At 55.2% G+C, this 130,211-nt stretch overlaps 51 protein-coding genes across 51 annotated transcripts; 26 read left to right on the forward strand and 25 right to left on the reverse strand.

Annotated features, from left to right (window-relative positions):
• Window positions 1–745: 745 nt before the first annotated feature.
• On the forward strand, window positions 746–2,050 carry ISF_01769 (Peptidase S8/S53, subtilisin/kexin/sedolisin; the record flags this gene model as incomplete). Its single annotated transcript, XM_018845376.1, has 3 exons — window positions 746–822; window positions 903–1,287; window positions 1,406–2,050. The coding sequence occupies 3 exons, from the start codon at window positions 746–748 to the stop codon at window positions 2,048–2,050; spliced, it is 1,107 nt and encodes a 368-aa protein (XP_018707099.1).
• A 2,637-nt stretch (window positions 2,051–4,687) lies between these two features.
• On the forward strand, window positions 4,688–5,732 carry ISF_01770 (metalloprotease 1; the record flags this gene model as incomplete). The annotated part of the gene is made up of 3 exons (XM_018845377.1): window positions 4,688–4,933; window positions 5,023–5,573; window positions 5,654–5,732. 3 exons carry the CDS (start codon window positions 4,688–4,690, stop codon window positions 5,730–5,732), a joined length of 876 nt encoding a protein of 291 aa, XP_018707100.1.
• Window positions 5,733–6,161: 429 nt separating this feature from the next.
• On the reverse strand, window positions 6,162–6,806 carry ISF_01771 (hypothetical protein; the record flags this gene model as incomplete). The annotated part of the gene is made up of 2 exons (XM_018845378.1): window positions 6,162–6,478; window positions 6,506–6,806. The coding sequence occupies 2 exons, from the start codon at window positions 6,804–6,806 to the stop codon at window positions 6,162–6,164; spliced, it is 618 nt and encodes a 205-aa protein (XP_018707101.1).
• Window positions 6,807–7,280: 474 nt separating this feature from the next.
• On the reverse strand, window positions 7,281–8,105 carry ISF_01772 (hypothetical protein; the record flags this gene model as incomplete). The annotated part of the gene is made up of 1 exon (XM_018845379.1): window positions 7,281–8,105. The coding sequence occupies one exon, from the start codon at window positions 8,103–8,105 to the stop codon at window positions 7,281–7,283; it is 825 nt and encodes a 274-aa protein (XP_018707102.1).
• Window positions 8,106–11,196: 3,091 nt separating this feature from the next.
• On the forward strand, window positions 11,197–12,294 carry ISF_01773 (mitochondrial DNA replication protein; the record flags this gene model as incomplete). Its single annotated transcript, XM_018845380.1, has 3 exons — window positions 11,197–11,416; window positions 11,511–12,183; window positions 12,240–12,294. The coding sequence occupies 3 exons, from the start codon at window positions 11,197–11,199 to the stop codon at window positions 12,292–12,294; spliced, it is 948 nt and encodes a 315-aa protein (XP_018707103.1).
• Window positions 12,295–12,866: 572 nt separating this feature from the next.
• ISF_01774 (Rik1-associated factor 1) lies at window positions 12,867–16,225 on the reverse strand (the record flags this gene model as incomplete). Its single annotated transcript, XM_018845381.1, has 3 exons — window positions 12,867–15,614; window positions 15,676–15,786; window positions 15,857–16,225. The coding sequence occupies 3 exons, from the start codon at window positions 16,223–16,225 to the stop codon at window positions 12,867–12,869; spliced, it is 3,228 nt and encodes a 1,075-aa protein (XP_018707104.1).
• A 1,470-nt stretch (window positions 16,226–17,695) lies between these two features.
• Window positions 17,696–19,348, reverse strand: ISF_01775 (Soluble quinoprotein glucose/sorbosone dehydrogenase; the record flags this gene model as incomplete). Its single annotated transcript, XM_018845382.1, has 4 exons — window positions 17,696–18,032; window positions 18,082–18,452; window positions 18,537–18,929; window positions 19,055–19,348. 4 exons carry the CDS (start codon window positions 19,346–19,348, stop codon window positions 17,696–17,698), a joined length of 1,395 nt encoding a protein of 464 aa, XP_018707105.1.
• A 1,230-nt stretch (window positions 19,349–20,578) lies between these two features.
• On the reverse strand, window positions 20,579–22,823 carry ISF_01776 (long-chain-fatty-acid-CoA ligase 1; the record flags this gene model as incomplete). Its single annotated transcript, XM_018845383.1, has 3 exons — window positions 20,579–20,684; window positions 20,751–22,338; window positions 22,400–22,823. The coding sequence occupies 3 exons, from the start codon at window positions 22,821–22,823 to the stop codon at window positions 20,579–20,581; spliced, it is 2,118 nt and encodes a 705-aa protein (XP_018707106.1).
• A 2,189-nt stretch (window positions 22,824–25,012) lies between these two features.
• On the forward strand, window positions 25,013–25,601 carry ISF_01777 (MARVEL-like domain protein; the record flags this gene model as incomplete). The annotated part of the gene is made up of 2 exons (XM_018845384.1): window positions 25,013–25,091; window positions 25,189–25,601. The coding sequence occupies 2 exons, from the start codon at window positions 25,013–25,015 to the stop codon at window positions 25,599–25,601; spliced, it is 492 nt and encodes a 163-aa protein (XP_018707107.1).
• A 1,029-nt stretch (window positions 25,602–26,630) lies between these two features.
• ISF_01778 (O-acetylhomoserine-lyase) lies at window positions 26,631–28,321 on the forward strand (the record flags this gene model as incomplete). Its single annotated transcript, XM_018845385.1, has 7 exons — window positions 26,631–26,680; window positions 26,745–26,799; window positions 26,851–26,934; window positions 27,034–27,393; window positions 27,467–28,065; window positions 28,120–28,183; window positions 28,235–28,321. The coding sequence occupies 7 exons, from the start codon at window positions 26,631–26,633 to the stop codon at window positions 28,319–28,321; spliced, it is 1,299 nt and encodes a 432-aa protein (XP_018707108.1).
• Window positions 28,322–31,401: 3,080 nt separating this feature from the next.
• ISF_01779 (hypothetical protein) lies at window positions 31,402–32,822 on the forward strand (the record flags this gene model as incomplete). The annotated part of the gene is made up of 2 exons (XM_018845386.1): window positions 31,402–32,048; window positions 32,117–32,822. 2 exons carry the CDS (start codon window positions 31,402–31,404, stop codon window positions 32,820–32,822), a joined length of 1,353 nt encoding a protein of 450 aa, XP_018707109.1.
• Window positions 32,823–36,872: 4,050 nt separating this feature from the next.
• Window positions 36,873–38,735, forward strand: ISF_01780 (C6 zinc finger domain protein; the record flags this gene model as incomplete). The annotated part of the gene is made up of 1 exon (XM_018845387.1): window positions 36,873–38,735. One exon carries the CDS (start codon window positions 36,873–36,875, stop codon window positions 38,733–38,735), a length of 1,863 nt encoding a protein of 620 aa, XP_018707110.1.
• A 725-nt stretch (window positions 38,736–39,460) lies between these two features.
• Window positions 39,461–40,243, forward strand: ISF_01781 (Cytochrome oxidase assembly protein 1; the record flags this gene model as incomplete). Its single annotated transcript, XM_018845388.1, has 2 exons — window positions 39,461–39,662; window positions 39,732–40,243. 2 exons carry the CDS (start codon window positions 39,461–39,463, stop codon window positions 40,241–40,243), a joined length of 714 nt encoding a protein of 237 aa, XP_018707111.1.
• Window positions 40,244–40,480: 237 nt separating this feature from the next.
• ISF_01782 (60S ribosomal protein L3) lies at window positions 40,481–41,488 on the reverse strand (the record flags this gene model as incomplete). The annotated part of the gene is made up of 1 exon (XM_018845389.1): window positions 40,481–41,488. One exon carries the CDS (start codon window positions 41,486–41,488, stop codon window positions 40,481–40,483), a length of 1,008 nt encoding a protein of 335 aa, XP_018707112.1.
• Window positions 41,489–41,962: 474 nt separating this feature from the next.
• ISF_01783 (DUF1000 domain protein) lies at window positions 41,963–42,748 on the reverse strand (the record flags this gene model as incomplete). The annotated part of the gene is made up of 2 exons (XM_018845390.1): window positions 41,963–42,386; window positions 42,498–42,748. 2 exons carry the CDS (start codon window positions 42,746–42,748, stop codon window positions 41,963–41,965), a joined length of 675 nt encoding a protein of 224 aa, XP_018707113.1.
• Window positions 42,749–46,556: 3,808 nt separating this feature from the next.
• Window positions 46,557–47,423, forward strand: ISF_01784 (kinetochore protein spc25; the record flags this gene model as incomplete). Its single annotated transcript, XM_018845391.1, has 2 exons — window positions 46,557–46,791; window positions 46,876–47,423. 2 exons carry the CDS (start codon window positions 46,557–46,559, stop codon window positions 47,421–47,423), a joined length of 783 nt encoding a protein of 260 aa, XP_018707114.1.
• A 533-nt stretch (window positions 47,424–47,956) lies between these two features.
• Window positions 47,957–48,303, forward strand: ISF_01785 (hypothetical protein; the record flags this gene model as incomplete). Its single annotated transcript, XM_018845392.1, has 3 exons — window positions 47,957–48,028; window positions 48,100–48,177; window positions 48,241–48,303. 3 exons carry the CDS (start codon window positions 47,957–47,959, stop codon window positions 48,301–48,303), a joined length of 213 nt encoding a protein of 70 aa, XP_018707115.1.
• A 435-nt stretch (window positions 48,304–48,738) lies between these two features.
• On the reverse strand, window positions 48,739–50,601 carry ISF_01786 (CHY zinc finger domain protein; the record flags this gene model as incomplete). The annotated part of the gene is made up of 1 exon (XM_018845393.1): window positions 48,739–50,601. The coding sequence occupies one exon, from the start codon at window positions 50,599–50,601 to the stop codon at window positions 48,739–48,741; it is 1,863 nt and encodes a 620-aa protein (XP_018707116.1).
• Window positions 50,602–51,804: 1,203 nt separating this feature from the next.
• ISF_01787 (dolichyl-phosphate-mannose-protein mannosyltransferase 2) lies at window positions 51,805–54,125 on the forward strand (the record flags this gene model as incomplete). The annotated part of the gene is made up of 3 exons (XM_018845394.1): window positions 51,805–51,933; window positions 51,986–52,116; window positions 52,166–54,125. The coding sequence occupies 3 exons, from the start codon at window positions 51,805–51,807 to the stop codon at window positions 54,123–54,125; spliced, it is 2,220 nt and encodes a 739-aa protein (XP_018707117.1).
• Window positions 54,126–54,706: 581 nt separating this feature from the next.
• On the reverse strand, window positions 54,707–55,504 carry ISF_01788 (secretion related GTPase SrgD; the record flags this gene model as incomplete). Its single annotated transcript, XM_018845395.1, has 1 exon — window positions 54,707–55,504. One exon carries the CDS (start codon window positions 55,502–55,504, stop codon window positions 54,707–54,709), a length of 798 nt encoding a protein of 265 aa, XP_018707118.1.
• An 861-nt stretch (window positions 55,505–56,365) lies between these two features.
• ISF_01789 (transaldolase) lies at window positions 56,366–57,661 on the forward strand (the record flags this gene model as incomplete). The annotated part of the gene is made up of 4 exons (XM_018845396.1): window positions 56,366–56,405; window positions 56,473–56,660; window positions 56,728–57,037; window positions 57,117–57,661. 4 exons carry the CDS (start codon window positions 56,366–56,368, stop codon window positions 57,659–57,661), a joined length of 1,083 nt encoding a protein of 360 aa, XP_018707119.1.
• Window positions 57,662–57,703: 42 nt separating this feature from the next.
• Window positions 57,704–58,494, reverse strand: ISF_01790 (Basic helix-loop-helix dimerization region bHLH; the record flags this gene model as incomplete). Its single annotated transcript, XM_018845397.1, has 2 exons — window positions 57,704–58,294; window positions 58,369–58,494. 2 exons carry the CDS (start codon window positions 58,492–58,494, stop codon window positions 57,704–57,706), a joined length of 717 nt encoding a protein of 238 aa, XP_018707120.1.
• A 605-nt stretch (window positions 58,495–59,099) lies between these two features.
• Window positions 59,100–60,005, forward strand: ISF_01791 (NAD(P)-binding domain protein; the record flags this gene model as incomplete). The annotated part of the gene is made up of 1 exon (XM_018845398.1): window positions 59,100–60,005. The coding sequence occupies one exon, from the start codon at window positions 59,100–59,102 to the stop codon at window positions 60,003–60,005; it is 906 nt and encodes a 301-aa protein (XP_018707121.1).
• A 1,155-nt stretch (window positions 60,006–61,160) lies between these two features.
• On the forward strand, window positions 61,161–63,556 carry ISF_01792 (Choline transporter-like protein; the record flags this gene model as incomplete). The annotated part of the gene is made up of 2 exons (XM_018845399.1): window positions 61,161–61,173; window positions 61,239–63,556. 2 exons carry the CDS (start codon window positions 61,161–61,163, stop codon window positions 63,554–63,556), a joined length of 2,331 nt encoding a protein of 776 aa, XP_018707122.1.
• A 1,296-nt stretch (window positions 63,557–64,852) lies between these two features.
• Window positions 64,853–65,962, reverse strand: ISF_01793 (hypothetical protein; the record flags this gene model as incomplete). The annotated part of the gene is made up of 2 exons (XM_018845400.1): window positions 64,853–65,147; window positions 65,205–65,962. 2 exons carry the CDS (start codon window positions 65,960–65,962, stop codon window positions 64,853–64,855), a joined length of 1,053 nt encoding a protein of 350 aa, XP_018707123.1.
• Window positions 65,963–69,076: 3,114 nt separating this feature from the next.
• On the forward strand, window positions 69,077–70,186 carry ISF_01794 (WW/Rsp5/WWP domain protein; the record flags this gene model as incomplete). Its single annotated transcript, XM_018845401.1, has 2 exons — window positions 69,077–69,175; window positions 69,266–70,186. The coding sequence occupies 2 exons, from the start codon at window positions 69,077–69,079 to the stop codon at window positions 70,184–70,186; spliced, it is 1,020 nt and encodes a 339-aa protein (XP_018707124.1).
• A 1,260-nt stretch (window positions 70,187–71,446) lies between these two features.
• ISF_01795 (WW/Rsp5/WWP domain protein) lies at window positions 71,447–72,594 on the forward strand (the record flags this gene model as incomplete). The annotated part of the gene is made up of 3 exons (XM_018845402.1): window positions 71,447–71,544; window positions 71,613–72,466; window positions 72,539–72,594. 3 exons carry the CDS (start codon window positions 71,447–71,449, stop codon window positions 72,592–72,594), a joined length of 1,008 nt encoding a protein of 335 aa, XP_018707125.1.
• Window positions 72,595–72,946: 352 nt separating this feature from the next.
• On the reverse strand, window positions 72,947–73,795 carry ISF_01796 (hypothetical protein; the record flags this gene model as incomplete). Its single annotated transcript, XM_018845403.1, has 3 exons — window positions 72,947–73,173; window positions 73,233–73,325; window positions 73,375–73,795. The coding sequence occupies 3 exons, from the start codon at window positions 73,793–73,795 to the stop codon at window positions 72,947–72,949; spliced, it is 741 nt and encodes a 246-aa protein (XP_018707126.1).
• Window positions 73,796–74,759: 964 nt separating this feature from the next.
• Window positions 74,760–75,713, reverse strand: ISF_01797 (NAD(P)-binding domain protein; the record flags this gene model as incomplete). Its single annotated transcript, XM_018845404.1, has 1 exon — window positions 74,760–75,713. The coding sequence occupies one exon, from the start codon at window positions 75,711–75,713 to the stop codon at window positions 74,760–74,762; it is 954 nt and encodes a 317-aa protein (XP_018707127.1).
• Window positions 75,714–76,575: 862 nt separating this feature from the next.
• ISF_01798 (Glycoside hydrolase, subgroup, catalytic core) lies at window positions 76,576–77,945 on the reverse strand (the record flags this gene model as incomplete). Its single annotated transcript, XM_018845405.1, has 2 exons — window positions 76,576–77,039; window positions 77,117–77,945. The coding sequence occupies 2 exons, from the start codon at window positions 77,943–77,945 to the stop codon at window positions 76,576–76,578; spliced, it is 1,293 nt and encodes a 430-aa protein (XP_018707128.1).
• Window positions 77,946–79,225: 1,280 nt separating this feature from the next.
• On the forward strand, window positions 79,226–79,441 carry ISF_01799 (hypothetical protein; the record flags this gene model as incomplete). The annotated part of the gene is made up of 1 exon (XM_018845406.1): window positions 79,226–79,441. The coding sequence occupies one exon, from the start codon at window positions 79,226–79,228 to the stop codon at window positions 79,439–79,441; it is 216 nt and encodes a 71-aa protein (XP_018707129.1).
• A 1,746-nt stretch (window positions 79,442–81,187) lies between these two features.
• Window positions 81,188–82,443, forward strand: ISF_01800 (hypothetical protein; the record flags this gene model as incomplete). Its single annotated transcript, XM_018845407.1, has 3 exons — window positions 81,188–81,521; window positions 81,583–81,668; window positions 81,790–82,443. The coding sequence occupies 3 exons, from the start codon at window positions 81,188–81,190 to the stop codon at window positions 82,441–82,443; spliced, it is 1,074 nt and encodes a 357-aa protein (XP_018707130.1).
• A 366-nt stretch (window positions 82,444–82,809) lies between these two features.
• On the forward strand, window positions 82,810–84,911 carry ISF_01801 (ATP dependent RNA helicase; the record flags this gene model as incomplete). Its single annotated transcript, XM_018845408.1, has 2 exons — window positions 82,810–83,031; window positions 83,085–84,911. The coding sequence occupies 2 exons, from the start codon at window positions 82,810–82,812 to the stop codon at window positions 84,909–84,911; spliced, it is 2,049 nt and encodes a 682-aa protein (XP_018707131.1).
• A 3,478-nt stretch (window positions 84,912–88,389) lies between these two features.
• ISF_01802 (hypothetical protein) lies at window positions 88,390–90,508 on the forward strand (the record flags this gene model as incomplete). The annotated part of the gene is made up of 2 exons (XM_018845409.1): window positions 88,390–88,598; window positions 88,651–90,508. 2 exons carry the CDS (start codon window positions 88,390–88,392, stop codon window positions 90,506–90,508), a joined length of 2,067 nt encoding a protein of 688 aa, XP_018707132.1.
• Window positions 90,509–91,254: 746 nt separating this feature from the next.
• On the reverse strand, window positions 91,255–92,271 carry ISF_01803 (hypothetical protein; the record flags this gene model as incomplete). The annotated part of the gene is made up of 3 exons (XM_018845410.1): window positions 91,255–91,735; window positions 91,789–92,048; window positions 92,101–92,271. 3 exons carry the CDS (start codon window positions 92,269–92,271, stop codon window positions 91,255–91,257), a joined length of 912 nt encoding a protein of 303 aa, XP_018707133.1.
• Window positions 92,272–93,742: 1,471 nt separating this feature from the next.
• ISF_01804 (hypothetical protein) lies at window positions 93,743–94,426 on the forward strand (the record flags this gene model as incomplete). The annotated part of the gene is made up of 1 exon (XM_018845411.1): window positions 93,743–94,426. One exon carries the CDS (start codon window positions 93,743–93,745, stop codon window positions 94,424–94,426), a length of 684 nt encoding a protein of 227 aa, XP_018707134.1.
• Window positions 94,427–94,993: 567 nt separating this feature from the next.
• Window positions 94,994–96,476, forward strand: ISF_01805 (UBA-like protein; the record flags this gene model as incomplete). The annotated part of the gene is made up of 4 exons (XM_018845412.1): window positions 94,994–95,017; window positions 95,074–95,443; window positions 95,502–95,996; window positions 96,046–96,476. 4 exons carry the CDS (start codon window positions 94,994–94,996, stop codon window positions 96,474–96,476), a joined length of 1,320 nt encoding a protein of 439 aa, XP_018707135.1.
• A 2,543-nt stretch (window positions 96,477–99,019) lies between these two features.
• On the forward strand, window positions 99,020–102,111 carry ISF_01806 (ankyrin repeat protein nuc-2; the record flags this gene model as incomplete). Its single annotated transcript, XM_018845413.1, has 5 exons — window positions 99,020–99,034; window positions 99,143–99,193; window positions 99,241–100,036; window positions 100,084–101,879; window positions 101,929–102,111. The coding sequence occupies 5 exons, from the start codon at window positions 99,020–99,022 to the stop codon at window positions 102,109–102,111; spliced, it is 2,841 nt and encodes a 946-aa protein (XP_018707136.1).
• Window positions 102,112–102,396: 285 nt separating this feature from the next.
• Window positions 102,397–103,051, reverse strand: ISF_01807 (hypothetical protein; the record flags this gene model as incomplete). Its single annotated transcript, XM_018845414.1, has 2 exons — window positions 102,397–102,941; window positions 103,027–103,051. The coding sequence occupies 2 exons, from the start codon at window positions 103,049–103,051 to the stop codon at window positions 102,397–102,399; spliced, it is 570 nt and encodes a 189-aa protein (XP_018707137.1).
• A 1,479-nt stretch (window positions 103,052–104,530) lies between these two features.
• On the reverse strand, window positions 104,531–105,460 carry ISF_01808 (C6 zinc finger domain containing protein; the record flags this gene model as incomplete). The annotated part of the gene is made up of 1 exon (XM_018845415.1): window positions 104,531–105,460. The coding sequence occupies one exon, from the start codon at window positions 105,458–105,460 to the stop codon at window positions 104,531–104,533; it is 930 nt and encodes a 309-aa protein (XP_018707138.1).
• A 104-nt stretch (window positions 105,461–105,564) lies between these two features.
• ISF_01809 (C6 zinc finger domain containing protein) lies at window positions 105,565–106,930 on the reverse strand (the record flags this gene model as incomplete). Its single annotated transcript, XM_018845416.1, has 2 exons — window positions 105,565–106,512; window positions 106,586–106,930. 2 exons carry the CDS (start codon window positions 106,928–106,930, stop codon window positions 105,565–105,567), a joined length of 1,293 nt encoding a protein of 430 aa, XP_018707139.1.
• A 457-nt stretch (window positions 106,931–107,387) lies between these two features.
• Window positions 107,388–107,966, reverse strand: ISF_01810 (hypothetical protein; the record flags this gene model as incomplete). Its single annotated transcript, XM_018845417.1, has 2 exons — window positions 107,388–107,591; window positions 107,670–107,966. 2 exons carry the CDS (start codon window positions 107,964–107,966, stop codon window positions 107,388–107,390), a joined length of 501 nt encoding a protein of 166 aa, XP_018707140.1.
• Window positions 107,967–108,474: 508 nt separating this feature from the next.
• Window positions 108,475–108,929, reverse strand: ISF_01811 (hypothetical protein; the record flags this gene model as incomplete). The annotated part of the gene is made up of 2 exons (XM_018845418.1): window positions 108,475–108,697; window positions 108,748–108,929. 2 exons carry the CDS (start codon window positions 108,927–108,929, stop codon window positions 108,475–108,477), a joined length of 405 nt encoding a protein of 134 aa, XP_018707141.1.
• Window positions 108,930–109,368: 439 nt separating this feature from the next.
• Window positions 109,369–110,412, reverse strand: ISF_01812 (cellular retinoic acid binding protein; the record flags this gene model as incomplete). The annotated part of the gene is made up of 3 exons (XM_018845419.1): window positions 109,369–109,606; window positions 109,953–110,265; window positions 110,340–110,412. The coding sequence occupies 3 exons, from the start codon at window positions 110,410–110,412 to the stop codon at window positions 109,369–109,371; spliced, it is 624 nt and encodes a 207-aa protein (XP_018707142.1).
• A 771-nt stretch (window positions 110,413–111,183) lies between these two features.
• Window positions 111,184–112,893, forward strand: ISF_01813 (hypothetical protein; the record flags this gene model as incomplete). The annotated part of the gene is made up of 2 exons (XM_018845420.1): window positions 111,184–111,718; window positions 111,773–112,893. 2 exons carry the CDS (start codon window positions 111,184–111,186, stop codon window positions 112,891–112,893), a joined length of 1,656 nt encoding a protein of 551 aa, XP_018707143.1.
• Window positions 112,894–115,978: 3,085 nt separating this feature from the next.
• Window positions 115,979–116,371, reverse strand: ISF_01814 (hypothetical protein; the record flags this gene model as incomplete). Its single annotated transcript, XM_018845421.1, has 1 exon — window positions 115,979–116,371. The coding sequence occupies one exon, from the start codon at window positions 116,369–116,371 to the stop codon at window positions 115,979–115,981; it is 393 nt and encodes a 130-aa protein (XP_018707144.1).
• A 3,631-nt stretch (window positions 116,372–120,002) lies between these two features.
• Window positions 120,003–121,241, forward strand: ISF_01815 (hypothetical protein; the record flags this gene model as incomplete). Its single annotated transcript, XM_018845422.1, has 1 exon — window positions 120,003–121,241. One exon carries the CDS (start codon window positions 120,003–120,005, stop codon window positions 121,239–121,241), a length of 1,239 nt encoding a protein of 412 aa, XP_018707145.1.
• A 1,576-nt stretch (window positions 121,242–122,817) lies between these two features.
• ISF_01816 (hypothetical protein) lies at window positions 122,818–124,774 on the reverse strand (the record flags this gene model as incomplete). Its single annotated transcript, XM_018845423.1, has 3 exons — window positions 122,818–124,268; window positions 124,299–124,388; window positions 124,444–124,774. The coding sequence occupies 3 exons, from the start codon at window positions 124,772–124,774 to the stop codon at window positions 122,818–122,820; spliced, it is 1,872 nt and encodes a 623-aa protein (XP_018707146.1).
• Window positions 124,775–125,761: 987 nt separating this feature from the next.
• ISF_01817 (DASH complex, subunit Dad2) lies at window positions 125,762–126,307 on the reverse strand (the record flags this gene model as incomplete). Its single annotated transcript, XM_018845424.1, has 3 exons — window positions 125,762–125,940; window positions 125,989–126,048; window positions 126,163–126,307. The coding sequence occupies 3 exons, from the start codon at window positions 126,305–126,307 to the stop codon at window positions 125,762–125,764; spliced, it is 384 nt and encodes a 127-aa protein (XP_018707147.1).
• Window positions 126,308–126,744: 437 nt separating this feature from the next.
• ISF_01818 (shugoshin) lies at window positions 126,745–128,484 on the forward strand (the record flags this gene model as incomplete). Its single annotated transcript, XM_018845425.1, has 5 exons — window positions 126,745–126,796; window positions 126,858–127,278; window positions 127,336–128,027; window positions 128,088–128,384; window positions 128,465–128,484. The coding sequence occupies 5 exons, from the start codon at window positions 126,745–126,747 to the stop codon at window positions 128,482–128,484; spliced, it is 1,482 nt and encodes a 493-aa protein (XP_018707148.1).
• Window positions 128,485–129,170: 686 nt separating this feature from the next.
• ISF_01819 (retrograde transporter) lies at window positions 129,171–129,991 on the reverse strand (the record flags this gene model as incomplete). The annotated part of the gene is made up of 3 exons (XM_018845426.1): window positions 129,171–129,296; window positions 129,415–129,837; window positions 129,923–129,991. The coding sequence occupies 3 exons, from the start codon at window positions 129,989–129,991 to the stop codon at window positions 129,171–129,173; spliced, it is 618 nt and encodes a 205-aa protein (XP_018707149.1).
• Window positions 129,992–130,211: the final 220 nt, after the last annotated feature.

The following is a 130,211-nucleotide window of genomic DNA, read 5'->3' on the forward strand; positions in this document are numbered from 1 at the left end:
GCGCACATCTCTACGCATGTCCATAGAAACTCAAGATCGAAACAATAAGACGAGCCAAGATGCCGCTCGACGACCGGAGAGCCTCCGTATGGAGGTTGAGGGCCATATGGCCGCGAGGATGGCACTGCGCAAGATATCATTGACTCGGCTGATAGAACTTCGAACCAGTCGAACGCAAGATGATAAAGAGCCGCTGATGTTGAACATGACCACCAAGTATCAGTTATGCTTAAACATGGCCACTTCCAAGTTGTTTCTCACCAGCCCGCCATGGAGGCAGGTTCGCTGGTGCAACGAGGACATGTCTGACACGAACTGCTTTTTTCTTTACGACTCAGAAACCAAGCGCATAGAAAATGTCACAGAACCGCATCTTCGCTGCCCCATTGGTTCTACTTCGTCGCATTCGCACCTGATGAGTGAGACGAGTCTATTTGAATTGGCGAAACTCCTCATTGAAGTGAGATTATGGGAGAACCTACAATTGCCTCTATCAAATTATGACAGAATCCAGGAAGAGTTGACGCAAATCATAGACCACCATCCAGATCTGCTTCCTGGTGAGGCTATCAAGGACGCCGTCCGCGCTTGTTTTAGTGACGAGTGGGAGTATATTAGCAGCGAGCTTGCCAACCCCGACAGCAAGCTTCCTTTTCAAGAAGTTGCCGAATTCTTTTTTGAAGAGATTATACAACCAATTGCCCAAAACGTCCTAGTAGAATCCATCGTGAAGCCATCAAGAGAGATGGCCACGACTGTCGACGAGAGACTATGCGAGCCACTCAGGCAGCTACCACTCGAAAGAAGCCCGGGACCCGGCGGGTATGTCCTGTCTCCCTTGCATGGTTTTTGGAGGGAGGCATGCCGGGGGTCGAAAAGAAAAAACTAATACTTATCCACAGGACCGAGGCTAGAAACTTCATGAAACGCATGAACGAGTTCACGGGTTCATATGTGAAGAACCTGGGCACCAAGTCGCTACCCGAGGGTCGGAACAAGAGGGTCCGGATCGCCATTATCGACAGTGGAGTATCTCGTCGGGACTGGGATGTTCGAGAATACATCCGCCTGGGGAGAATCGCAGACCAGCGAAACTTTTGCTCGCCCCGTGCCCCAGCTTCCGACGGCTACCAGGGCGCTCATTCCAAGGATGTCGAAGACTTTCACGGTCATGGTACCGCGGTTGCCAAGATAGCTTTGGAAGTGGCCCCAAAAGCGGATATATACATTGCCAAGGTGACAAACTCGGAGAACATCTCAGCGGGAGAATTGACAAACATATTTGAGGTGAGTTGGCTTCGGCGGTGCAGAATCAGGACTCGGCCCGTCTGTCTGTCTGTCTGTCTGTCTGTCCGTATTATTATCGAAGCGAAGCAGCTGACGGTTTCCCGTGTTGGAATTGCAGGCGATCATCTGGGCAGTAGAGGTTTGGGACGTGGACATTATCAACCTGTCCCTTGCCCTGGACGAGTTGTCAGAGGAAATTGACGAGGCCCTATGCGCTGCCTTCGACCAGGGGAACAAGATTGTCTTCGCCGCGGCGCACAGAAACACGGGTGTAAACGACGAGCCTACATGGCCAGGTACCCGAGCGGGTGTCATCCCGATCTATTGCACCGACGGGAACGGACACGCGCAGGGCATGAATCCCAAGGCCGAAGGGGTGTACTTTGGCACGCTGGGATGCGACATTCCCATCCGGGAGAATTTCGGCTCCCCAGCACGGCTTGCCTACGGATACGCGTCGGGCGCCTCGTACGCGACACCAATCGCCGCCGGCATCGCCGCCAATATGCTCGAGATCGTGCGCCACACGGTGGCGATCTCCAGAAACGGCCAGGCCCTGCGACGGCGTTACTACACAACCAACTACATGGAGAGGCTCTTTCGGGAACTCAACCGGCCGAAAGAAGGATGCTGCTTTGTCGAGCCGTGGACGTTCTGGCGCAAGACTATCCGCGGTAATTTTCAGTTCCAGGACAGGATGCTGAACAAGAACGATCAGCGTAACATTTCAAAAGTTCTGGAGCTGCTAGCAAGCTCAAGCTAACGGGGAAATGGGTTCTCTTTTCTTTGCTTCCGAGTATTCTAATGTTTTTCATAAAACCCTTCTTTCTCTAGAACTAGTGCAGTACCTGGCCTCCTAGGCCCAAGTAAGGTGGTAGAACTGCGAAAGAGTATGAGACGATGGAATGGTGAAACTCGGAGAAGCAGCATGGTCAGAATATCAAGTTGAAAAATTCATTTCTTTTTCTTTTGTCAACTATCAAGTTAAGAGTAACATGACAAAAACAAAGACTACACGGCAAGTTCGAGGGTGCGAGACAAGTTGTTCTTCCAAGAGAGAGTTGGCGCGCGGCTGTTGGTCGAGTTGCCCATTTCACTCCGTAGCGGGAATTGGCTCGTCCCTCCTCGACGTGCTCAAGCACACACTGGCGCTCCCCTGCGAGACCGGGGTACCTCTTCTTCGGCATCTTGACGACCCAGGCGAAGAAGACATATTCTCCCTGGAAAGTACAGCGGCTCTTGGGGGAGGTCCTTCTGTTCTGTTGGCGTCGAGATCTTCCACCACGGCAGGGGATCAACGGGCAGCTCGGCGTACAAACCAGTAGCCACCTGAACGGCGGTCACCCATGTTACAGCGGCGTCTTCTTGCCGCTCTGCTCAAGGCACTTCCTGCCCTGAGCAAGCTTGGAGAGGGTAAGGAGGAGAGAGGGAGATGGAAAGGAAAGAAGTGTGGTTTGAATACAAAAAAGCCCAAGAGATTGTCCAAGGGTGCCGCGTCACTTTGCCACATCACCACTCGCGTCTCGTCTGCCTGGCCAAGCAGGCGAAGCAGTGAAGGCCACGTCGCTGTAAAACCTGGCCACATCGCTGTGTAACATTCTAAAGGCAAGTTGAAAAGGGACAAAAATAAATAATTGGGCTCCAGGAAGTAGGGAAGACAAGAAATTTCGGCATCTTTACAATTGTACAGACCTTGGTGATCGTGTTGGTCTCGTAGTACCAGGTGGCCCGCGAGGCTGCCCGTGACGGGCATCTAGTAGCAGAACAAGCGAATAATGGCCAACCTGAAACTATAGAACAGAGAATATTCAACATAAATAGCTATTGCTTTCAAGAATAGCAACTTACTGTACGCGGTGCCCGATGGGAGTCGTACTGTTTTGTATTCATGGTAGCCCAGCCACACTCACCTCACTGTCGAGCCATCGTTGGAAACAGTAAATGCTACCATGGGACAGCTCCAGCCACGCTTGCTACTGAAACGAGAAGAAAAGGATCCCTATGTTAGAAAAGAAATTGTAAAGTCGCACACGCACAAAGCTCCCTCAGCAAAGAGCACCGTGTCGACGGCACACCCGTGCGTCGACTGTAGCTGTCTAAGCCCTCCCCCCCCTTTGTGCTACGATGTCGCCGGACGTGAGGTCATCCTCCCTCCTGCAGCTCTCCGACGGTGCAGGCTGTTAGTATCATCTTTCCTGCTCTGCCCCTACAGAAAACTGGATGGTTGGCTTGACAGCTCCCGTGCTGTTAGTTGTTTCTTGGCTGAGTGAGCACTTACACACGTCATCTCCGCTAGTCGGCCACTATTTGGGGATCACCTGCCCAGATAGGCAGGTCCCTGGATAAGGCGTCGACGTGCTCAAGTCTTAAAAATTAGGCTTTTATAATCTTGATTAGAAGAGTCGGGCTAGCTTCAGGTCTTGGTCTGAAGAGTAGGACATGTCTTGTTTGAAGGTGGTGACCAACTGACTGATGGGTTTTGGAATAACGCCGTATCAAAATATTTACAAAAAAAAAACGCAAAAATGCAAAAATGCAAAAATGCAAAAAGAATCCTCTCATTGATAAAACTATCTCGTCAATGGACTTTTATCTTCTCTTAGCATTCGCTTGCAGAGCAGTTTCTCATTAGTCACGACGATGCACCTCCGACGTCGAAAAGGCATGGTCCAGATTCAGCTCGTACTAAAACTCGTTCACTGGAAGAGGATCCCAAATTCCAGCCATATCATCGGATCTCATCATCGGCAGTCTTCAAGAGCAAGTTTCAAGCTAGCCGACTTCATTCCTGCGCCCAAGACAGCCTTGGCGCTCCCCCCCTTGCCTCGGTCCGTCGTAGCGACGCCAAAACTTGACGGAATGGAAATCGTTTTCGGCAGGCGTGTTGCTTCCCGTGACAGTTGGAAACTCGACAAGCCCGCCAGCCCACCTGCTAGCGGTAGCTACTTTAAAAGACCAGCTTCCGCAATAGTAAGGTGCGGGGAAGAGGGACCCATGGAGCTAGTCGGGGGTGGTGATAACCTCAAACGGGAAGCTGGTTGAGATCGCCCAGATAAAGTGATAAGGTACATGCTAAACATAGTCGAAGACGTGTATGCGAGCAATCAGAGCGGCTGTAAACAGCCACACCCTACCTCCTCTTCCGACGCTAAGAGCCGTTAGTTATGTAACAGGATCGATAGATCATGATCAGCTTCCCATGGGAGCTTCCCCACGGGAGCGGAAGGTTGATCACAGCTCCCCATGGGGGGGTTAGTTGATTAGTTAGATAGGACATCAGACGGTTTCAGATAACTATAAATACTGCTGATCCTCGATGGAATGAAGATGAATACCTTGTCTCAGACACCCATCCACTACCATTCTCCTTCACCACCAAGACATTGCATCTTGTCTCAGGATGCAGCTCAAGAGCATCCTCCTCTCGCTCGCGGCCGCTGCCACATGCCAGGCGGCCGCGGTTGTCAACCACGAGATCTGCGGCACCCCGCCTCCGAGTGAAGCCTATCTCCAGGCCATTCGAGAATCCGCCGCCGAAGAGGCTGCGGCCGTGGCCAATGCCAACGTGAAGAGAGACGTCCGGTACATCAAGACCTACGTCCACATCATAGCCTCGGACAGTTCGCGCTCTGGCGGCAACATTAACGTAAGTCGTTGACCTGAAAGAAGACGTCCTCAGTCTCGCGAGCACGGGACAAGTCCGAGAACCGTCGTCGCTGACCCCGACACAAACAGGACGACACCGTCGCCTCGCAGATCAAGGTCCTGAACAGCGACTTCCAATACTCCGGCTACCAGTTCACCCTGCAGAACATCTCGCGCACCATCGACAGCTCCTGGTCCGACATCTGGTCCAACGCGGACCTACGCAGCCTGAAGCGCTCCCTCCGCAACGGCGACTACGCCGACCTCAACATCTACTACTTCCGCCGCATCACCGCGCCCAACCGCAACCACCTGACCGGGTTCTGCACGTACCCCGGCGTCATCAGCACCTGGGACGACTTCTACAACGACGGCTGCTGCCTCGACGTCGAGACCACCCCCGGCGGCTCCTTCAAGCCCTACAACCTCGGCAAGATCACCTCCCACGAGGTCGGCCACTGGTTCGGCCTCATCCATCCCTGGGGCAACAACAACACGGGCGGCTGCACCAACGGCAACGACTTGGTCGATGACACGGCCCCTCAGGACTACGCCGTCTACGGCTGCAACGAGCAGTCGCATACCTGCTCGTCGTCGCCGTACTACGACCCCGTCCACAACATCATGGGCTACAGCGACAAGTACGTGACTCCTACCCTCTCAACCATCTCGTTATTCCCTCGGTTTTGCAATGGATTGCTAACATCGCCTTCCCTCGTAGCTCCTGCGTCAATCAGTTCACCCAAGGCCAGTACGCCCGCATGTACAGCCAGTTTGACAAGTACCGCACCGTCCACTGATGAGAGCGAAGCGCCAGTGAGCGGCTGGCCTGCATCTCTCATCTCACGTTTGCAACGTCAAGACCATATGCTTTCGAAGCCATGATGTTTGTAGCGTCTTCTTCAGTCTATCTTATCGCTTCATTCAAGAAACATGTCAGTCAATCAGGATAAAAAGAAATAAGATCACATGTTTTCGAAGCTGTCTTCAGTCTATGTCATAGCTCATAGCGTCATTCAAGAAACATGTCAGTCCATTAGGATAAAATCAAACAAGATCACATGTTTTCGAAGCTGTCTTCAGTCTTATGTCATAGCTCCTAGCGTCATTCAAAAGACGGTATTCCGTCAACCAGGATGTAAAAAGACACATTCTAGCACAGTAAACTCCGTCAAGTCCACAGCCACACAAAATTGATCCCACCCAGTACCCAAGTGCTCGGCCACTTTCTACTCTCCGACGATATACCTGTCACTTCTGACCTTGAATCCCCCCAGAACTCCCTTCCCGTACCACATCTGGACAAGTCGCACAGCAAAGAGCTTGCCGTCCAGCGACCTCAGCTCCAGCGACTCCGCCACCGCCTGGCCCGGCGTCGCCGTCGTCACCTTGTCCGTGTTGAGCGGCCCCTCCGAGCCCGAGACCTCGTTCCGCGCCGCCGCCCGCACCACCCCGGTGACGAGGAATGCGTGGTCGCCGTTCGCGAGGTGCTTCTTGAGGGCAATCGAGTCCTCGACGGCCGTCGCGGGCGAGTTGATGGGCGTCCCTGCGGTTGATCATCTCGATGCCGTACGAGGCAAGGCGCAGTTGGTGCGCGCGCTTGTGGCCGGGGCCGGCCCGAGGTGAACGGTGCGGCGGTGCTCCACGGTGCGGTCCGGGGAAGGGACATGGCTGAATATGTTGCCCCTGACCTTGCTGAGCGGCGCCAGGTCGTCTTCGGGGTCGCCGACGACCTTGCCGATTTGCAGGTCGGATCCTTCGACGGGGTGGCGCAGGATGCAGAAGTGCTCGAGGTCCCAATCTTTGGGGTGCGGCTCGGGCCTGTCAGGGGGAGGCGGCTTGTCGCGGGCGCAATAGAAGGCAAGACTCGCCATGATGCTACGACGCAACGCGGCTGAACAAAGATGAATAGAGATGAGTTGATGGGGAAACTGCAAGGTGACTGTTGATCGTTGCTGGTTGCGACATGGATGAAGGATTCTGGAGGTTTAACTATAATGCGAGCAAGATGATGGGTGGCCTTTGCTACGACGAGTATACCAGGACATGAAGTTTGAGGGCGTCTCGCCTTGTGCTCCCTTGAGCTTTGGGCCCGGAAGCTCGACGTGGCGATGGACAGACTCCCTGGCCATACATATTATTCCCCTTGTCCTGTGCTGCAATACGTGGTACAAGACCACACACCTTACACCAGTCGGTTAAAACAAAGCTTTTGGTAGAGAGGGGTACAATAGACTAGCACAGTAGTCTCATTCAGTTTTCAAGTCCAAGATTGCATGGTATTAAAGCTCAAACGATGGTATAATCTAAACGATTGTATCATCTTTAGTCTGTGGCATAGCTCCTCTTCAGAGACTCATGGCCAACAAAAGACAACGGAGCTCGTAAACAAAACGGTCCTTGTACTCAGGACTATGGTAATACAAGCCTGGGTAATCATGAATGCGCCATTCCCTATTCACGTTCATGTCCATACGCTCAACACAAAGCTTGAGGTCGCCACTGAAGAGCTTTGGCTTGTACCGAATCTTGGTCACCCTCAGACCAATAACCTTGCCGCCTATGTTCGATTGAGTCAGCAGCCTGCCATCCACGAACGACCTTAGCGTGCTGGTCGGCCCAGCCACCGCGTTGGGATCGGAGCTCGCCTCGGCCCCCATCACCACCATCAGGCCTGTGATGACGAGCGCGGAGCGGCCGGTGGGCTCTGACTGGAGCCAGTCCTTGACGCGGTGAGAGCTCTCGACGGCGGCACGGTGTTCCTTCTTCTTGGGTGGGCTGGGGGTCTGGGTCCATTCGAGGCGTTCGACGTCGTATTGCATCTCGCGCACATGCATAAACAGTTCCATTTCAAATTTTGCAAAGGATACCCTGAGATTGTCTTTTGGTATGATTTCCGGTTGCTGCTTGAACGTGTATTCTTCGCCCGCGTCCGTGTTGAGAACCCTCATGTTGTCGAGGTTTTCGATGATGCTGCCAATTTTCAGGTCGTTTGCGTCGTGGGGTCGGGGCAGGCAGACGTAGTTTGATTCGACCTGAGCCCGTAGGCATGATTGAAACCACGGATGTTTGCACTCCGCATTCGACTCGCGGTCCAATTCTTCACGAAAATTCCGACGAAATTCGCGCCGCGAGCGCCCCCAGTTGCGGAGCCGGGTGATAAGTTGCGACATGGTGCTGCAGCGAACGTCGAAAAGGTCAAGCAAGATGAAGGGGGGGCGAAAAGGACTGCTGATCGTGCTGGTTGAGACATATGGACGCAGCAGCAGCTTCGACTTATATAGACGTGAGCGAGATGACGTCTGTCTGGCCTTGCTGCGAGCAATGTATTGAAACATGACGTGCAATGCAACAGAGAAGACCGTTATCTTCTGCATGCCCTGCGCCAGGAAGCGTGGTGGCCCAATACTGCACACCTTACGCCACCTGGTGAACATAAAACTCAGGGTGTGTAATGATACTGGCAGGCTAGCACATTGGTCCTGCTTTTGTACCGAGCAGACGTTAAGCTGTCAGGCTGCTATGCGAGACACGAGGAAGCGAGGCAGAGGCGGTGGCAGTTTGCCTTGTGCTACGGCTCGGACTGCCAGGCTGTCTATGAGGCTCTATAAATAAAGTAAGATACTAGTCATTTAGTGACTTTCTGTGTCGCCTTATTGAAAGCCGTATAACGGTATCATGACACGTCGCCTTGTGCTACAGCTCGAATTGAGTTGCTGCGCTGGCTGTTGAAGTTTCTAAATTAGTGACGTATTGGAGATATAGCGACTCCATGCTTTGCCTTGATGTTTACACAAGGCGCGTTCTCAAACAGTTATGCGACACTCATCGGGCTGTAGGGGGGGTTGTTGGTCATGTTGGCTCGAGCGACGGCGTCCGCCCATTCATCGTGATATGCCGCCATTTGACGTGGGCGATGTGAAATAGAGCGCGGCGATTCACTCGCAGGCCCTCTCGAGCAACCACCGCAGACGGCACGTGGAAAACGCTGATCAACTTTATCACGAACACATTTTGAAACCCTCCAGTGTCCAGCCCAGCGTGCGTCGTCTTCTTCGCTATACTTCGATAAAGGATGCTCACGTCACGAACAGATCTTCAGAGAAACGATCTACACCAAGCCAAGATGAGGGTACCGCAGCCGAGTGAGCGATACAAGCGTGCATACCAATATGCGTACTTTTGCCGACTCAGTAACGGCATCCGCGCCGAGTTTGACCGCTGCCTCGGGAATGGGGAAGAGTTGCCCGCCTACCGGCGAGGCTATTCAACCATGGACAAGGTTCACGACGTCATCGTCTAAGCCCTGATAGCCTTTGAAGCAGAGTGTGAAATATCCTGCCAAGGTTTGTTCTCCCCTCGACCCTTGTTTGCGACCACGCAGCTGACGATGGGGCGCCCGTGTAGATACTCCTCACCTACATAGTGGTCTTGCGCGAAGCGAAACCCCGCGCTTCAGGAAGTGCTCTGCCGCGGCGTCAACGGCCTCGACGTGGACGAGGCTGCTGTCCGGCGGTGGGCGGCGGGGAGAAGCCCGTCCCGGAGTCGCCCAGCTGGGTCGTGGGCGTCCGGTGGTGGCCGTTCGGGGGCCGTCATCGCGAGGAGGTTCTGAGAACCATTCTGGAACTGAGCTACGAGACGACGCCCAATGAAGAGTAAGAGAAGTCGAGATTTCTGTAGAAGGCATGGCGGTAAAGAACTGGCCACTGAGGGCTTTAGGTTAAGCCCCCGTTTCGGTTTTTGTTCGTCTCGTCTTCTTCGCGGTCGGCGGTATCTTCCCGGAGTTGATGGCGAAAGTCAAGAGCAAGAACGTGGTCCAATCTTGATCTTCACTGGGGCGTCGCCAACTTGCAGGGGCAAGAGCAACTCCCAAGCCAAAGTAGGCTAGCGGGTGTTGCCCGCCGGTAACCGGAGACTGGGGTGCAAATTGGAAGTGGAAACTCAACAGTTGGCCCTGTTGAGCCAGATAGTGAGATTCTCAGCCCCAATGAATTGATGAAGATGGTTGTATCTCTTGTATTATGCCGGTTTGTGCTCCTCTTTCTGGGGTCTCTTTCTTTTTCGTTTTCGCACTGGCATAGTCTCCCCGTCTCAACCCAGCAATGTTCTAAACGGTGACAACTTTGCCTCTGGAAAGCACTGAATACAAGTGAGGATATACTGTATCGTCCATCTCGGTGCAGAATATCCTGTTTAGGCTATCCCCGGACGATGCAGATCTAATAAGCCAGGCAAGCTTTGCGCCGCGCCGATGTCGCCTGTAACTGGAGATACGGCGTAGATACGAGCAGAACAAATAGAGCCGCGGCGCATTCCAGCACGCAGCATCAATTGACGAGGAAAACCCGCCGAGGTGAAGAACGTCTCTGGCTACAGCTTATTGAATGTCTATTCCATTTCTGAGAATTTGCTGATATTTCGTCTTTGCCCTTTTCTTTTCCCGCGTTGTTTGTTGCGTACTGCAGCCACTGTATTTTTAGCTCCCGAGAACCCCTGGAACCACTGAAGAGCCGCTGCATTGCGGTCTGTTTCACACGTGATTCTGGTGCCTGGAAAGCCTCCACTGCCCCGGACAATCACGGCCAGCACCGCCGAATAGCCTCGGGCCAGGCTACCCAGCTGCACCGTGTCAGACGCCGTGTGCTGCAAGGCCACCACCGGCCAGTAGAGTAAATATATTAGCTGACTAGTCGCGGGAAATGTTGCCCAGAAAGTGCGCGACTATCTGACATGTGCTGTAGCCTACTCGCGTAGCTGCTCTCTGTCATCTTGCATCCATTCACCTACACCTCAATCCCGTCCTGCTGCACACATCTGGCACCCTTTGCAATCGGATACGTAAAATTCGCATTCGTGTCCGATATTTTTGGTATGTTTATCCGGCATTACCCTTTGGGGTCAACTGGCCTAGCAGCCTGTTGAGAGCCACTGCAGGCCTCTGACGCCTCTGACTCAGCAATTCTCGCTCGGGGCTGCGCAGCCACAGCGCCAGTGGCTGGAGCTTCCCTTCCCAACTGTTGTCCTCCTGGCTGGCGCAACACCACTGGAAAACGACCAAGCGTTGTGGCTCGGCGCAGCTCCTACCTCTTCAGGCCCCATTCCTCCTTTCCCTCATCTTCCCTCCCTCTCCCCTTCTCCGATTTCATCCTCTTGCAACCACAGCAAAGCTAACGCACTCCTCATCCTTACTCCCCCCCGCAAAGAAGCACCCTCTTCCCCTTGGTCAGGGACAATTGCCTTTCGCAGCAAAACTCGCATTCGATCATGGTCGCCGCCGCCGCTCCGTCCGCCTCTGGAGGCGAGAAGTTGGAGAAGAAGCCCGTCAAGTTCTCCAATCTGCTCCTCGGCGCCGGTCTCAACATGTTTGAAGTCACCACCCTCGGCCAACCCCTCGAGGTCACCAAGACCACCATGGCCGCCAACCGTGGCGACGGCTTTGCTGCGGCCTTGGGACGCATCTGGTCTCGAGGTGGTGTTCTCGGCTGTACGTCTTAACTGCGCGCTCCTCCCCCCTCGCCCCATTTATTGCTCTCTGTCGCGTCATCGTCGCATGCTGACTTGTCACCCGCTCTTCACAGTCTACCAGGGCCTCATCCCCTGGGCCTGGATCGAAGCCTCCACCAAGGGCGCCGTCCTCCTCTTCGTCGCCTCCGAGGCCGAGTACTATGCCCGCTCCTTTGGCGCCTCCGAGTTTGGCGGCGGCATCGTCGGCGGCATGACGGGCGGCGTCGCCCAGGCCTACGCCACCATGGGCTTCTGCACCTGCATGAAGACGGTTGAAATCACCAAGCACAAGCAGGCCGCCGCCGGCGTCAAGCCCCAGTCCACCTTTGCCACCTTCATGGACATTTACCGCAAGGACGGCATCAAGGGCATCAACAAGGGCGTCAACGCCGTCGCCATCCGCCAGATGACCAACTGGGGCTCCCGCTTCGGTCTCAGCCGCCTCGCTGAGGGTGGCATCCGCAGCGCCACGGGCAAGGGCGAGAAGGAGAAGCTGAGCGCCGGCGAGAAGATTGTCGCCTCCGCCATCGGTGGTGGTCTCTCCGCCTGGAACCAGCCCATCGAGGTCATCCGCGTCGAGATGCAGTCCAAGACGGACGATCCCAACCGCCCCAAGAAGATGACGGTCGGCAACACCTTCCGCTACATTTACAACTCCAACGGTATTGCTGGTCTCTACCGTGGTGTCACTCCCCGCATTGGTCTTTCCATCTGGCAGACTGTCTGCATGGTTGCCTTTGGTGATATGTGAGCGTCATCCCCACACACAGCATCATCCCCCACATCTGCTAACTCCATCCCAGTGCCAAGACGTATGTCGAGAAGCTCACCGGCGAGCAGGCTACCGCTAAGCATTAATCGGCGTTGAACACTTTTTTTTCTCTTTTCTTCTTGCTCGAGTATTGGATGTTATAGGAGCTCGGCAGACCTTGCATTGCTACTCCGAATCATTACAGCTCGCGTTGGACCGACGACTACATGTCTTTTTAAATCTGGAGAAATTTTCAAAACTATAGAGCCATGTACCGATTATTAATAACGACAGAATAGAAAGAATTCGAAAGAATCTTGGTGTGTTGAGGACTTGTTGCTCATTTGGTCCCTCGACTGTGAATGTTGGCACGAGTTGGCTAGCATGACCTGTGAATACGCATCGCCCAAGCCAACAACAAGTCCGTATTGAGGTAGTTTCGGTAAATTGTATGGATTCATGTCCCCAATTTCTAGTGACTTTTGTATATCTCTACACATCATGTACACATCGACCCAACCCACCCGTCAAGTCTCCTCTACCTACATAGTTGTCGGCCCCGTCCACACCAATGCCTGATCCTCCCACTGGCCCTGCAAGGTTTCAAAAAAGTTCAAAAAACGCCCAAATCCATGATATGCCTTTATCTAAAAGACGAAAAAAGGTATGTATATGTGTATTATTCAATATCCGATTCGGATTCCGACGGACAGTCGTCATCGTCGGGCAGCAGCGAGCCCTCATACTCAAAGCCCCAATCCTCAGCCTCGTCGGCGAGGTGCAGCAGCGCGCCCGCGCGCACCAGATCCTCCAGGTCGTCCCGGTCCAGCGCGGCGGGGTCAAAGTCGCGCGCCAGGTTGTCGGCGTGCAGCCGCTGCTCCTCGGTCGTCGGCGCCACGAGCCGCCGCATGGAGCGCCGTCGGCAGTTGGCCCCGCCGGCGCCGAGCACGCTGTGGCGGCTCTCCTGCTGCAGGTGATCGTACTTTGCGAGGAGCGGCGCGGCGGGGTCGTCGTCGAGGTGGGCTTCGCGCAGGAAGAGCCCCGAGGCGGCGTATCGCGGCCCCTGCACGGCGCCGACGACGGGATTGGCGTGGATGGTCACTTGCTGCGTGTCGAGGTACTTGCGGCGCGCGTACGTCGCCTCGTCCACGTCTTCGTCCTCGTCGTCGACGTTGTCGAGCGCCATGACGTCAGGGTCGAGCGCGGGTGCGGACGGCGGCGGCGGCTCGGGGTGTGGCGTGAATGGCTTCGGGCGGCGGACGACTCGACCCGTGCCGGGCAGGGTCATGGTGAACTGTTCCTCAAGCTTCTCGTCCTTAGTCACTGTGAAGAGGAAGAGGCGACCGGTGGCGTCGCCGACGGCCAGCTTGCTGCGGTCGGGCGAGAAGCTGCCGCAGGAGATGGGCGCGGGGGCGCGCAGCAGGTCGCGCACAAACGGCTTGCTTTTTTTGCGGACGTTCCACACCTTGACAACGCCGTCGCTGGAGCCCGTGTACAGCCGGGTGAGATCTCTGCCCCACGCCGTGAACTTGACGCCCGTGTCCTCGCGCTCCCGGTCCTCGGCGCGCAGGAGACCCTCCAGCGGGCCGCCGTGCCGCAGGACGTGGATCGGCTTGTCGCCCTGCGCCATGTCCCACACGTACACGTTGCCGTCAGTGCAGGCGGCGGTGACGTAGGCGCTCTGCCTCGAGTTGGAAACAATGGTAAGCTCGTTGATGTCAGAGGCGAAGCAGTCGAGCTTGTTGAGCTCGCTGTACGCGCCGTCGGGGTGCTGTATCCTGTCTTGCCCGAAGACGTGGACCTGTGTACGCACGCCTTGGTCGATGTGGAGGCCGACAGGAGATGTACCAACAACGAAGCCGCAGACGGTCGGATGCCACGCCACTTCGAAAACGTTTGCCGCAGTTGCCGTCAGCACAGGTAACAGACGGCGATCTCGTGCATCCCAGAGCAGAATCTCGCCTGTTTGCTGCTTATCGTCCGGGATGTCTTGCTCATCGTCGGTCAAGCTGCGAGGGGAATACCCGACAAGGAGAAGATGCTGTGTTCCGGGGGCTATGCCCCATTGAACTGTCGCCGGGAAGTATGCCCATTTGTCGGAACCGTTCGCGTCGGTTCGAGAGCAAGAAATGGTATAATACGGGCTCTCAGTCATGTTGGTAGGGTCCATGGTATAGATACGGACAGCTTCGGTGTTCGCATCCGCTGCCACAGCAACGCGCCCAGAGCCATCACGAGCCACAGCGACGAAGTTCACGTTTCCGTTTTGTTTAAACGTCGCAACGGCTTCCATGGAGCTGCCATCCTGGTCCACCTTCCATGCCTTGATCGTCCAGTCAAAACTTGAGGTATAAGCCAAGCCGTGTATGTTGTCATAATCTGACGACACCACCGACGAGTAGATCCACGGATCTTGGCTCTGGCGCATGGCTATGGTGGAATTCTCACCTTTCGGGACAAGCGGCCGGGGAATTCTGTGGTCTGGAAAGGCACGCAAAACACCCTTTGATATCGAGCATAGAAGCAGGTTGCCCGGCTTATTGTATTGCTGATTATGAGCATCAGAGTGCGCCGTTGTGCCGCAGATAATGTTCTGATTTGGGACCCAAGTCATAGTTGAAATGTCACCAGCACAGTTTGTGAACTCGGCAGCGAGGCTGAGACCATCCTCGTATATCTGCTTGAAAGACGCCTGAAAGTTGACAAAGCGCCTTGTCCGACCCATGCCGGCATTGCCCTCCAGTTCGCGAGCAAACAGCAGCGATGACACCAGCGCGTCCCGCTGCTGTTCCTGGCGCTGTGGTGTAGATTCTCCTTGAAGTAGCAGAGTTCTAGCGCCTCTGCTGTCGGTAGCTTGATCAGCGAAAAGATCAGAGCAAAATTTGCGAATATCTTGCTCCGTGCGACCAGGCAGTTTGCCCTCCATAAGCAGGGCAACGGGGTACTCGTCACACAATTGTCGTAATGCGATGGCAGTGTGTGGGATGGCCATCTGAAGATAAAGTTTCATCTCGTCAATCATGGTGGCAATTTCGGCGGTCGAAAAATCAACATGATAGACGGCCGGTTCACCACTTAACGATTTTGCCTTGAAAAACTCAAGCCGTTTTCCTCGCTGAATGGCATCGCGTTCTGACCAGCTGAGATATGGACGCTGTCCTGATTGGGCCCATTGAGGAGGAGGGCGTGGTGAAGTTTCCCTCTTGGCGCGGGGCCGGTAGGGGTTTCTCAGAGGGCGGTTGAAACGATTTGGAAGGCTTGCCGGAGCAGCAAAGGGGAGTGTTTGGTGTTTAGGCGCTCTAGAAGCTCCAGTGACTGTTGTTGGGGCGGCCGGGATTCCGTGCATGCTAGTACTTGGCAATGCTGTTGGTTCTTGTTTGATGAGCTTAGGCGCCTTAGGCCGAGGCCCACCATTTCTGTGATATTGCTGTGTAAAACGGTCAGTACCTGATGCTGCCGCCGTAGATCAAGAGGCGATCGATACTTACAGGCAACAAGCAGAGTTGACCAACCACTTCTTGTGTTCGCCTTTGCCGCGCCACCTCACCGCCATTAAGTAAAGAGAGAAACTGAGCATCCTTAGCCAGTATATGACCAGCCTAGTAATTGGTGGAGGTAGAGAGTTAGAGGCCAGAAAACGCTACTAGTGAAATGGTTTGTGATACGTACTTGAACTGCAATTTCGGCCCGGTTAAACTTATCGAATGACAGTGGTGCAATAGCAATGATGATGTGCGGGTGCAAAACGGAGTACAGGTTGGCTAGGGAGCGTTCCTTCCGGGGATGTGGTGTTTCCTCGCTGCTTCTTATTAGGGGTGAAGCGCCGAACCGCAGTCTCTTGGATGGTGGTTCCTCGTCAGATCCATCCATCTCAGGCTCGCGGCGTGCGTAGCCGCCGCCATTGGTCTGGCTGGTGTTGCTGCTTCTCCTGCCGCTGCCACCACGGCCGCCTCTATCACCACCATCACCACCACCACCTCTACCACCGACTCCAGGGACCGCACCGCTGTAAACGGCGCCAGCGTCTTGAGATCCCATCAAACATAAAACCCCCGTCTTAACGCAACCATACTCGAGTGTTTGGCTGTGGCTTCTCGGACTCGCGTTCATCGCTAGGCGCGGCTTAATCAACGTGTCAGGTGCGCGTCACGCCTCGCGCGTACTGCATCGGAAACCTGGCTGCGGCGGCGATAAAAAATGTTCAGAGATGATTGACACGCGAGATTGAGCGAGATTGCGTGTTCCTCAAGCTTGAAACGCGTCTTTCTTGTGGTCGGTGATGGGTATCTTGTGGTTTCTTAGAGCATTAAAGGGGAGGAGGGTCTTCATAGCCATTAACTAAAGCAAACGCCGCGTAGTGGCTTAGTCATTAGAGCGGGGCTAATTCTAAAGATATAGACCCACTCCTAAGGATAATATTTAGTGCTATAGAATATATAAAGGTAATAATAATAGAATACTCCTTAATTAGACCGAAATTAAGAAATAAAGGTGTTATAAAGGAAAGCTCCTAAGCTTAACTAGTAGAGCCATTTGCTCTCTAGCGAGTATCACGACCTTATATGTGTGGTTATATCCGTAGTATCGCGATGTATCGTGGATTGTCTAATCTAGGTTAAAAATTCGAGGAGGCGCATGATTGAGCTCAATTAAAAGCGTTGCAATCAAATCCGAGCAAAAAATGGCAAAAGATGCGCGAGTGTGCACTGCGTGTTTGCGCATCGCGCACATTGTCCAATGCGGAGGATGTTGGGGCGTAGGCGGCCCGAGTCCTAGAAGGCAAACCAGTGTAGCTTAGAGCAAGGCAGCTTAGAATGTAGCTTAGAACCAGTGTAGCTTAAAATCGGGGCGTAACCCCGATGATAATTAGGTGCTTAAAGCGATTGTTCTCGGATTGCAGCTCAGTATGGCTGATATCAAGGGGACTTACCACTGTAGCCGTCGCTTTTAGAGGGTCGCTTGATCATGTTCGCAGAGCGGCTAGGCTATGTACAGTATGTATGTACTGTATCCGTACATAGTGTAGGTGTGAGACCTAACGCGCTGTGCGGCAAGTGGCACACATTTTTGGAGAAAACCACAAGACTTGGTGCCTGTGTTACTAGGAGGCTATAAGCCGTTTTTTATGGCTGTTACACTATCGTCGCACCCACCTACAGTAGCTAATTCGGGCAGTGGGCAGAGGTGTGAGTAGCCTGGCTACTACCTTTAACAATCAATCGCCAGTGTTAAGAGTAGAAACTACGGTTGTTAAAAAGGGCACAAGCCTACTACTACCAAGCATCCTAAGGTAGAATATCTTCTGTAATTGTCCAATAAATGAAAGAAACTTTAGCCAGCAGTGGTGCCCGTGAGTTTATAAAGTGATGGCCTAAGCATCGAGTCACTAGACAATCAGAACCACAAAGGAAAGAAAAAAAAAGAAAAAAATAGCTAGAAGTCGTGTCAATCCATTTACATCAATCCATTTCATGTCATAGTATCTCAAGTCAAACCAACAGCTTGACCTCACCAAAAGAAGCCCCCAAACTGCTTCCGCATCCGCTCCGCCCCCGACGTCACGTCCTCTCCGCCGCCACCTGTACCCTTCGCCTTGCTCCCCACGCCCGTGACGACAAACAGCTCACCCGAGCTATCACTCGTCATGAACACACGGCCCGCCGCTCCCTTGCCTTCGTCGGTCCACAGCCCGACCGGCCGGAAGCACCCGCCCGGACACTCCGCGTTGTCCGCGTTCCACAGGAGCTTCTCCTCCGCGTCCGCGCTGTCCGCGCGCGCCACCGGCTGCCCGTCCGCGCCAAACGTCACGCGGCTCAGGCGGTACCCGTTCGGCGGCTGGCGGTTCCTAGCCTCCTTGTCAGCGTCACGTCGTTCTTTGGGAATGGGAAACGTACCAGCTCCCGTGAAAGGCAATCAGCGCGGCGCTGCCGTCGGGGAGGAACTTGATGTCCAGCGGCGCGAGGTGCGAGCCAAAGGTGAGGCGCGGCGCGGTCGCGTTGTCGCGGCACCAGTCGTCGGTGTAGCCGGCGATGTGGTCGCCCGTCATCTGCAAGCCGACCTTTGGCCCGCCGGAGGAGGCGGAGAAGTCCTTGACGTTGCTCGGGTCGTAGATGGCGACACACCCGGGATACCCGTAGTTGCGGCCGTACTGCGCGCTCGCCGTGTCGTTGGGCGCGCCGTGGTAGTTGAGCTCCTCGCCCGGGTTGGAGTTGTGAATGTCGTCGCTGCCACGCTTCATATTATCGATGGAGTTTTCCACCGTCCACTGTTTTTTTTTTTTTGCACCAAACAGTCAGTCTACCCTTCTCTGTCGCCCTTTCACTTTGAGTAAGGAGATGCGCAAACGTACAATGTGCCCGTTGCTCGGGTCGTCCGCCACTCCCACGCTGTTCCGCAGCCCCCAGCCCAACACCGCGCCCGAGGTGTACTCGACCGCCCCGGCGCCGTCCTTGACCAGGTCGGCGATGGTGAAGGCGCGCAGCTGGCTGCGTCCGGAGCCGATCTCGGCCGTCTCCTCGTCGATGTTGCCGTCGGAGCCGCGCGACACCAGCAGCAGCTCCGGGTTGTGCCGCGGCACCAGCAGCGTGCGCGACACGTGGCCGCCCTGCTGCATGCCGCCGAGGACGTGCCGGGGCTCGCCGACGGTGCCGGACGCCGCATCGTACGGGTAGGCGTAGGCGTCGGAGCCGGACGAGACGAAGAGCGTCTTGCCGTCGCCGGAGAGGGCGATGCCGTGGTTGAGCTTGCGGGCGGGGGTGTGGTGTTAGCTAGCCTGCACTTGATCAAAGAAGCAAAGCAGGACAAAAAGGTGGTAGAGAGTGCAAGGAAAGGGAGAAAACAGGAGATGACGACGAAAGCTTCACTCACCGTGCCGTCGCTGATCAACTGCGCGCTGGACGACACGCACACGTCCAGGCCCGCGCCGTCGTCGAGCACGACGCGCGTCACGCCCTTGCCCTTGGCCTCGACGACCAGCAGGTTGCCCTCGCCGTCCATGACGACGCCACGCGGCCGCGCGAGCCCGTTGAGCAGCACCTTGAACGCGACGCCGTCCGCCGTCTGCGGGCTCGACGCCGGCGCCGGCCCGGGACATGCAGCCGCCGCCCCCGCCGCGGTCGCACAAGCGGCGGCGGCGACGATGAGACTCCGCAAAAATGTCATTGTCTTTTGCTCAAGCCCTGACAAAGTCTGTTGTCTTTACCGATGGCCAAATCTAGCGGTAGGGGAAGGCCAATGGGTAGATGAGTAGGGAGGGAGAGATCAAATATGGAACAGAAAGTTGAGCGGAGATGCCCTGGTCTTTTTAATCGGCATGGGCGGGTTTAAGCTTCATTTCTTCCTTTTACTCGCCGCTGCCCCCTCCGCTTCCGCCTTGCCACCTACCTCTTCTGTACCCCAGGACCGGACCGCTAGCTAACTCATCGACAGGCATTGTGGCGCCTTTGTCTGAAAGGCGGGGATGGGCCATGACGACGACCAGTAGAGTGCCCCTCGGCAAGGCTTGGCGCTCGTGCTGTTGCGACACTAGAGGACGACGTTTCATCTATTGTAGGCAGATTCGCCTTCGGTATGGAGCAGAGTAGCAGGAGCATAAGCCCGCATGGTGCTAGTATTATACAACCATGACAAACGGAACCAAGCAAGGCCGGACAGTCAAGCTGGCGGGCACCTACCATACTTTATTACAGAAGGGAGAGCTAGGGCGAATCGTGCTCATTCATGCGGCTTTACTATGGTGTTAGCTGCGTCGTCAGTGTGGGTTGAAAGCGGCTTAGAATGAAGAAAGAAGTGATCGGCATCACGCTCCCATTTACGGTACTGGGCACTCTGCGGGAGGACGGGCTGCTTCATCCAAAAGTGCCACCAGAGTTACGTCCATGTTGTTATAGTGGCATTATAGCATATGATGGGAAGCGACGGAATTAGGTGCATGAATAGGCAGCTGATAAGGCGCTTGGGAGTATTGCCGGCCTCCCCTCGAATGGATTGGATGGATGGCTTGTCAATCGCACCGGAACTGCCCCACGTGAAGACTGTGACCACGGCTTCTCGTCATCTACTTCCAACCCGTGGGATGGCCGGCCGTCGCTGCTTAGTGCAGCGCCCCCGAAGTTAATTAAAGCATAAGTCGAGTCTTAGTCTTAGTGATGTAACGCGAGGGAGAACACCACCAAACTCCACAAGATCTACAGATGCTGTCATCATATGGTGTATTTATACTCTCAAACTGTAAAAGCCTTTCTAATAAATCAGAAAACATAGAAAAATTCCCCCGCCATTTTGGTTTCTAAGCATACAATGAATGCAGTCACCAACCCAAAAACGGTGCGACTGGCATTCTCTACTCATCCCTCGTTCCGTCTTTGATTCTTTGCCGGCCGTGAATCATGTCTACAGCTTAAACTTGCTAGGCTCCTCCGTGGCCTTGACCTCGGCGTACATGCGGTCGATATCACCGCGGAAAGCCTTGGCGGCTTGCGGGCGCTTGAGCTTGAGACTAGGAAGAAGCAATCACGTCAGTACAGCTGGGTCGGGTTATGTCCAAGAGTTAACCAAAACTTACGTGGGAGTCAGCAGGCCATTGTCGGGGGTAAAGGGATCGATGACGAGGTGCACGTTGCGGACGCGCTCCCAGTTGTTGAACTTGTGGCTGCGGCCAATCTTGTCCAGCACCTTGAGGACGGCCACCTTGACCTTGGGGTCGCCGGCGGCGGCGTTGATGGCAGCGTGGTCGCCGGCGGGAACGGGCTTGCCCAGGACCTTGCTGGCAAACGGGGGGAAGTTCTCCAGATCGACGCCAAAGATGGCCACGAGAGTAGCCTCCTTGGAATCACCATGCACGTACGCGGTGGCGACAATGTTGGTGTTGCCCAGGTAGACGTTCTCGATGCGCTCCGGCGAGATATACTCACCGTGTGCGAGCTTGAGGACGTTCTTCTTACGGTCGATGATACGGAGACGGCCAAGGCTGTCAATTTCGCCGATATCGCCCGAGTGGAACCAGCCGTCAGCCTCGAGGGCTTTCTTGTTCTCCTCCTCGTTCTTGTGGTATCCCTGGAACATGGTAGGACCACGCATGAGCACTTCACCACGGGGGTTAGGCTTGTCGTCGACGCTGTAGTTGTAGTCGGGGACCGACTCGAGGCAAAGCTCGAGACAGGGGAGAGGAGGTCCCAGGTTGCCAGCGGAGTAATCGCGGCTCAGCTGCACGGTAGCGCCGGCATACGTCTCCGTCATGCCGTAACCCTGGCGGAACTCGTTGCCGAACGCAGCACCGAGGAACTCCTGCACATCGGGGTCAAGCTGGGCACTGCCGCTGATCATGGAACGGGCGTTGTCGAGACCGACGGCAGCACGGACCTTCTTGGTCCAGAGTCTATCGTAGAAGAAGTGTGTGTTGGTGGTGCTTCCGGGCGGCTGGCGCATGTAGCCCTTCTTGACCTCGATGACGTGTCGGGAGAGGGCACCCTTGAAGCCGGGTGACTCAACAGTGGCTGCCTTGATGGCCGAGTTGAAGCGGTTGAAGAGACGGGGCACAGAGGGGAAGGACGTCGGCTTCAGGAGCTTCATGTCGTCCACGAGTCCGAGCACATCGCCACGGAAGAAACCAACGGCGGCACCGGAGACGATGGCAAGCTGGTCGATCATGCGGCCATAGATATGAGCGAGGGGCAGATACGACATGTGAATGTCGTTAGCCTGGACGTTGCCCATGGAGCGAGCACCGTTGATAGCCGAGACAGCATTTCCCTGGTGCATGACAACACCCTTGGGAGGACCAGTGGTACCCGAGGTATAGTTGATTGTGGTAATGTCGTTCCATGTGGGGGGCCGGAAGCCACGGCCGCTCTTGAGGCCAATCTCCTCAAGTTGCTGGAGTTCATAGAGCTTCAGGCCACTCTGAGCGGCGATGTCTCTCAGGATGTTACCAGGGTTCTTGTCCTTGTGCTCGCCCTTGTCCAAGGGATCCATGGAGATGATGATCTTCAGAGTAGGCACACGGGAGGCGAGCTTGATGAGAACGGGGATGTGGTTGGCCGTGCAAGCAACAGCCGGGAGCTCGGCATGGTTGATAATGTACTCGGTGGTGTCGGGGCCGAGCGTCTCGTAGAGCGACACACTGAAGAGGCTCTGCGAGGTACAGGCCATATCTGCGAGACGGGCGATTAGATTAGCGCGGCCTTAGGGCAGGAATCAGAGGTGAATACATACCAACAAGGTGCCACTCCGGGCTGTTGGGAGACCAGATACCAACACCGTATTTGCTGTTAGTGTAGCCGGCCTGCTGAACAACGTCGACAATACCAGCGCCAAGGTTTTTGCGACGCTCGCCCATCTCAGCATATGTCATCCAGTCGAACTTGTTCTCGTGCTCCTGCGTGGCGGGATTCCACTTGCGCACACCAAGCGCCTTTCTAGGGCCATATTTCTTGATGGCGAGCTCGAGGAGATCGTGAACGGACTCGACCTCGGGCTCGAGCTTGGTCAGGAGAGGCTGATCGCGGAAACGCCAGTGGCGGTAGACGGCGGTGCGGTTGGGGCGCTCGGAGCCGGGGATCGGTACGGCGTGAGGGGCACCCACGGGCGGCGGCGCGCTGAGCTCGGCGATGATTTGCTCTGCGGTTTGGGGAGCCATGGCTGCGGTGTTGTGTCGAGGAGACTGGGGGAGAAGCTTAAGCGCAGAGGCGCCGAGTTAGCCATGCGCGAGATTTCGTGGAGGCGACAACCAGTGAGGTGAGCAGGACAGTGGATGGACGATGCAGACTTACGGGCGGTACAGAAGAAGAAGAGTGACGCAGGTTTCTTCAATCGAGCCGGACCAGGAAGAGTGAGGGAGGACAAACTCAAAAGGGGGATGACAAACTCGGTCGTCGTCTTTGGACAACGAAGGAGAGGCAAGAGGGAAAGAAAGTAGGGGACCCGCGATTGGCTCTTTTGACAGAGACGCAAGCAAGCCAAGAGGTTGACACGGGCCAGTGTGCTGCGCCCAAATTGGTCATGAAGTCCGGGGCGCAACCCGCAAACCTCGCAAACCCACACTAGCTCTGGCCGAGGTCTATGGGGACTCTATGGGGGTGCCGAGGCAGCAGCAGCGGACTGACTGGGGCGGCTAGAGACGTCAAACTTGTTCGGGCAAGACGACGGCGTGAAAATGGCCTTTCTGGACTAATTAGTTCGTTTTTGGGGCAGTGTGCTGTGCAAGGCCCAAGGGGGGGCCCGGAAGCGAGGGCGTGATGCCGTGCCGCCTTGTATTCGTCTGTGTGCTGCGCTGCCTCACAGCCGTTTCGGAAGGCCGGCGTCTCGGGCTGGAGCGAGGCTGGATAGGTGGGATGGGGGGGGGCACTGGGCAAGTTTCGATGTCGAACCGTGTTGGAGCCTTGCGCCAAGTCCAACCCACATGTCTTCCTTGAGCCAGTGTTCTGGGGCAGCGCGGACGAATGTTGCTGCTGGGCTGTCCCGATTGGCTTGGCTGACCCGGGTCAATAGCACGGCCCGAAAGTCCGTTATCGTCGGGTTACCTATATGTGAATAGAGGCGGCCCTGACTAGAAAAGAAGTAGGATGGATGGTCGCCCGACTATCCTCCTTCCCCGCGCGTTTCTTTCTGGGGGAGAAGCTTTGCAGGCGGGCTAAAATTGATGGTGTCGTGGCGTACGCACTTGACTTCGGAGCCGATGACCCCTACCCGAGACACGGCAGACCGAGCAACAAGGAAACATGAATTTTGTTACCCTGAATCCCGTGAGATGACAATGACGTTTATAATGATATTGGTGAACTTGCCGTCGAGTAATGTCGGTTGTGGGATTTCTGTGCTGTTTGCCTTGGCATGACCATTTATTTCCCTGTCAAACAGCGTCTGTCAGCTGGCAACCCTGCCAGCTGCCAATACTCAAGTCCTTCACACGCTACATGCTACCTAAGTTGAACAACTTAACTTTCGTACTTAAACTACTTGCACACCCGATAATTACATAACACAATGAAGCAAGTCATAGGAAGCCATTATAAATTGTACACGCAGATAGCGGAAACAAAGCACTCGCAAACGGCGAAGAGCAGCTGGTTAGTATTCGTACCCTGGAGGCAAAAGGCCGTGTGATGGGTTTCAGCGCCGAGTTGAGAAGATATTATAGACTGATAAGCTGGACCGTTTCCAACGTTTCACAAGGAAAACCAGCGTGATTGGTTTAGTGGTAAAATTCTCCGTTGCCATCAGCAACGTCGGGGAGCCCTGGGTTCGATTCCCAGATCACGCATTCTTTTTTGGTGATTTTCTTTTTACATTACAGCTTCAGCTTTATATCCCGATCCTCGCGTCTGCAACAGGCTTTTTTCTCAATCACGCAATAGTATCCCTTGTCCCAAATACCATGCCTATCGGAGCCGCATCTCTGCTTCTCTTGTGCCCCTCATCAGTTTACATGCCTGAGCAAGCCTCCGTATCAAACGCGCGAGATGGCTCGCCCGCCACTGCTCAACGGGCCGGCTCCAGAATCTCTAATTCGGAGAACGGAAAACACTTCAAGACTAGAATAGTTGATCTCTGACATTTTCTTTACTTTTCAAAATTCTGGTACCTACTTTCATCGTCTCGATCCGGTACATCTTGAGCGTAGGTCGGCCTCATTGGGCGGATAGCGTTCGGTCCACATACCAGACGACTTACACTGTCAACAGAAAACCAGCAAACGGAAAGACGGCCCGGATACGACGAGTAAGAAAACAAATGACTCCTCAGCTAAAAGGCGAGCGTCAGACCTGGTCCTGGTCTGGTTCTATTTTTGCTTCCTAGCCTTCCCCCCCGTCTTGTTGAGTCGGCATCATGGGTCGCACCGTTGTCATCATCCTCCGCGTTGTGCAAGGCCTCCTGGCCTTGGCCAATTTAGCACTGGCGGCGTACGGTATGTCAAACAACTCCCAAAGAAGCAACGAAACTCTTCTCTCCACTCCGCACTCGTCGGGAACGTTTCCGCTGACTGCCCATGGCCCCGACGACAGTCTACAACTGGTACTCGACCGTCGCGCACCGACCGAGCCCTGGCGCGCTCCAATTCCTCGTCTTCGCGCCGTGCGTGTCGCTCGCCTCCATCGCCTACCTCGAGATCGCCGCGCGGCAGCGGCGCATGGTCATGGCGCACCGACTCACCGCGATGGGCGTCGAGGGCCTCAACGCGATCCTGTACCTGGGCGGGTTCGTGGCGCTGGCGCTGACGCTGAGCGACGAGGATGCGGCGTCGGCCGGGGGCGCGCCGGGCAAGGCGGTCGCGGTGCTGGCGGCGGCCGAGTTCAGCGCGTGGATCGCGTCGGCGGTGCTGGCGGCGCACGAGTGGTTCAGGAGCGAGGCGCAGATGAACAGAGTGACGGAGGCGCGTCGCGAGATGGCGGAGGCGGCGGAGAGTGGGAGATGCTAGAGGAATGTCCGAGGGAAGTGAGGTGGCGGCGAGGTTCGATGGACTGACAGGTCGACGATGACTTCATGTATATGTTACCCACGATGGCAATGCAGAGTGCAATAGCCGCGATATTTGCGTCTTCATGTTAATTGCCCTTTTTTTTCTTATCAATCACACCTTTATCTACAAGCCTATCGGGGCTGCGGGCTGTGTTGCATGCGATCGCGGCATAGTTGAGCCCAGTATAGTAATGGTAGTCGCCGCAGCTTTTTAAAGTTCAGCATCACCGCGGACGTTCAAGTTTTATGTATTAATCGAGGCTGGCTTTAAGCCAGGGTCCAAAGGAAGACGCCACGTTATGGGAGGACAACATCAGTTAGCCAGTACACAGGTTTCGCTGCTGGATCCTTTACAACGGTTAGATACATTTGCATCTTGAAGCTCCGTAAATTTCGATGCAGTGCATCTCAGCTCTGCGGTATTTCCTTGGGCCAACGAACATAGATAGCCAAGACCCGTCAGCCCAACTGCCTCACTCCAGACTGCCGACGTCACTACTAGACACAATGACATGATAACTAGCTGCAATACCCTCAACAAACCATCTTCAGGTACAGAAATGACGCGACCAGAGTGTCCGGTTACGCAGTCGTCCATTACGGCGATGACGTGCTTTTGGTGCCAAAGACCGCGCCGGACCCCACACCGGAACCCTTTTATGCAAGCCTCGATGCAGCTGGAGTGGTGAAGCAGCAAATGCGGACGAAAATCGGGGAGGGGGATTTGCAACTGAGGGTGGCAGATGAGGGGTAGCAGCGGACAGCTGAGGTCGCATCGCCGTTTTGCTTATAATGTTGTGTGCGCCTTCTCTCTCTCTCCCGTGCTGCACAACTTCTCTTTCCTTCTTCCCGTATACCTGGGGTAGCACTAGCATCATCATACTGGTAGAATTGCTAGCGACTATACCGTCAATTCATTGCACATTCTACTCCTCACATCGCGCATCTACAGTACAGCCCCCTCTCGCAAAGCACGGCATCTCGAACCATGGCGGAACAAATCAGCAAGAACTTTGAGACGCTTCAGCTCCATGCTGGGTACGTTGGTTGATTCGCTTGCAAGTGCATAGCTGAAGGCACTCGCTTACACCAAAATTCACAGCCAGGAGCCTGATCCCACCACGAACGCACGCGCCGTGCCCATCTACGCTACAACTGTGAGCATTTCCATACAGTATTCTTGACTGCAGTAATTGACGTGATGATAGAGCTTCACATTCAATGACTCTGCCCACGGCGCGAGGCTGTTTGGCCTCAAGGAGTTTGGCAATATTTACTCGAGAATCATGAACGTACGTGCCGTCTTGAAAACCAAAAAAAAAAAAAAAAAAAAAAAAAAAAAAGAAAAAAGAAAAAGAAAAAAAAAGGAAAAAGGAGTCTAACTTGAACAGCCTACTGTCGACGTCTTCGAGAAGCGAATTGCCGCCCTGGAAGGTGGTGTCGCCGGCCTCGCCGCCTCGTCCGGCCAGAGTGCGCAGTTCATCACCATCAACACGCTCGCCCACGCCGGCGACAACATCATCTCGACGTCGAACCTCTACGGCGGCACGTACAACCAGTTCAAGGTCTTCCTGCCGCGCCTGGGCATCCAGACCAAGTTTGTCAACGGCGACGACCCGGAAGAGATTGCGGCCCTGATCGACGATAAGACCAAGGCCGTCTACGTCGAGAGCATCGGCAACCCGCGGTACAACGTGCCGGACCTCGAGGCCATTGCCAAGGTTGCGCATGCTAAGGGCGTACCTCTTGTTGTAAGTTGGAGCGGAGAGACAGAGGGAGAGAAGAGGACAAGGCAACGACAGCAGCTGACAAGGTCCCCTACAGGTCGACAACACCTTTGGCGCCGGCGGCTACTTCATCCGGCCGATCGACCACGGCGCCGACATCGTCGTGCACTCGGCGACCAAGTGGATCGGCGGCCACGGCACCACCATCGGCGGCGTCATCGTCGACAGCGGCAAGTTCGACTGGGGCGCCAACGCCGCGCGCTTCCCGCAGTTCAACGAGCCCTCCGAGGGCTACCATGGGCTCAAGTTCTGGGAGACCTTTGGCGCCATCTCCTTCATCATCCGCGCGCGCGTCGAGATCGTGCGCGACCTCGGCGCCTACCTCAACGCCTTTGCCGCCCAGCAGCTGCTGCTCGGCGCCGAGACGCTGTCGCTGCGCGCCGAGCGCCACGCGCAGAACGCGCTGGCGCTGGCGCAGTATCTCGAGAAAAGCCCCAAGGTCAGTTGGGTGAAGTACCCGGGCCTGCCGAGCCACCCGTCGCACGAGACGGCCAAGAAGTACCTGAAGAGGGGGTTTGGTGGTGTGCTGAGCTTCGGCGTCAATGGAGGCGTGGAGGAGGGCGCCAAGGTGGTGGACAGCTTCAAGCTCATCTCCAACCTGGCCAATGTTGGTGATGCGAAGACGCTGGCCATTCAGTACGTTACCTTGAAAGGGGAAAAAAAGGCAGAAGCTTTGCTAACGTGTGGCAGCCCGTGGTCCACGACTCACGAACAGCTCTCGGACGAGGAAAAGGCCAACTCTGGCGTCACCGAGGTTAGTGCTCCTGGCCGTTAATGACGATTCGCACGACTAATTTTGCGACAGGATCTCATCCGTATCTCGGTCGGTATCGAGCACATTGATGATATCATCGCCGACTTTGAGCAGTCCTTCACTGCGGCGGGCATTTAGTTTGGTGTAGGGTTTTGGGTTTTGCGAAATCAATAAACGGCAAGTAAACAAGGTGGCCGAGCTTTGCAGATAGAACTGGTCCAGTGCTCGCATGTTTAATAGTTTTTAAGGATCGTGGAAACCATGTTTATTTAAGTTTAGTTTGCCCCAACCTGGATGAAACGCGACGCAGGTACCCGGAGAGGCGACTGCGCACATGACAGGAGTAGGCGCGCTGTTCCGGCAGCCCGACGCGTTTTTCGAACAAAGCTTTCGCCCGTAGCCAAAATTTTTCCACAATGGGGGAAGAGAGTCCACGGTCCATTGCCTGGGCAGGGATGCTGAAAATGGGCGGCTGCCCGCAGCAGAAGCACGCACCGGTGACGCAGGGACCTTGAGGAACAGGCCTTGCTCGGTTAACCTGCGACGCTCTACTGGTAAATACTGACGATCAGACTGTGAGTTCGGATCATTCTTATACGTGCGTGGGCTGTTTTTTTAAATTTGGGAGTCGTATGGACAGAGGGAGGTAGATGCGAGTCGATTGCACAATTATGTCACCGGCGCCTATCCTAGGAATTCGGGGTCGCGCACAACAAAAGAGTGCATGTTGATCGCTACGGCAACAAACTGGACGAGATTTGCTGCTAATAAGTAGGCGGTTCCTTGGCCACGGACATTTTGGGGGCCAATGTAACAACAACGGGAACAAAGAGAGGACAGACGGATCAACAACGGAGCAACCAACAACAGTGATGGGCGGGGAAGTTACGCCGACAATCATCAATGGCTCATTTTTGGTACTTGTACTTTCAGCGAGAAAAGGAAAGGAAAGGGGAGAAAAAAAAACGACGAAGGTAATGCCGCATGGCAAGCAGGGATGAATGTGGGTGGAGGGATGTCTGACCGCGAGGTTGGCTGGGATGCTGAAGAAAGATGAAGAATTCAAGTTGCACGATGGACGATTTAAAAAAGAAGGAAAAGGAAAAAAGAAAAAAAAAAGAGAATAAACAAGAAAAAAAAGGCAATTATCAACAGAGTGTAGATTGTAGATACCTCCGTGGTAAGTGGCAAGTATAACCGTACTGAAGGGGAGTATGTATTGTCACATGAGTTGGTGGATACAGCAATGGGATGGCCAGGATGTTGTGACGACAGCAAGACAATGTGATTGTTGGAAAAAAAGAGCGCGGAATATAAGCTCTGCGGAATCAAAGGGAGCTGATCGTCTCTTACATATGACTCGGAGACTTTAATTCAGCTGGCAACTGCTGGTTAACTGTCCCCCCCCCCCCCCGATCCATTGCATGAAGGTACGGATGTCACTGGTGCATAATAGGTAGGCACATAGTTTGGTCGTCGTGGCTCGATTCTGCGCTGTTGATTCCCGCCTGCATGCTTCCACCTCGCTTCCTGTCTCTCTTCTGTGTGTGCCTGAAACAAATCAGCCAATGCTCAGAGTACCGGTTGGGATGGCGGCTGAGTCCGAAGTTGCACATGGCAGGAAGAGACGAGACAAAGAAGAGAAGACGACCAGAAGGGAGGGAAAAAAAAAAAAAAAGGTCAAAACTCTGTTTAAATGAGATTTGGCCAAAAAAGACCCGCCGCCAATGCTGAAACGAAAGACAACGTGGGTTGCCTTGCTTGTCGGCGGTCTGATCGCTAAATAATGGCCAACGATGATCCCCCTCTTGACCCGCTTCTAGTTATGTACTCTGCTCTACCAGGCCCTCTGCTGCACCTTATTTCTTCCGAACCGAACATCCCGAAAGCTTGCTTGAGATCTACTTGTCAATTTTTGAACTTTCCAAGAATTCTTTTTTTTTGGTCCAAGGCGCATTGGCATGGGCTGGCATGTGAGCTGGCCCTCCCCACAAGTTGTGGTGGTGGGCTTTTCCTCCCCGTGATGGCAAACAAACGCAGCCAGGGGGGTTCATGAGACCCTGCCATCTCGGCTTCTATTTATCGGCCGCTTCCTTTTCTGCCCGGCTAGCATGGTTATTAGGGCCCAAACTTTGGGGGGGGGGGCAGAGTCCGGATTGGAACTGGCTGCGGCCTCCGCTCAGCCAACTCAAACAATCGCCAAAACGTTTGCTTGCGCAGAATCATAATGCGGGGACGGAAATAGAAAGACATGGCGTATTCTTAGAGCAGAAACAGGAATAAATGCAAAAAAACAAAAACAAAAATACAGGATCCAAACCAAAAGCAACAGCAACAGCAGCATAACAGTTCATGTCTATGTACAATGTCAGCGGTGTCCATACGGATACGGACACACTAACTAGCCAACTATAATTACTCTCCTCCCCGGCCGCCGAATAATCCTCTGCAATATCCATAAATAAGTTAGTTAATAACAATCGTGAACCAGGCCCCCCCTGCCTGTAGATTCGCCCGCGTTGATCTGTGCTGTGATTGTGATGAGCAGCGATCCAATCAAGAAACCAGCAGCCTCGGCTTGCCCGCACAGAATCTCTCCTTCTCCCTCTCTCCTCTCCTCTTCTCTCCAAGCGCTCGGGAGCTTTGCCCACCCTCCCGATAATTAATTTACTCGGTAGCTCAAACTCGTATGCAGAGGTGTGCCTCTGATCCTTCCTCCATCCTTCAACAACTCATTCACTGCCGTTTGTGTAACCGTCTTTTCTGCATGTCGTACTTGACTTGATTTACTTACTTGCCCGTCGTTGCCCTGCATATCCCCCGCCTTTGTTGGCCCTCTTGTGGTCAAGTCATTGCCGCTGTCGCTTTCTTCTTTTCTTTCTGTCTTTTCTTTCCTTCCCTTCTGTCTCGCTTTCCTTCCATTTTGCCGCTGTCGAACTTCGCTAGGAACCACACCTCCCGCACTTCAGCTACCCTTTTGATCCCGTCCCGGCTCTACCTCTCTCTCTCTCTCTCACTCTCTTTCTTTCATCCACCCAATTGACTCTCTCTCTCTCTCTCTCTCTCTTACTCACTCACCTACTCAACTCACTTTCACGGCCTAACCAGCAAAACACGACAACAACAGACCAGACCGAACCCCGTTCAGACATGGAATGCAACAGATAAGCCACCCAAGATAGTCCTGCCCAAGAAGGAGAGAGGCAAAGAGAGAAACCATGCTCGACCTACCCTCGCTCTACTTTGGCGCCTTCCTCGGCGTCTTCGCCTTCACCCTCATCGAGATATGCAGACAGACCCGCCGCATCGTCCGCCGCGGACGCGCCTGGAGCCGCCAGAACGGCTACCTCTACATGATATGGAGCGAGGTCCTTGTCAACCTCGTCTTCGCCGTCGTCACAATCCTGCACCTCGACGGTGGCGTCCCCGGCTCGCTCGCCCTCTACTTCGCCACCGTTACCCTCTGGGCTCTGCAAACGCAGCTGCTCTCGCAAATCATCGCCAACCGCGTGTCGCTCATCATGGTCAGCCGCCAACGCGCCACCTGGATGCGTTGGGGCCTCTTCGGCATAATCCTCGCCGTTAATATTACCGTCTACATAATCTGGATCCCGGCCTACATGCCGGGCGCGTCGCCGGAGCGGAAGCGCCTCAACGACATTTTTGAAAAGTTTGAAAAGACCTTCTTCCTTGTGGTGGACCTGGCCCTGAATGGCTTCTTCTTGTATCTGGTCAGGTTTCGGCTCATTGCTGGCGGTCTACCCAAGTACTGGGCGCTGTTCAAGATGAACACAGTGCTCATTGTCGTCTCCACAGCCATGGATGCCGCCTTGCTGGGCATGCTGAGCCTATCAGATCCCTACGTGTAAGCCATCAATTCTTGTTTATATGATTCACACCCGTCCCAAACACTTGCTAATACCCTCTTGACAGATACGTGCAGTTTGCACCGCTAGGTTACACAATCAAGCTCTACATCGAACTCGTCATGACATCCCTCATCGCCAGGGTAGTCAGCAGCGAGAGCGTGGCTCCGGGCCAGACCGGCGGCTCCTTGAATTACGCGCCGTCGTTCCAGCCACCGCTGCCGATGGGACACGATCGGTATGGCGACAAGTATGGCAGCACCAAAAGTATATTCGGCGACAAGAGCGTCTTTGGCGATGCGCCGACCACGTCAAAATTCGATACCATGTCTATCCGCAGCAGCGCCGCACTGTCATCGCACGCCGCCGACGTCGAGGGCCGCCACGAGGCACCCGGCGACGAGGCCTACCACCTCAGCCCGGTGCCGGAGTCGGTGCCGGAGGCGAGCATCATCAAGACGGTGACGACGACGGTCGTGTCCTCGGACAAGAACGAAAGCTCGTCGTCGGCGCCGACAGTGTCGCCGAGCAGGAGCGTCGTAGGCAGCGTCAAGAGCCACAAGAGCCACAAGAGTCACAAAAGCCACAGGAGCAGTCGTAGTCGGAGCCGGCTGTTCCACAGCGACCAGGCGCAGTCGCCGCCGCCGCTGCCGCCGCTGCCGGACGACGGCGCGTCTATATTGACCATGACGACGTCAACAACGACAACTACGAGCGGGCCCAGGAAGGCGCGGCATCCGCTCACATCGCGATTCAACCAGCGGAATCGCTGAGTCTGACGGCTGCATACATAAAGCCAGCCCATAATCTTTCCTTTACGCATTAAATACATTTCATACTTGTACTGGGGTCAGCATGTTTTGGTCTTTTTGCATTTTGTTTCATGATACATCTACAATATCCATTTACTTGATCATAGACGGAGAGAGTTTGGTTCACATGATTTCAGAGGCCATTCCACAAGTGGCCGTACAGCGAACGGCTTTGTGCACATAGAGCAATTTCATACAAGCCTTCATCAAAGCACAGTAATAGAATAAATGTAATAAAATCACATAGATAATATGAAAAAAAGAAAAAAAAAGAGTTCCTGTGGCAATGTGGTGGGAGACGTAGGTCTCATCAGCGTACGCCTGCTCGTCAGGCAACGTCTTTTGTAGCTGGTAGCTGCATACATACCACTGTAAGAGCCCTGTAGTGATTAGTTTCCCTGGCTTTGAGGATAATGTATGCGTCATTGTCTCCTCATTCTCGCCAAATATCCAGCAAAGTTGCCTAGAACCCGTCCACCGCTCAACGGATTTCCATTGGAGGAGCAGAACTTGGCACTGGGAGCTTACTCACGGGCGAGGCTGACCAATGCAAGTTGGGCCCCTCACCAAGTGCCGGACGGCCGACCCCACTAGCTATGTAGACAGAAGGGAAGTCCAAGTGTAGTTACGGAGGCCGCCTCTTCGACAACGAGAGCCGTGCTGGCCGGCCATCGCGAGCTCTCAAAGGCGACAATGGTGTGTGTTTAAAAGATCGGGAGTGGCTGGATGAGATGTGGTGGGTGTGGCGCATCTGAAATTTCGTGCCATGCAGTTTTCGTCTTAGCGTGGGTTGGATAGACGAAGGGATTCAGTCAATCCCGTGCAGCTTGCAGGGGAGAAACGTGCTGTTCCTGCGCCGGATTTCGGGATTCGGTGCGTGCCTGTTGTTAAAGCTTCTAGAAGCCAATCTTCAACATCAAGGCAGCTTCGAGCACTTGTAAAGCTGTTTTTGTACTCTAGAAATCCAGGACAAATCCCCTCCCCCCCCGCGAAAATCTGGGCCAGAGTGGCATGGAAAGCCGGCTGGAAATGGCGGATTTTTAAACGAGGAGCTGAGAAAAGAAGCGCCTATCCTTGTTTTAAATACGCAGCTGCTTCATTCACAATGAGCGACCAGATTAGGCAGGTTTGTTGACCGGGACTTATCCTGCCCTGTAGAGGAAGCAAGATTCGACGGAGATCTGGATACCCGAAGCAGCCTTGCCTAGCTGGCAGATGGCGCCGACAAGTTAACACAGTGGCATGGGGACGAGGACGCTATACCCTACGAAATAGGCGAGCCTGTCTGCAGAAGCCGTGGGCTGACCCCTGTACATTTCGAACGTGAGTACCCTGCCATCTTGGTGGTATGGATCGTTGATCAGTTCATTGTGTGCATCGCTCTGAGATCACGCGTCTTCCCAAGTAGAGCCGATGGGCGACTATTCGGGACTTGGCACAAGCCAAGTTATCATGTAGACAACATTCAAGACACCCTGAGTACATGTCTGTTGTATGGGCGTATGCGTGCATTTTTCTTATGAGCATTAGCCTCGGTACTCAGATATTGGAATACATCGTTCCCTGCCAGTGGCGGTGTGCTCTAGGACAGCAAGTTCCAGGAATAGCCCACCACCAAGACGGCTGAACTGGGGTTTCTACTTGTTGAGATGATCCAAGACAAATGGCAACGCCACCTGCCAGGGACTTTTTATTTCACCACGCAGCCCATTGTCCACTTGACGGCAGGATTGGTGCCAGGTCAGCCTCACCAGGCTTCAGCTGGTGGACAAATGAAGGTCACTGACGAGGGGACTTACCCACACAATCGCATCAAAGCCTGATTATGGTGGATGTGGCTTGCTGGCGCGGTGTGACATGGTGATTATTATTGTTTCTCGCCTTGTCGGACGTCGCACATGGCAGTATAAGCATACGTTGAAGAAGGCTGCGTGAATTCATCCCCTTGGGCTGGCCGATCAGGGCCTGTGCATGACCGTTGGTGAGGAAGCTAGGTCGTCGGCAAAGGAAGAGTGTTGTAAGGCCTCCACATTGCGATCTTGCGCGAGAAATGCGGCGCTTTCCCGATACGGCTCAAGATTAGTGAGGAGAGGCGATGAACCAAGCGACATGACCGGGTGCGATATCCAGGGCGAGCAGTGCAGAGAAATATGGAAAAAATGCCAAAAATTCAAAATGACTTTTATTGTAAACCGAAGAAAAGGTTAGAAAGAAATAAGAACCGACATGGGAGCTTTTGGTACTTTGCCGGCAACATCATCATGTAATGTATGTATGTGTAGCTTACGGGCTCTGGCCGATGTCGAGCCAGCTAGGTCGACGCCATACGAGCATTGCGTCAGCTGTGCCAAAGGATGGGGATAAGGGGGCCGATTAGTGCCCGGTACTGGATGATCAACTAATAATTACTGGTAATTCGTCTACAGTCCACGCGGAAATAAGAAAATTGTCCATGGATATACTCAGCATTGAAGGGTCCAAGTCAGTGAATAGACAGGACAGGGCTCAGGCTGCAAGCGCACCCTGGCAGGGCCCAGCAAAAAAGGCCATGCAGCGCTAAAACTCGTTCAATGTGGGGCGATGCATCGATTTCGGCCTAGGGCGATGCATGGAAAAGTCGTTGAAATCGAAAAATGAAGGAATAAAAAAAAATAGGATAGAAAGGTGGGATTCATGGGGACGAGACTGGGCAGCCAGCCAGCTGTCGGGTGAGCAGGTGAGAGAGACTTGACAAGGCGGACTAGAGGGAGGGATGGGGCTGTTATGGGTGCAAGGGCCAAGAATGATTAGCGGCATCGACCTTGGTTCATAGCTCAATTAGGATAGCGGAACGAGGCAGCAACAAAGCGGCTCTGACATTGAGCGAGATTTCCAGGTCGTGTCGATTCGCCATCCAGCCTCTGGCGGCAGTTGTTCTGCAATGTCCGAGACAGAAGAGGCTTAGCGCGATACTCGGCTGCGGCGGGTCCTCTCGTTCATGTCAACCGATGCCCCCACCCCAGCAGGTGAAGTAAAGGTGAAAAAGGGCCTTAAAAAGGAGGCAGCGAATCTGTAAACTAGAGATTCTCTGTAAGGCGGACCGGATGGATGCCGATTCTAGGGGGAGTGGCATGTTGCGAGACCAAGGCGCGTGGATGTGCTGATTGATGGCCACCGCGAGCCAAGGCGGGGGAGGGGGGGCGCGGGAGAGGGCGTGTCGTTGGGCTGTGAACGAGGAACAGGATATGTTGTTTTGGGGGTTGGGGTGAGGGTTATTTTTAATGAGCTAGAGACGCTGGCAGGGCTGGACGCTGCCAAGTGCGAGATGCGTTGAGGCAGCAAGGTATGAGCATGCGTATAGTGGTGACCAATCATATACATTGTAAACATGTAAATACAGATGCAGCAACAAACGGCATGGGTAGTTTACCACATAAATGTAACATACTAAAATTGTTTACGTGGATGATGTTGTAGTTAGTGACCTCTCTGCAAGTTACTCAACCTCCCAAGATGCACCCCGGGTGCAACCGCCGAGTTCATCGGCTGCATTACAGCGTCGGCTAACAAAGGTAAAGCCGCCATTACAGCTTATTTGCTTCAATGAAGCAGAAATGCCGCGCCCCTCCTCTACATAATACTTTTTAAACCATTAGGTACCAATTAACCTATTAATACCATACGTGCGTCTACTAAATCCATCCATGCCGGGCTTCTGCCTTCCCTGTGTCCCACATATCCACCACGGCGCTGGCACCCTCCGACACCAAAGGGGGGGGGGTCCTAGATATCTTCCAAGCCGACCTAGACATACATAAGGACGCCACCGGTACGTCGCCCGTCCCAACCCTATACTACCTTTATATCCCATCTTCCTGTCCGCCCCCAATTGAGACGCCTCGCCCTTCTCAGCTGTCTCTTCTGCACCATCCCTCCTACAAACGCATGCCAAGAGCAAACTGTTGTTGGCTGGCATCTGCTTTTGCTCCCTCGAGCCCCCCCGGCGCTTGACACGTGCTTCCTGCAGCCATCATGATGAGCATCTACTCACCCCGAGATCCTTTCAGTCCAGATCCCCTCCCCGAAGAACCTCGAAGCAAACGAAGGGTCAAGGCCGAAGAGCGCCCTGATCGGAAGAAGCGATGGACGACAAAGGTAAAGACGGGCTGCGCTACATGCCGGTATGTTCCCACGCGGTTCATTCATAACGTCCGCAAATGTTTTACTAACGCCGTCGTTCTTCCCTCGACACACAGTGCCCGTCGGATCAAGTGTGACGAAGGAAAGCCCGTCTGCCGTCGATGCGTCTTCTCCAAGCGCCAATGCGGCGGCTACATGGACCAGCCGCCGCCTCAGTACGCCTCCACCGCCAACTCGTGCTGCTCCTCGCCCGCGTCGTCCTCAAGTGTTTGCGTCGCTCCCCCGCAGCAGCCGCCCGGACCCGGCCTCGGCCCCATCCACCACGACGCCAGCGCCCTCGAGCAGCAAATGTTTTACCTGTTCCGCACGCAGACCGTCCTGCAGGTCGGCTGCGTCCTCGACATGCCCTTCTGGCTTGTCGACGTCCCGCAGGCCGCCCAGGCCCACCGCCCGCTCTGGCACGCCGCCGTCGCTCTCGCCGCCCTGGCCACGTCGTCCAGCCACCACGCCTTCAACGACACCGCCGCCGCCGCCACCGCTGCCGTGTCTGCGTTCTCCGACACGACGACGCCGGTCGGGGTCGACGGCCTCACGGCGTTTGTCATGCGCCATTACCATGCCGCCATCCGCGAGCTCATCCCGTTGAGCAACCCGAGCGGCGATGCGCCGACCTTTGGGAACCAGCAGGTCCTCCTCATGACGAACGTCCTCCTCCTCGGCCTTGCCAGCATGCAGGGCAACCAGCGCGATGCGGCCATGTTTGCGCGGCACAGCCTCAGTCTCTTCAACGCCTGGCGGTTTTGGCAGCGGCAGGACGACTGGAAGACGTCCTCGCAGGGCGCCATGCTCTCGGTCGCGCCGCTGACGGCGCTCATGTATCGCCTGCAAAGCCAAGAGGTTGCTGATCGCCTCGAGCGGCCCGCTTGGCTGCTGTCCGAATTTGACCAGTTCACGAGGCTCCCGTCCGCGACCCCGTTCGTGTCGCAAACGGAGGCGTACCGAGAGCTGCAGCCTATGCTTGCCGGGTTGACCCTGGTTGCCAAGGAGCGCCAGCTCAGACCATACACCGATTTCATGCTCCCCGCTCCCGACGCCTGTCTCACCTTTCGCTACGCATTTACCGCGTGGAGGGCCAAGTATGACCACTTTTGCGACTCCCAGCCGCCCATGGCGGAAGATGGGCTGGAATCAATGATCTTGGGCTTGCTCAAGGCCACAGTTGAGCACGCTCTGTATCTATCAGACGACTACAGGGCGTTGCTACCGCTGCATCACCGCATGGTTGACACTGCGGAGAGAATCCTAATGGCTTTGACTCCCACGGCGGCGTTCGATCCTCATATCGCTAGCGGAAGTCCAGGGGCTTCCTCACCAACCTCGCCCGATCCCATGTCTGAGTGGTCGACCATGCCGACGTCAACCTCGCCGCCTCTGCCCGAACAGCCACGCATCACCAAGGTGCTCCCGTATTGTTTCGGACCGGTCGTGCTCGAGCCTCTCTTCATCGTCGCGATTGACTGCGTCGACTACGGCTTGCGCCGCCGCGCGATTTCGATCCTACGAAGATGGCCTCGTGCGGAAGGCGTCTGGTCCAGCGTCATCATGGCTGCCTTTGCCGAGGCTCTCGCGACGGTCCCGGATGCGATTGATGGTGGGCTTGAGGTGCTGGAGAACGGGCTGGGGAAGATGCAGCTGCGCAGCGTGACTGATACGAGCGAGAATTGGCCAGGCCGAGCGGTTCTTGTGACATGGTGAAAGAGCTACGCATGTAGCTTTTCACGGCTGCTTTATGCGGACGTTGTACTGCTTCTTCATCTTCCTGCATTACCTCATAGTGGTGAAGTGCGGAGGGTGAGATAGAGTTGTGGCTTTGGGAGGTTTATACTACTGCATAGCGATGATTTTCAAACATAGCATTTAGAACAAATATTATGCGTTTTCGTTAAAACTCGACGCCCTCAACCACCCACTTTCGGCGTTTACACAGCTTCGCTTCAACCAAAGACGATATGGTGGAGTTTGGTATCCCATTGTACGTTGAATTACGGCAGCTAAGACTAGTTACATGATATCGAACTCTTTAATTTATTTATGAAAGAATTTTATATACCTCTTTTTTTTTCTATATTTGATTGTCCAAGTTGAACTCGCTAGCCCCAACACAGGGAGTCCACTGTAACCTTGCTGGTCATGTTGGTAATGGGCAAGAATAACCGAAATTACGTGCTCATAAATCAAAACCAAAAACACCACACCCTCTTGTATTTCTCCCTCCGGCCAAGGAGCTGTCTCCATCGTAAGTTGGAAGGAAGATTGTCGGCGCCAAACAGCCGCCGATTCACCTGAGTCGCGGCTGTTTTTTTCGCTGGCGATGGCGGTGGGTCTGCCCCCTTCGAAATTCGACAACGCCAAGCGTCACTCTTACTCACGCCATCCATTCATCACCACAACCACCACCACCACCGCCGCCGCCGCACATCATGAACCCACGAACCGCCGCCTCAATGCTGCGGCAACGGACCGCCGGCAACCTGCTCCGCGCCGAGCAGGCCGCCACCACCGCCGGCCGCCACTCGTGCCTGCGCAGCCGCCACGCCCAGCAGCAGAAGCGCTGGAACACGCCCGCGCCCAAAGCCGGCGACGGCCCTCTCATGTCCCGCCGCGCCGACCGCCAACTCCCCGGTATGCCCTCCCCCCCTTCCCCTCGCCCTTCCCCCTCACCCCCTCTTCCCAGCTAACCCACCGCCTCAGACGTCTCGCAGGTCGGCTTCCGCTGGGGCCGCACCCTCCCGCTCTTCGCCGTTCTCGTCGCCGCCTCCTCGCTCGCCATCTTCAACTACCAAAAGTCGTCCTCACCCGTCATCTCCTCGACCCTCTACGCGCTGCGCACCTCGCCTCGCGCCCGCGCGGCCCTCGGCGACGAGGTCTACTTCAAGCACTCGATCCCCTGGATCTCGGGGGAGATCAACCAGGTGCAGGGCCGCATCGACGTGCGCTTCTCGGTGCGCGGGTCGCGCGGCACGGCGGTGATGCGCTTCGCGAGTCGCAGGCCGGGAAGCCGCGCGCTGTTCGAGACGTCCGAGTGGAGTCTGCGGACGGAGGACGGCACGTGGATTGATTTGCTGGAGGACGGCGACCCGTTCGGGACGCTGCTGGCGGATGAAGGCATGGAGGCGGCGGCGGCGGCGGCGGCGGCGGCGGAACCGTTGGTGGAGGAGCCGGTCCAGAGAGGGTTCAGGCAGCAGGGCGCGCTGAACAAGTAAAGGGGAAGGGGAGAGTGCATTCATACACAAACACAATCTCTGCTTAGCGTCGGAAAGTCCACCGCGGTGGACGTAACTGTACAATAATATCAATTCATGTGTACATCTATAAATACAAGTGAAAAACCGGCAACAAGATATCCGCTTCACAAAATGAGGAGCTTTGTTTTACAAACATGCTAGCCCGCACCCTCATTCTTCCCTGCCAACCCCAATTTTCCTTCCCATACCCTCTCTTTAGAACTGGGCATTGTGTGCTTGGCGCTCCTCCTTGCGCTCCAAATGCGTCTCCCGTGCCTGCTGCAGCTTGGCCTCGGCGTCCGGGTGCCGCTTCTCCAGGAGCTTGAGCGTGCTCTTCCGGAACGGCTTCCCCGGGGCCTTGCGCTTCTTCGCGTCCTGCAGCTGTATGACGCGGCCCTTGGGCCCCGGCACCGGCCCGCTGACCAGCACCACGCCGAGCTCGTTGTCGACCTTGAGCACCTTGAGGTTCTGCACCGTGACGTGCTGGAAGCCCATGCGGCCCGGCATCTTCTTGCCCGGCAGCACCCTGCTGCCGCTGCCCTGCGAGGGGCCCGTCGTGCCGATCGTGCGGTGGTTGAGCGAGTTGCCGTGCGACGCCTCCTGGCCCGCGAACCCGTGGCGCTTCATGCCGCCCGCGAAGCCCATGCCGCGCGACCGCGCCCGCGCGTCCACGTGCTGCCCAACGCGGAACCAGTCCGGCAGCAGCGGCGCGCCCACGGGCAGCAGGCCCTCGGCGCCGCGCACCTTGAACTCGTGCAGGTCCGCCTTGGGCGCCACGCCCTTGGCCTCGTAGTAGCCGAGCTGCGGCGCCGCGACGCTGCGCGGGTTCGCCGAGCCCTGCCCGACCTGCACCGCCCAGTAGCCGTGCCGCGCCCGCGTCTTGTTGGCCACCACCTGCACCTGGTCCAGCTGCAGCACCGTGCACGGCGTGCGCACCTTGCCGACGAACATGCTGGTCATGCCCTTCTTGATCGCCAGCACGCCCGCGCGGTGTGGCGTCGTGTTCTCGCGCCGCTTGAGAGCCGCGGCGGGACCGGTGGTCGGCGCGGGGAGGCCCGAGTTGGGCTGGTTGAAGCGTCGGGGTTTGGAGCGCGGCGGCGCGGTCGACCACCCGTACTTGATGCCGCGGGTTGGGATCAGGGGGAGGAGGAGACGGCGGCCGGTGTCTGGTCGGGTGGGGGTGACCCGCGGGAGGGCCACCCGTATCGGTAGACGAAGCTGCATCGTCTGTGAGGTTGTGGCAGGTAGTCAATGGACGGTGGTTGAATGCAGCCTTTCTTTGGAGGTGTTGAAAGATTGGCTTAAGGAATCCATCAATTTTTTGTCACGTGCACCCCTGGCTTGCAGACCCACTGCAGCGCTGTAACTTACTTGGACCTCTGGGATCTGCCGCCTATCACTTGTAGGGCATTTTTGTTGAGGAAAAATTCGACAAAGAGAGATAGTCGCCTCTTTGATGTCAAAAAAATCGAACTTTATTTATCTACAATTCGATTCAGCATACAGAGCGAAACGGTGGTTCCCGTGGCCTTGGGAGAGGGCGGCTGCAACTTTTGGTGATCGGGATTCGCTAGTCTGAAGTGTCAAGCTCGGAACACCAGCCGAATCTTCTTCTCAAGAATTAAGCCGTGAAATCTTAGTAATTTTGTTCCTTTGGTTCTGCCGTTCATATCTCATGCCAATGTCGCACCGCTCGCCCTACATCCCCTGTCCCCGTCCACCGATGCCGCTCCCCATCGCGTTCACGTTCGTGCCCTTGACCTTGTGGTCCCCCGGCTGCGCCGCCGCCTCGTAGATGATGTTCGCCGGCGCCTTGCCCAGCCGCGTCCACTCGCCCTTGAACCCCACGTAGCTGACCCGCGTCTGCTCCTCCTCGCCGTCGCCAAAGTTGTCCTCGAAGAAGAGCCCCAGCCGCTGCACCTTGCCGAACAGCGCCCGCCGCACCGGGATCTCCTGCACCTCGGACGTCTGCGCCAGCTCCAGCACCTGCGTCGGCTTGGTCTCCTCGGCCGCCTGGAAGTCGAGGTGCTCCTGGTTGACGAAGAGCTTGAGCGTCCGGGGCGCGCACGCGGCGGGCGAGGTGCGGATGAGGATGGCGTGCAGCTTGACCTGGGCCGTGAACCTGGGAGGAGGAGGAACAAGCGTTAGCAACGGAGGCAAAAAAATCATGCTTCTCAAGTGATGAGTTCCATGTAGTAAGGTGGAAAAGCAATGACCGCGGGACAGGCCTTACGGGACGGTCATCAGAAGTTGCTCATCGGCATCGCTCTCCAGCTCTGGGTTCAGGTCTAGCCGCTCCGCCCACGTCTTCTTGACGATGGCCTTGCCGGCGTCGCGCCGCGATTCGTTGAGTGTTACGATCTCGTCAAAGTTAATTTGCTCGTACAGCGATGACTGTAGCGCCGGCGTGATGTCGTCTGAGTGGTCATGGTCGTGGCCGCCGGACTCGTCGTGGCAATGTGAGTGTGAGTGCGAGTGCGACATGGTCGGCGCAGGCTTGTGTCTGGGTTCACCTGTTTCTCAAATGCGTATTGTTCGCCTGCTTTCTACTTATTAGGTTGAATCGGTATTTTCTTTTCAACTGATGACATACATGTACGATCAAGGTTGCCAACTTCCCACGAGATGGATGGAGCGGTTACCAAGTGCCTGCCCCACTGCAGCTAACCTTTGACAAACAGGGCAATCCTCACACGACGGACCACGCAAACAAGTAATTCAGCAGGGCTTGGGTAATATTTAGCAGTATGGTACATATATATGGAGTTTTAGAGCATCTATCTGAAACCTGCCTTCTTTTTTGTCTTGGCCTTCTTCTTTCGAGCGCCATGGGTCCCCGAAACGGGCTGGCTCATGGTCACTGGCAACGAGGGTGCTTGCGTCTGTGACGAGTTGGGTAGGACCTGGCTCGAAAGGATCGACATGCGTACAGCAGGCCCTGGCGAAGAGCCCGGAATCTCCTCCCTGCGACCCTGCCCGGGACTCTGCCCCATCATTGACTGTCGCCTGAATTCATCCAAACGCGACCTTCGTTTGGCCCGCTTCTCGCGCCTCTCTCGCGCCCCTCTGAACTTTTCATCCGAGGCGACGGCTACCGTCGACACATATTCCTCCGGGTCGTGACCACGCTCGGAAGGCCAGTATGAGAGCAGGTTGTGTGGTCTCGATGACGCTGGCTGCGTGGTCGACAGCGAGGGCGCCAAAAGGCACAGTCTCGCCCAGGCGTCGTCACTTCCGTCGGTTGAGGCGCTTTGAGTGACCTGGGAGCTAGGTAGTGAGGACGGGAATGAAGCTGAGCTGGGTGGTTCTCTGCTCGACCACTGCACCGGTGGTGAGGACGTGATTATAGTTGAGCTGGGTGTTTGTTTGCTTCGCCCATGTTCTGCCTGAAGTCTCTGCGGACCAAACAGTGGAACATCCTGAACTAGAACGCCGTAGCTGGACAAGAGCATGTTTCGTGCCACTTCTGCTATCCACACTTTTCGTTGCCCCTGGACATCATCTGTGATGCGTGATTCTGAGACGTCGAGCCAGAAGCCACAATAAGCCTGAAATAAGTACCGAAAGCCGATCAATGAATCTGCTGGTTCTTCGTCGTTGGAGCGTCGAAGTTGTGGGACGATTTTCACTTCATCGCAAGCGTCAAACAGCCTTTCTATTTCTGTTTCCATATCATTGTTGACGTCGTCGAGTCCCGTCCCATCCTCTAGTGCCTCTGCAAGCTGAACCCTATATCTTGTTAGTTGATGTTTGGAGTGATACTGGAGTGTTTCGTACCAAGTAGTTAAGGGAGTCCTGCTTCTTGGCTCGGCCACATTGAAAATGTGCTGCATCGCCTCGAACAAATCTTTGGGAAGGCCTCTAGGCCCTGCCCGCTGAGCGTCTGTCAAGCTTCTACTGATGGCCCAACAAAGCCTCTCCATGTTCAGCCGGACTGGCTGCGGAAGTTTGGCCTCCGGTGCTTTCTCGCCAATTAATCCATTTTCGTCAGCGTCACCATGCTGAAGTGCCGAGGTTAAATCCCTTTCCGTCATGCTATCGGGAAGCACAAACGTGCTTTCGACGCGCTGCAAGACATTATCTCGCTGCTTCTTTCGCTGCTGTTCCTGTTCAGTCATCGACCAAGCTAGTCGATTCTTGGGCAGCAGAATATCCTGATGTGGAGCGTGCGTCGTAGTGTAGATGCCGGATTGGAGACTCAAATTATCAAACAGAGCATTGACCTGGAAGAATTCCACTCCTGCCTGCATGTACTTGGTCCCCAAGCTAGATGGGTTTTCGTCGTCAGAGACCGTGAGAGGTAGCGGGGTGACAGTCATGTGAGAGATATTCGAGGGACGAGAAGGAGCGATGCCGCCTGGGAGAGAAGTAACGTGTCGATGCCAGCGCACAGGGCCCGCATCTTCAGTCTTGAACCAATACACGAAGAGTTGGTTTGTCTTTATCGAAACGATAAAAACCATTGCTGTGCCATCTTCCAACGAGCATGTCGTCATCTTGGCAGTCGCGGACCCCTCTCCTATGTGAGGTACGGTGATCAGAATTATGGGTTGGCCCTGGTCCTGGACTATATCGGCCCAGACGAGGGTCTTCTCTGTCAATATGAAGATGCGACTCTCTGTAGCAGGGCAGTTGTGAACAGCCAGAATATGATTATTCTTGCCTTCTGGAGCCCAGAACTTGTTCGAAATCGGGACCATGCTATCCGAACGCATGGCTACGGCCTGCAGCAGAGTAGCTTTCCACATGAGAAGAATTGGCGTCGATAAGATCGAGCTACGGGTGCGTGTGTCTGCTTCGAACGGATCTAGCTTAGCATCCCTCGGTGCGGAGACAATGACAAGACCATGTTTTTCAGCTCGATGTTTGTGCTGCAACGGGAAGTCTGCGAGCGGGCCAGTAATGATATGCCCACGCGCTTGCATCGCCACTCTGACACTATTGCAGCCAATTCGTGGTGTACCCTTTAGATCCCATATGCTCCAGAAGCCGCACTCGTCAATCAAAGCGAGAATGGGTTCTTTTCTAAAGCCTGTAGAGCAAAACACTACATCCGAATGGGCATTACCGCCTGTGTCGGTATGGCGTAGCTTCAAAATTGGATTTGGCTTGACCTGGACTTGGAAATTGCCTGTGAAAGAGCTGTGATGGGCATTAGGGGTTGGGACTGTGTGGTATTCAGGCTGCAATATCGTCGTTGAGGTGCCCTTCTGGACGAGTAGCCATCGAACATGGCCTCGCTTCGAACGGCCTTGCGCATATTTAATCTGAGTGATAGGGAGGCCATCAGAAGCCCAGGTAACTTCCCTTTCGCTCTGTAGAGGATCAATTACAGAGACCTGCAAAGAAGCATCTGCGTTGTCCTCCCATTCCCACTCGGTCTTTTCGGCGACTGCTAAGCGCAGAATTTCGCCTGATACGCCTGTCGCAGAAGCCAGAAATGGAACGGGCTTATTTTCGCTGTGACGGCTAGACACCGTTGGCATTGATCCGACTGCGAGCAACAGGCCGTCATTATTAAGCGCGTCAGTGGCCTTGAACTTGGCCATGTCCTGACGAAGCGGCTCCTGAAATGCGAAGTTGCCCATGACCGCTTCGGGATGAGCCTTGATGAGCCATCGCCGCTGCTCGCGACGAGCGCGCCATACCTCAGAGCCCACGTTGGGCTGCGCCGGCTTGGATGGCGGGTAGAGCTCAGTGGTTGCGCCAACAATGGAGAATCGAGGCTCTGTGAGAAAGGTTAGATAGAAGATAGACGTGAGGGAAGAACTGTGTGGCTGACCTCTGTCGATGTGCCGAGTTGAAATAAGACTGCCTATTTGGTCTCCCAGATGATGGTCTGCCAGTCGATATGATAGTATACCGGCATCGCCATATGCATGGCCTGCGAAGTTGTATGCTTCAGCCATTTGGGACTAGTAAATATTTTCTGTCCGATGTGATTGGCTTTGTTGTCGTTGCATGCATCCTGAGCGAAAAAAAAGCAAAGAAAAGCAATGGATGAAGTAATTAAGAGGTGTTATTCGAAAATACGAATGCAAAATCCTGAGCTGCAGTAAACCATTCATGTAGTTAATGTTCATAACTGAGAAGAAAAAAAGGTTAAAGTGAACATCGGTTTTGAATCACGTGCGGCAGTCGCTGGAGGCGTCGGCCGAGCAACGCGGTCACTCTAAGTAAACACCTCCACCAAGTTAACGCTATCGCGTCAGGTATCAATCTGTGTCTGGGTCTTTTTTTGTTCTTCAAGGTTCAACAACACTAAACGCTGACGAGAAATCGAAATCACAAAATGGCGACGGCGCACGAGCACACATTGACATTTTCTGGCAGCGTAAGCCGACAAACATTGGCGCCAGTCGGGCCATCCATGGTAGACCAGCTACCAAACATCAACTTTGGCTTCGACGAGCTACGCGATCGCATGGCCAAATTTACCAACAAATTCGACGCATACATCGAGCGAGGCCGCAAGCGAGTATTGGAAGAGCGCAATCAATTTCGCATGGACGTCGCTGAGCTACAAGGTATGGACAGACTCTTCCTTTTTCTTTTTCCTCCTGGTCTCGTAGCTCGCAACTCAGTCAGCTAACCTACTTTTTGCCCGCCAGAGGACCAACGCATGAAGAAGAAGGACATTGAAATCGCACAGGTCAAGACGACCACGTACCAGCAGAGCGTCGAGAAGGAGGAATCGGAGAAGCAGGAGATGGAGGCCGCCATCGCCGCCCTCTCCGCCGAGCGCGACGCGCACCTCGCGACGCGCGACGGCCTGCAGGCGCAGATCGCGCAGACGCAGCGGGACATCGACGCGCGGCTGGCGGCGCAGCGGGCGCACGCGCGGCGGCAGGAGGCGCAGTCGCGGTTCAACGTGCCGGAGCTCGACTTCTGGATCACCAACCTATGCCTACGCATCGACGGCGCGGGCCGCGACGACCGCCTGCGCTTCGTCTACACGCACATCGACGAGCGCAACTGGGAGCGCGAGGCCTGGTTCGAGCTGATCACGAGCGCGCGCGACTACGACGTCCGGCACTGCCGGCCGAAGCTGGAGCGCGAGGCGGTCGAGAGGGTCCTGGAGAGGGTCAACGAGTCCAGGGAGCTCGTGGTGCTGCTCAAGGGCATGAGGGAGCTCTTTGTGGAGGCTATGCGATCGTGATGGCTGGGGGGAGGGTGGATGGTTTTGTATATATCCTGTGTGTATTTGGGCGTATCTTGACCTTGGGAGGTGGTCATGGGGCATTTGATGGTGTTGGGGCGCGTTGATTGCTGAGTCTCGGTTACACTTTTGACAGCGAATAATTCCAAGCGATTTTTCGACTTGCATATTTGAACTCAAACTGAATCGTATTGCCTGGGGTGGCAATGTCTGGGCACACCTGGGTGATTAACAACTTCTAAAGTCGAGGTGCAAGGTGGAACTGCCAGCTCTCAAGCGGGAGATAAAATAAACCTTGTTGAACGGCAATATACTCGAGTCCAATTAAAATGAGTACCTTGGTCGATATCAAATAAACAGAGCGAAATTAATCAAACAAAACCGTCCTGATTTATTGGTCTCAACATCTTCTACAATCGCCTCTGCCATTTAAACCGGGCCGACCCTGGCGGGGTGTTGCACTTGCACAAGTCGCGTCTCGCGCCAAACCATCAACCCCGTTCAGCATCAAACAAGAGCATCCCAACACAGCCATGCCCGAGATTGACAAGCGCGCCGCCGCGCAGCAGGCCGTCGACATTCTACACGAGATTTCTACCATTCTCGTACGTCCCTGCCTCCCTCCGCTGGTCCATAACCCTCCAATCTTCATCACCCACTGACGACGCGCACCCAGAACTGCCACCTCGATCGCAAAACGGTGTCCATTTGCGTCGCGCTGATCGAGCAGGGCGTGAACCCGGAAGCACTGGCGGTACGTCATTTACCTCGAGGAGGTTCTTGTTGGGGGGTGAATTGCTAACAGACTACGCTGCAGCAAGTCATCAGGGAACTCCGCCAGGAGGCACAGCTCGTTGAGCAGGACATGGAGCGTCAATGACACGAGGAGGCGAACGGCCCATGCCGCTCTCCACACACGAAACATACGAATAATGACTGTATAATATTCATACTGAATTTCTTCCCCCTTCCCAAGAAAGTGGCTTTGTATGGACGTCTTGTCTTCTCAATACCACCCTGTCCGCTTGGTGATTAGAGCGCTACGCATAAACACAATACCACAATACATTTAACTTCATCCTTTGTACTGCCGCGCCGTGAAGGACAATGTTTGTATGCATTTTGTAATATACTCGAACTCCAACATCGCTTTCCCGAAACCATGCAAGCCCCAAACTCCAAAACAAAAGTAAACGCCGATAGATGCAGTCCCCGAGGCACCTCTCCCGTTGTCCGCCGCTATATCTTTGTAATGCCGTGAATGTATGCAAAAATTATAATCATAAGAGCTGGGTTAAAAAAAAAAGTTCCTGTTTCATCGATGACCGATCAGGACAATCTCGTTTGGGTCGTCTTCTTCCTCGTCGTCCTCGTCGTCCATTTCTGGAAGACCATCGCTGTCGCTATCGTACTCTTCCACCTCCTCTTCATCGCTGCTGGACTCTCCTCCCGAGCGACCCCAAATGCCGAGAATGTCGTTATCTGAGTCCTCCTCCGCAGCCATAATGGTCGGCAGGATATGGTGCTCGGGGAAAACGGGTTGTGGTGAGAGTGACCTGGCAGTCCGATCTGGCACGGGATGCTGCGAGTCGACTTGCAGGCTAGAAGAGTGTCGGCGGCGGTTAATAGCGCCCGCCGGACGTTCCGTAGGGATGCTCACTGGCTGTGCAGCCGTCATTGCTTCGGAAGCCACCGGAGGATCCTCTTGTCGTTCATTAGCCGCCTGTAGGATCTCACTGTTGCGGCCGAGGATCTGCAGTTCCACGGTATTATACGAAAGACAGATGAGACACTTGAGTCCAAGCCAGTGATAGGGCACCGTACACCTCCCAGAGCAATCGTTGCACAGCACGACAGCCTTGGTGTCTCGGAATTCAGCAGGCATAGGCTGTGCCTGAATCAAGAGGTCCAGGTTGCGGAACTGCGTTTCCATATTGGCAAGACTCTTGTTGCAGATGGGGCACTTATATGACACCTTCATGTGCTGGTCGTAGCACTTCTTATGAATGCTGTGGCCACATGGCATGAAGACAACAGGCTTTGGTGAAGTGAACATGTACTCGCCGCAGATGGGGCAGTCGCAGTCGGTGGAGCGCTCGATGCATTTGTGAGAGCTTTCAATCGAAGTGGTAATACAAGCACGGCACGTCTTGCAGTGGAAAAAGTCCTTGCCAAGGCCGTGGCCGCGGCGGCAGATGCCACAATCGTCACAGTGATAGATGGGCTTGCTCTTGCGGTTTTCCCAGAGTTTGCAAATATTGCAGTAATAATGTGCCGTGGTTTCACCGCAGTTGACGCAGGCTTCAGACGCCTTTTGTGGTGTACCGCAGAGCATACACAGCATGTGTTTCGTCTCGTGGCGAACGAGATTGTGGTCTTCTTGCGAATCGTGACAGAAGCGGCAGGTGTACCACTTGTTGCAGGTAGAACACTGGAGCTTGACGTTACGTTCGTAATGAGCACATCCCAGGGGTGGTTGCATATCTGGCGGCGTGATGGGGTCTCTGGTGCCATCGGCGTTCTTAGGCAGCCGGATGGGGGCGTAGGTCGGGGCCAGGTCGGCATCGGTGAGCAGGAACTTTTCTGCGGCAGCAGTCTCGCCGACTTGGTTCTGCCAGAATTTCAGTGATTCAAGCGTCATGGGCACCGGTACGCGGTACTCGCGTGATATCTCGGCTGCTGTTGGTTCTCGACCGGGGCTTATGGGAGCCAGGTGCGGCCGCGAGGCGCGGTAACCTTCCAACAATATTTCGTGTATCAATTTGGCCTTCTCGGCTTGCCCAATTTCTAGCACATTGATCTGGTGTATCCGCGCCCGTAGCGCGCTCATGCCATCGTCCTCGGGGATAGGCCCGCCAGCCTTACGAGGTGATGCCGGGAAGCCGAGGTGGTCGCGCGGCGGGGAGCTCGTCGAAGAGCGAGGTGTGACTGGCGTCGCCGCAGATTCGGAGAGCGGCCGGGTTACGGGACTCGAGGGCTCGGCGATGGGACTAGAGGGTATGACGGCGACATTGTCGTGGGCGTCGTGCTCTGGTTCGGAGGCGTCGCTTATGGCCTCGGGCGGCGCGGTGGCGGCGGCGTTTTCCTCGCCGGCAAATGTCGAACGGGAGATTTCAGAGAATCGGCGGGCTTGGCGCAGAACAGGGTTGATGATGAAATCAGAGACGAGGGACGACATGACATTGGTTGGTGCGTTCGCAGCTGCTGTTGCAGATGGTGGTGGATGGGGGAGGGCGCATAGATGGGTTGCCACGTAATGGGCGGGCTCTATATATACGTTGTCCTCGGAGATGGGCTGAGTATAAATGGTTTGATATGCTACATGTTATCACATGTGGTGTTGAGAAAGCGAGCGAGAAATGTCATGCCACAAGTAGGTTAAGAATGTCCAGGGTTTGATGTTCGCTGAGGTAAGGCGGACTGTAACTACCTAGAAACGCAGAGCACCTTGGCATGTGACGGACAGTCCGAAGGAGGCGGAATAAAGAAGAGGCAAAGGTGCTGGAGGGGATGGTGAAGTGTGGCGACAAGTGGCGGCGAGTCGACTAACTGTGGCTGGTGAATGGTTTGGTGGTCCCTGGATGTGAAGCGCAGGGTTTGTTACAGCACATTGTTTGGGTGCCACGTATTGCTCCGTAGCGCACAGTCGTCTGAAGCGGCGGCGTTTTGCGCAGCTGGGGCGGACTGGGCGGCATTGAATTAACTTGATGGCAAATCAGTGGCAGGGGGGAGAGTTGAGATTATCCATCCCATTTTCAGAAAAGCTGAACATGACCTGTATTCGTAGGTTTGCGAACCGCATCTGTGCGGGCTGTACGAATTGACGGAGCACCGGCCAGCGCGTCGCGTCCCACTAAAAGCACTAATTATAGCGGCCAGTTCTCTGCAATCTGGCCAAAATGGCTTCCAGCTAGACAGTGCTCGGGCGAAAAGCAGCCAATTCCAAGGCTCAGCGCTCCTCGTCTCCTGCAATGCTAGGGGGTAGCTGGCAATAGTTTGTACCCGCACAACACCTTGACAATCCCCTTTCGATTCCCATCTCCATGCCAGCCTTGCTTCTTCTCGTCGCCCTCTCCATCCTCCCCTCTATTTCCTCCTCATCGTCTTCTTTCATCGCGACTGCTATGGTCGCTGTCTGATGCTGGGGGCTTACTTCTTCTTTCTTCTTTCTTCCCATTTTTAGTCCTTTTGCTCCTTTGAGTCCTGACAGCTCGTCCCTTCGTTACACCTATCGCGAGGTCTTCTGCCTGGTCCAGCTGCGCCTCTCCTCCTTTTCTTACGCCGAGCCCACACGTCGTCGTGTGGTTCTCCTTTTCTACCTTCGATACGTATCGACTCTTTTAATACAAAGCCTTGATCCAGGCTACGAGAAACACACACAATGGCTGCCGATCGCGCCGCCGCCTCCGGCATTGATGCCGGAGAAGGCCTTCGCAAGCGCGCTGCCGGACCCTTGCAGCCCGCCCTTGCTGTGCCGCAGCCCGTCGATGACAAGAAGCTCGTCAAGAAGGTTGGTTAGCCTTGATCGCACCCTTCAATTGCTATGCCTAACAACCATCCAGGCCCCTACCGCCCTGGACATCTTCAACCAGTGGGAGCCCATCTTTGCCCCGCTGATTTTCACGGCCCTGGCCTTCTTCACCCGTCTCTGGAAGATTGGCATCAGCGATATTGTTACTTGGGATGAAGCTCAGTAAGCTGCTCCATTCGAAAAGGCACGCCACCTTGACTAACACCCGCAGCTTTGGCAAATTCGGCTCCTACTACATCAAGCACGAGTACTACTTCGATGTCCACCCCCCGCTCGGCAAGATGCTTGTTGGCCTCTCCGGCGTCATGGCAGGTTACAACGGCTCCTTCGAATTCAAGTCTGGCGACAAGTACCCTGAGGAGGTCAACTACACCTTCATGCGTGCCTTCAATGCCTTCTTCGGCATTGTCTGCATCCCTATGGCCTACTACACTGCCAAAGAGCTCAACCTTCGCCGCCCTGCCGTCTGGTTCGTCACTCTCATGGTCCTCTGCGAGAACTCGTACACCACCATTAGCCGATTCATCCTTCTCGATTCCATGCTGCTCTGCGGAACTGTTGCCACCGTCTTTTGCTGGGCCAAGTTCCACAACCAACGCCACAACAGCTTTGAACCGGAGTGGTTCCTCTGGCTCTTCCTGACTGGTGTCAGCATTGGCTGTGTGTGCAGTGTTAAGCTGGTCGGTCTTTTCGTCACTGCTCTCGTTGGCATCTACACTGCCGAAGATCTCTGGAACAAGTTCGGCAACACCAAGATGCCTGTTACCACTCTCGGCGCCCACGTCGTCACCCGTGTTGTTGGCCTCATCATTGTGCCCTTCCTCATCTACATGCTGTCCTTTGCCCTGCACTTTGCTATCCTCAGCAAGAGTGGACCTGGCGATGCCCAGATGAGCTCCCTCTTCCAGGCAAACCTCCAGGGCACCGATGTCGGCAAGGATAGCCCTCTCGAAATCGCCATTGGTTCTCGCGCCACTCTCAAGAACATGGGCTACGGTGGCGGTCTTCTCCACTCCCACGTCCAGACCTACCCCGAGGGTTCCCAGCAGCAGCAGGTCACTTGCTACCACCACAAGGACTCGAACAACGATTGGTTTATCTACCCCAACCGCAGCGAGCCCGACTACGACGCCAACTCCACCGACATCCGCTACATCTCTGATGGCTCCGTGATTCGTCTTATCCACGCTTCTACCGGCCGCAACTTGCACTCGCATGAGATTTCCGCCCCCATGACCAAATCTGACCGCGAAGTTTCCTCGTACGGCAACCTGACTGTTGGCGACGACAAGGACCACTGGCAGGTCGAGGTCGTCCGCGATGCTGCCTCTCGCGACCGCAGCCGGATCCGTACCCTGGCTACCTCGTTTCGTCTTAAGCACCCCGTCCTCGGCTGCTACCTCCGCGCTGGCAACACCAACCTTCCTCAGTGGGGTTTCAAGCAGATCGAAGTGACATGCACCCAAAAGAACAACCCGAGAGACGCGTACACCCACTGGAACGTCGAATCTCACTGGAACGATAAGCTCCCTGCCGGCGACCCTGGCTCGTACAAGTCTCCCTTCTTCCATGACTTTATCCACCTGAACGTCGCTATGATGACGTCCAACAATGCCCTTGTTCCCGATCCCGACAAGCAGGATGACCTCGCTTCTCAGTGGTGGCAGTGGCCCATTCTGCACGTCGGTCTCCGCATGTGCGGCTGGGACGATAACATTGTCAAGTACTTCCTCCTTGGCAACCCTTTTGTTTACTGGGCGTCGACGGTGTCGCTTGGCTTTGTTGGCCTTGTTGTCGTTTGGTATGTCTTGCGCTGGCAGCGTGGCTTCAAGGACCTGAACAGCGAGGAGATTGATCAGATCCACTACGCCGGCATCTACCCCGTGCTTGGCTGGTTCCTCCACTACCTGCCTTTCGTCATCATGGCCCGTGTCACGTACGTTCACCACTACTACCCGGCTCTGTATTTTGCCATTCTCGCCCTCGGTTTCTTCGTCGACTGGTTGGTACGAAACCGCAGCCAGGCTGTGCAGGGGGGCGTCTACGGTGTGTTGTACTCGGTCATTGTCGGTCTCTACATTACCTTTATCCCAATTTGCTGGGGCATGACTGGCAACAACCAGCAGTACTCGTACATGAAGTGGTTCGAGACGTGGCGCATGAGCGACTAAGCAGGCCATGGACCGCAGGCGTCCCGTGGCGTGTCTGGATTTACAGAGAAATGCATATAGCCTGTAATATGCTGGAATTTTGTGTACGCCATGTGCAGTAATACACACTAGTAGAGGGAGAAAACGGAGACGTTGGGAGGAGGACGATGAAGACCATTCATGAAAAGCTGCAATGCAATGTATAACAGGTGCAAAATTACTGGTATTTCTGCTTCTTTTAAAAAATGTGCAGCTAGTCTAAAAAGGATCTTTCTGTTATGATTTTTTTCGTTGGATGCAAATTTCAAGTCAAGTCGTCATGCTCTGCTTTTCCAAATGGTAGAAGCTGTATGGCATGCTTCTGTGTCTAATGCAATATGATGTATTAGTTGACACAATTTGAAGTCGAGACCTGTGCGCAAACAGACGGTGTTATACAAAATTCAGAAAGAGTATTTTGGCATCTTGTGTAGCAAACCAGGCCATCCCCTTCCACCTAGGAAGAATCGCTGTCCCCGGTTCAATTATTATAGGCTTATGCTAGTTGTGTTTATTTGATTTATTCTTTCTTGTGTTCTTTGTTCAGCCTTTCGTCACCAGAATCAGCAGCATCCACCGGCGATGGACTTGCCGCCGTTGGGACCCAGCTTGACCTGGCGGCCCGCGCCACCTCCCGCATTGGGCCCCTTGACGCCGGACCTCCGATCATTCAAGTCGTACCTCCCCGCCTGGACGTTGTGGTATATGCGCTCCGCGACGCGCATGAAGGCGGCCTCTACGTTGTCGCCGCTCTTGGCGCTGGTCTCGACGTACTCGAGGACGCCGTTGGCGCGAGCCCAGGCCTCGGCCTCGTTGCGGGACACCTGGCGGGCCTCGGCGGCGGCGCCGCCGACGAGGTCGGCCTTATTGCCGACGAGGACGACGACAATGTCCGGCTCGGCGATCTGGCGGAGGTCGTTGAGCCAGTCGGTGACGTGCTCAAAGGTGGCGCGGCGCGAGAGGTCGAAGACGAGGAGGGCGCCCGAGGCGCCGCGGAAGTAGGAGCGCGTGACCGACTTGTACGTCTCCTGGCCGGCCGTGTCCCAGAGGGAGAGCTTCATGTGTTTCTGGGGGGTCTTGCTGGTGTCGCGGGGCGGGTCGGGCAGGCCGGCGGCGGCGACGGCATCGGAGGAGGAGGGTTGTTGTTGTGTCGAGGGGGTGCTGCTGGCGGGAGGTGCCAGGGCTGGCTTGCTGTGAGGGGGGCCGACGGGGACGATGCGAGAGCCGAACTCGACGCCGATGGTGACGTCGTGGTGCGGCGAGAAGCGGCCCTCGCAGAGGCGGATGGTGAGGCTGGACTTGCCGCAGCCCGAGTCGCCGATGCAGACGAGCTTGGCGATGTAGTCCCACGGCGCCGACATGGCGGTGGTGGTGGTGGTGGTGAGGAGAGAGGGAGGGATGACGGGGCTGACGGCGGTGGAGCAGAATCGAGTGCGGTGAGGGAGGAGGAGGAGGAGGAGGAGGACGTTGTCGAGAAGTTTTGTGTGTCGTCAGATGTGGTACCGAGAAGCCCTTCCTAGAGGAGTCGGCACGTGCGTGTAGGTTGATGTGGAATGATTGCGAGGCCGGACAACCCCCGGGGGAAGTGGACAAGACGGCAAAGGCGCTGAAGCTTCTGGCTCGGATGAGTGGGATGCTGGAGGCTCGAGGCAGATTCGGAGCGCGAAGTCTTGAGGGTTCGGATGCGGAAGGGGATAGTGCAAGCTCGAAAATCCGACGAGGTTTGGGGGCCAAGCGATGGGAGATGGTGCGATTCGTGGACTTGCTTGTTGCTTGTTGGGCAGCCGCAGCTTCTTGTCACAAGGTCAGGCTCTGTGGGGGAGCTGGGAGCTGGAAGCTGCAGGATCGGCGACGCGGAGACGGGTGTCACTGTACAGTGAGAGAGTACTGCAGCGCAATACGAGGACAATTAGAAACTCTAAAATAAAGTCAAGAAATATATTACATTAGTCATAAAGCTTTTTTTTTTCTTTTTTTCAAAAAAAAAAAAAAAAAAAAATAACCCTTTTATCCGCTCTTCGCTCCATCGTGACAGTGGTTGCTGTACAGTACCTGCATGCTTAGCGTCCGTTCCAGACCGAGTGCGGAGGTGTTCAACGGTGGGCGTACCGCAGAATATCATTATATAAACCCTTCAAATTCTTCCGAGTTTTGAATATTAAAATTTATTATAGTTGCAGTAAGCCACCAAACAAAGAAAAATATTTTGAGAAATCTACGAAATGGCAAAGACCACCTGGTTCGACGTGCTCCAGCACCACAGTATGTTCTCTCACTTACACCGGACATGACCTAGACACGGTCACAAAGCTGACCGAGATTCACATAGTCAAAATCGACATCGACGGCTTGGACCCGGCAGACACCGCGGCCCTCCTCCCCTTCGTCCCCTTTGACCAGACGAGCAACCAGAACCTCGTCCTCCTGCGGATGGTCGCCCCCGAGAACCGCGAGCTCTTCCTAAAGACTGTCCGCGAGCGCAAAGACGACGGCTGGCGCGCCATTCTCGACTGCATGGTGCGTATACACAGCCTACAACCTCTCACCAAAGGAGAATATAATGCTAAGCCAAAGTGCCGTGTAGAGCGTCCGTTTGTGCGCCCTCAACAAGGACAAGATCCGCGGGCGCTTCCTCCTCCAGACGTCGCCGGCCGACGCCTACGACGAGGCCAAGACGCTTGCCCACGCGCGCGCCTACGCCCGCGAGTTCGAAAAGGAAGGCATCGCCAAGGACCAGTTCTGCATCAAGATCCCCGCCACGGGACCGGCGCTCAACGCCGGCCGCGAGCTCCTCAAGGAGGGCATCCGCACGCTCGGCACCTCGCTGTTCAGCGTGCCGCAGGCCGTCGCCGCCAGCCAGGCCGGCTGCCTGTCCATCAGCCCTTACTACAATTGTGAGTATTCAACAAGACGGGGGATTTGGGAGTCGCAGAAGTGATGAAGGCTAATGTAGATTTCGAAAAAAAAAAAAAGTCTCCTGGTACCACACCGACCGCGCGCAGTGGCCGGACCTGCCCGACCCGGCCCTGCAGCACCCCATGTCGCCGCGCATCGTCCAGATCCTCAACGCCTACCGGACTCTCTCCGCGAGGAGCGGCCCCGGCGCGCCGCCGCAGCCGCTGGTCAAGATGGCGAGCTTCCTGTCGGCGCGAGAGGCCATGGCCATGGCGGAGCTCGGCTGCGCGCACGCCACGATCCCGGCCAACGTGCTCGCGGAGCTCGCGGCGCTCGACGTCGAGACGAACCAGCCGCCGCCGTCTCAAAGCGCAGCAGAGGGCGTGCCGGCGGAGCGTCTGATGCACCTGGCGGCGACAGATCCGCTGGTGGCTGACAAGGTGCCGGTGTCGGCGGAGGAGGTTGTCGAGGTGGACTACCTGGCGGATGGAGGTGCAGCGCTGCAGGTGGCGATCGAGGCGGATCCGATGACGACGAGGGGCTTGGAGGAGGCGCTGGCCATGTTCGGGGCGTGTGAGCGGCAGAGCCGTGCTGCGATTGAGGAGGCGCTGAAGCGGATTTGAAGCAGAGTTGCATTCGGTGTAGTAGAGGCTTAGGATAGCTGTTCATAGGCCAAGCCCGGACCAGATGTCGTCTGTCGCTGCAGAATCGTCGAGTGTCGTGTTGAATAAAGTGTCGTCCGGGAGGAGACTGGCGGGAAACGTGAGATGGGCGATTGCGTCGAAGCCCTCGCGAGGCGGCGTGGGCACGCCCGTAGGAGCTGGCAGGGACGAACTCTCCGGTGGCAAGGGTAGAGTAGAGCAAGACCATGGAAGTCGTTCCTCCTGCGATGCCGGAATGGCCGTGAATTCGAATTCTGTTTCCCACAAGCCCAGATCGTACTGCCATGTGCCGGTGCCGGAACCCTGCCCCGTCCCCGTAGATGAGAGCGTTGCGTCCTGCTGACTCCCGCCATCTCCCACCGCGGCCAGCGCCGTCTTTTTCCTCGGCTCCGGCCCCTCGTGCGCGTCTCGAAGCGTCGCCGTCCCGCCGCTACCGTCTCCGCGGCGGTTGTCCGCGAGCAGCGCCAGCATGTCTCGCGCCGCGGCGGCGCACAGAGCCCGCTGCTCGCGCAGGTGCGCAATGGTCTCGCCGACGATGCGCACCTTGGTGAGGCGCTGGGCGTGGGCCAGCGAGGGCACGAGATGGGCCAGGTCCTGCAAGCGGTGAGCATGCTTGTTTGGATTCCTCGCGTACGAGGGAGAGAGGGAGAAGAAGGTAAACTACGTACCAGAAAGTTCCCGTTCATCTCCTCGCGACGACGCTTTTCGATGGCGAGGTTGCGGGCCATGACGTGCGGGAGAGGGCGCGGCCGTTTCCGACGCCGGGGAGTCGGTGAAGTCGGCGGTGGTGCCATGGCGTCCTTGTTTCAAGCCCGCGTGGACAAGAGCTCAAGTTTGGGGTCTTTGTTTTGCTCTTCTTGGATGATAAAGACAAAAATGGCGTTGCGTAATCCTCCGTAGCTGATCACCGCAGCCTGGCAGGCTCACTGTCCAAGGGCCTGGGTTCCCCACGGCGCCAAACCGGCTCCGTCGTGGGGGTTGCAAGTCATCAAGCCTGCCGTCCGGCGACCGGAGGGGTCTAATAATAAATCGTCCAACTCCGAGTAAGCCTTGTTTGCATCTGCCAATCATATGGACGGCTGTACGGAAATCTCCACCGTTCTGATGCCGTGACTGTGCAGTTGGCTCCTGTTGATTGAAGTGTACTGTACAGTACACCACCTAGGCCTTTTGCTGTATCTGGCAGGTGATCGTCTCTGGATGATCCTCAAAGCTTTGGTGGTAGAAGCTACGCGAATATAGCTTGAGCAGGCTCGTTCACCATGTTTGCAAATTTGGGCTTAAAAAAGGCACTCCCTGTCTCTCTCAAGACGAAGACCTCCATCTCGAACCAATTCCATTGACTTTGCTGTTTGCCCGCCCAATCTCTTGCCGACTTAACATACACAGACCGCCCGACATGTCAGTGCCTCGATCCGAGCTGATTCATCGGAGCATCCCGTCGATGGAGCTCAGCTCCGGCTCCGGCACCTCCAAGACCGCCGTCCCCTCGCCCGTCCCTGCCAGCCTGTCGCCCACTGACCGCGCCCTCGCCCGCTTCGCTGTGACCGGCAACGCGCTCGTCGCTGGCGGCGCCGGCGACATCGGCCTCGCCGCGTGCCGCGCGCTCCTCGAGCACGGCCTCTCGGGCCTCGCCATCCTTGACCTCTCCTCTTCTGCCGGCGACGCTGCTGTTGCTTCCCTGCGCGCCGGCTTCCCCTCCGCCACCATCACCTTTCACCGCGTCGACGTCACCTCCGCCTCCGAGGTCGCCGCCGCCATCTCCGCCGCCGAGGACCGGCTCGGCGGCGCCATCACCACCTGCTGCATCTTCGCCGGCATCGTCGGCTCCGCCCACGCCCTGAACTTGGAGCCTCCACAGTTCCGCACCATGCTCGACGTCAACGCGACCGGCACCTTTCTCGTCGCGCAGGCGGCGGCGCGCGCGATGGTGGCGCGGGGCGTGACGGGCAGCGTGGTGCTGACGGCGAGCATCTCGGGGGCGCACCTGGTCAACTTCCCGCAGCCGCAGGCGCACTACAACGCGGCCAAGGCGGCGGTGCTGGCGCTCAAGAGCTCGCTGGCGGCGGAGTGGGCGCGGCACGGGATCCGGGTGAACAGCGTGAGTCCGGGGTACGTGGACACGGTGCTGAACGAGGGCGAGGGGCTGGAGGCGCACAGGAGGGAGTGGGCGAGGCGGACGCCGTGGGGGAGGATGGGCGTGTCGGAGGAGGTGACGGGCGCGGTGGTGCTGCTGGCGAGTCGGGCGGGGAGTTATATGACGGGGGCGGATATCCTAGTTGACGGAGGGATTTCGGTTTTTTGAAGAGACGAATATGGACTTTGTATGATGTTTGTGGTTGAGTGTAGTTATTAATCGTCTTGGTGGCTGGTTGGGTAGAGAGTGCAGATGAAGGATGGCGAGTTCTACTGGCACGATAGTCTGACAGGATGATATTCAATTGAGACATTTTGATATATTTTGATATATTTTGATATATTTTGAAAAAAAAATCTATGTATTGTTTCGCTTTCTTTTTTTCTTTCTTTTTCATTCCTTCTACTAGCATGCCGTGTTGTGTCTCGGGCGTGAACCGCTGCATTGTCTTTAGTAATAGTTCCAAAGGCGGTCGGTCCCTATCTCTGTCGGGTATTTCTTCTTTTTTATTGACAAAAGAGAGAGAGAAAATTTTAACAGGTTTGAAAGGCATACTGGGTCGTGGTTGGTGACGAGGTGTTTGGTGATGCGGCGTGACCACCTGCTTCATCCGGTAGAGCACAGCCAGGTACTGTAGGTATGTATGTACATAGGTACCTGGTACGGTGTAATAATAAGCAGCCAGCCAGTAACTGCACAACAACCACAAGAATGTACCAAATACTATTAAATCCACCAAAAGAATTCATCCACAAATATCCAGTAAACATATAGTAACTTATCTAGGTGAGTTGTAACAGGTACTGCTGCTGCTGCAGCAGCTGCAGGTGCCATCATCACCGCCTTATCTACCCCAGTCAGCTGCTAGCAGAGTCATCTCCTACCCTGAAACCCCACGCTCACAGGATCCCAATCAATGTCCCATGACCAAGACCGCCTCCATGCCGTTTCCGACTTGATCCGTCCGCAACCATAATTATTCATCTTCAAAATCACACTGCATCTTCAACACACCCTCCATCAGCACCAGCTGCATTTCCCCTTGTTCCGATTTCACGTCTCACCGCATTACCTCCCACGACAAAGCTCAATAATCATCCCTGCGACCAGACTGCATCCCCCCCAGGCATCCTTCATCCTCTTACCTAGTGCGTAATCGGAACCCCGATTCACGTAATCGGCGACGACCCCCAGAACCGGCATCTCCAACTCTTACCTCTTGTCTCATCCTTCCGTCCATCCTCGCCATCATTCTGCCATACCCATAATCCAACCCCATTCTCTCGGCGAGGTGGCGGTCTGGTGCCTCGAATCTCCATCACCATGTTTTCCGAATGTACGTCTGTTGCCTAGCGTGGAGCTTATCTCGATGACATCCCCCATCTAACCTCGATGATGCAGACGCTTCCAGATTCCTCGCCCAGTCCCAGTCTCGCATATCCAACTTTGCCGGCCAAACTGACCACGACGACGCGAACCAACACAACGCCTCCGACTGGCCCTCATCAAGGCCTGGTCGACATCGCACCAGCGCTGCGGGCACGCGATCTTTCCTCTCCCGTGGCTACGGTGGCGGCACTGGTAACCCGTATCAACAAAACGGCACCGGCTCACGCTTCGGCAATATCGCCTTTGCCGCCTCCCGCATATCCGCCGCCCACGACGCACCGCTCTTCCACGGCACCCTCGACGAGTTCCGTGAAGAGGATGATGAGGCCGAGCGCGACCGTGAAGCCGCTGATCTCTTCGCTCTCCAGCGTTCTCGCCGTGTCGCTGCTGCCAGCAAGCTCGCCGAGAGCACCGAGTCCGAAGGCCACAGCAGGGGGTCGCTCGACGAGAGTGCCGGCCTCGACGATGATGATGACCCGTATCGCGGCCGCACGGCGGGACGAGGCGGCCGGGGCATCAAGAGCAGCTGGAACGGCACGCGGAGTGGCTTCCGACACAACGTAGCGCACGATACGCTCCACGAAGAGGCCGAAGAGGTCACCGCGGACGCGACGTCACAGGGTCGTGGAGGCAAATCCGCCATGGTAGATGTAGGCCTAGAATCCCAAGACGACGATGACGGCGACGATGAACCACCGGAGTCGCTCCTAGGCGACACCCACACCGACTCAAGCCCTCCGCCCTTTCAACGTTTCAAACAGCCGTCCGCTGAACAGACACCATTTTTACGACGCTCCTCCACAGACCGATCTGAGCTGAACAGCCTACAACGAGACGATCCTATGCAGGGGCAGCCCATGGAAGTTGGAACCGGCTTCATTGACGGCGAAACCTTCCGTCACGACCCCTTCTTCGCTTGGATATTCCTCATCAGCTTCGCCGCCATGCTTTCCACCTTTGTGCTCGTGTGGCTGCACACGTCCCCACGGAGCGGCCCTGTCGGCGACACCATCTACGCGACGCTGCAGCGCTCGTTCCACATGCTCGCCGTCGACACCATCGTCGCCGTCTTCGTCTCCCTGGTGTGGCTCGCCGCGCTACGCTCATTTGCACGACCGCTCGTCAGCGTCATCCTCGTCGCCGTGCCCGTCATCATGTTCTCCTTCTCGCTCTACGCCTTCATCTCCTCCTTCAAGGGCCGCACGCGCGGCGCCAGCGTGCAGGACGCCGTGATGCGCTGGCTCGCGCTCATCCCCGGCGCCGCCTGCCTGCTCTGGCTCTGGGTCGTCGGCAAGAGTCGGCGGGCAATCCGCCAGGCCGTCGAGATTCTGCAGTTCTCCTCGCGCATCCTCGCGCAGAACCCGGCGCTGCTCGTCATGGGCTTCGCGTGCCTCGCGCTCATTGTCGTCTGGACCTGGGCCTGGCTCGTCATGTTCACGCGCGTCTTCATGGGCGGCTACTTTTCCAAGTCGCTGGTCCGCTTCGTCATCCAGCTGTCCAGCTGGTGGCTCGGCGCCGCCTTTGTCTTCATGTACATGTGGACCATGGCTGTCATTAACGCCGTGCACCGCGCCACCACGGCCGCCACCGTCTCGCAATGGTACTTTCACCGCAATGCGGCCGCCGGCGGCGCCGCGGCGCCTTCATCCCGGGACGTGGTGCTGGCCGCTCTCGGCCACGCCGTGACCACCATCTTCGGCAGCGTGTGCCAATCCACCCTCCTATCACTGCTCGTCCGCGCGCCCCTGCTCTTCCTGCCGCGCCGCATCGGCGCCGTCGTCGCCAACGTCGCCGCCTTTTGGATCCCCACGCCCGTCGTCGCCCTCACCAATCCTCTCACCGTCACCTACGCCGCCATCCACTCACAGGGCCTGGCGACGGCTGCTCGCGGTCTCGATCAGATGGAGCTCGTCACCCCGGCCATGCCCACGACGACGCTCACCCCCCGCGCTCTGCCCCGCGGTGGCGCCGGGCTCCTGCCGTACCGCCTCGCCAAACTGCTTCTCGTCGCCACGCGACTGCTGATGGCCACGGCGCTCGGCTTCGGCGGCTGGGTGGTCACGGCCAAGCAGCTGCGGCTGACACTGCCCGACGGCGTCGGCGTCCGCGGCTCCGCGTACGCCTACGTGGTCGGCCTCATGGCCGGCTTCATCGGCTACTCGGTCATGGGCGCCATGGAGGGCGTCCTCAGCGGCATCGTCGACGCGGTGCTCGTCTGCTACGGCAGCGAGCGCCGCATGGAGATGGGCCACGGCCGCTTCTGCCTCGAGGCGGCGTACCTCTTTGGGGAGCGTCGCGCGGGGGGTCTGGGCGATGACGACCGCGTGTAAATGTGGTGGGTGACTACTAGTGTTCATGTAAATGTATGCCAAAGAGAAGAGGGAGAAGAATATAGCGCTTCTGCTGTTATGCAGCGAGGAAATACCAGAGATTATTAAGCAAGGGGAGTAGATTAGATTCATGAATACCCTAGCGTCATTTTCTTTTCTTTTAAACCTCGTTCTCACTCTCATGGGAGTTCTGCTCACGGGATTGCTAGAGTTCCCCCGTCGCGCTTGGATCCCGTTGCTTAGCAGCGTACATCAGCGGTGTCATGCCCGACTGCGTAACTGCACTGCAGTCGGCACCGCGGACGACGAGTTGTCGGACGACGAGTTGTCGTTGACGGCAAGACGGCGGTGGCCGAAGCCAACCGTGGCATCAGTGTTGATCCACACGTCGGCCGTCCAGGCTTCGATGCTTGATCAGCTTAAGAGCCTATTCATGCTGCCGTTGCAGATCAGAACGTTCGAGACGAGGAGGATCGACCTTTGTGTTGAGAGCATTTGTCCCAGCCAAACTGGTACCTAATCATGAACCGCTGAAAGTAAGTCCTTCTGTCCTTCTAATCAAGTAAATCAAGTAAATCAAGTAAATCAAGTAAATCAAAGCGAGCTACCAACCAGTTAAAGTATTAGGGATAGGGTCAATTTTTGGAGTCTCCAATGCCAAAAGTCGCGTAGGCTGCGGCACCCGGCGGCAAATAGAGAGATAATTCGGGTGCAACACGGTAAACTAACGTTTACGGAGTCATGGCTATATATTCTGCACATTGTGCATTACTCCCTAGCTCGAGCCTATGATGAGCTGCCGATACTGTACCCCAAACTCGTTTGGGTGTGTATTTTTGACCGCTTGCTCGCCGCCTTTCTGCAAGAAAGAGTTTCATTTTGGCGTACTTGGGAGGACGACAGTTGGCCACGTTCATTAAATGCATTTCCTTTCTAATTCACACAGTTGATAGCCTTAGGAATGGAGCTCATAAACGATTGACAGTTTGGACCTGGTTTTCTCTTACGCTACCTGCGTTCAGCTCTGCGTCTGGATCCCACGCAGATATCGTGTGTCCCAATCTTCCATTTCTTCTGCTTTGTTGAATAAACCAACAAAAGCTTCTCTAGTCCATCGACAAATCGAGGTCAATAGCCCGATCCATCATCGCCCAACACGTTTGTAAGCTGACAACATAATAACTTTGGAAATCCAGCCTCAGCCTTCGCACCATTGCGATATTTACTTGAGCATCTCAAGTGGCTCTGTGTCATATTTTTGATCATTTTCAGCAAAAGAAATTAGTTCTTCGAGACCTAGACGCATGATGATTTGCCGAATGATTCCGGAATGTTGTGAAACCACTCGGACTTGGCATGCAAGTCTGCAAAAATCGCTTCTGACTCGTTGCTCGACAAATGTTGCATGCCCTTGAGATCCTCTTCCATCAATACTTCCATTTCATCTTCGACCTTGGCCTGACCTTCCACATCGCCAGTGGTCAATTGAGGCTTCTCGCCCTGCCCAATGAGAAGAAGCTGCGTATTCTTGTAGTCCAAATGCTCCGGCTTCGTAGGAACCCAACGGTGTGAGCCAAATTCTTCTAAAATACTTTTCCCCCCTTTGTTAGTCACCTGAAGTCGGACATGTATACTTCACCACACTTACTCTTTGGGATATTCGGGTGGCGAGGGTAGTCGTGCGGAGGCAGGCCCCGAAAACTTGGGATTCTTGCTGCTCATGATGAAGCTGCCACGATCGCGAAAGCCGAGATCACGCTGAAACTCTCGCTTCTCTTCGGGAAGCGTAGCAGCATAGGCAAAGTGCGTCTCCTTTTGCGCCCGAACGATGGCATATACGCCCTCTCCGACCGGTGTGGCGCTGGGCACATGGCGCATCCCCTTTGTCTTGGTCGCGTATTCCCGGGGCGCGAGGAAGCCCTCTGCAAGCTCAGGATAGGGCATGCCCGTCTCATCCACAAACGCCATGAAGCGGTCGCTGGTAGACCGTGGCAGTTGCTTCTTGGGCAAGGCAAGCAGCCGCGCAGCGAGGGACTTGGGGAGCGGGCGCTGAGAGAGATCGATGTCGTCGGGGAGCGGGCGCATGACCAAGTACCCGCGAGCAATCTCGTCCAACGACTTGGGCTCCTCAATCTCGACTCGTCCTCGAATGAAGTAGTTCAAGATGCCCGTCTCGACTACCTCTGGAGCGGTGTTGTCCTCCGCTTTCTGCGACGGCTGCTTGTCTTTTGTGTCTGCCTTGGAAGCTGATTTGGAAAGTGAGGCAGCGCTCTCAGCCTTTCCATCACCGCGGCTGTCGGTTTTCGCGGCCTTCTGCGAGCTGCCGTGGCTGGAGCCTAGATCATGTTTTGGGGCTTGAGCAGTGCCGCGATCAGATGCTGCAGCTCTGGTTCGCACGGGGGACATGGTTAACTGCTTGCTAGTAACCCGTTGAAAAAAATTATAATTGAAATAGGTTGAATGCTAAAATTGACAATTTTTTTGCAGTTTGCATGGTCAGACCACTGCAACTCCCGTTCTAATTGCTGTGAGTGTACGTATGCCTCATTGTGATGTCACTAAATTGACTTCCTCGGAATGCACTGTAGCTAGTTTTACCACGAGGTCAATAACTCTAGACATTAGAAAATGCACGGCGATAGATTTCTTCCCTTTTGCATGTTCGACTTGTTCTTTTAATGGCATAAAAAGGGTTCTGCCAGCTGTTGAACTGATATCTGGTCCATAGCTACATAGTTGGTCTTCTAGGACACTATTTACTGCACTACCGGCTGGCCAAGCTATGGCCTTTCTCTCAGTGTGGCCCAAGGGCCGAACCGACTTTATTTCTAAGCATGCGGTCAGTAACGGATGCATATGTAATTGACCGACCCCTTGTAGGATTCAAGCACGTACGCCGCAGTTCTTGCAAGTGCAAGCATTGCCGCAATTGCACGAGTTGGGACCCGAGCAGTTGCAGGTGGTTCCGCACGAGCAGGCCATGGTGTTTGTAATATTTGCTAAAAAGGTCTTGTGGTATACACAGTTTGTAAACGGGATTGGGACAAGAGTAGCGTTCGAGGATACGTGAAGGACTTCAGCAGCAACCTTGATGGTTGCAAATATTTATAGATATATAATTTGAAGCGAGGAGTACTTTGACCGAAGTATGACGACATCAATTACAGGTCAGCCGCCGATTCAAGCAACTTCTCAGCTACTACCCAAACGGCAAACCCTAGCGCAGCAGGTAAATGGCTGATAACTACCGGATAAGACTACCCAGTGCTAAAGCTGTTGCCGGAACAGGATGGATCTACTTCTCAGACCGTCGGTGCACTTTTACTGTTACATGTTGCGCTGCTAACCAACAGCTGGTCAACCCCACGTCAACAGGAGGCGCATTCAAAAAGTACGCAGTTACATCATGTCGCTTTGCCTAAGAAGCTAGAAATAGTAGTCAACCGACGGGGTACTGTATACCAGCCGTAATGGTAACGGTAACCAGGAGTAAAGCATGGTATGAATTGCGCAGGGCAACGATCACTCACTCTGTTGTTGACTGATTCCATAAATTAGGCTCTCTCCTTTCAGATGCAACGTAATTTTTACCCGCTGGAACGTCAACGTCATGGCTGCGATCGCGTCAAAGGTTCGTCATTGAGTGCACCGAACAATCTGGGCCGTCTTGGGAAGGTGAAGTCGAGAGCCCTGCATTTTCGGGCCTGGCAAGCCGGCACGCGCTCTCCTCCGTCACTATCAACGAGTCTGGGCAATTATTCCTTGTCCAGTCCTCACCACACCCGGTAGTGACAAATTCTAGAAGCCACGATGGCAGTCTCGGAGCTCGGGAGTGTCGCGTCTACAGGGGAAGGAGACTGTACCGCTCACGACCAGCCTCAGTTTGTGAGTCGCCTTCTGCGAAAATAGGCTCTGTTTTCCGACCAGGCTTTGTTTTCCGACCAGGCTCTGTTTTCCGAACAGTCCTGGCTGCGCACGTCATGTTCTTGCGTGAGATAAAACTCAAAGTTAGTATTGCGCACTTCGAAGGCAGACCCGGAGAATATTACACTGTGATACATGACCTCCTTGACCGGATGCCGGAGAACAGGGTGGTCGGCGATGGAGAGAAAGACTTGGATGTCGAGAGGGGTGTTTGGAGAGAAACACACGCTCTAGCCGTAAACATGCCCTGTCATGTATTCCATGACAGGTGCGACGGAGGTTTTTGATCTCGCGACTTGAAAGGATTTTGTAGAAGATATTTCATATGTCGTAAGGAAATTTCGGGAAAAAATGTCCCGGCATTGACATCTGGCGGTCCCGTCTTTGGCAGCGTCATGTTTGGCGCCGTCTTCGCAGCCGGTGTCATCAGCGTCGGTAAACTGCAGGCGAGTTTATGATTTTTCAATGCCCATATTGTTTTTCTTACTTTAATACTAGATCAAATAGCTTGAAGAGACAATAGCGACGAAGAGAGTGTGGGCTGGGCGCTGGTGACTTTTCTGCTGTCTTGATGGCCGCCTTGTGTTTCCTCAACGTTGCCACGTAATGACGCGCCTAGAACAGAGGCAAGAATAGATTCACGGTTGGTCCGACATGGTGAAACATGTGTAAACAGGTATTTTTCAGGATTTCTGAGTGGAAGTCGACGTCGGTAAGTGTGGTATCAGGCAACATTGTAGGGAGAGGGCACAACCAAGATGTTGCACTGCGGGTGTTTTGAAGTGACGCTGCTATACTTGCAAACATTTGTGCTGTCTACCATTTGCCCAGTACATTGCACAACGAGTGTGATAAAGAGGTGAGTCTCGTCACGCCGAAGTCGCCGTCTCTCGAAAGCTCTCGTGGCAGGACATCGGTTGGCGGGTAGGATGATGCTGAGGGGATAGCTACGGTAAAGCAGCAATGGCTATCGAGGAAATTTTCGCTTTCCGGGGTGCAACCTCCAAGTTAAGGAAGATGCTCTCGATGCAAAAGACAAAGCAGTTGCTTACGGCTGCAGCGGCCCGATTGTTCTGCTCTTATCAATGAGAGATGTAGAGTACTACCTAGTACGTGATGGGTAGTGCAATTTCGAATGTTGAATGATTTAATCTTTGATCATGCCAAATTAATCTCATTTTTTCTTAAAATAAACTGACACCACTTTCCCTTGATTAATTTGCCTACTCAGCACTCCATCCACTGCTCCATTATGCTGGCTGTGTTCCATTTCACTTGGTGCAGCACTTCAACATGGAAATAAAAAAATAAAAAAAAACTTACTAAATGCGCCGAAAATCTATTTTCAGCGTCGCATGCAGAATCCGACTTGGCTCATCTAGTCTGCGTGCTAAATCGATAGTTTGGTGGACTTGTATAAACAAAATTGCCCGACGTCGCTGCTTTTTAATCTCCCCAACCAGGCAGGGTTGTTGCACTGGGCGACTGCAACCCCCCCCCTCGAAGGAGTAGATGCAAGCTGTCTGGCCGCCAGTCTTACAACACCTCGACATTTCATCATCACTCTTTGAACCCTTAACCCCCAGAATCAACATCATGGCCGGCCTACCTTTACTGCCCTACTTGCCGCCTGGCTGGACCGAAACTACCTACCAAAACGCGACCAGCGCCGAGTACAATGCTCTGCCAGAGGAGGTACATACATACATACATAGATACATACGTCGACCCCCCTTCTCTGGGCGTTTGCATGGCCACTGACAAATTCTCGGCGACAACGCACAGCTGCTGCAAAAACTCATGGAGCGCAAAGTCGAGGAGGCGCGGCAGCAGGCCGATCAGATCCTACAAGAGGCTAGGGCGTGGCGAGCCGCAACCCACGGCATCGCGACCCTGGCCGTCCACGACAGCGGGAAGACCGGGCCGCCCGCCGCCGCCGCCGCCGCCACCACCACCACCACACCAGCAGCCGACCACGACGATGTCTCACTGGAAAATGCACAGCGCCTCGTGCGCCGCGTCGAGGCGGCCTCCTCCCCGTCGTCGTCGTCGTCGTCGTCGTCGTCGTCGCCGCCGCCGCGCTGGGCCGAGATGGGTTTCCTCGTCTTCCGCACCTACTACGCCGACGAGCCGCTGTGGGAGCGCTTCCAGCGGCGCTTCGGCGAGCTCGTCGACGCCGGCATCCTCGCCGCGCTGCCCGCCGTCCCGGGACTCGCGCGCGTCCGCGGTCGCGTCAAGCTACCGCTCGTCTCCGACTACGCGCTCGTCGACCTGGGCCCGGGCGGCGTGGCGCACATTTACCGCGACAGCGTGAGCAACCTAGAAGATGACAGCGACGACGAGCAAGAAGAAGAGGTAGGGGAGGAAAGGGATGAGGGGGGCCATCTGGCGAGCTTGGACCCGGGTCTGCGCATGCCCATGTGTCTGATGGTCGACGAGGAGTGTCTGCGGTCGCTGGACGACGGCGCGGCGCTGCCGTTTGTCAAGGCCGTGGATGCGAGGCTGGCGACGAACAGGGAGATGCTGCACTACGAGGGCTGGTTCAAGGTGTCGGTGCGGGCGCTGATGCCGCACTTTTACGCGGCGGTGCAGTTTTACGAGCCTGTGCAGATCAGCGCGGCCGTGGACGGGAGCACGGGGATCTGGACGGACATGGGGAAAGTGAGGTCGTCGAGGGCGGAGGAGGAGACCACGACGGACTTGTAACAAGGGGAATGAAATGTACGATAGACATGTATCCATCCGTAATGTAATACTAATCAAACATAATTTCGATTTCAGAGTTCGCTTTTGATAATGCACTACAGTTTAACAAGAATGGCCGCGCAGTGGAATATAACCATGGGGTGACTTTTTTATACTGCAGGCAGACAACGACGAATGCTTGTGGGTGGGGTGTTGTACCGAGACGAGTGGTGTGTCTACTGAAGCAGTGGACGGAAACCCGGGATTGAGATGACATCAGGCTACCACCATTCGGATGAAATGAAGGCGAGTGACTTGTCCGAAATCGCTGCAGTGCGGCGATGTGGAATAGTATTTGCATTACCATAATGTAACTAATATTCTACTATTATTCTGATTTGACATGCAGCGCAAGCAAGTGCCAGCCAAAGTCGCCACCTACAACTGCACAACCTACGCAACGTCATGGTTTTTAGTGACTAACTAATTAATAAATTATCACCAACCCGCGCGGCAGTGCAGACGTCAAGCCCTACGGAGAATGTCGAAGAAGCTCCTAATCGGATGCGCGGGACCCGGATACAGACTGCACCACGAAAGCTGTGAGGCTGTGCAGCAGTCACCAGCCCAATGAAGCTCACGCACGAGACGCGACCTGCAGCAGCCTGCTGAAAATGGTCCGGGCCGTCTTCCTGAACCCTGGCAACATGACCAACCCCGGCCCAGCGTAATGCTTTCCGAGCTGGGTAAAGACTCGAGAGGATTAAAACTTGACCTTTTGCCCTGTGGCTGTGCCACTACTTGTACTAAACAAGTACAGGTAGTTAGTTAACACGCTGAAGTACCTATGTATGTATGTACAGCAGCTATTGAGGTACAGCCACAGGTTCCCTCCGCGACCGCCACCCCGGCCGCCCGCCTACGTATGCGTCCTTTTTCATGTCCATCCTGAAAGCCATATAACCCTGACAAGGCCATGCGCGAGAGATGAAAAATATCATCATCCTCTACTTTTTATCCATCACGTCCCAGAATCTCATCACCTAGATATCTCTCTCCTCCTGCATCATTCATTGTCTGCTTGTTCCTATCGACAATCGCTACCCCACTCGCATCGCAAGCTCCCCACCACCACGCAAGAGGGGCGTTAATTACGACTTGTCTTGGCATCGTTGCCTCCCCTGCTGACCCTCGACCCTATCCTACGAACTCCCCCGAACCGATTCATCAACCTCTTACACGGTTCAAATCACCAGGATTCAAAAAAAAAAAAAAAAAAACATGTCAGACTTTGCCGCTCCCGCCGGCCCTCCGCCGCCCAAGGCGCCCGAAGTGCCTCCCGGCTGGACCGCTCGCTGGAACGCTGAATACAAGGAATGGTAAGCGAATTGAGAATTGCCTTGCCCCCAACTCCATAGGATGCATGGGCTGACCCCGCATGACCCAGGTTCTACGTCAACCTCAACACAAAGCAATCCCAGTGGGAGCGCCCAACCGCCCCTGCCACTGGAGGTGTTGGCAACGAGGACGGCCCGCCGCCGTACGAGGCCGCGGGTAACAGCGGCGGCCTCCAGGACGCCAAGCACAACCCGGACTCTAAGCGCGACGACCGCAGCAACCCACCCGCGCCGTACGGCGGCTCCGGAAACAACAATGGCCACGAGGACGACGAGGCGATGGCCCGCCGTCTGCAGGCCGAGGAAGACGCCCGCAACGGTCGGCCCGCCGGCGGCTCGTCGTTCCCGTCGGACCTGCCTCCGCGGGAGGGCGCCTCCGGCGAGCGCGGCCTGCTGGGCAGGCTGATGGGTCGCAAGAACAACAACAACAGCAACAACAATAGCAGCAACAGCACTCCTCCCGGTGGCTACGGCGGCGGCTACAACAACAACAATAACCAGTACGGCGGTGGCTATCCCCAGCAGGGCGGTGGCTACCCCCAGCAGCAATACGGCGGCGGCGGCGGCTACCCCCAGCAAGGCCAATACGGCGGCGGCGGCGGCGGCGGCGGCTACCCCCAGCAGGGACAGTATGGCGGCGGTTACCCCCAGCAGGGCCAGTACGGCGGCGGCTACAACCAGGGCGGCCCGGGCTATGGCGGCGGTCCGCAGTACGGCGGTGGCGGCGGCTACGGCGGCGGGTACCAGCAGCAGCAGCAGCAGCAGCAGCCGCCGAGACGCACGGGCGGCGGCATGGGTGGCATGGGCGGCATGGCGCTCGGCGCGGGCGCGGGTCTGCTGGGTGGCGTGCTCCTGACGCAGGCCATCTCGCACCACGACCAGGAGGAGTACAGGGACGGATACGGTACGTGATCGAATGGCCCGTCATCGTTTTGGAAGTGGTTTCTTTTTTTTTTTTTTTTTTTTTTTAACATAGAGGACGGCCGTGATGATCAGGCTGACTTTGACGATGGCGGCGGCGGTGACTGGTAATGGACTTTCTTTCTTGGTTAAAGGAAGGAATGAAGTGAGAATACGTTCAGGGGGGCGCGGGGAGGTAGGGCGGCGGGAAAGTGGGATATGGAATCATCCTGGGCTTCTAGCATCCCTTGTAACGAAATATGAGCCTTGTATTACGTTTCACACCTCATCACTTGACGGTTTCTACCGTTGGGTGTTGCATACTTGCTGCAGACCACAAGATAAAACCTGCATTGCACGTAGGATCACCGGGATTTAAAAATGCATGCCGTCTATTCTTGTAATGCCATTGAGCTCTCTTCTACCTAACCCAGAATCTCCCCTTCATCTACGCATTCGCAGATTCGCTTCCCTTTCTTTTCTTTCATCGCCTCACGCCCTGGGGCTTGTTGGCCTTGCTCTCGGCACCGCTCGCCGCCGTCGCAGCGCCTTGTCCGCCGCCGCCCTCCTTCTTCTTCGAGCCCGCCATGAACGCGGCCATGTCAAAGTTCCCGAGCGGGTTGGCCTGCTGCTGCCCGGCACCGCCGAGGATCGAGTTCATCGGGTTCTCTTTTTGCGATGCCTCCCACTCGGCGCGCGTTTCGGGGTCCACTGGTAGAGATTGTCAGTTCGTCTCTTACCACGCCAAACATCAGGAGGGGGGCACGTACTGTTCTCGACAAGCTTGGGCAGGCCGATGAATATGACCATGGACACCAGACCCATCAGGATCATCGGGTTCATCAGGATGCTCATCACCGAGACTACACACCGTCAGCCTTCGTCACTCGACCATGGAGAGGGGAACCCTACACTTGGGACGCTCCATAAAGTACGTCTTGCGACCGAGCGCGCGCACCTCGAAGCCCGACGACCCGTCCTCCCTGCTCTGCAGCGTCAGCGCCTCGCCCTTGTTATCCCAGTCGTTGCCGCGAAACGTCTCCCACGCCTGCACCGCCGCCTCGTCGGACACGTCCACGCGCAGGGGCGCGAAGCCATCGCTGGGGCAGTGCACATCGACCAGGTACGAGCCGGCGGTCACGTTGCGGAAGACGAAGGCGTGCGCGTCGGAGAGGGGTGCGGAGAGGCGCAGGCCGGGCGCGCTGAGCGTGGCGTGGGCGCGAGGGGAGAGGGAGGCGGGCGCGGGCGTGGAGGGCAGGTAGAGGGTGATGGTGGAGGCGGCGGAGAGGTCGAGAAGGGCGAGGAGCCCCGCGGCGGATGGGAGGAGACGCATCGTGGACGGGCGGGATGGATGGGATGAGGTTGGGAGGTTGGATGAGATGGGAGACCAGGTGGACGGAGCACGGAGGTTGAGCTTTGCGGTTTGGGCAACCTGGCGGCTCCACTTTTCATGATGGGATGAGCGGAAGTAATGGATGCGCTGTTGATATGTCAAGGTAGGAGAAAAAAAAGAAGCTCTGCATAAGATACAAGAAAAAGGTTCTATTTTTGGAGAAGTTTCCTTGAAATTCTTCTTGGGTATCGAAAGGTGCGTCAAAGGCGACAATGAGACGCTCTAGCAAAGGCCAAAACTTCTTCTTGAGAGAAAGCTCTGGAATCCGACCTGCAAACTACAGGCGCTAATTTCTAATTTTTTTTTAAAGGTTTTCATTCTTTTTTTCGAAACATTATTTACGGTGACTGCATTGAAAGTACTAGCCATTCAGCCTTCTGGTCCAGTTCGTGGCCATGTGCGCATCTGCAAGAAAACATCCCCTGTCGAGCAGCTTAGCTTAGCATAACAGCAACAAAGGTAGTGGTTCATAAACAGAGATAGTAGACTTATTCCAAGGTATATCTTCTGTGAAGGGAATCATCTATTTAAATGCATCTGATGTTCCGAAGCCAGCGAGGCTGCTGGCTTGGTAGACACATGGTCTATGTATGTATGCAGCTGTCCGTGTGTAAGTGGGATCTTGAGCCAACGTCGACCCGGTCGGCACACGCGTACGAGGGCTTTACAAAAAGAACGAACTCAATCTTGAAAATTGAAGCTTCTAGAATTTACTGTCTTCTGTCATTTCTACTAGTATTGCTGAAAATTTATCATTGGGCAAAACACGCACCGCGTTCAAGACGTATCAATTCATGGTTTCATTTCTAGTATATACGACAAACTTTAGTCCAAACCCTCCAATCTATTCCTCGCATTAAATTCCACTCCGGTATTTTCACAATTGGCTTCGTCCCCGACCGAGTCACGGCATCGTGTTCGTCATGGTCTTGCCCTCCAGGAAGAGCTCGAGGTTCTCCGCGATGAGGACCTCGGAGCCCAGCGGGCGGTTGCCGGCCGCGTGCGGCGAGAGGATCAGGTTGGGGGCGTCCCAGAGCTTGCTCGACGCCGGCAGGGGCTCCTCCTCGAAGACGTCGAGCGCCGCGCCGCCAATCTTCCGCTTCTCGAGCGCGTCCACCAGCGCAGCCTCGTCGACCGACGTGCCGCGGCCGACGTTGACCACCCAGGCGTTCTCGCTCAAGTGTGCGATGCGCTCGGCGTTGAGCGCGTGGCGCGTGGCCTCCGACCCCGGCAGGATCATGACCAGCGCGTCCGCGGCGCGCAGCAGCTCCGGCAGCTTCTCCTCCGCGAAGACCTCGACGCCGTCGCGCACACCCGGTGAGCGGGCCACGCCGCGCACCGTGGCGCCGAGCGCCGTCAGGTGCGGCGCCAGCGTCTTGGCGATGTTGCCGTACCCCCAGATGACCACGTTGGCGCCGCGCAGCGTCGAGAACATGTAGCCGGGGAGGGTGGGGTCGCCGCGGAGGTGGCCCGCCCAGGAGCGGCGCGCCTGGTGGTCGCGCATCTCGTAGAAGCGGCGCGCGGCGTTGAGCAGCAGGCCGAGCGCGTGCTCGGCGACGGGCGCGTTGTGCAGGCCGGAGCCCGAGGTGACGGCCACGCGGGACCGGTCGAAGCCGGCGGCGAGCACGTCGTTGGGGCCGGCGGCGAGCGACTGCACCCACCGCAGGGCGGGCATGTGCGCGGCGGCGTGGGCGAGGTTGGCGGCGGAGTTGGTCCAGGCGACGAGGACGGTGGCGTCGAGGTGCTCGGCGGGGATGAGCGCCGCGGGGTCGTAGGCGACGAGGACGATGTCCGGGTGCTGGGCGCGCAGGTGGGACTCGAGGTCGAGCTTGATGGACGTGGGGTAGAGGAGCTTCATGATGGCGGCGGAAGTTGTTGGTTGGGGAGAGAGGTTGGTTGATGGATAAATTAGACGGAGGGGAAGCAGAAGGGGTGAAAGGAGGGAGAGACGCGGCGGTTGAGGTGTTAAATGGCAAATGGGGAGCAAACGAGGGGATGATGTTGAATGCATGGACCAAACGGTATCGGGGGTTGCGTTTGCGTCGGCAATTGATGCGGGTAAATACGTCGATGAGGGGTGATGGAATGGCGGGGCAGATGGCGATTTGGGCGGCGGGTGTTTTGGTGCATGGTAGCGTCGGAGTACCAGAGAAAATGCCCGTCCACAGGCCATTGGAGTCACTTGGTTATTAGACCTCAGGTACTTGAGCACCTAAAAGGTACCTGTGGCTCGGCAAACGTCATCCTGTTGGTTGGTGAGTTCCCCACTGACTGACAGGGCTATTGCGTGGGGGCGTCGGTGGCAGCTCTATTTCCCCTTGAATAGCCGCAGTTCGCCGTGGGACAAGGAAAGTGGTTGGCAGCCGGATACAGCAGTTGAATGCAACTCTTTTGGCTTTTAAAAACCATTTTGTAACTTCATCGTATTCGAAGTAACGTCAACAGTTCGAATGAGCGTTGACGAAAGCTCCTCACATTAATGTATAGCTAACATGCTCGTACATCGCAACAGAACCCCCCCCCCGGCACTAGTAAACAAAGAATTATGCCGCCGGCAAAAGCCCCCTCCAAAACCCCCAATCCAGTAATTCTCGGCGAATGAACATTTCGGCCGTCCCCTCCACCACCCCTCATCTCATCCCGACTCACTTGACATTGCAACTTCCGCACTTCCGTCATCATCCATCTCATCCTGGGGTTATCTACCCATCTCCTCCTCCTCAGACCGCAGACCGAATCTTCTTCTGGAAACCCCCGTTCGCCGCCGCCAGCTCCGCCTCCCACAGCATCACCCCGCCGTAGTTCGCCAGCTTCATCGCCCTGACCTTTGCCAGCGCCTCCGCCAGCGCGCCGGCCTCCACGTAGCCCTCGTCCTTGTCCGTGCCGCCCGCCAGCGCGCCCACCAGCAGCGTCGCGTTGCTCCCGCCCCCGCCGGCGATGGCCGCGCTCCAGCGCCGCACCGACGCCTCGAACCCCGACGCCCCCACGTTGCACACGTTGTTGTTGTAGAACTGCACCGACACGGCGTCCACCCGCCGCAGCAGCCGCAGCTCCGCCTCGTCCGTCGTCGGCGGGCACTGCGGCGCCGCCGTCATGTAGTACCGCCGGCCGGGGTCCGACGCGAAGTGCGTCCGGAACTGCGCCGCCATGGCCTCGTACCCGGTCGAATCCCCCGACTCGTTGTCTGTTTTCGTCCTGTCAGCCCAACCACCCCCCCCCTCCCCCTTTTTTTTGTTTTTCTTTCGAGGAATACAAACGTACCAAAGTCGACGCCGTCGAGGACCACGTCCCCAAACGGCCGGATCTCAGCCTTCTTCCCACCCCCGCCGCCGAGGAACAGCTCCCAGATGGTGTCCGCGACCTGCCGGCCCTGCGCGTCGCTCGCCAGCCGGACCTCGGCGTAGCCCGCCGCGCCGCCCATGCTCAGCAGCACGCGCTTTCCGGCCGCCTGGCACTTGCGGATGGCCGGCGCCAGCGGCGCGCCGTCCTGCAGGTCCACGGCGCCGGCGAGCCGCTGCGCCTCCGAGGCGGGGCCGAGCGACGCAATGGCCAGCCGCGGGTACTGCCCGTTGGCGAAGAAGTGGCTGAGGAAGGCAAGGTTGACCGTGTCGTACGAGGCGTCGCCGCAGACGTTGTCGAGGGACGCGGCGCTGCTGCCCATGGCGCCCCAGTAGACGGCCAGCTGGCCGGGTTTCTGTGAGGGATCGGTGCCGTTGCCGCCACTGGGGGGTTCGGCACTGCTCTCCTGGCTACTGATATTGCTGTGCTTGTGTCGGGTAAGGCCGACGCCGAGTCCGATGGCCAGACCGGCGACAATGGAAAAGAGGCATCCGGCCATGGCCAGCTTCATCCACAGCGGCCATCGCTTCTTGGTGGTTGTCTGCTGTTTTGCGTCCTTGTCTGTGCCGTCGGGCAGGACGGCGACGGCTCGGAAATCTGAGGCCCGGGCCTTTTCTGGATCAGCACATTCTGCTTGTGAACTCACGTCTGTTGTCGAGCTGCTCCTCGTTGCCGTCGGAGCTGTTTGGCCGTTTCCCCCCCCGCCGAACGGCAAGCGGATGCCTTGTTTCAAGAAGCTTAAATTGAGCATCTTGATATCGCCTTTGATCAATAAGTTTCTTGTGAATGTGCTCTTTTTGGAAGACGACGACAATCTTTGCATTCAAGAGACGAACCCAACATTGACAACCCAGCAACCAGCACGGGGTGCGGTCGTTATAGGAGCTCTCGCCCTCATGGCGGCAAATTACTCTGCTACGTGACTATCACGAAAGTATACCCTGAGACCTCACCAAGGAAGCTAGGAAGCTCCCGTATGAGACAGGCAAAAGGAAAATAGGCCAACCGTCGTTGGAAGGAGGCCGCCGCTAGCGACCCCTATTTCCGATCCAACCCAATGTGCTCGTTGCGGGAAGGGGACTAGTTGGCGTTAGTCTCCTGATGCCCGGTTTATCTCCCCGAGGGCGTATATATTGGATATTGTGAACTGCGGCAAGGGTCGACCTCCTCGCACCCTGCCAGCGCCCTTGACTGTCGATGTGAGATAGCTGACGTGCGCGCGTGTGTGTCGCGGCATGCACACTGGTGTTTCTCATGCTTGTTGGCGAATAGACGTAGGTGGCTGAAGGGCAGTATTTGCTTTTTGGAGGGGAATGACACCATTTTATTAGACTAAAACCAATGATGTAGGCGCCGTTTCCTGTCCCCTTGAGTCAAGCTGTGTAATTCACCTGGGAGTTGAGACATGACGCAAAAGAAGTTGAAATTGACAGCAGGATGTTTGAAATTGGCGCTTTTATTGGTCGAAAATAACCCCATGCGCTCGTGCTCAGTATTCAAGTAGAAAGCAACCCTTGATTTCTGTGTAATGCACCGATATGGCATATGTATATTAGCAAGTGTTGACGAGGTCATGTCTGTGTCAGTCGTTGTATCCCAGGAGTCCTAATTGCAGGCATGCTTCAACTACTTGTCGCAGTGACTACAGCGGCTATCTTTCCCGACCAGAATACGTTCCAGCTAATTTAGACTCTATGAGACTTATTTTGTTGGGCATATTACCTTTTTTCCCTTGCTCTTGTATCAAGGACAATGCCTGCCACGGGCTTGTCTCCAACAAGCATTCTCCTTCAGTGTCGATGCCAAAGAGTTCGGACGCATGGACGGCTTCTTGAAGCTGCAGCGCAACAGGCTACGCCTGCAACGCCGGGCTGAAATCGGACTAGCATCAACAATGTGGGCGCCTTCTCTGAACGTCCATCAGTCTGAACAAGTGCTCCCCATGGAGTACATTTAGGTGCTTCGCACCTTCAACCCTAGTTCCGACTCGGCTCCCAGCACCAACTGTCAGGCCGCTGATCTGCTGCCACTATGTCACTTGGTGTCGTGGTGGACGGCACTGCTGCCGGTGCAGTTGACGCTTTTGAAATCGCAATTTGCATCGCAACTGGTATCGCGGTTGATACAGAACTTGACGGCGCTGTTGACGCTGTTGACGCTGTTGACGCTGTTGACGCTGTTGATAGCGCAGCTGATAGCGCAGTTGGCGGCGCTGTTGCTGCCGATGCTGCCGACGGCTGCTATTGACGGAATTTTTGCTGCTGCTGCTGCTGCTGCTGAGTGCTTCTATCAACAGCGGCGTCGGTGTTGGTGTCGGCGTGTTTATAATTGTGACATTCCACAAAGCGTTCATCGCCGTCGACAATAGGCTGATTAGTGAGGGCGTCTATTTCACACATTAGACTGTCCTCGTTTTCGTACCCGCCTCGCTCGAGCATGCGCTCGATTTCAGAGCGACCCGGTGGGCATCCCACGGACGAGTTCGGATCAAGCGTGTTCCGGGGCATCCAATGCACAGAAAAGTACACGAGGTATTCGTATTGGGTTGATAGGGATTGGTTGCCCACTTCGCGGCCCTTTCTTATGGCGAGTGGGCGTAGGCCGAGAAACCCATCGTTGAACAGATGGCCGAGGTATGGGCTGAGGTAAAGCCTGGTGGTTGGGAATCTTAGTTTAATACGCTCGGCGACATGGGGGTATAAGACAACGTCCAGTATACATTCGAACCCGTTCAGTTGCTCACAAGTCTCCTCAGAGCAGTCCATGTGCTCAAGAAAGAAAATGGTCGGCCACACGGGGCCGTTTTTTCTAGAAATGACACATTGTTTGGGAAATCTTTTCCCCATCTGCAATGCACGGTTTATTAGTGATTTGGGGGACAGACAAATCCGAGGGCAGGCAGACTGACTGCCGCTTTAAGCAAGTTGCCATGTCGCTTCCAATAGGGTTCATCGCCTGGGGAATCGCGTTGTATAGGATCGATGCTGGAGCCTTGTTTTGAGGTAAGCAGATGTTAGCATTGCTACAGGAGATATGCAAAATCAACCATGACTTGCCAAAATGGAGGAGAAGATACTCTGCGCCGTCGCATACCACCTCTGCTGCATCGGAATTCTCGGCCAAAAATTCTAGCACCTTGTTGCTCAAGGAGTACAACAAGCCGTGCATCCACGAGGTAGCCTTCTTGATGCACTTTCCGTTGCTAGAGCTGGTCCCCGAGTACACGCCCAGTATCCTCTGCACGAGGGGAAGCTATTCAAGAAAGTCGGCCTTTGAGAAGTCAGTTAGTGGTGGCTCCACATATATATCGGGAACAAGGTCGTCTTGAGGGCAGAGGGGAACATGGGTTGCCGTCATGACGTCCGTTGTATGTCTGTAGGTAGTTGGGTTGGTTGTTTGAGGAGGTAGGTCCAGAATGCCGAGAAGGTTGGTCGAGGCGGGGAGGCTCTTCCCTTTGTATTTGTATCTGTGTGGCTGCGCATTAGCTTTAGCTCGTATTTTAATTAACCTTGAAAGCCCAGGATTCTCAAAGTTTGATGTTTTTGACGCGCCCAGTATTTTGACTTTGGAGTTTAGCATCGTCCAAAGATTGCTGCTGTGTTTGTTGGCTGATGCCTATATAGCACTTGCACAGGCAGCGAAGTCTGCTGGGGGCTATGACTGTGAGCGGCCATTTTTTACAACAGCCATATAAGTTACTCGGTAAAGTAACTTATTACATAGATGTCTACATACATACATACATACATACATACATACATACATAGGTACTAATGTAAATACAACAGCAAGACACAACAAAACAAGCTTTGTCATAGCTTCAGCCATGAACAAACGAACAAAATTTATTCTGCACAGCATAAAGTCACTTCTACCGGATAACCTCTGCCCTGCCACGCGACTACTTAGATGGCCTTGGGGACCATAACTTATCCCACCTGCCACAGCAAACCCATCGAAACCCGACACTCCCAACAAGCTGCTATGGACATTATGTCTGGCGAAGTCGAGTGCACCCCGCTTTCTCCGGAAGAGGACCTCGTCCCAGGCATCTACATCCTGCCGCCGCCCACAAAGCAGTCCAAGGCGCTGTTCATGGAGAAGCTGCCCTTCGTGGAATACATTGCCAACCGCTACAATGACACTCCCGTGCCTCCCGGCACAGAACCGTGTTCTTGGAGTCACACGGGCCGTGGCTTCAAGACAATGACCTTGTGGACTCATGGATTTCTCTTCACTTTGCGCCAAGAGTCGCTGGCCTACTTAATTGAGAATCCTAGCTTAGCGGAGAAGGTGTGCGATCACGCCAAGTACTTTCTTCTCTTCCGTAAGTCAAGCTGCGGTATCTGGCGTGATGTTCTTGAAAGCGCTAACCTTCTATAAAAAAGTTTCAGGAGTGAACGTTGGATGGTACTACCGATTCCATATCGATCGTGAGTCGTGGCGGCTGGCTCCTCTAGCACACAGTACGCCGGTATGGGATATCGCAGTCTCGGGCCCTATAATACATGGCTAATATTGTGTCTAGGATCGTTACCGGAGTGCTTTGCCATGCGCAATCTCGAAGAAGGAGAGGCGCAATGCAACATACCCAGGTCATTCCTCGAACCGCAACCGGCAGCCCCGGCGCCCAGCAGCTGCTTACCGAGCTGTCTTACATGATCTCCGTCCTCTTCCCCGAGCCTGTTGCTCAACGCATTCTGTCTCTTCTCAAGTCGAAAGAGGGGGGCTCCGGCTACCACACACACTGCATCACTCTGACTCCCTACCTCGGCGAGCTTTTTGACGAGGGCTTTCTCGGCTTGCGCCCGCTGCGCCATACAAAGCGCATCAAGCCGGGCTACAGCGCCGATGACGATGAGAAGGAGGAGCACCTTGTACATTTCTCGGTCCACTGGATGCAGAACCATGGCACTCCCAACCACCGCATGAAAGGATATGGGCTCGATGAATGGTGGATCGATAACATGCTCGAGACATTGACTGAATACGCGGGGTTCAGCTTCAAGCTATGTGAGATCGATGCACAGACGAAACAGCCCATCACCGAGGGTCAAGAACGCTTTCTAGTGTGCAACTCCCACCAGTCTGCGGAAGACATGTTTATCCTCCTGGCGCTTAGGTGGACTACAGTGCTGGCCGCGACCCTCGCAGGTGGATCGGGAATACCTGAATGTGATGCTCTGACGGAATACGAGGAATCTTCGGAATATGAGGAGTATGAGGAAGATGAGGAATCTTCAAAATAGAGGGGATTCTCGGGCTATGAGATGTAGTTGGACGAGTGACGGAAATGGAGCTGTGAACAGCGGCAGAGCTATCCCAACTTCCCAGGGGGCTCTTGTGCTGAAAGAGTTGCAAGATGGTGGGTCCTTTTTCTGCCTGAGGCGCGGCACTGGTCACGACGTCGTCCTACCCTAGGGGCCCGTGTGGTTTGCATCTCGTTGATGAGGATTTTATTTGCTTTCTTTTCTGGCTTTAGAAATTTATCATGCGCGCAACGTGATGCGACTCATCCTCAAGCTGCTCAATAGCGGATTACCGGTATTGAAGGGCTCATTGAATCTGGTAACCCGGGTGCAGCTGTGATTGTCGGCTGCTTACCTGGTACCATCATGGCGGAAAATGACCTGGACGCAAATTTCATACCCGCATTGCATAAACCTCCCGCGTTGCTGCCTATTGCCAAGCATCGACAAAGCCTACTATACACGATAGAGACGTATCCAGTGACCATAGTCATTGGCCGAACTGGATCCGGAAAGACAACGCAGATTCCCCAGTTTCTGGAACAGGCAGGATGGTGCAACGATGGCAAGGCTATTGGTGTGACGCAGGTACGTTGACCATCGCGATCGCAGCAGGACATTGCTGACCCGCTGAGCAATAGCCGAGACGCGTCGCAGCTACGACAGTTGCCTTGCGCGTCGCAGATGAAGTCGGGTGCGAGGTCGGCAAAGAGGTCGGATACTCGATACGCTTTGAGGATGTCACGTCCGAATCGACGCGTATCAAATTCCTCACTGACGGCCTCCTCATTCGCGAAGCGCTGGTTGATCCGCTGCTAAGCAGATACTCTGTGATCATGGTCGACGAAGCACACGAGCGGTCAATCAGTACAGACATCTTACTGGGGCTCCTCAAGAAGATTCGCAAAAAGCGCCCAGAGCTGCGCGTCATTATCAGCAGTGCGACACTAGAGGCGGAGATGTTTCTCAAATTTTTCACCTCCAGCAGCAGCGAAACGTTACCAACTAATACCGACGAAAACGACGCGAGCAAAGTAGCAACAGTGGTTAGCTTAGAGGGTCGCACTTTCCCGATAGACCTCATGCATATTGAGGCACCGGCTGAAGATTATGTCGAAAAGGCCATATCGACGGTCGTCGACATACACAGAGAGGAAGGCGAAGGCGATATTCTTGTGTTTCTGACTGGGCGAGAGGAAATTGATTTCGCAGCCCAGGCTATCTCGGAACGCGCCCCAGAACTCGAAGCCAAGTACGGTCCTCTTCAGCCCATGCCACTCTATGCTGGTCTGACGACAGAGGAGCAAATGTACGTATTTGACAAGCCACCCGAAGGTACAAGAAAAGTGGTGTTTTCTACAAACATCGCGGAAGCATCAGTGACCATCGACGGCATCGTCTTTGTCGTCGACCCAGGCTACGTCAAGCTACGCGCATACAACCCCAAGACCGGCATTGAGTCCCTGACTACTACACCCATATCCAAGGCGTCTGCCGCTCAACGCGCGGGTCGTGCTGGGCGAACGAAACCCGGAAAATGCTTCCGCCTGTATACGGAGCAAGACTTCAACGGGCTGGCGCAGAGCAACCCCCCCGAAATTCAGCGATCGAATCTTGCCCCAACCATACTGCAGCTCAAGGCCCTGGGTATCGACAACATTGTGCGCTTTGACTTTCTGTCTCCGCCGCCATCCCAGCTTGTCGGCAAGGCACTCGAGCTCCTGTATTCGCTCGGCGCGCTGGACGAATACGCCAAGCTCACGCGACCACTGGGCATGCGCATGGCCGAGCTGGCAGTCGAGCCGATGATGGCCAAGACGCTCCTGTCGGCGCCGTCGTTTGGCTGCCTGAGCGAGCTGCTCACGATTGCGGCCATGACGAGCCTCGGCAGCAGCGTCTGGTTTCACCACGAGGGTGAGCGCAAGCAGATGGAGAGCGCACGGCGCAAGTTTGCCGCCGAGGAGGGCGACCACCTCACCCTCCTCAACGCGTACCAGGCGTTTGTCACGCGCGGCAAGAAGGAGGCCAAGTTTTGTCACGAGAACCACCTCAACTTCCGAACCATGACGCGCGCCGTGAGCATTCGCGCGCAGCTGAAGCGATACCTGGAGCGGTTTAACATCGTCGTCGACGAGAGCCTGTCGCAGCAGCAGCAGCAGCAGAAGCAGGATGACGGCGACCGGGCTGGCAAGGCGGAGGCGATATTGAAGTGCCTGACGGCGGGCTACTTTGCGCACGCGGCGCGGATGCAGGCCGACGGCACTTTTCGCAACGTCAACGGCGGCACGGTGCTCCACGCGCATCCGAGCTCGCTGCTTTTTGGGCGCAAGGTGGACTGGGTCGTCTTCCACGAGGTCATGGAGACCAGCGACAAGACGTACATCCGGGACGTGAGCAAGACAGAGAAGAGCTGGCTGCTGGAGTATGCACCGGAATTCTACCAGGTGACGAGTGCACGGAGGGAGTAGTAGGCTAGTGGCGGAATTGCCCTGGAGGACAATTGCTATTTTCGCATACGGTGCAAGGTCATCGCGCGCCATACGCAATATGAGGATTCTATTTACGTGGCCGTGCTGTACCAGCCTGGTCTTTCGTCCCTGGCCGATGGCAAGGCTGTGCGAGCTGCAGGCCATACTTGTGTGCTTGGCGGTGCCATGCAACGCACCTGACCAGCGCTCCTTCCAAACCTAGCGATAGGGCCGGGGAGGAGAATGGTATGTACGTGAGCAAGTTAGCGACGCCGGCAGCGGATTCTCTTTTTCACCAAGTGAGTGGTTTCGGAGGCCAACTTGGTGGGGAGGGTCCAGAACGGCTGGAATCTGCCGGCGCCAGGTAGGGCTCACGCGAGGCTGTGGCGGTTTGTTGCCAGCATGCTTGAGTATCGAATTGATAGAATCAAATCAATTGAAAACAAAGAAGACAAGACGAGTAAAAATACCTCGCTCGTATGAGGGTCAATGTACCTGGGATATCGTTTGGGTAGGGGCGGGACGGGTGAGGCGCGGGTAGAGTTTGGGGTAGTGGGAATGGATGTAACCTGCGAACCAGTCGGAAGACTTTGAGAGAGAAAAGATCAAAGACATGGGTTTGGTGAGATTTTGATGGTTCAAAATAAGCAAAAAAGACGGAGGGCAGGGCAGGAACATGAACAAAAAAAAGTGGTCAAAGGGAGGAATGTTTGATGAGCGACGCAACTATTTCGTATCCTGCAGGGCAGGCCTTGTAGGTATACAGTTTCAAGGCAATGTTCACCAGTATTTTAACCCGTACAGTATTTTAGTTATGGTCCGATGCCAATTGAATCAAATAAAAAGAAAGAAAAATGTAGAGAAATGAGGCCCTGTCGCCATGTATAACTGACACAGGATAATAATATGACCGCTGCCCATGCAACGCGCTGGGGAGAAGACAATACGGGGCTTGGATTCCGAAGAACTCTGAACCACCTTTTTTGCACTTTGTAACTTTGTAACCTGTTTCGTTTTGTTTTTGGTAGCTAAAGATTGGAATGCAGCCTTTCTTTCAACCAGCCCAGTGGTTCGGTCGGGGCGAGGCTGTCGTCTTCAAGGCCCGGCTAGCCGAAGAAGACGAAGAAGCAACCATGTCTTCTCAGCTGGAGGGTTAAAAAAAAAAGAAATGACCAGTGATTCGTTTCCCCCATCCAATCCCCACACGCACCTCATTTCTTTGATGATGATGGGCGCCCTGGCGTTTTTCCAGGCGTTGGTACCTGCATGAGCCAGTGGGCTTTGCTGCCCCCCTGGAGCCAATCAATATGCCGAAGTTGGCGCGCCCCCTTTTCTAGTTTCCCTGACTTTTTTGTCTTTTGCTCTTCCTTGGATGGGATGGAACGGTGGTGGTGCCTAGGTTCTGCTTTAGCGTAGTGTAGCAGATGTAGATATGGTCCTGGCGATGTTACATCAGGGACGGGAGCAGAGCGCAACGGTCCCAAAAATAAAAATATGCTCAGGGAAATGGATAAATAAAAGTCGGGGCAGGAGGAAGAGGATGAGGGAATCTCGGCGATACTTTTGTCGTAGGGCCTGGATCGCAGTCGCCAAGAGCCTAGGAACCCGTGGCCATCAGCCTGGTTTCCCTTATATTGGCTGCTTTATCAGTTAGTTTCTCATGCATCGGTGAAGGAAAGAAGGGGATGGCCTCCGCCGTGATACCCACCAGCTTACCTCTTTGTTGCATAAAATCGAGTCTGGGGGATAAACTAGTTAGAATTACTTCATTCTTGCCAGCTTCTGCGCCGGGCTCCCTCTCTGCCTGGGTAATCAGCAGCACCGCGATAAGAAAGGCATGCCGAGCATGATAGGCGCAATACGGATAACTCCGATTTGGAAAGCATGGCAGTCTGACTGAGCTTGTAGGTACAGCCGCCACGGCAGACTGCATTGTTTATCGGCAAATGCCCCCCCCCTTCGACTCGGCCGGGAACACCGTGGACAATGTCGTCTGGCGGTGTCGCCAGTCACGCCACACGCTTCGTCTTGGAGTCTTTTTGTATGAATAGAATACGAAGTAGCTGGGTTCTTTGCATGCCCGACTTGTGAAGTTGATGGAAATGCCGGGCTCGCGTGGCCTTTGTTCGATCTGGCGGTCGACTAGACTCTCCTATCAGGGAACCGTCCACATCCCTGCCGTGTCGTGATGCCAGTAACCGCCCCCTGGCAGGCTTCCAGGAACAAAGAGGGCCCATCGCCAATTAAACATGCTGCAAAAAAAGCGATGGCCTGGTCATGTCGACGGTCAAGGTACGGTATGTATGGCCATGTACACCGGCCGTCGCCCCTAGGTTGGTACTAGTTAATAGTGCGGCCCTTTGTCGCCGTCGCTTGTCGGCCTGCCCTGTCTTGTCTTCTCCCCCCCCCCCGCTTACCATTATTTTTTTTTCTTTCTTTTATTCTGTTTTGTCCTCATTGTTTGGAACACACGCACGACCAGGCTGGTACTGGTCCTCGAGGCCTCATTCGTAGGTCAAGTTTGTGGTTCCCAGCGCCAGGCCGTTTGGTGCCTTTCCGCTTTGGATCTAGCCTCAGGCACCCACCCGCTCTAGCTTTACCAACAAGTGAGGTGACGGCGGTACCTTTTTTGTCCAACATCCAGTGGGCCACCCGGCGACCTGCGCCCTGTAATGCTGGCAATTCCGGCGCTCCACGACGCTAAATTAGCTGTCAGGTATAGCGCTCAGTGCCCTGTATTTTCCCCTTGTCGGCCCGCTGCTGGTACCTGACTAGGCAGAGGCAGAGCCCGCCCCTGGCAAATTCGCCCATTCTCTTCCAGGTTCCTTTCCCACCCAATCCAATCCCTCCTCACCCCGGCTCTCCTCACATCGCCCTCCCCCTCTCCACTGGTGAGCCTCATTCAGCAGACTTCTCTTTCCCTTTCCTTCCCTTCTTTTCCTCTTCTCTAGCAATCTCGTTCCAGGTCGGGCTCGTGGTCCTGTGGTTTCTCGTCTTTGTCCCTCACGCTCTTTTCAGTCACTCTTTAGATCGTTCAAACCCTTTGTCTCCGGTAGCTTGTTTACTCAGACTCCAGTCATTCCTTACCTATTGCAACAGCCCACCCACGCTTCGGTCCAGCCCAATACATCGTGCACTCTTTTCTCACCAAACGGCAAAGCCGTTCGATTCTCGAAACCCGCCGCCCGACTTTTGGACGAGTCTGCTCTTTCCATAATTACGGCACATTGTTTTTTTTTATCGAATCTTCGCCGTTGATATCCGCCCTCGTTTCACCGATCCCTTTCCACAAACGTCGTTCCTGGTGGTACACTCAGCTCTCAGCAACTGACGAGGAGCATACGACACTCTTTTTCTCCGTCTTCCGTCTCCGTCTTCAATCTCACCCCAATCGCCCGGAATGTATGCTCGAGTCTTGGTCTAATTTACCCTTCGTTATCCTACCACTCATAGCTTACTTTGTTGAGCTCTATTCGCCATGGATAATCAACAACGCAGCCCCAGCGCTGCTTCACCGCCCAGCCATCCACACAGCAACTTGGCTCGCCAAGTCGCTTCGGAAATGCCCAGTCTCTTGTCCCGGATCGTCCGCCGATCGGATGATGACCGAATTTGCTCTAAGAACGAGACGTGCGGCCGTGGTATTAGTCCCAATGCTACTAACTTGGCTATTGCCCTCGGAGTTGTGTAAGATCTGACAAAATTCACATCTCTGTCCTTCGTTGCTGATGGAACATAGCATTCCTGTTGTTGCTGCCGCCATCACGTTCTTCATTCTCCACCGACGAAGTGTTAAACGCATGCACATGGAAGACGCCAAATACCGAGAGACTGACCTCGACTACGGTCTGGACGAACCCCCGTCCAAGGGAAAGCGAATGACCGCCATGTTTGGTGCCGGCGGCGAAAAGCAGCAGCACCGTCCTGGTCAGTTATCCATGGATATGAACCTTTCTTCGCCCTATCTGTTGCCGCCGGATCTCAACCAGTCGAAGGAGTCGATTCATTCCTTGGCCAAGTCGTACCACAACCGCCAGGATCCGTACCACACCGTGCCTCTCTACTCCGGTGGCGATGGCTCCTCTATTCGATCGTTTCCCGGAGACCCGTACTCTCCCATCAGCAGCAAACGCCAGTCTTTTGGCAGCAACATTCCTCCTCGCTCGCACTCCAAGCCGCAGTCCCCTCTTGCGACAGACCCATTTGCTACTCCAACACAGCCGCAGCCTGCGCATATGGCACATGTCGACGCGCCAACCTCCTTTCCCAACAAGAATCTACCTGTTCAGCCAATCGTCCCCGAGATTGGCACTGTTCACGAGGCTCACGTGGATGATCAGAGCATATATGAAATGCCCGATGTTCCTTCTCCTCCCGCTGCTCTTGCCAAAGATCCCAAAACCGGTCTTCCCGTCGACAATAACTTCCGTTTTGAGCTTCCTGGGACCGTCGATCAAGAGCCCAGTATTGGAGTCGCCCAGCTTAGTGATGATGCTAGTCATCAGAACCCCCAAAGCCGGGGTCTGGGCCTCGACGTCGAACTGCCCACGCAAGAGATGCATGGCCACGCCATTGACAACAGCCATGTAGTCCACGATGACCACAACGATCCCTACCCTCAAATCCAGACAACAGAATACTATGAAGACACGAACTATGTGGTTAATGATATGCAGCAAGGCCACATGGATGAAGGCTTAGGAGTTCCACAGACGATGACCAAGAGACTGTCCGTTGGTGTCGTGCCCCTACCGCCCGCGGAAGTCACGCAGTCTGAGGACCCAGAGTACCGCGCCAACCGTATTCGATCTTTCTACAAGGAGTACTTTGAGGATTATGCCGATGCCCCGCCTCTGCCTGGCCAGGCAGAGCCTCACGACGACTACAACGCTGGCTACCTCGGCGACGCTGCTTATTACGATGCCGACAGCAATGCCTTTGTCATGCCGTACGCCCAGCCGGTTACTCGCCGCGCCATGACACCGCCTCCTGGAGGTGCCCGTCGGGGTCCTACTGGTCCTGGACGACCACGTGGCCCGGGTTCTGTAGGTGGCATGAGCCTGCCCGGGGGACGTGGCCGCATGCGCGCTGGCTCGCATGGTCAGTTCAGCCAGCCACCGAAGAAGAGGCTCCCGCCACCAGCCGCTCTCAATACGCTACCCACCCCCTCCAAGCTCAGGGACGACACGGCCCTCCTGAACGCCATGGACTTTGCACCACCGGAACTGTTCAAAGACCAAGCTGCTGGGCGTAGCCAGAGTCCTTTGGGTGAGCGGCGTCCATACAAGCCAGGTCAGGCCGGTGCTTCTCCTCTCGTCACGGCCTTTGACGAACTCGCTGCCCTCCCTAGTCCGCACTTGCTCCGCAAGTCGTCGACGTTTACCGGCCTCGACTTTGCGCCGCCCAAGAAGTTTAAGGGCGACAGTGACATGAGCGATGCAGGCAGCATCAGAAGCAACCGCAGTGGCATCTCGGCTGTGCAGCTTGACGCCATCAGAAGTGGTGCCGGCCGTGTCAGCCGTCTGCCTGGCGATACTGTCTTCACCACGAGCAATTTCGGCGACCAGCTCAAGCCTCAGTGGGGTATGCGTCCATGAGCGAGACCTGTGCACGATCAGGACCGTGGCATTTTCGGAGTTTTGTGTTTCAGCCAGGGCAACGTTTCTTTCTTTTATATACATCTCTCGGCATACACTTTTCGGAGTCGATTTGGACCACCAAGCAGCAGCAATAGCATCTACTTGCATTTCGTTTCCTCCTTTCCTGTCCCCCCTTTCCCTTTGAAGCACCATGCATATAGACGGAATAATTCACAACCAAGGCATCTTGTCACAACAGGGACAAAAGACAAAGCATACGCGCACATTCGACACATCCACAACCTGTACACTTTTTGACCTTTTTTTTCTCTCGTTTTCTTTCCCCTCGACAACTTGACAGCAGTCCCGCGCAATCAAGCTATGTCTGAGGTTTCCACTGGGCGTTGAGGCCGAAATTTCAAGGGAAGGTGTTTTTTGTTTTCGTTTTTTCGTGCCTGCGAGGAAGGTGGCGTCTGTATATAGTTTGAGAGTCAAATAAGCGTCAATGGATCCAGTCAATGTGTAATGCTAGCAGAAAAGTATTCGAACATGACGTGACGTGTGATGTACAGGATTTGTGCACTGGTGGGTTGAGAAAACTGCCAAGTTTCGTGTGCTACACACAGCGCTCTGTGAATAGGCAAGCTTCCTAAACAATCGAATCAATTCTACGTCTCCGAGATACGTCTTGTTCTATCGTGCTGGCTAAAAGTATCTTCCCTATGAAGATCAAATGTGCGATTCCGCGTTATCGCCGCGGTCCTCTACCTAGTGATGATAGCGACGAGAGCGACGAGAGCGACGAGAGTGGTGATAGTGAGGATAGTGTTTGGCTGCACTGGACTGGTCTGCTCTTCGCTTTCGCTTTCACTTTCGTATCGTATAATCTCCTCCCATTCTGTTGAGATATCCTCCCGATCCGTTCCTATTCCCATCGATCCCGCCAGGCACGAAGCCATGGTTATCAACCAGCGAAAGGCAAGCAGGACAAACATGTTCTCCGCGTTTTGGTAATTATGATGTGTTACGGAGCACTGGTACCCGTTGGGAATGGTTTCCTTCGTGACGGCATCCGTCTCGAGCACCATATCTCTGAGTTTCAGGTACCCTTGGTCTAGCTCGAGTATGTACTCGAGATGACTACGGTTCGTGTCGCCTCCGACGAGTGTGTTAGGGTGCATGCGGAACATTGGCATCCAGTGCACGGAGAAATGCACGGAACACTTGGTGTACGTGCCGAACTGGCTGTCTCTGGGTTTAGACCTCGTTATGTTGAGGGTGTAGGTAGACCTAGGTACCCGTCGTCGAATATCGCGCGTAGGTAGGGGCTGAGCATGATCTGGTTCTCAGCCGCTCGGGGCATTGCGTAGCGGAGCAGGGCTCTGAGGCGTTCAGCAATGTCGCTGCAGAACATGGCCCCGGGTATGAAGCTGAGCTCGTCGAGCAGCTTCTGCGCGCCAGGGCTGCACATGGTGAACGGTGGGATGATGGAGGTCAGCCTCGTGCAACCCCTCTTCTTGGATATGGCGCATATACAGCCTAGCCCAACCTGCAAGAACTCGAAATGATTAGCCGACGTCTCGGACATGCATAGAAGGGGGTAGACAGACGCCTGTTTTCCACGGGCTGTATACTGTCTGCCAAGAGACATTCTGATGCGGGCTGTAGTGCATTACGCTCTCGTGGTTGGAACCTAGAAATAGGAAGGGCTTTGCATTGTCGCACACGCGCTCAATCATATTGGGATTCTCAATCAGGAACTCCAATGCCTCGGCGCTCATGGTGTACAACAAGCTGTGCATCCACAATGTTGCGCACATGCTTCCTTCGCCGGTGGGACTCCAGGAGCATGGCATCTTCAGATCTGGAGGCACTGGAATGTGCTGATACACTTGGAGTATTTTACGCACAAGCGGTGTATTGTCGCCAAAACCAGCAATGGAGGCGCTCGTAAGTGGTGGTGGAACGTGCATGTCTGGCACTATGTCATCTTGAAAAAAGATGGGAGGCAGTTCATGGGGCCAGATCTTTGTCTCAGTCGCCATTTCGTTAGGACGAACCCCCTCCACGGGTGTTAACTTATTCACAATAATCCCTCCCGTTGGCGAATATTTAACAAGACGTGCCCCCCCAGACTTACTAGGTCATCCTTCTCAACCCATCTCCCATCCTTCCTAGCTTGTTAAAGACCTCTTTTGATCCACGTCACTCATCTTTCTCAACCTGTTGAAAGACGACATGTCCTCAAGCAGTGCCCCTCCAGATCGAAAGAACGATCCAGTTCTTCAGCTACACATGTTCCCGCCAGTGTCATAATGGTAGAAACACTCGACTTCCGAGAGAGACTTGGCAAGCTCGCCCACATCGAGGGCGAGCAAAAGAAACAAGCCAAGATTTCTGCTACGCCACTGAAAGGGCTGATTACCTACAGTCAGGCCCTCCTGACTGTCATGACCGAGGAAGGTCTCGATGCGCTGAAATACGAAAAAACCCTGGCCTCATGCTTCTTTGAGGATACAAGGCAGTTCATCCGCTGACAGCGGCGCACCCTCGAAGCGCAGAGTCCGGCAAGGGTCGTCGGAGGACAGCCCGGAAACGGAGCAAGATTTGGCTTCCATTAGAGACAACTTGGGACTTCAAGAATGAGTTGTGGCCTTGGTTAACTTGGCGCCAGTGGTGCCGTTGACTTTGTTTTCCATTTCGTCCAGATGATTGCTACCAGTGTCAAGTCGCAGAACCAAAGGTGTCTGCCTGTGCTTTTGCAAGAAGACCGCTACGGCGCACCAGACCGCTTGCTGAACCAATTTCTTTGTTACACCTTTTGAGTTGATTGTTGCCGATTGCTGAACCAATTCGTTATTTCTCTTCCTTTTCTTCGTTGAGGTCGTCGGTGGGTAACGGGGAACAGGAGGTCAGTGGCGGAGAACTGGAATGCCTGGGCTTGTGGTTGCAGGTAATATTAGAGCCGTGATAGAGATGAGATTAAGTTAGGCCCTGAGCAAGGGATATAGTCAGTCAATGGTGTTCTATTTTTTTCTTCAGTGAATCGCTCATAACGTCCACGTAGAAAAAAAAAGGTGACTTCCATGGAATTCTCCCAATCTAGACCAGGGGCTGTTAACTACCCTGTAGAACTTGACCTGTCCACAGATTAGATTACATAATCTTTTATTCTTCAGATTCAATGGGACTCTCATGCCTGGCCGCAGTCCCAGGACATTCCGAAGCCGCACACATCAGCCAAGACAGACCATGACGCGCCGGCCCTATATTACTCCTTTACAACTGCGCTCATCCTGGAGACGGATCCGACGGAATTGCTCAGACCGCCGGAAACTGCTCTGGAAGCTTCTGTACCCGCTCCCATGGCACTTCCAGCCGAAACCGCTTCCATCAACCCACGATGTGCTCACGGCCAACGCCAGGGCAACAGAACCCGTACCCAGCGCGTCCCTACTACAACGCAACTTCCTGCAACTCCGTGCCATTCCTCTCTTCTGCCTCCGGGACACGCCACTCTGCTCGCTCTACCGGCTCTACGAAGAGTTATGCAGCGGTGAACTCGTCTTTCTAGATTACGAGTCCTCCTACTTCTTCTTCCACAACGAGCCGTCGTGGCGACTGTCCCAGATTGCAGACCCTAAGGATCCGGATATTGGTCGATACACTGTGCTGGCTAGTTTTGTTGAAGCCCTCGTTGTCGCGTTTAACTGGAAGATTGAGCAAGGACTGCGACGAAAGGGCACGTATGCCTTAGAAATGGGCGACAACGATGATTACCAGCTCTTTCTCGAAGCACCTCCTAGCTGGACGAGCCGGGTTAAGCCTCTGGCGGAACCACTTGACCTAATGCCCCTAAATTGCAAGGACGGGACAAATCCAACCTTTCAAAAGAGAAATATTAAGGCGCCGATGGGGTATTTGTATAGTGTGTAACGGAAAATGGAGGGGACAATTTGTAGGTCATGTCTGGGCTGACTGTAAAGCGCAGAGCCCACAAGTAGGTTCCCATCGTGATGTCGGCAACCCCCCAGCGTTCCATGTAGACGTCTGCAGCGCTTTCGATCGCGGCCATACCCAGTGGAGAGTAGACGATAGTGTTCCACGACTTGACACTCTACCCACAACTGACAACTGACTATGGACAACTACGCGGTTTTTATTATCATCGCTTATAATGTCAAACCATCGCGTAGAGCTAACCTAGGTTGAAGAGGCTGAAGCTGTGCTTGTCTCATCTGTGGCGAATCAAGTGTGGCTGGGGCATCTTCGTCAGTGGGGCACGTCATCGTTGTCGCGGCCAACTACTTGACCCCTCGCCTCTTTATGACACCCTGACCAAGTCCGGATGACAAAAAATCATCCGATATTTGCTTGTTCAACAAATTGCTCGCAGCTACTGTTGCACAGCGATCACTTCTGTTTAACATCCCCATCGACGACCCAGTAGCCTCACAACAGTCAAGCTGCGCCACAACCGGGAACCACTGACCAGGGCTCAAGATGGCGTCTTCCGCAACAGAGACGGTGAGAGTCAGCAGTACCCCATACTTTCAAACCTGCCAGGCTAACAACTCTTGCAGGGCAAGCCGTCCAAGCCGACCGCAGAAAACATCCCCGAGTCACCTACCACAGCTCGCCCCCTCGAGATGGACGACGACGACGTGCAGGACACGAGCATCGTCGCCAACGACGCGACCGCTACACCTACAAAGACTGCCGCTGTGGCGAGACCAACAGCCCCCGAAGACCAACCCCCCGCCGGCGAAGCTCATAATGCAGCTCCTACTGAGCCCGAAGCTCCGCCTGCCAAGCCTCCTCGTCCCATGTCGGAAGCTCAGAAAAACGAAATCATCCTCAAGGAAGCCTTCCCGTCAGTTGATCAGGGTGTTATCAAGGCTGTCCTGAGAGCTAGCGGCGGAAACGTTGAACCAGCATTCAACGCGCTACTAGGTTGGTACCAAGCTATATTAATAGCTCGAACTGCCATTTGACTGACCCTCCACTGCAGAAATGACCGACCCAGACGCCGCAAAGAACGAACCCGAGGAGCAGCCGCCAGCTCGCCCTCCTCGTCCTCAGGGACAAGCGCCGATCTCGCAGGTCGAGGCCGACGAGCTTTACGCGCGACAACTTGCTGAGCACTACGACAATGTCGGAGCATACGAGGCTCGCACCTCGAGCCTCAACCGCGGCGGCCGGTCGGGGCACCCCGAAGATGACGACCGCGAGCACAGCTTTCTCGACGACGACCTCCCTGTCATCCGGGAGAACCTGCGTAAGGGATTCCTCGACACGCAAACAAAGGTCAATGGTTGGATTGCGGGGATAAGAAAGAAGCTGGAAGATAGCTTCGATGAGACAGAAGAGCGCACGCAGAGTGAGGGCCAGCCCTTTCGACGCCAAGGCGAGGCCAGTCGCCGTAGCGGTGACTACGACCGATACGATGCCGACCCGCAAGTTCTCAGTGATGATTTTGCTGGCATGCGATTTTCATCGGATGGCCGTGAGTACATCTACATTATGCGGCGCAGCAGTAAATTAACACGTCGCAGATCCCACCAATCACCCGCTATCGAACCAGGGCCTGCATCGACCTCCTCCCCCATCGAAGTCACCGAGACCCGATGGTCGTAGAGTCGGTTTCAAGGAAGGCCACGAGGAGATTAACATGTACGACTCGTCACCGAAGGTGCCCCCAAAAGACAACCCGGCTGCCGCTCCGGGCAAGGCCAGCAAGTGGCAGCCGCTGTCCACTGTCGAGCCTGAGCCCATCACGGACAATGATCCGTTTAGCCTAGGCGATAGCGAAGATGAGAAGGAAGCCAAGGAGACAAAGCCGAAGGATATCAAAGAGGACAAAGCTGGCAGCGCAACTAAAGTGGACGACGCGGCGGAGCGCGTCAAGAAGGCGACCGCCGAGGCCATGGCGGACAGCCTCGGCGAGTCGATCAAGGCCGAAGAGACTGGGGATAAGAAGAACTAAGTACCTAGGAGCAGTACGGCGTGGAAGCAGGCACGCATGGTGGGAGGTATGTTTTGCATATGTTATAGCCGTGTGCGCTGTCGACAGAGTGAACGACGAGCCTTTTCTTCCCCTCAACCGCAAAGACATGCTTAAACTGAACCGAGTAGTTATCTCTTAATAATTTTCTTACTTCTACTTTCAGTTTACATGTTGCAGTGTGTGATACGAAGTCATTGAGCCTCCTTCATTGCTGACCTATGTACATAGTCAGTAGTTGGTAACGGTAAACCGGTGGGACGCGGGGTAGTTGGAGGGGAATGGCTTCGCGTGACGTCGCACAGTCGAATTAGTGTCACAGTGACAGGCACATTTATCATCGGGGAGGATCGAAAGCTGGTTATGCGATGAGCAGTCAGACAGTTTCTCGAGCGACTACCAGCTGCCAATATGGAGCTTGGTAGTCACCAGTGAGGGGTCGCATAAAAATCATATTACCACCATGTGGTTCCTGGATGAAATAAAGCTGCACGGAGCAGTCCGCGACTAGAGAATTAGAGTGGCGCCTTTGGAACCTGGCCAGGGACCTTCTCACGCCTCTTGTCGCCTGTCGCACGACCACGAGGCCTCAACGTGCGCGTCTATTGGCCGCATTGGGGCAGCAACAGAAGGAAGGCTACCAGCCGAGGAAGACAGTGACATGGTGCTCTAACACAGGAATACGCAATATGTGGTGAGTTGCTGATAGACGGCTAAATTCCGGGAAGACTTTTTTCGGGGGGGGTAACGCACCTTCACCTCTCAAAGCTCCCCTCCAAGTCCACCCACCTAGGAAAGTGGGATGAGATCCGCAACGAACACATACTATTACGCCCAGTGCACAACCCACCACCCTCGTCCCACGGACGGTAGGCAACAGCAAACCGGTCACGACGAAACGCTCAACTTTGGCCAAGAGCAACAAGCCTGCAACCCGATTCCACGATAGCCAGGGAAACGTCCGCCTGAGTAAACCGTCGGCTACCCAATTGGCACCACCCCAACCTGCCGTGCCTCCAAGCCAACTCCTGCCGCTTCACTCGCTGGTTCCGTCTCTTCACAAACGGTCTCATGCGAATGGTGCCCTAGCTAGAAATTCAACGGCCCCGTCAAAACCGAAGCCTGTCCCCTCAAGATTTGTCGGTTTTTCCCTCTCTTTCTGCAGAGAAATAGACAGAAACTTGGCCCCGCCTTGACTTGGCCGCCGCCCTGTTTGACATATCAGAGAACTCAAGCCCTGCAGGAACAACACTCCTGGCATCTACATGTACCATCGCCCATCGTTACCGGGCTCCCTGCTACAGCTTCCCGGCCACAGCTGCACATCCTCGCAGAACCCTGGTCCTGCCGCTGAGAAGCCCGCCCACTAAGGCGCCAGCTTCGAACGCCTCCAGCCAGCCGTGTGTCGAAGCTTGCTGCAACCGAACCTCGCAGAGAAGCACGAGGCTCGCAGGCTACAGCACACGCCACCTGACCTGACAATCGAGGCTGCTGCACTGGTGTTACTGGCTCGATATTTGCCTCGCTAGCCCACCTCACGGCCACATCACCGCTTGCACCGGCAGCTTCAGGCTCCCCCGGCGCAACGGTGCCCGAACGCAACGCTTCCTCTCGCAGGCCAGGCGCTCACACAGTGCTTTTCGTCCTTCCCGCGCTACTCTGGGTCCTTAGGCCCCGCGCCTTGCGACTCTGCAGTCCCTGCCTCGCGTTCTGCCCGAGTGCCGCCACTGACACTCACCTTGCGTCAGCTCTCGTTATCCCGGCCTCGCACCTGTGCCACCCGCCGTAAGCTCCGGAGTCAACGAGGCCAGGTCTTTCGCCACTCAGCTTCAGCTTCACGGAGTTGCATGCTGCTTCCCGTGGACGCTACTCTCTGGTGACGAGTTCTTTTTTCACTTTGCCCTCTTACCGGCACACACACCCCACCAAGAACCCTGTTAACGACCCCTCCTACTGTCATGAGGAGCTCTCTCTCACGCTACTGAGACTTGTTTTCTTCGCCGTCCACCGACCTACTGGACACGCCACCTCTTGCACCCGCGCACCTTTCCCGTTAACCCTCGACGTCTTCTGCGCAAGAGGTATCAACAGACGCTTAACTTTGCCCGCGCGCGAGAGCATAGGCTCCTACATCCATCATGTAAGCTCACCCGCCCTCTGACCGTTGGAAACCGCGACGCAGATCAGCCTTTGCGTGAGCCATTGGCGCAAAACCACCCCAAGTTCAACTGCTTACACCGGTGCGATGCAGGAAGTTTGGAAAGCAAATTCAGAAGCGTCAGCTCGAGGTCCCAGAATATGCGGCAAGCTTTGTAAATTACAAAGCTCTAAAAAAGGTGCGCAGGTAGTCCGCTTTTGGCGGTGTTGCAGAGGAGGCCAAGGAAATGATGCCCTGGCCACCTCTCAGTTCGCACTGGCGTGCGGATGTTGCGTCAAATGCTCAATCTACCCATCTGAGAATTTGCTAACATGTACGCAGCTCATAAAAAAGCTCTCAGCGACCCCTACCTTAAGTGCCCAACACGATGGCCAACGGACAGGTGCCCTCGCCGACTCGCAGGCCGCCCTCCAGGCCAACAAAGCCACATTCTTCTTCCAATTAGTATGTATCTGCCACTACTGATCTGAACAGTTCTAACCGAGAGTAGGAACGAGAGCTGGACAAGGTCAACGCCTTTTACCTGCAAAAAGAGGCAGAGGTAAGCTCAACGTCGCAGGCCGCACGCCTTGTTCTAACGTTTTGCAGCTCAAAATTCGACTCAAAACCCTTCTCGACAAGAAAAAAGTCATCCAATCCCGCCAAGGCATTTCAAGACGTTCGTCCAAGTTCACAACCTTGGAAGAGGGTTTCCAACAATTCGCCACCGACCTGAGCAAACTGCAGCAGTTTGTCGAAATCAACGGCACCGCCTTCTCCAAAATCCTCAAGAAATGGGACAAGACGTCAAAATCGAAAACGAAGGAGTTGTACTTGTCAAGAGCTGTCGAGGTACAGCCATTCTTCAATGCCACCGTAATAAGCGAGCTGTCGGATCAAGCCACGACAAGTTTACAAGAGCTTGGCGCCTGGTCAGATGGCATCCAAGTCAACTTTCAGACCTCTGGCCATGTCGTCACAAGCCAGCATTTTATGGGCACTGACGAGGGCGACGCCGACACCCTCCTTCTCGAGACTGTCATTACTGGCAATGTGGACAACCTAAAGGAGCTCCTGACCAAGATGCAGTCAGCATCCAGCGCCGAGGAGGGCCATAACCTGCTGGTGGACAGGGTAACTCGCACATTCCTTGGTGCTGTTCATGAGGCTCCTCGTGATTCGCTTCAAACGCTGCTGGATACTGGTCTTGTCGACCTACATTCATATGACGACATCAACGAGCGGAATTGCCTGCATCAAGCCACAATTTACGGCAAGGAATACGTGCTTGAATGGGGGTTGAAGGCCGGTGTCCCCGTTGACCGAACCGATGTATACGGCCGTGTTCCCGCGCACTATGCTAGTTTGCACGGTCGGCTCCGCATGTTGGAAGCTCTTCTCGATGGTTGGTGCCTCGTTAACCTGTGTCCAAATGAAGCTAACAAGATGCAGCGAACATCAAAACAATTGACCTCATTGACCACGACAACTTTACCCCCCTCATACACGCCATTATTCACGGACACCTCGAGTGCGTCAAGCTTTTACTCGCCAAGTCTGCTCGCATCGACCCCGTTTCTGACGCTGACCACGTGCCGCTGAACCTGGCCTGTGAGCACGGCTCCGGACCTGTCGTTGAGTTGCTACTCCAGCACGGGGCGAATATTCTCCCCGACGCAGAAGGACTCTACCCTCAACATCTGGTTGCTCGCTCAGGCCAATCGCCTGACCTCTTGTTGCTACTCAAGCAATTTGGGGCGGACCTGGATCAGATTGACAAGCTCTACGGATGGACTCCTCTGGTGCATGCTGCCAGCGAAGGTAGCGTGGAATGTCTTCAAGCACTCCTCAAGATTGGCGCAGATGCCAGCATTGTGGATGAGAAGGATCTCCCCGCTATGTACTACGCGGCTTGGGAGGGCCATTTGGCTTGCATGAAGCTCCTCACCCCGTTCAACAACCGGCCTCGGGCCAGCCCCTTGGTCGCACAGCCGTCACTGGGACCCATGGGCAGTAGCAGTGCTCCTCAACCAATGGCTCTGGATCCTGATGCCATTCCTATTCTGGAACTGCCGCCACCGATCATTCCACTGCGACGATACGGACATAACTTCCTTGATACCAAGACTGTGGTTCAAATCAGTTTCGAGGATGCTAGTGAACAGCCTCTCGTCTTCTTCCAAGATGGAAAGTACCCGGCTGCTCGACTTACTATTTCGTCCAAAAACTCCGAACTCATCCCCAAGAACATTATCCTGCCCATCCAAGAAGATACCCGCATAGTTTCTTTCCAAGTGGACAACCTCGATACCTTCTCTCTCGATTTTGACGTGTTTCCTACGTACGGGGCCAAAATCATCGCCAAGACTGTTGCGTTGTCGAGCACGTTCAAGAACCCCCAGGGAAGCACGGCTTGCTGTCTGCCGCTGTTTGACCCCCGTCTTCGGGCGATCGGCCAAATTAGCTTCAACACGCAGGTCATCAAGCCGTTCAAAGGCCAGCCTCTGGAAATCACTGACTTTGAAACCTACTGGAAGGCCACTAGCCAGTTCAACCAGCCCACCAATGCTGTTGTAACCGGGTCAAGTCTCTCTGGCGATTATGTTCGACTATTTGTGCAATATACGAGCGATGGAATTCCTGTGATTTGGCCGCAGTGGACTATCGACTGTGGTTGTCTTGACATTCCCGTCTGTCGCCTGACTCTTGCCCAATTCAAGACCACAACAGCGCGGAGTGCTAGCCGATCTGATCTTTCTAGCTTGCCCGACAAGAAGGTTGAGAACATTGCCGAGATTTACCACGTGCTGGCAACGGCTGGTGTCACACTCAAGGAGGCGCTCGTCATCCTGCCACAGAGTGTACACGCCAACCTTCAGATTCTCTACCCGACGGCTGAGGAGGAAAGAGCCCTTGCTCTGGGTCCTGTCCTGGAAGTCAACGAGTACGTGGACGCCATTCTGACTGTGGTGTTTGACCACGCAAGAGCCCAGCGTGCGCAGTCGCACTCGTCGCAGGTCGTGCGCTCCATTGTCTTCAGCAGCTACAATGCAAGCCTCTGCACGACCTTGAACTGGAAGCAGCCCAACTTTCCTGTTTTCCTGTGCAATGACCTCGGCCGAGAAGAGGTCGGGTCGCTGTCACCAGCGGCGAATGTGCAGGGACGACGCAGCACATCGGTCAAGGAAGCGGTCAGAATTGCCCAGAGTAACAACTTTATGGGTCTAATATGCTACTCGCGCCTTTTGGTATGTTTCTCTTTCAACATTTGGAAGCGCTTTTGCTAACAAAGAGTAGGACTCGGTACCCGCGCTCGTGGATGCTGTCAAGTCGCATGGTCTTGCGCTTGTCATGGACAAATCGACTGACTCGCCCGACACGAGCCCACTGACGGATCCTTTCCCACGACCACCCAAGGGTGTAGATGGCGTCTTGAAAAACCACGGCTTGTTACGGTTTACAGATTCGATCGACATGTAACCGTTTCCTCGCGCTGGGGCATCCTTTTCTTTTTCTCAACGTCTCTTTTGTATGCAGGCTGGAGGGGTGGGATTCTGTTTTTTGCCCAATTTTTTTATGACGGTAATTGCCATGCGTGAACCAAAAAGATAGCACTAGCAACGAAATGAAGTATAGAAAGGCGACGCATACCCCCCAGGCGTTTTACGCGAGTGAATGGGAAAACGTATAAAAAAATATACCTTGGTGTTAGAAATACATTAATTTTATGCGCATTAGACATATTCGATTTGCATTTGTGGCAATTTAGGCGCCTTTGTAATCGTATCTCAGCGCGGAGAGCTCCTTTTCCGGGTCAACGCCAGCCATGACGACCTTGGCCAGCAGAACAACCGCGTAGACGCCAGCGGGCAAGCTGCACATGACGGGCCAGGCCAGCGCTCCGCTCGTCTCGCCGCCGCCGCCGCCGCCGCCGCCGCCGCCGCCGTCGAAGCGACTCGCCTTGTAGGCGACGGCGGCGCCCCAGAACGCGAGCACCCCCGCGAGCAGGCCGTTGAGGTACGGCAGCGCGCGGTCCAGCGGCCCTCGCGCGCCGGCGGCACCCCCCGTGCCGGCCCAGTCGTCGAGCGGGCGCAGACCGGTGACGGCGGGCGGGAGCCTATGCAGCAGGTAGGCGGTGGCGGCGAGCGAGGACAGGGCGAGGCAGGTCGGCAGCGCCGCGGCGGCGGCGGTGGTGGCAGTGGTGAGGTAGGGGATGGTAGCGAGGAGGGGGATGGCGAGGAGGATGCGGCTGGTTTGGGTGTTTTGCGTGCGGTTGCGGTCGGCGAGTTGCCGGATGTAAGATTCTTGTTCTGGGTTTGTTAGTGGAGGGTGGGAGAGGAGGGGGGGAGTCGGAGTCGGGGGCGTCGCTGGGGTAGCGAAAGGTGCGCCGGAGACGGGCGGCGCTGCTTCTCGTGGCCATGGCTCGGTGGGTTGGATTGAGAGAAGGGTGGACAAAGGGAGGGAGGAAGGTGGTTGATGAAGGATGAAGTTGGGCGGTGATGCGCAGAGCTCCAGGTGTGTGTTTGGCTTATGTATGTATGTATGTATGTATGTACATAGGTGGGGTCCAACTACACTGCAAGCTGCGCCTACCAGTCGCACATACAAGAGCAACAGCCAACAAGAAACAAAATATAAATTCGGGGGGGGGGGATTTTGAAAGAAGCTCTATACAATTTGGGAGGGAAAGAAGAAAAAAAGAAGAAAGAAAACATTCGGTAAACGGGCAGCTGACAAGTCCTCCAATAAGCACAGAGTCGCAGGGCTTGTAAGAGGGCTCGGATGAGCCAAGAAACTGGGCAGGAAGTGAAATTGGCTTCGCATCCAAGAAACCACATGCCGTGGAGATGCTCGCACTGTCCCCTCCTACAACATCATAGCCAGCAGTAACGCGGTGGTGTATGGCCGTTGCGATACACCGCCGTGCTACTGGAGAAGAGTTGATGCTGCAGTTAGTAAACACCCCGAGCTCCTCCGACTGCAAGCGGTTAGTTGGGACGCAAAGCGAGGCTGTTTGGGTAGTCGTCTCGATTGAGAAGCTCAATGGTCTGCATGATTAAAGTTCTCGAGCATAGCATCACTACTTTCATCAAGGCATTAAGAACATTGCTGCATACATGGTCGAAATGAAATCTTTAGAATTTCCCTCCCTTTTCGTTAAGCTTTGGCATGTACCGCTCGGCAATCTGCCGGATCTTCGGGGCATTGTCCCTGGCTGCACGGTGAAGCTGGGGGCACTTGTGGCCAATCTTGGAGTGGAATCGATCCAAGGCGTGAGTTGTGGGAACAGGCGAGATTGATGGAGAAATTGTTGACTTGCCAAGTCAAGAACATGGCAGCGAAGAGTATGATGAAGGTGGCAGGAGGATGAACAGCGGGAAGCAGGAAGGGGAGATCTTATATACACTTACCTTGGCACGTGCTACGACTTTTGGGGGCTGTGAAAAAAAAAAGAAAAGACTCTTCAACTCTGCCTTTGCGATAATATGTGATGACGCGATAATAGGCAGCAGCACCAAAGTGTCTGTGAATTGGACCGTCCGATCGGTACGAGGCAGAGTAAATTCATCAACAAAGCCTAGACGTAGCTTCATTCACGGATTCTTCATCATTCAAGTGATTTTTCTTCTTTGTAACAGCTACGTTGACTGATTTTTCTAATGTTCACTGTCCGGCTCGTCCAATGCACCGCAATTGTGCCATTCATTGTCCTTGGCAGCGATGACGACCCATGCAAAGAGCCCATCGAGTGCCATGTCACCTCCATGTCGGACTTTACTGCATCTCAACCAGGCCTTCGTCATGGCCATAAGAATGAAAGTAACTATTTCATTAATTAATCAAGAAAAGCTAATGTACACCACCGCTATGAGCCCGGTACATGACATGGCGATTCGGTTCAAGATCCCTGCGTCAAGTTGCTAAACAGAGCAATGTCGACACCCTGCAGCGCCCAGTGCTCGTCAGAAGACAGGTCCGGGACAAATAGATACGGCTCTGAGCCGTCTCCGGGGTACAGACCCGTGGCGTTGTGAGTCCAGTCGTCATTCTTTGGCATGAGCGACGAAACATGCTCGGACATGGCGCCGGCACCTGTCCAGTCTGTCTCCAAGGTATTTGAGCTCATGGCGGAGCTTGCATTTTGCTGCGCCAATTGCGCATCGTTGGCAACAGAGCCGCCACTTGAGACGTCTCCGTCGCAGCCATTCCGTGCGGCCGGTGCCGCCCCGACTTGTTGATCCTCGCCCCTCGCGTACCCCGGCGAGGCCGAGGCCGACCATTCCGGGTGGTGCTCGATGCGAATCGTGCCGAAGAAGGGAATCTTGATGCGCAGCACGCGCGGCGCATCGCTCGAGTCGCCAAAGTCCGCCGCCGCTCCCGCCGCCGCCTCCTCCTGCTTGCCACCACCACCCTCCGCCCCGGCCTCCCCCTCCACGGCCGACACGCTGTAGCACCCGCCCCGGGACGCGTTGGCCTCAATCTCCAGCAGCGGGCCCAGGATCCTCTCGATGCGCCGCGCGATCGGGTCCGGCCCCGTGCTGCTCATCCTCCCCACGACGTCCAGCAGGCCCTGCATGACGGCGCGGTCCGCGTGGCGCTCGTGCAGCAGCGGCCGCAGCAAGTCGCCGCCGCCACCGCCACCGCCGCCGCCGCCGTGCTGGTGGTGGTGGTGGCAGCGGCGCGCGGCCTCGATGTGCACCAGGCACAGCGTGGTGCTCGCGATGAAGGCGAAGAAGTCGATGGCGCGGCAGTACGAGACGCTGGCCGGCGAGGCGTGGAAGGCGACGAAGCGCGCGAGGATGGCGCGGCTGGCGCCCGCGACGGTCATCTTGCTGCAGTCCACCCGCGGGTCCGACCCGGAGGAGGACGGGCAGGCGAGGACGTAGGGCAGGTGCAGTTGGACGAGCAGGTGGTGGTAGATGAACTGGTTCATCAGCCGGGTGGTCTCGGCGAAGGCGGCCTCGTCGTGGCCGGCGAGCCGATCGGCGGGGGGGGCGCGGCGGCGCGCTGCAGCGTCCGGTCAATCTCGTACGTCGTGTCCAGGTCGCCGGAGGAGGAGGAGGCGGAGACGGCGTTGCGCTGCAGGATCAGGCTGCAGGCGACGCCCATGACGCGCTCGAAGCGCTCGAGAGGAGGGTGCGCCTCGAGGACGCCGCGCGCGGCGAAGGCCTCGTTGTCCGTGGTGGCCTGCGGCAGGCCGAGGAGCAGCGACAGGTGCCGGTCGGTGAAGACGAGCCGGAACCAGGCGTAGTCTGGGCGGACGCGGGCGCGCGTGCTGGGGTGCAGCGCCGCCACCGACGACGATGACCGCGAACTGCTGCCGCTTGTCGTTGCCGCGTGAAGACCCATCATCTGCGCGAGGCTGACGGCGCGGCGGTTGACCAGCCACGCGCGCCGCAGGTTGCCCCTGTTGGCCAGGTGCATCACCTCCATCAGGTGGCTCTCGATGCCCTCCAGGCTCGGCGGGAGCTCGTGGTTGGCCGTGACCAGCTTTGCCGCTGCGCTGTACAGGCGCTCCTTCAGCGCTTCCCCCGCGGTATCATCGCCGCCGCCGCCGCCGGCCGCCGGCAGGCCGTCGAGCAGCGTCACGAGCATCAGCATGCTGCGCGCGACGAGCACCGGATGCGTGCCGTCCGCGGGCCGCTGCAGACAGCTGCGGCGTAGCCAGGAGCCGTGGTGGCGCGCAAAGTAGCCCTCGTACGGCTGGCACACGATGCCGTGCAGCAGGAAGGAGGTGTTCGCCTGCGCGGCGAGGATGCGGTCGACGTCCGGCTCAGAGGGCCACAGGGAGAGGAGGTGTCGGGAGAGCTCGGCAGACGACCTGGCGTCGAGGCCGAGGGCGACGGAGGAGGAGGAGGAGGGGTCCGGCACCGGGTGTTTCTATGTATATACCTAGCCATTAGCAAGGTCGGCATCCCACAAAGGAGTCGAGACTAAACGGGGCGTGCCCTACAGTGACAGTACTGTTCAGGTCAGACGTGTGTTGAGATTCGTCCTGCTGGACGCTTTCGTGTCGGCTCAGCCGCGGGCGATCGGCCCTTCGGTCCGCGGCCACGGTCACAGGCGCCGGCTCGTCCTCGTATTCCTGGCCGACGCACCGCGTCCCCCGGCTTTTGCAGCCGTCGCACACGGCGTGCACCCCCGGCGAGGCAAAGGTGCAGCGGATCTTGCGGCGCTTGCACTCCCAGCAGCTCTGCGTGCCCTTGCGGACCTTGCGCCGCCTCACGGGCCGCGTGGTTGCGGCCCCGGGCGAAGTGGAGGTGGAGCTACCGGAGCCGGTCGGGTTTGCGTCCGCCATCAATGTTAGAGAAAAAAAAAAGGCAAATGATTTCGGTATCAATCTAGATTGAGAAGGGAAAAAAAATAAAAAATAAAAAAAGAACGCCGCGGGCGGAGGTGAAATCTATAAGAGGATCGGCTTTATGACGACTTGATCAAGGCTGCGTGGCTGTGGTTTTGGCATTACAAACTCCGCCGCGGCGGAAGAGACGGACATGTTTTTGACTGACTTGTGAAACTCCACACCAAAACGCCTGATCTGTTAAGATAACCTGGGGACCGAAGCCGATTGGCTGCCTGAATGGTCTCGTCCTAGTAATCGCCCGTCACAAATCATAATTCATATTCATTCTCCACACTACCAGTACGCGCTGTTCGCCCGCCCGGATCTTTATTATAGAATCATCATAAACTTGCTTCCCTCTTCCAACTTACGTCGGTCAGTCAATAATCCCCAAGGAACCGGCTTCACCCCGTTACATCTGCGGAACCACGAGGTCAAACTTGGTCTCGCAGCCAAACTCGGGCTTTACCGCGTCCGTCGTCAAGAAAAGCTGCAAGTACAAGCCCTTTTCACCCCCATCACCGCTATCCGGGCACATGGTCCACGACACCCTCTCCGCGCCCTTGTACACGAGCTTTCCTGCCTCTACCGCGAACGGGCCCTTGATGTCTGCGTTCTGTCCCTCTGTCAGTACAACCCCGGCCTTTTCTTTTTTTTAATTTTTAATTTTTCTTTTCTTTTTGCCTTCACCCACCGTTGGAGCTTCCAGGTTGGAAAAGGCCGCCCGGTACCAGCCCTTTTCACTGCGGTACTCGTCGACCTTGAAGAAGATCCTGCCCAGGTCGGCGGTCGAGGTCAGCGCGCCCGAGGGCCCGACGACGGCGCCCATGTACGGCGCGTCGTCGTGGTGGCCGGCCGTGGCGCCGCGGTAGCTGTAGACGACGCGCACGGCGCCGACGCTGGCCAGAGACTGGTCTTTGATCTGCAGGAAGAAGGCCGACGCGGCCGGGATCGTCACGGCGGCGAGGCCGAGCAAGTTAGAGATCTTCATGGTTGGCGGATGGATGCTCTGACGGGAAATATGCGGATACTTCATTCAAAGGCTGGATGGTCTTTTCGCGCGGATATTATGCCATCTTATGTAGTTGACATAGAAGCTAGCCTGGGGAGCCAGCTGCACGGCTTACTCTGCCCGTCCGAATCGGGCGCTGCCCGGCGTGTAAGCCGTCTCCATCCCGATGCGACGTTGCGCAGTCAAGTTGGCACTCGCACGACTTTATACTCGGAAAAATCAGACAAGAGAACTGGCGACAGGCTCGGGGCCATTTCGGGGAGTCTGTCGGTCTGCACGAGACACGGGATTGGTGTGCGATGCCAGTAAATCGTGCATTAGTGAAAATTCGTAGAGTTTTAAGGACAATGACAAGAAGACATGATGATGACAAGTACAGCTTTTGTCGTGAGCTTCGGACTACACCATCTCACGGCCTTGAGCAACCTCCCATGTCATTCTCCAACACACTATCCCATCACCGAGTAATCCATCCCTTCCTTCCTCCCTACTCTGACCGGAACCCCTTCTGGCCATCCGTGTCCCGGCCGCTCATCTTCTGCACGCCGCCCACAACCTCCTCCTTTGTGTTCCGCAGCTCCTGCTTGCCCGCCTCCTTGGCCCTCTCGCCCGCGGCCATGGCCTTGCCCGCCGCGCGCTCCGTCTCCCGCGGCTGCGACAGGTACGCGTACGCGGCGAGCGCGAAGAGGCCGATGCCAGCGTAGAGAAGCCTGCCATGGGTCAGTCGTTCATCCCGTCCGGGGGGGTTTCGGCAGCTTACCCGTTGCGCTTGATGGCCTCGGGGCCGCCAGGCTTCGGCGGCGGCGGCATCTGCCCGCCCGGACCGCCGAGGTCGTCCTGGCTGCTGACCGGTCTCGTCTGCAGGCGCGCGGTCAGGGTGCGCGGTGCCAGGCGGGGGATGCCGCGGCGGAGGAGACTGCGTGCCGCTGTGGGTGCGTTCATTTTTCTGGAATTAGTGATATTAAATAATCGGGAGATTGAAAGAGGTTGTGTTGATTCACGGCCTGGATAGGTCGTGTCGAGATGGTGGTGGCCCTATATATGGTAGCTGCACTACATGTATGTATGTATGATGCAATGGTTACGCGATCCATCGGCTGCGCAGCCGACCGCACAGCTTACTTCTGGAGAAGAGCTCATATCCAATTGGAAAGAGCTATTAAAGGATTATACCCGACCTGGAAGATGCATTTCCTCAATTTAGCAATAATGCGTTCTAACTACCCACGGTGGCACCAGCCGTCCCATCACCATGACATCAGAGCGAAGGGGTTCTCCATTTCGACAACGGATTCTACCGAATTTACTTGTGAATTAATTAAAAGACAAACTTGACCTCAAAATTGCATATTTTCCAATTTAGAGAATTCCCAGGCAATAATCACCTTGAATATGACCTCCATGAGGGCAACCCGGGCTCCGCTGTCGTCGAGTACCAAATGCTCGCCGCGAAGCTCTCCAGACGCCGCGCGGAGAACAACCTGTAGCGAGTGAACGTAAAGGCGTGGTGGTTCTTGGTGACGGGGCACTGCTCGGAGAAAGTGACCATCGGGGTGTCGCCAGGCTCGGTCTTCATGGGGTTCTGGGAGGAGAGTTGGGGATGCCGAGGACTGCTGGGACTATGATTGTCAGTTGAAGGTCATATGACTTGCCAGAGAAGGCAGATTGCTTACTATGTGACGGCATGTGAAGAAATTCCGCAAATTGTTGGATTTTGGTGCATACTTGCATCATACAGAGACAATTGAAGAGGGAAACTCGGCAAGGGCACGGGAGAAGAGTGATGGAGTGTTTGTGTTGAGCAAACTGGGAGACGGTCGCCGTTTGCACGTTGCCGCCACACCATAACACGGGATCATTACATAATATCAGCTCAATTTCCATGTGGTGCAATAATGTACAATTCATCATTCATATATCCCTTCCTTCCTTCCTTTCGCCCTCTGCGTCTAGATGCGCTCGTACACGCGGTTCGCCGTCACGCCATTCACCGTGGACATGACCCGGAGCTCCGTCTCGCCAAACTCCCTCACAATGGTCACGTCCTTGCCGTTGCCGGGCTTCTGCGTCTGCGTCCAGACGTTGCCGTCGGCGCTGACGCAGCTCGTCACCGATACGCCGTCCTGGCGATCCTCGGGGAACTCCTCGTCGAGCGCAAAGGTCACCTCGGAGGTGCTGAGCGCGGAGGAGGTGACCATGGTCCAGCGCTCGCCGGCGCGGGTGATGTTGATCTCGGGCGAGGTCGACTGGGCGAGCTTGCGCTTGATATATCCGAGGCCTGGAGGGGGCGAAGGTAATGTGTTAGTGAGGTCTCGCCTGGGTTGGTGATGGTTGGGCAGGAGGGAGACGTACCAATCTCGGCGAGGAAGGCGTCAAAGTTTTCCGTCTTGGAGAGACGATACCTGCCAGTGATGACGTCTTGCATTGTGATGGTGTATGAGGAAAATGGTGGGAGAGAATAGATGGAATGTACAAGGCAGAATAGTTGAGAGTACTAGAAGTGCTGGTCTTACCTTGCACCCCAGATACTCCCGAGTCTTTATAGCTCATCCATCATCATGCCATGACCGTGTTTCACATGTCATTCACACCATCATCACATGTGGGCTACTGGCAGACAAAGACAAGGGCCGTCCGCTGGTTCGGCGTCGAACGTCCTCGGAGTGGCTCCCGGACGGGGCTCGGCGACGGCGCAGTTCCCGAATTGGGACAAGGCGCCCGGGGGCCCCATGGGGCGGAACTCTGCCACCACTAATTAATGGCATGATGCGGGTTATTAAAAGTAGGGGTTTATTGCAATGTGAATGGTTTGATTGAATGAGGGGAATAACAGTTGCGTGCAAGTGAAGTTGTCGTAGGCTCGGCGGGCTGTGCTGACAGCGTGGGCATGGTGCTTATTGCACAAACCAGAGTGACATTGTCTCAACAGCAAGCCCCAGAGCGTCCAAAAATCAATAATAGGAGAGCACATTAGTTAGGGCAAAATCTCAGAAAGAAAAAAACCCCCATATTTTTCTTTACCAAATCTCTCCCTTTTTCTTCGTCTTCTTTCGCCTTGCGCACTGTTGGGTATGTCGGCGTTGTTGGGCCAACCAGCGCGACTGGCTTAGTCACCAAAAGTACACCCCTCGCATTGCCTTGTTCATCGAAATAGCATCCGTCCCTTGGCATTCAACGCAAGCACAACAACGCCAAGATGACGAGCGCGGTTACGGCTCCGATGCGCGCTGGCGGATGGAACGTCATCTTCACCATTGCTAACAAGCAGTATCTAGGGGGCGTCTACCAGAACCCACGCGAGCCGACTTTGACGTTTGGCGACGTGTGCGCCGAGCTGGCCCTCTGCTTTGACTATCCGGGCGGCGGAAAGTTGCTTGACAATGTCGACAACACTAGCAACACCGACAACGCTGACAACACTGACAAGTTGGACAACGCTGACAAGTTGGACAACGCTGACGACGCCGACAACGCCTACAACGCCGACGACGCCGACAGCGGCCAAGACCAAGAGGAAATCAACACAAATCCATGGATCGATATTGCCTTTGCGCTCACGGAAACGCCGGACGAGGCAGCTAATTATCCATCCTTCATCATGCGCGAGAGGTTTAACGAGCTGGTCCCTGGTCTAGCTTCGGAAAGCGCCACGAGGCGGCGAACTGTCACCTACCACATTGTTTATCACAAGACCTGCAATATTTCTGGTTCCTTTAAAGACCATATACGAGGTTTGTTATTTGTAACTCGGGTTGGTATATCCACCTCTGCTTACAAAATCTCAGCCAAATGCGTCTACAACCTTTCTGACCCCCGCCGTCGCCACCACCCCGCCTTCCTCCCCTACAATAAATCCTCGACCGACCCTCGTCTCAACATTATGCCCCTTCGACGCAAAGCAAAAGCGCGCTCCCAGTCTCCGCTCAAGCGGTCCGGCTCAAACTCTCCCAATAAACCAGACGACGCAGCCGGTGGCCCTGATGACCAAGATTACGACATGGTCGCCCCCGCAGACATGGACATTGACATTGAGGCGGCTCGCAAGACCATTAGTGATTTTCGCATGGCCTGCATCGCCCAGGCTAGCTGCTGTGCCATATCGGGCGGCGGACATCCCTGGAGCACGCTGCAGCTCATCGGCCCTGGCGTTCATGCCTGCCACATTGTCCCGCAGCAGCACTACCATCTGTACCCTTTAGGGGACCGGGGCGATACCACTCGGGACAGCGCGCGACGATTATGCCAGGCATGGGAGAAGACGTGGAGTCCCGGCAACGGCATCCTCCTCATGAAGCATATACACGACTTTTTTGATGCGCGCCTTTTATCCATCCACCCAACTACGCTTCGTATCCGCGTCTTTGTCCCTTTTGGGGACCTCGAAGTCTATCACGGACGAAAGGCGCAAATCCCACCCCGAGTTGACCGCAGTGCGCTCGCTCACCACTACGCCATGTGCTGCATCGAGAACATGGCCGCCGAGCGCCCAAATCTTATTATATCGTCGCTAAACGCCGCCAACAGAAGCAGCTCGGCCATGAGCCTTGCGAGTCCGTCGAGCGGAGGCAGCACTCCGCTTAGTATACGGTCAGGCTTCCCCATGACGCCCTCTACCGGAGATTCGCTACAGACTGCGCCGCCCGCGGGTGACCCATCCAAGAGACGGCGACCAACCCGTGATGGGAATGAAACGCACAGCCACGTAAACGACGATGAGTATTGGTCGGAGGAGGATGGGGAGCAAGATGTGCTGAGGGGAAGGAAGAGACAACAACAACAACAACAACAACAACAACAACAACAACAAGACGACTTTGGCTTTGATGGCTACGTAACGCATTCAAATAGTCGCGGGTTCCTAGCCGACGTCAACTGGGAGCTACAGAAATATCTTGGGCTGGCCTAAAGTTTCTGTCTAGGGTCATAATTCATGATACCCCGAGGGACTACCCTACCCTCTTATAATATGTTCTGGGGACTACAGTACTCTGTAACTTGGTTTTCTCCTTTTTTCAAAAGAAAAAAGAACAGATTCTTATTAGCAATAGTACTCCGTATACACCCTTGTATCCTCCTGCCTTATACTGCTTTCCCTGCATTTCTGTGCATGGTGAAAAAAAAGACAGTCACGGTCACATTGTAAGCCGGACACCAGCAGTACGACCAACATGGCTACCGGCTAACCGCCGGCCCTCTTGCGCGGAGGTGGACAGAGGACGCAACGGGCCAATGTTACCTTTTCCCGAGTCCAAAGAGTGATTGAATGAAAGAGCAAACATTACAATCTGTGGTAGTCGGACTTGCCGCTCGCCTCTGGCAAGCGCCAAGAGCCCAACTCAGCTTGCTTGGGCCAACGCCACAGCGCGTAATCCTTGCTATTGCTCAGGTAAACCCGTCGTATCATTTTCCCATGTACATCAGCAGCAATATCCCCATCTACCGCAAGTTGAGCTAGGCACGTCGTGAGGGCAGGGACCACGGCAGTGTGGCGGGTGGTGCAACGCGAGGGAAGTGGGAAGGAGACTGGCAACGCATCGTGCTGTCGGGAGTACAGAAGCAAACAAGCTATGTTTGGTTCAAAATTCCGTATCCTGATACTGTCCGCCAGGTTGCACCGACGCAATGGTATTCGAGTGGCCGTCATGTGAGTGGCGTGCCATGCAGACTGAACCGCGGAAACTGGCCGAGTACGCCCTCGGAATAGGTGATACTGGGTTGCCTGATGCTATGTAATTGCGTGGTAATTATTCCCCCTTCCAAGGACTGCTACACGGGGCACTAGACAGTCATCAAGTCGCTTTCGCTTTATTCCTCCTTTTGCTGCAGCTTCCCGTGTGAAGATATTTCCGCCCGACTTGATTAGGAATCTTTCACGTTTCGCCGTTTGCGTACCAGCTTCGTGTTCGTCCGAGTGCTTCCACCAATATACCAACCCGGGGCGGCGGCGGCAGCGGCCTGGCCCTGGGCGAAGGTGCTCTGAACAGATGGCCTCGGCTGGAACGGCTTCTTGAGGCTGTCCCCAAAAAGCCCTCATCTTTGCGCGGGCCGCTTCCGAAGGACCAGCGACAGGCGGCTGGGCGGAGCTCGGCTGTCTCGCCTTCTTCCTACCGGAGCCGACAGAAGGGCGAGGGGCGTATTGATTCGCTTCTGCGGCTCTCTTCGGAGCGACAGCTATGGCGGATTAAGTGTCAGCAGCAACGTAGCAAAGGAGACGGAACTGCATTGGGAACATATAGTGGTTGGCAAAGGAGGGGATATTGTCGCAAGCAATATCACCAAGTTCGGGGTTCTCCAGAAGCGCAGCAATGCTCTCATCAGGCATTAAGAACAGTGCTGCATACATGGTCGAACTGAACTTTTTCGGGTCACCCTTTTCATCGCTAGTTGAGATGTACCGTTCCGCAATCTGCCGGATCTTTGGCGCATTTCTGCGAATAGCGTCCTGATCGAGATTCTCGATTCCCGGGACTATATAGGCCCTGAATGGGAATCCTGAAGGATTCTTTCCGCCTTCCGACATTTTGTGCGGAAAGGAAGAGAAGACGGGAGAGGGGGAAGGAATGGTGTCAACGATACTTGACGATGATAGCCTCAGCGTAACAGAGAGGAGCTGAAGAAGTTGATGAGAGGGACGGAGAAAGAGATGGTGGTTAGGTCAAATCAGAAGCAAAAGGCAGACTTGACGACTTGAAGAGATTTACAAATCAGGTCAGAGCAGTGAAGCAGTAACTACATAGTAGTTGATTGATACAGGTTGCCGTTTGCAAGTGGTCGGACTACAGTGAAACCAGTCACCGGAACCTGATCAGTCAGTTGAGAAAAGAATGAACGTGTTATGATAGGTGAATAGAGTAAGAACAAACATGTTTGATAAAGTGAATAGAGTGCAACAGTAAATGACTGGCCACCAAGATCTCCAGACGTCAGACCTCATCTTGCGGGTGGCTTCTTCACGGGATCTCCCTCTCCTCTCCTGCCGTTTCTTTTACCCCTCTCCCCATGTAACAGCTACATTATCAAATACAAAGTAAGTAAGAGTTTCTGATAAGGAAGGCGTTCGTCGTGGCATGTCATCTGCTTGACATATCTTGCGATCAACCCAGATTATCGGTGAGTCCATGTAAAACCACAACAAAGTCACTTTGCTTTCACAATCCGGGTACGTACCAGTCTGCTGCCTGCCTGTCTGCCTGCCTGCCTGCCGCGACAACAAAGAAAAGTGAATTGATCATAGGTCAATGTGGCAGAGATAGGCTGCTGCCAGAGAGGCCCAGCCTCCCCATGCACCAACCCTTTTTCCACAACCCAATTAGCATTGTGAAATATCGAATTTCAGAATATTGAACGGCTGGCTGAGGGAATCAAAAAAGAAAGCGATCTTGACGCGCAACTAGACATTGGAAAGGAAGACCGGGGACTTGTACCAAATTTTTGAAGTATTAGAAACGCGAGAGAGAAATATAGGTTATTGAAAAATACAAGCAGATCATGCGCACAGAAAATTCATTCCAAAATAAAAATATCAAGAAAAAATTCACCTGCCTTTACTTGAGTTCACAACCCCCAAGTTCAGTCGCCGACCCAGGACCCCTGCACACTGCAAACTTCCAACTTCCCACCACCACCCATGAAACATGGTCAACACCCGCAACAATGACCGCTGCAGAGGGGGCTATTCTCCTCTCTTCGCAGACGAGGGCATTGTAGCCGACATCTACATACATCCCGCCGCCGGTCACGCACACACGCCCCTCCTAGGCGAACCTCTGCGAAAAGGTGCCGCTGAGAAAGAAGCAACACGGGTCGCTCGTCCAAGGCCAAGAATTGGTGGCCTTCGATTTGCACTCCAGGGGCTTGGGACAAGGAACTGAGCCTCGATAGCGCTCTATCTAGATTTCTTGTTGTCGTTTTCGTAGTTTTAGCGTGGGCTCTGAAGTAAACTTTCCTGTAGATCATCAAGACTCACCTTGCAACCCGTAGCTAGGAGAGGCCTACTCAGATCGAGGAGTAGCCACTTGCGACGGCTCCTGCATTTCTGGCACCGTCTCCTCCTTCTCCTCGGACTTCTTCCGCGCCGTTTCCGACCCAGTTTCCGGCTCCATTTTCGACTCGGCTGGCCGAATCATTATCTCCATCACGTCATTATCACCCGTGCTGGGTGACTCGTAGACAAAGGTTACCTCCGTAGCGGGCGCGGGCTGCGGCCCTGGCGACGATGGCGGCGTCAAGAAGATCAAAGCGGCGTACTGGGGAGAGTATCTAGCCAGCTGTGACTCGTCCACGAACCCAACGTTGTGAACGTAGTGCAAAAAGTGAAATGTAACGGCGCTCGTGGCCGGCTGCGGCTGTTGGCTCGCGTTTTGGTTGGAGTTTTGGTTGGACATTTTTGTGTTTTTTTGACGTCGTTTTCGTGCGTGGGTATTTTTGACTGTACTTATATGGAGATTTTCTGGCCAATTGCTCGGGAGACCTGATGGTCTCGTTCGTCTGTTGGTCGTATGGCTGGGGAGATGAATGTGTGAATGCCTTGCTTCAAGGGACACGAGAGAATTATGTACCAGACGATGAAGATTAGAATTGTTTCGCGCAACGCTACGATTTGGCTTCATGAACTCTATTCATTGGAAAGTTTGGACTGGAAGGGCCGGCTGCCTGTTGGCGTGGGGTGAGGGCATCACGACCTGAGATACAGGGTGTTGGTTGGCAAAGGCTGAGCTGTCTCGAACGCGGCTGTTTCGCGAAACAACTTTGTCCATCAAAAACCCAGGGAAAAAAAGAAGTACTTGGAAGATATGATGCGAGGAATTATTCGCATCAATAACCATGATTTCTATTCGCTGCGGTGACAGTTTCCGTGCGGGCGCCCGTTGCGGCCGGCGTCTGTGTAGGGCCAGCAAACCTTGGAAAAAATGGACCAGGTGGCAATTTTCACGATCAGTCATGAAGAACTAGTGAAGAAGACGCAAATCATTAATAATGATGAAGCGCAGATGTCCTTTTTAAAATTCATATCTACTACTATTCCAGCAGCAGGCATCGAGTAAGCAAAGTGGTATACTTGCAGTAGAAATGGAAGATGTACAAAATATATGAGACATAAGAAATAGACTGAGAATAAGGAGGATACGGAAGACAAAGAAAATAAGGAGGATCAGGAAGATAAGAAGAACAGGAAATATAAAAAATGTAAAGGAAAGTACAACGCCAGACACAATTTTTGAAGGAGACCTGCGTAGCGAAGAAAAGAACCGGCTGGATCAGCAGCAAATTATCAAACCAGCAGCAAAGAACCAGATCAGTGGCTGAGAATCAGTGCAGAAAAGCTTAATCAAGTCCGCTGGCTACTTTAAATATTCTAAAAACTTGCCTCCTATTCTTCACAGGACAACGCCGTGATCCTGAAGTGATCCGCTGAACTTTCAAGGTAACTAGGGCTATTCCCGCTTGGAAAGAGGCCGTTGCCAAGTGAGGAAAGAAAATGGCTTCTCCCACAAAAACTCGCACAGAGGGGAGAGACCCTATCGAGTCTTACTTTCGGACCGACAGTCTGGGATCACGGAACGTCGTACGACCAGAGGGCATCGACATTCCAGTGGCGGAAGTGACAGCCGCGCAGAGCACCGCGGCTCGCTGCCAACGAATACCATTTACCTAATATTTAGTGATTATTACGATCAATGGAGCTCTTTTTTCTTCTTCTTTCTTTTTCCTACTCTAGCGGAACACCTTTTTTCTTTTTTATACCCGGAGCCTACTTGGAGATCAGACCGCATCTTTGCCCTGAGCTTACAGTACAGAAGCGGGCACGGCAATTGCATCGACAGGGTCTCGTCTTCCTGTGACCACTGATTGACGCTTGGACACGGGGCAACAAACCTGCAAAAAAGAAAACAATTACAGGATGGTCCCTGGCTGTCGGTGGTCTTTTTCCCCTGGCCGTCGGTGGTCTTTTTCCCCTGGCCGTCGGTGCTCTTTTTCCCCTGGCTGTCAGTGGTCTTTTTCCCCTGGCGGCGCCGTCTGTGCAGGGCGGGCGGCACGTTCCGCTCATTTTGGCTGGTCTATTGTTGCGGTGGCCAGGGGGGGGTTGGCATCTGCACGGTCGAGGGAACAGAGGGAACGGAGGGAACGGAGGGAACGGCGAGTTGAAGGTGCTAACTCGGCCTTGGCAAGTTGACAGATGAAAGCAGAACAAGGATGTAGTTGAAATGACTTCTTAGTTGTCGCCTAATCGGGAAAGACTATTTTTAACACCACGTTATTAGTGCTCCCTTGATAATTATTTTATTTTCGTAACGTACGGATAAGTGTGGTGGTGTGTCCGTACATTTGGAGCCAAGTATCCGTCCGAATGCGGCTGTGCAGAGGCTCAGAGGGCTTATCGAGGTACCTCGATAGGTACTCTAGTAGGTAGCCAGATAGAGGAAACCGTCCGTATACGCAGACATTTCGCACATACATTCCACCCAAAGATGAAGGTATGGAATCGACAAAGTCGTCATATTGATTCTGTTGTTATTCATCATCCTTGGATAATATACCAATAACTATGTCTTAACGAACAATACCAGACAGCGAGGTTGTCTTGGGTCCCTGGTCTCAGGTCGGCCTCGCGGTCGGGCTCTTCGTGCCCACACTAGTACCAATGCAGTTGGTGTGGCTGGACTCTCAACCTCGTGTTTGTGGCGTCGACCAACCAGGATCGAGGGGTGGCCAAGCCACAGCACTGGCAGCAAACTGAAAATGAGGAAAGAGCTGTGCAGCGTTGTACAAATTTCCCCGCGGCGCCGTCCCCTTTGGGTGCAGGTTGACCGTAAAATCAAGCAGAAAGAAGATTAAATCGGGGATCGCATTGAGTACAGGTAATAATAATGCACCGAGACAAATATCGTAGCGTGTGAATCCTCCACAGCCGAGACCCGCCCACTCAGCCTGTTTTATGGTACGTTCCTCTTGTGCCTTTTATTTGGTCACTTGTGCCTGCCTAACTAATGCAAGTACCTAGGTACCCTTTTGGCGACGCATCCATCCAGTCAGCCCTGATCACTGCAAGGTGTCCGCTCATGTCCAAAACAAATGAGAGTGGTTGAATGCAGCCAACTGCATCCAACTGCACGTAAATGGACCGAATGCAAGCCCATGTCCTTGCAATCGCTCTTACCCCACTCCACGTACCAGTTTTCCAACTCTCGCAGGGCAATCCTGCATCGCTTTGCGGCCGCCTTCAATTCCTTGCTGCTTCCTGCAGTGGGTGCCCACCTCCATTGAGCCCGCCTAGCGCCCGCTGCCAATCCACCAACCCACCCACTGCACCCACTGGACGCCCATTGTAAGCACAACCACAACCAGCAGAGAAAAGCCCTGTCCGTCCGTCGTCCGTCCTTTTTCTCAACACCATCCTCATCCTTTCCCCCGACCATCTCGCCTCCCCCCAATCTCCCTCGACAACTCTGGTCCTACAACGATCGATCGAACGCGAACCGCTTCCATTGCCTGCGAGGCATCGTCCTCTGCCAAATCGTCAACCCATACTGGCCCTGCACCTCCCCGACGACACCGCAGCCTGCACAGGTAAGGAACGCTGCGACGCTGTTTGACTCGTGCTCTCTTTTGCTTTGAATCCATGGCTTGATCTCCGTTGCGTCACGAAAAAGCCACATCATGACGACCCCTCGACTTGCAATCCCGGTGGAATGTCATTGACGACAAATACTCCTGTCGCACCCTCGACTCCCTGACACTCCCATCTCCTCCGTCCTCTGACGTGCTTGGCTCGCTGCCGCCGACCCGTTAACTGTTGCCTCACCCGACCGACATCTTTGTGCGCTGCTCCACCACTGCGGCTGTCCGCGTCCCAGGCCCCCGTCATTGCAACCGCTGCCACTCTTGATCCCCCCTCGGAAACACTCCTTTTTCTTCCCTGCCGCGTGATTACCCGTTTCTGTTCGAATTCCTCGTCCCGCTAACACTGCATCCCCTCGCCCCTAGGCTCGTACAACGCCGCCACTACTTGCCAAGATGCCTCCCGCCGATCACGTCCTGGATGTCCGCAAAGGCATCGCCGTGAGACAGGCCACCGGCGACGCCAGCTCCCGCCCATCGGCCAGTACCGGCAGCGAGCCGAGCAGTGCTGGCCAGTCTACGCCGACGTCGTCTCCCGAGCCCAGCAGCACGCCCGAGCCTTCACATTCGTCAAGCAGCGCCGCCCCCCCTCCGTCATCGAGCTCCGCACCACCTCCCGCCTCGTCGCCATCCGCGCCTCCTCCCTCGTCGGCCCCTTCGTCGTCGCCTAGCCCGACCCCGAGCCAAACCCCGTCCCAGTCTGTGCCGACTGTAACCACCACCACCACTACCACCCAGCACACGTCAGCAGCCCCGGCCCCAACTTCTTCTCCCTCCGGGACCAGCGTGCCCCCCGCCGAGACGTCCGTAGTCGTTGTCACCTCCACCACTATCGGCACGCCGCTCCCGCCCTCCTCTACTACCTCCTCTACGCACAGCCCGACCCCCGTCTCCGGTGGCGGTAGTGGGAGTGGTGGCCTGAGCTCCTCCGGCAAGGTCGCCGTCGGCGTCGTCGTCCCTATTGCCGCCATTGCCCTCCTTGCTGTCATTGGCCTGTTCTGGTGGCGTAAGCGCAAGGCCCGCCTCGAGTCCGAGGAGGAGCGCCGCAAGGAGGTCGAGGACTACTCGTACAACCCCAATGCCGACCCCACCATTCCCGCCGTTGGCCTCGTCGGTGGTGCCGCCGGTGCTGGCGGTGACGGCTACGAGATGCGCGAGGACGCCTCTGCTGGCTATCGCGGCTGGGGCTCGACCACGGCCGGTGGCTCCGTGGGCCGCAAGGCCTCCACCACGCTCTCCAACCCCGGCGCCTTCTCCGAGGCGACTACTGCCCGTGGCGGCCCGCATGACGCCCACGACGGCTCCTCGTCCCAGGAGGGCGAGATTCTCGGCGCCATGGGTCCGTCCGCCGCGCACAACCGCACTGCGACTGGCGACGTCCGCCGCGGACCCTCTAATGCCTCGTCCTCATACAGTGCCACCGGACGCTCCGAGGGCTCTGACGGCGGCGGCATGTACCCCGGCGGTCCAGGCGCTGGCGGTGCCGGTGCCGGTGCCTACTATGACCAGTACAGCCAGGGCGCCTACGGCGACGGTGCCGCCGTCATTCGCGATAACCCCGCCCGACGCAACACCCAGATCGAGAACACGTCCCACTATCCTCAGCAGAGCGCGGGCATTGCCCAAAATTTCTAAACGACAGCGTGCCTTTTCGAGTTGCCATGATCTTTTCCTTTACCCCTCTGTATACTTTCACCCAACTATATTGATATGTGTGCCCCGACTCACCATATTTATTTTTGCATTTACCAAAAATGCCACAGACGACGGGGGCCTTCCACATGCCCCCAGCAACGCAGTTACTAGACGGCAATCGCAGCGGCTCTTTTCGACATACTTTGACTATTCTCCTCGGCACGGCAGTTGCTCTCCTCGAATCAGGGACGGGCCATTCTGCGGACTGTATATACGGTGTTGAGATGTCAGCACCCCTGTCCCTACATAGGGCCTGTCTCGATTTTAATTCCTGTTTGTGTTGCGAAAATGCGTTTATTATTTTATTCCTCTTTACGCCTAAGCCAGTGAATACAGTCCCGGCCAACAACATCACTCCCTATCCAGCCTACCTACCTCAGCTGGGCACGACAACCAAAACAATGGAGACAATACCAACTTTGTTCTTGAATATACCTTGATTTAATCTAGGAATATTCCCTCTTGCAATCTTCTCTTTTCTACTACTATATCTCTTTTTTTTTGCGCGTTTTGTTTTCTGATTGGACTTTTTGATTGAGCTTGCCGGTTCTTTTTTATATATCAGTTGGAGTGTTTGTTGGACCTGGCCAAAATGATGGGGTGGAGCGAGAGGTGGAGGAGATGGCGACGGCGGAAATCAATCAGTACAGTAATGTTGGTAGCTGAAAACAAAGATGAATAAAAAAACAAAGAATGAACATTTACAAAGGATTTTGGTTGATGACCTTGTGCAACGGAAACTATGACGACATTCTATGTCGATCCCGTGGTGTGACGCGGGAGGCAGGGGAGGAGATGTCGTTACCGTACCGTCGTCGCACGGGCACGGAATCGATCTAGCTTTTTAGTGTGTTGCTACCCGGCACAGGCATTCATTTGCAAACGCGACACTACATCAGTTTTCGTAATTAGAAATTCGAATCCTGTATTGACGGGGTCGTATTTTCCCTTTCAGCCTCCGTGGGACAGACGCGTCAATAATTCTAAACAACCCTTTTTTTTCTCGTTCCCTTGTTTGTTGGATTGGCATCTCCGGTGAGGAGATGGGCCCCCATTCGCAAACGCCAACACGAGCATCCCTCCCCCGCCGTTCCAGCAGCAACCACGGAGCACGACTGATTATGGGTTAGTTTACTAGATTCGCAGGTCCTCGTATCTGGAATAAAAGAAACATGCTGCTGAAAGCAACGCCGGTCATGTCATGAGCGTGGTAGACGAGAGCCGGGATGTTATTGGTGGAGTTATGACGTCTTTAGGCAAGTCTCACTGTCAACAAATCGTGTTTCACTTTGAAAGCTCCCATCTACGATTAGCTGTCACATACAACCTGGTATTCTAATCAATCTGTATTGCGATTTAACCAATGACTAAACATGCTAATGTAACATTGTGGGCTAATTGCCTCCGACTAAGCAAGATATCCGATGCACGTAAAAACGCCAATCACCAAAGTCCCCCTCTGCCGACACTGTCCAAACAAGTAGAATGTGCCAATGGGCGAATGTGCTGATGACGTCTACATTTCGGCCCGCACTTGGCTGCCGACCACGCTGCGCCGCTGTGCCTCCTTCTGTGCCAGCTCCTGGCGTCGTTTCTTCTCTGCCCATTCGCGACTCGCGGCTCTAGAGCGTTCAGCAGCTTGCTCCCTGGCAGTCTTGACTCCGATATCTTGAGCAGGTTGGGGTCTCAGTCTTGGCGCGCTGATATCACTAATGGTACTCTGGCGTCGCGCCGTCTTCTGGGCCGTGCTCAAGGACGAGGTAGGTCTCTGGCCGGCAGTCGGGGCGCTAGTCTTCCTGACGGTACCGGGTGCCACAGATGCTTGTCCGTTGGGAATGACTGACAGTCTCTTGCCCCGGACTGTGGCAGCTGCTGCCGCTGCCCTGGCCTTGGCTTCATCCTCTTGTAGCTTCACCTGTCTTGCACGGCTTGCAATGGTCTCGCGAGGTGTGACACCCGGTGCACTGCTATTGCGAAACGGACGGGCTTTGAATTCTCGCTTCCTTCGCATTTCTTCTTCCTCAGCCCGCAGCTTCGCTTCGTGTTGCTCCCTCTTTCTGCGAGAAATAGCTTCACCAGGCAACTCAAAAGAAGGTTTCGTCACGCCGCGCGGCTTGGCAGGTGCAGCGTTGACCTTTTGACTCTTTTCGAGAAGAGCCTGGCGAGCCTCGCGCTGCTCCTTCAATCGACGAGCGACAGCCTCGCCGGGCAACTCGAACTTGGGAACCGTTGGCTGCTTTGTCGACTTGCTTGTTGGCGATCTAGATGGTGTTGAGCGTACCGAACGCCTAGTGCTGCCACTGACTGGACTATCAGCCAGTTTGGTAGGAGGTGTCGCTGGTTGGTGATTCTTCTGACGCAGCGTCATGGAAGCAGATCGGCGCAGGGACTGCTCACTTGTCTTGCTGTTTAGGCTCATCATCGCGGTGCGCTGCGTCAGTGATTGGACGGAAGGCGACCTGACAGCAGACTTGGCCGCAGGCGACCTGACCACATTGTCGTTGGGCGCTGCTGTCTTGATCTTGGCTAGGGCACCGACTGCCTCGAGCTGCTCCTCGAGCCTATCAAGCTCCTCGAGCGAGTCTTCAATGCGCGGGACGGAAAAAGAACCAGTTCTAGAGCTCCCGGCAAAACTTTCACTACGGTCCGAGATGCCTGAGAGGGCTGGCGAAAGGGCATGCTCAACCATGTTGACCACCTCGGGCACCTTTAATGCAGGGCCATCATAAGGTGGTGGCGGGTTCTGTTGATCCCAAGACATGGTGCTGAAATTTGACTGGATAGCACTGATTGGTGTTGCTAAAAGCGTAACTCTGTTAGTTTGTTGCTGTTGGGCTGATGGCTGCTGGGTAGATCCTGATTTCGGGACAGAGTGCAGCAAGTTGCAGCCAAAGAGCATAGCCGGATTCGATTCACGACTGCAGCCATGAAACCGTGGCTGATGCGGGTCGCCTGCGCTCGGCTCTGCTGGACATGAAATCAGCCATTTAAACTGACCTGCAAGATGCTTCTGAACTTGGTCTCGCAGTGTGGGCTCAGATGCAGTGTATATAGCAGTAAGGGTCTGGCCGCTGGTGCAGTGTTTTGCTGGGACAAGTCAGTGAATGCTACGGTTGAGGGGCGAGGGTCCGTGAACACCTACTCTCTACTCTCTGCTGCACAAAAGTCGTGTCACTGTTTTCGTCAAGCACAGCAAGTGGCTCAAACGTGTGGGCGCTCAAGGCAGGGCGCTGGAGTCGCGCAACGTGCTGCTCAATCTGAGGTTTGAGAAGCTTGGGATCCGGATCGTTCCTGGCGGGGGAGATGTTTTGGCTATTGTTGATGACGAGTTCGCCGAGGGCGCGAGAGAAGGAGTTGCCGTCCTTGTTAGCAGGAGGGTATAAGTGCATCCTGGCAGTAGCGTCTTCGAGAACGTCAAAGGCTGTCTGGTGGATAAGGCCGGGGCGGATGGATTCTGGACGAGCCGGGGCCATTCTGCTCCGGGGACTCAGAAGAAAACCCTGCAAAAAGGTGTAACAGTCAGGGGTTCGATGTGGCTTTCGAGGGAGTCCACGGGTGGTCCTGTTGCAATTTCGCGGGATCGGCAAGGGAGGGTAGCGCAGTTTATGCTGGGACCGGTCGGTGGACAGGGCGGTTGAGCCTGAAGCCAAGAGTAGAAGAAAAATGAAAGCGAGGAAGCAAGAATAAACTGGATAGTAGAATGGAACCCAAGAGACAACGATGAAAATGCAGGCGTATGTTTTGCAGAGGGTTCAAGAGTGAATGCAGGGAAGAAGTGTTGTGATTTTCTGTTTGTTTTGGCCAGCCAGGCCGCTATTTACATGGAGCAACGGCGCCATAACTACAGCTGCAGCTAGTCAACAGCTCCTTCCCCATTCTGCCAGCACACTGCAGCGAGAGTCACACAAGCCAACTGCAGACTGGTTGCACGCAGGCGGCCTCGCTTGTGATAATGGACAGCCCAACAAGAGAAAGCCGAAGAACCCTGGTCCAGGGTCGATATTCGCAGCCAAGAGACGCACAGGGATAGCGCCGTGGTACTGCATGCTGCTAGGCTGGGCTGCTTGTTCTGCAATAAACAGCCCTGCCTCCTGTCAACGCCCCGCAGGACCATGGCGTTGATCATCGGTAAAATCCCCTTATTTGCAGCTGCTGGCTATTTATGAATTCTAGGGAATAACTGGGCTCTCAATTGAGGCAACGCGTGCCGCGGCAGGACGCGTTCTTTGGCTGGCAAATAGCCCCGCCCTGTCAGATTGAGGTTATGCGCCAAAGAAACATTACCAGTATTTCGGTATGTCTATGACGCACAACTCTCGGCCTCGCCGTGCCTATGCACACAAAGATAGGTGCTGTCATTATTGCTCGTTTGTAGCTCATGTCAGCCATGGCCGTCAAGATGTAACAGGGTGCTGAATCGCCGATAGTGCTTCCCTGGTGCGGTCTCGACTGACAATGTATCAAGGGCTCGCCATGGACGCGTCTTCGGCGGCTGCGGCCTCTATACTTTCCGTCTGGGCTTGTAATGTCGGCGCGTGTTCTGTAGGAATCCGGACGAGTGTCTCTGGGAGTGGCGGCCCAGCTTCTTCACGCTCCCCGCCCTCGTTTGCAGTCGCTGGTGTTGGCTTTGCCAATTTTGCTGCATTGATTAGCATGATTGGGAATCTAAACCCGGCACCCAACTTACTTGATGCCATGTTGATAGCACCCAAAACGTTGTGCCAGTTGCCAATCACGGCTGCGATAGCTGTACAATGTCAGTAATGCCAGATACGTACGGTAGAACGCCACTCGCCTTCCGTTCCATCCGTCAGCGTAGACAACTTTTGCTCCAAGGCTTCCATCTGCGTTGCTACCGCACCGCTAAGCTCCTTGAGCTCCTTCAAATGCTCCAGCTCGGCGCGTTTCTCCTCAATTCGAGCAGAGAGCGCGGATTGCTGGCTCGACGCGCCGATGCCGCCTTGGGCACGCATATGGGTCGACAGCGAACGCGTAGGAAACGACATTGTGGATGGTGGCCGTGGTAAAGTGCAAAAGGCGCGTAACTGATTACTTAGTTTTCTCAAAATTTGTCGTGGTGTAGAGCTTTAGTTATTTAATTGATGTTCATGTTCGTGCCCCCAGCCAGTGTTCAGCGGGGTGCCCGCGCCACACATATCCCAGCGCCACAGCTGCTTGACAGGAGAAACACCAGCCTCATACATCGTTGCCCCGTCAACCCGCGCGAGCTTGGTTGGACCCACACTACTTTAGCCAATCGTCCACACGCGACTGCTACCTGAACCTTGCATTGCTCACAAAAGTTGATTGACATTCTATCCAACGTTGCTTCTGCTTTACTACTCGCCTTGAGAACTTTGAAACCCCCATCAGTTGCTTTAAATACCCGATTACGACATCCAAATCTACTTTTCACAACCCCGGAGTCGCCGCGTCACGCAAGATGGCCAGACTAAACGAACCTGCGATTTCAACAGCCGAAAGCATCGAAATGCGTACGACCACTCCCTTGAACGATCGTGGCCATCATGATGCTAACTTGAGTATTACCTCTAGTTCGAAAGAAGATGCTACGCCAGAATAGAGAGCTGGCAAAGCTAAACAACACACGAGCCCTTCGGATACGCGAGCTCGAAGAAGAAGTTTCACGCGCCCAGAATGATAATCTGGAGCTCCGGAGTCGCATAAATGAACTGGAGCAAGAAGCTAGAGAACACGAAGAACGCCAAGAACACACGCTGAAGATCAGGAAGGCACTCGAGAGCCAACTTACTGATTGGTGCACCATTGTTGGGGGTCTGGGGATGGAACCCCCCAAGAGGCAGTCGCCGCCCATCGAAAGCGCGTCCAAGACCAGAACCAGTTCCCTCCCTGCACGGATAAGCCCCTCACAGCGCCGTCTTCGCAATATTGCAAACGATTGCGAGCAACTTGGTCACATTGCCGAACACAAGGCATACTCGCGCGAGTCCATGAAGTAGGTGGCCCCTACTACCCCTTGATCTGTCATCCAGCTACTAACTAACATCTTCAGCCCTGAACAAATCCAAGCACTCCGATTACAGGCAGATCAAGAAGAAGCTACCAAGCTGCCCTCTCCTTCCCGCCCCGCCCGTCAAGAGCCAGCCAAGGCCGACACACCACCCCGCGAAACCAGAGCACGCAACTTCTCCAGCACCATCGACTCTTCACCTCTGGTAGTTTCATCGCCAAATCTTGATGATCTTCATATTGGCTCAACGTTAGCCACGAAAACTGTGACCCCGATGATTAGAGAAAGCCGAGTTCATGTTGACCTGACCCCTGACACGCCAATCGCGCCTCCCACTAAGGCTGGATCGAAGCGCAAGTTCACCGTGGAAGACTACGCAGCGAGGAGAAAGGCATTGATGGCAAAGGAGAATAATCGTCCGAGAGTCGAAACGAAGACAATTTCTGTGCTTGATAACGCACGTGGCAAGACTCTCAAGGAGCTGACCGCCATCAGGCGAGAGGAGAATCGTGCCAAAACCCAGGCCGCGAAAGAAGGAAGGATGCCACTCGCAATCAAGAGCACAAACGATGACATTCAGTCGCCCAAGAAGCGCAGGACAGTACCTGCCCATGACATATCAGATGCCGACCTGCCCAAGCCTAGATTCTTTTTAACCGTCAGGCCCGAGCGACAGCGTGTTCAGGAAGCAGAGGCGCTCGCGGCCATGAGGTATAAAGCTAGGCTGGCTGCAGGTACAGAGACATTATCCCCTCAAGCAGATAAAATGTCTTCTTGCTCACCTGAACCGTCAGCCGCCGAGGAATACGTGAGAGAGAACCCAGCGCTTGCGGACGTCACCCATCTAGAGGAGACTTCTAGACCGAGCCGCAGAAGTCGAGCGGCTATCAGCTACACCGAACCGAACCTGAGAGACAAAATGCGACGGCCAAGAAACGAAACTTTTGATGCGGTCTCCGGCGAGGGCAAGAGCAGACGCTTTAGTCACTCCGAACTCTCTACGCTCGACACCAAGAGGGGGTTGAGCGGTTTGGACGCTTGGACAAAGTTCTCGGTTGCCCACCCCCGCCTGACTGGACTTACCACAGGGAGTACACTTGTCAGTCCTCCCACGGACCATGAGTCTCCGACTCATGAAGTGCCGTCTACAGTGGAGGCTGACAGTCCGCAGAGAAGCTCACGCCTTTCTGAACGCGAGGAGAATGACGTTTACGAGTTCAGTGGCTCGTCACCGTATACGGGCGGAAGTTCCGGACATTCAGTGACGACGCGAAGTGGACGCAGGATAACTGCAACAAGAAGATTCTCCACCACGGACGATGAAGATCATAGTGTTGTGAGCCACGACCGCATTACGACGCGACGACGGAGCATGATGGTTTAAAAAGAGCGAGCATCGGTTTTGGGTTTTGATTTGAAAAGGTATCAAAGCATTTTGGAAAGGCAGCAAGGCATATGCATTATTAGGCGTTTTTTTGTTTCGTTTCGTTTTGGATGACTGTTTTTTTTTTGGATGGCTTCGCGTTTTTTTCTTGGAAATGTTTTTTGCTTTGCAGTGATGGATGGCCATCCTTTTTGCGTTTGCTTACTTGCACAAAGGGAGGAGAGCTCTTATGTTTTTATGCTAGAGATACCAAGGGTCGCAGTCGTTTTCATTGATGCTTTATTACATTTTCCCTCTCCTCCAAATCTGCTCGTGCCGTAGTTGTGTGGCTGTTGTCTCCGATGACAAACAAGGTCCTCGCCGCCAGGCGACTTTTCTTGTGGTAATTCTATGCATATCATGGTATTATAGTTGCAATCTTGCAATTGCTGTTCTGCATATGCAAACACAGCCTTTTCTACCCGTTTTCCGTATTCGCGCTCGCTTTGGCTAGCTATGACGCATTCCCTGTTTGTGAGACGGGTTTTGTGTATGTGACCTTTTCCACCGCAACCGTCTCGTTTCCTTGCTCGTCTTTTCTGAGCTGGTAGACGTACAATGTGAGCGAGATTCCTTGGACCTAGAGGTAAATTAGCAAGATGAGCAAGGAATAGAAGAGAAAAGTCCCCAAATTGTTCCCAACTCGTGCCCACAAACAGCTCAAAAGGGGGAAGAAGAAGGAGGAGCAGCCAGCTTACGTCCATCAGGCAGAAGCTCGGGGTCGAGCCCTCGCCGTCGTCGCCCCAGCCGTTGAGGAACGCGCCGGTGGCGCTGCCAGGGTTGACGAAGAACTTGTCCATGTACTCGAAGGCGTCGAACTTGTGGGTGCCGCCGTAGCAGAGGACGTCGACGTCGAGGCGGTTGGCCTCGGCGAGCAGCAGGTCGGGCTCGGCGGAGCCGACGAGCGTGAAGCCCTCGACGAGGCCGACGCGGATACCCCCGTGGGCGACGACCTGCGTGAGCGGCAGCGCCGTCGCGCCGGGTTCGGCGACGTCGTACCGCCCGCGGACGATCTTGAGGTCGGGCGCGATGGAGCGCAGGTACTCGTACGTGCTCTTGTCGGTGAGGTTGCCGAGGCAGAGCGTCTGGCCAATCTTGCCGGGCGCGAGAAGCTTCTTGAACTGTACGAGGTGGGGGCAACCGTTAGCAAATCAACGAGGTTTGTTCAAAGCTGCGTTTTGGCGCTTTCGGAGGTAGGCGGCATACCTTGGCGGGAAAGTCGAGAGCTCGATCGGGGATATGGATATCGCCTAGAACAAGGATGAGGAAAGCCATGGTGTTCTGTGCTCCCTATGCAGCTAAGCTGCAGCAACCGTGCGACGCGATGGTGTTCTGGCAGCGCAGAAGAGGGTTGAATTGACGACGGGTCGCCGGAGCTTCGCAGTTCAACGGTATGAGGCTGGAGGGGCAACTAGTGACGAGTCCGCCTGGCAAGTCTAGTTACCTACTGTATGAACTGACTACTCTATACGTACATAGGCAGCCACTAAGACAG

This window comes from Cordyceps fumosorosea (genome assembly GCF_001636725.1).
Source record: "Cordyceps fumosorosea ARSEF 2679 chromosome Unknown scaffold_3, whole genome shotgun sequence".
Classification (NCBI taxonomy): domain Eukaryota; kingdom Fungi; phylum Ascomycota; class Sordariomycetes; order Hypocreales; family Cordycipitaceae; genus Cordyceps; species Cordyceps fumosorosea.